Source organism: Ranitomeya imitator, chromosome 2 (assembly GCF_032444005.1).
Source record: "Ranitomeya imitator isolate aRanImi1 chromosome 2, aRanImi1.pri, whole genome shotgun sequence".
Classification (NCBI taxonomy): domain Eukaryota; kingdom Metazoa; phylum Chordata; class Amphibia; order Anura; family Dendrobatidae; genus Ranitomeya; species Ranitomeya imitator.
The window spans coordinates 147,875,247-148,019,425 of NC_091283.1; the positions used below are offsets into that span (position 1 = coordinate 147,875,247).

At 47.8% G+C, this 144,179-nt stretch overlaps 2 protein-coding genes across 4 annotated transcripts; one reads left to right on the plus strand and one right to left on the minus strand.

Annotated features, from left to right (window-relative positions):
- The first annotated feature begins 32,744 nt into the window (after positions 1-32,744).
- STOM (stomatin) lies at positions 32,745-84,371 on the plus strand. The gene is made up of 7 exons (XM_069747419.1): positions 32,745-32,892; positions 74,484-74,587; positions 74,698-74,770; positions 75,219-75,301; positions 80,256-80,459; positions 80,534-80,668; positions 83,847-84,371. Exons 1-7 carry the CDS (start codon positions 32,838-32,840, stop codon positions 84,039-84,041), a joined length of 849 nt encoding a protein of 282 aa, XP_069603520.1. The 5' UTR covers positions 32,745-32,837; the 3' UTR covers positions 84,042-84,371.
- A 1,563-nt stretch (positions 84,372-85,934) lies between these two features.
- GSN (gelsolin) lies at positions 85,935-119,124 on the minus strand. Of its 3 annotated transcripts, XM_069747420.1 has the most exons (18): positions 119,000-119,124; positions 109,826-110,030; positions 108,783-108,937; positions 108,454-108,615; positions 108,201-108,350; positions 106,631-106,720; positions 106,431-106,563; positions 105,837-105,925; positions 105,285-105,500; positions 105,064-105,197; positions 104,528-104,618; positions 89,211-89,225; positions 88,576-88,746; positions 88,232-88,406; positions 87,628-87,749; positions 87,436-87,513; positions 87,264-87,324; positions 85,935-86,268 (listed from the first exon to the last, which is right to left on the minus strand). In XM_069747420.1, the coding sequence occupies exons 2-18, from the start codon at positions 110,019-110,021 to the stop codon at positions 86,099-86,101; spliced, it is 2,208 nt and encodes a 735-aa protein (XP_069603521.1). In that variant the 5' UTR covers positions 110,022-110,030; positions 119,000-119,124; the 3' UTR covers positions 85,935-86,098. The 3 variants fall into 3 exon arrangements, with proteins under 3 accessions (XP_069603521.1, XP_069603522.1, XP_069603523.1); XM_069747421.1 differs by lacking the exon at positions 89,211-89,225; XM_069747422.1 differs by lacking the exons at positions 89,211-89,225; positions 119,000-119,124 and adding an exon at positions 110,727-110,792.
- Between the last annotated feature and the right edge of the window lie 25,055 nt (positions 119,125-144,179).

Genomic DNA, 144,179 nt, shown 5'->3' on the forward strand with positions numbered 1-144,179 from the left:
TCCCTCTTTCCAAACTTTCTCCTCTCCAATCCATCTTGAATGCGGCAGCCAGGGTCATATTTCTGTCCAGCTGCTTCACCGATGCCTCCATCTTGTGCCAGTCATTACACTGGCTACCCATTCGCTACAGGGTCCAGTATAAACTTATCTCTCTCACCCACAAAGCTCTCCACAGTTCTGCACCGCCTTATATCTCCTCTCTCATCTCCGTCTATCGCCCTACACGTGCCCTCCGTTCTACAAATGACCTAAGACTAATATCCCCCGTAATCCGAACCTCGCACCTCCGTCTCCAAGACTTCTCTCGTGCTGCGCCAGCTCTCTGGAATGCACTTCCCCAGACGATCAGACTGATACCTAGCCCCGACCTATTCAAGCGCGCTTTAAAAACCATCTCTTCAAACAAGCCTACCACATCAACTACTCAGTAAACTAACTTTGTCCTGTTCCCTCCTTCCAAATATTATCTGCATGTGAATCTGCACCCTACTATTCATCTGTCTCCACACCCTCCATGCACACGATAACTGCACTTGATACTTGACTATTGCACTTAAACACATGGGCTGATGACCGGATCATGCAGCTTTATATGAAAATCCCTATCTATATATATAATTGTCTAAGGGTTTTTCCGTCTGTCTGTCTGTCTTTCTGTCTGTCTGTCTGTCTGTCTTTCTGTCTGTCTGTCTGTCCTGGAAATCCCGGCTCTCTGATTGGTCGAGGCCGCCAGGCCTCGACCAATCAGCAACGGGCACAGCGACGATGATGTCATAATGGTTGCCATGGCGACGATGATGTCATCAAGGTTGCCTCGACCAATCAGCGACGGGCACAGTCTGCCGCGAATTCTGGAATCATCATTGTCCATATACTATGGAGACATGCATATTCTAGAATACCCGATGCGTTAGAATCGGCCACAATCTAGTTTATTATAATTGCCAGACCTGAAATAACAAGCACTTTTCACCTATTATGTCCCCCCATTTCCTTGTAGATTGTAAGCTTGCGAGCAGGGACGCCACCCCTAATGTCACTGTTTAAATTGTCTTAACTTGTACTGAATTTATTGTCTGTACATGTGCTGCGGAATATGTTGGCGCTATATAAATAAATTATTATTATTATTATTATTATTATTATTATTAGAATAAGCAGCTGCACTCATAGGTAAATGCAAAATATGCAAAGTTTCATTTACAAAGTTTCATTTACAGTGATTACCATACTAGAAATATAACAAAAATTGCTGGTTCTGAAGATAGCAGAAAGCAAGCAACGTTTAGACCCAATCCTGAGTATTTTTCAAGCATTGCTATTGTGGTAGGCTACCAGGGGTAAGTTCTAGGGAATTCCTTTAATGCTTTAAGAGTGTGTGGCACAATGCCGAGGGCTGGGTAGAGGTTCCCTGTAGCTTTTTCTACTGCATAGTGTACAGGTAATTCAGTGATCACCAGTGACATTAGACACAGGATCTCTGTATATAGTGTCAGTGTACAGGTAATACAGTGATCTCCAGTGACATTATATACAGGAGCTCTATATATAGTGTCAGTGAATAGGGAATACAGTGATCACCAGTGACATTATACACAGGAGCTCTGTATATAGTGTCAGTGTACAGGTAATACAGTGATCACCAGTGACATTATACACAGGAGCTATGTATATATTGTAAAGTATACAGATAATAGAGTGATCACCAGTGACATTATACACAAGAGCTCTGTATATAGTGTCAGTATACAGGTAATACAGTGATGACCAGTGACATTATACGCAGAAGCTCTGTATATAGTGTCAGTATACAGGTGATACAGTGATTACCAGTGACATTATACACAGGAGCTCTGTATATAGTGTATACCATACAGGTAATAGAGTGGCCACCATGACATTATACACAAGAGCTCTGTATATAGTGTCAGTGTAAGGTAAAACAGGGATCACCAGTGACATTATACACAGGAGCTCTGTATATAGTGTAAAGTGTGCGTGTACATGTGATAGTGACTTACCAGTGACATTTCTATTCGAAGACCATCATCTAAGCTTTTCTTCATCTGGCACAGACCATCATCACTTCTTCCTGCTGTGACTCATCTATGCAGAAAATAAAAGTAATTTATAGATGATCTCTTCTAGAGCAGATTACTCACGATTCCCCTGACTTCTACACTATCCCAGATGAAGAAAAAAGGCGTCATAGTGCAACCCTGTACAGAAAAAGGAACTCCCTTTGAGTGTGAGAAACATTACCGCTTAGACCTCAGTCCAGAGCCTCTCACCTAGCCAAATCAGTTCTCATGCTTCGCACTGACGAGGGCCAACAGCCCGAAACACCGTGTCTGCGAATTGAGATACTGATTTGGCTTTTATCCTAAGTAATATTGCAAGACTCGTCATAGGGTTGATTGTGACTTGTAGGTTCGCTACTTTCAACAGATGGCGCTATAGAGTTCAAGTCCTCTTTTTCTCTGAAGAGGCAATTTGCATATTAAATTTCCCAGAGGAGCATAGCATGGCGAATAAGCCTCCGCACCTTGACAAGCCAGAGCTGGTATGTCACTCTACACAAGGAGAAAACTAACCCCCTGGACCATTTTTCTCTAGTAACACGGTAGTTTATTCTGTTATCATCTATATCCACTTTTCTGATGGGCTAGCACACAGAAAACTGCCCTACTACCTGCAGCTTCATTAAACCAGCAGTTTGTGAGAGCCAGTGTGTTATTTTCTTTGCTATTCTTTTAATTCTGGTTCAGAAAGATTGCAAACTCGCCCAAACAAAATGGTTGCTCCAGGAAGCAATTCAATGGGACAGTGGTAAGGACGATGTTGACAGAGGTGGACATACTGCTGGTGCAATCGGTGAAGCCAGGGGCCTGGAGGTGGGGGGTGTAACACCCCTGGTAACCGGTTATTACAGTGATATTGCCTTCCCTTCGGGGAGGGTGATATCATGCTTGGAGGCAAGGAGGATTCTCTTTACCAGGTAAGCACCTGCATGCAACACATTCCGAAGCAAGAAGGGCTCTGAACCCGGATTCAGGGGAGCGTCCTCCAGCTATACGTGTTCTGGTCTGGAGGAGGAGCTAGTTGGTTGTTCAGAGAGACTAAAGAGAGAAGGAAGTCTGAGAGAGCAGACAGCGGAGCTGGCATCCAGGATTGAGCTGTAGCTCCAGGGAAAGAAGTAAACCTGAAGGGTTGGAATGCAGTGGAGCTTGAGAGGAAAGGAGCACAGTGGAAGAGAAGGGGCTCAGAGGGGAACAGCGACAGGACACCCTCAGAGCCAAAACGCCGAAACCGGGCACTGGGAGCCCAAGGTTGTGCTGTTCTCCAGGACGCACGGCAGAACCGGAGGGCATAGGACTGTATGTTAATTGCCCACACCAAGTCTGAGGTGAAGCAATAACCTGAGAGCCCGGGTCATGATAGAAACCCTATAAAATGGCTCACACTGCCCACCGTGCAGACATCTGTCTCAGGACAGGAGAGAGAGGACTCTGTCAGCAAGCTACAAGCAGCAGGGACCTCGCCATCTAGTGCAAGTAGGAAAGGATTATGGACCTCACCTGGGAGGGAAACCCTCTATTGCCTCCAAGCCGGCCGGACCAGAGCTATCCCTGCACTTGGTACCCTGGACTGAGGCTGACTTCTACCATCAGTAAACCAGGTAAAGACTGCAAACCTGTGCCCTGGTTCTTTACTATACCAACCACCACACCATCTGTGTCATACACCTTGGGAGCCCTGGGGACCTACTTCACCTGTGGGAAGTTACACTATCAAGCTGCCACACCATCACCCCAGACGACCACTTTAAGCAGCGTCAGTCCCTACTGACAGAATACCACAGGTGGTGTCAAGAACAAAAGACTTTATTTACAATTCCCCTTAAAATACCTTCCCCTTTAATTGGGCGCCCAGGGCTACGGACCAGGCCGCAGCCTCCGTGACATTCCACTTAAGTACCGGACCCGGTGCCGAGTACCCCACGGCCCTGGCGGGTGACTCAACTTGGTGTCACAAACAGGATGGACCGACCCATCGAAATGGGTCCTGTGCACCATGGACTGTAATGGACTGTGTGATATTGCTTAATGACCGCCATTATTGCACCACGAGGCAGATAAAGGAGCAAGACGATGTGTTGCCATGGGTGGAGTTCAAGAACAGGCGTGAAAGCTGGATCCACCCACTACGGAGACTTTAATGCCAGAAAAACATGTCCGTCACCAGGACGGATCCACCCCTGGAGGTGACCGGCGGGAAAGTGGAGCAGAGACCACCCACGAAATGGAGGAAAACGTGGGAAAGCTTGGCCGCAGCATGACAGCACGCTACTCGGTAAAAGAGATGGCGGACAGCAGTGGAGGGCTGCCAGGACCTGCCGACACCAGAGAGGGTATCTCCGGTCAGCAGCCGCAAGAAACCCCAGACCTGATGACCACCATGGATCTGGAGCTCCACGGTGCAGAGATGGAGGAGCTGGCCCGACGACTCCTGCGGACCCAGATGACAGTGGTGGCTGACTGGAAGGAGTCCCTGATCCGCAAAATGCAGACCGAAACCTACCACCAGCGCTCACAGCCCCAGCGGAGCCAGAGGGAGCGACGCTGCTGCAGGAGATGACGCCGACGGGAGACCCGGAGCCTGTGCCGTTGACCCCAGCGGAGCCATAAAGTAAGGTACTGCCGAAAAAGATGGCGGCGCTGACAACAGGCCTGGAGTCCTCACCTCTGACCCCAACGGAGCCGGAAAGTGAGACGCTGCAACCCGAGATGACAACGCCACAGCACCAGGCCCTGCAACCAGCGATCCTGACCCCAGCGTAGGCGGAGAAGGACACCGGCGCCGGTGAGACAGGTATGCAAACTGCCCCGGTAGCTGCAGAGACCCTGGTGGGACCCCTAGCACCCCTGCCAACCTTAACGCCTGGCCAGATAGTCACCGTTACAGTAACATGGGACCGCATGATAGACTTAAGACATGATTTAACTGACCCAATGACACCAGAATCATCGCCCCTGAAGGCGTACAAACCAAAAGAAGCCATACGCTGGAAGCACCCAAAAACTGACCTTATGGGATTCCCAGTAGAGGCCCATACAGCAGCTAACCGTATGGAAATACTAGCAAAAACCAGGTCCTGCAAAGCTAAACCTGCAGACAGAGGACCATTAAAATCAGGATATTATGCCCTACATGTACAAAGTTGTTCAGAACAGGAAATCCATATCCGTGTAGCCACTGAAAGTGGAACGCATAACCAGGCTACACAACCTCCTATTGATGGATTGTTTTCAGCATAGTCACCAGTTGTAACATATACCAAAGAACTTCCCCAGTCAGGAATCTGTGCACACAAGGACCTGCCCTGGAAGAATAATTAAAGAGGCATTCATCTGTGTGAAAGTAATGTAAATAACATTTATTTGATGTTTTCTTGCCAGTTTAAAAAGTACAATAGGGTAATGGACAATAATTACCTGAGAACTTCCTTGTAAATAGTTGGCACCCTCAGGTGCACCCTGATTCTACCCACTTTGCCAGCGTGGGTAGGGCCTTGTTTACCTTGTTTTGCTTTAACAGGCCAGAAGCAGAACTGTACTTTTACCTGTGTGCAGTTATAGTAAATAATTGTTTGTGTTGTAACGTTCAAGAAACCGCACGTCCCATAAAGGGAAGCCGAGTTATGCAAGCTTAACCTGTTGTCATGCATGTCCAAAAATGTCTTTAACCCCTTAGCGACCGCCGATACGCCTTTTAACGGCGGCCGCTAAGGGTACTTAAACCACAGCGCCGTTAATTAACGGCGCTGTGGAAAAAGTAAATAGCGCCCCCCAGAGTCGGATTTTCTCCGGGGTCTCGGCTGCCGGGGGTAGCCGAGACCCCAGAGAACATGATTCGGGGGGTTTTTAACCCACCCCGCATTTGCGATCGCCGGTAATTAACCGTTTACCGGCGATCGCAAAAAAAAACAAAAACGCGATCTCTTTTTAATTTCTCTGTCCTCCGATGTGATCGCACATCGGAGGACAGAGAAAAGGGGTCCCAGATAGCCCCCCGATACTCACCTATCTCCCCCGATGCTCCTCGTGGCTCCCGGTGGGCGCCGCCATCTGCAAAATGGCGGGCGCATGCGCAGTGCGCCCGCCGGCCGGCCCCGCGAGAATCTTTGGGGTCTCGGCTGCCGGGGGTAGCCGAGACCCCAAAGAGCATGATCGGGGTCGGTTTTACCGACCCCTGTTTTGCGATCGCCGGTAATTAACTGTTTACCGGCGACCGCAAAAAAAAAAAAAAGTCAAAGTGTAATTCTCTGTCCTCTGATGTGATCGCACATCAGAGGACAGAGAAATAGGGGGATTCGGGGACCCTGCCATACTCACCTGTGTCCCTGGGTCCTCCTGCTGCTCCTCCTGGCCGCTGGCAAAAGAAAATGGCGGGCGCATGCGCAGTGCGCCCGCCATCTGTCTCCATCTGCCGGCCGGCAGGAGAAGAGCAGTTGGGGCTAAAATTAGGGTTAGGGGTAGGGTTAGGGTTAGGGTTAGGGCTAGGGTTAGGGCTAGGGTTAGGGTTAGGGTTAGGGCTAGGGTTAGGGGTAGGGTTAGGGGTAGGGTTAGGGGTAGGGGTAGGGTTAGGGGTAGGGTTAGGGTTAGGGGTAGGGTTAGGGGTAGGGTTAGGGGTAGGGGTAGGGTTAGGGCTAGGGTTAGGGCTAGGGTTAGGGGTAGGATTAGGGTTAGGGCTGGGGCTAAATTTAGAGTTAGGGTTGGCGCTAAATTTAGGGTTAGGCTTCTTTCACACTTACGTCAGTACGGGGCCGTCGCAATGCATCGGCCCGACATACCGACGCACGTTGTGAAAATTGTGCACAACGTGGGCAGCGGATGTAGTTTTTCAACGCATCCGCTGCCCAATCTATGTCCTGGGAGGAGGGGGCGGAGTTACGGCCACGCATGCGCGGTCAGAAATGGTGGATGCGACGTACAAAAAAATGTTACATTGAACGTTTTTTTGGGCTGACGGTCCGCCAAAACACTGATCCAGTGCACGACGGACGCGACGTGTGGCCATCCGTCACGATCCGTCGGCAATACAAGTCTATGGGCAAAAAACGCATCCTGCGGGCACATTTGCAGGATCCGTTTCTTGTCCAAAACGACGGATTGCGACGGATGCCAAACAACGCAAGTGTGAAAGTAGCCTTAGGGCTAGGGTTAGGGTTGGGGCTAAAGTTAGGGCTAGGGTTGGGGCTAAAGTTAGGGTTAGAGTTGGGATTAGGGTTAGGGTTTGGATTAGGGTTGGTATTAGGGTTAGGGTTGGCATTAGGGTTACGCTTGGGATTAGGGTTAGGTTTGGGATTAGGGTTAAGGTTAGGGTTGTGATTAGGGGTGTATTGGGATTAGGGTTAGGTTTGAGGTTAGGGTTGAGATTAGGATTAGGGGTGTGTTGGATTTAGGGTTTTGATTAGGGTTATGGTTAGGGTTGACATTAGGGTTGTTTTGGGGTAAGGGTTGTGATTATGGTTAGGGTTAGTGATTAGGATTATGGATCAGGTTGGGATTAGGGTTAGGGGTGTGTTGGGGTTAGGGTTGGAGCTAGAATTGGGGGGTTTCCACTGTTTAGGTACATCAGGGGGTCTCCAAACACGATAGCCAATTTTGCGCTCAAAAAGTCAAATGGTGCTCCCTTCCTTCTGAGCTCTGCCGTGCGCCCAAACAGTGGGTTACCCCCACATATGGGGCATCAGCATACTCGGGATAAATTGGACAACAACTTCTGGGGTCCAATTTCTCTTGTTACCCATGTGAAAATAAAAACTTGGGGGCTACAAAATCCTTTCTGTGGAAAAATATATATATTTTTTTATGACTCCTTGGGGGGTCTAGTTTCCAAAACGGGGTCACTTGTGGGGGGTTACTACTGTTTAGGTACATCAGGGGCTCTGCAAACGCAACATAACGCCCACAGACCATTCTATCTAAGTCTGCATTCCAAAACGGCGCTCCTTCCCTTCCGAGCTCTGCCGTGCGCCCAAACAGTGGTTTACCCCCACATATTGGGTATCGACGTACTCAGGAGAAATTGCACAACAACTTTAGTGGTCTAATTTCTCCTGTTACCCTTGTGAAAATAAAAATTTGTGGGCAAAAAGATCATTTTTGTAGAAAAAATGCGATTTTTTTTTTTCACGGCTCTATATTATAAACTTCTGTGAAGCACATGGGGGTTCAAAGTGCTCACCACACATCTAGATAAGTTCCTTAAGGGGTCTAGTTTCTAAAATGGTGTCACTTGTGGGGGGTTTCCACTGTTAAGGCACATCAGGGGCTCTCCAAACGCGACATGGCGTCCAATCTCAATTCCAGCCAATTCTACATTGAAAAAGTAAAACGGCACTCCTTCTCTTCCAAGCTCTGCGGTGCGCCCTAACAGTGGTTTACCCCCACATATTGGGTATCAGCGTACTCAGGAGAAATTGCACAACAACTTTTGTGGTCTAATTTCTCCTGTTATCCTTGTGAAAATAAAAATTTGGGGGCAAAAATATCATTTTTGTAGAAAAAATGCGATTTTTTTTTCACGGCTCTACATTATAAACTTCTGTGAAGCACATGGGGGTTCAAAGTGCTCACCACACATCTAGATAAGTTCCTTAAGGGGTCTAGTTTCCAAAATGGGGTCACTTGTGGGGGGTTTCTACTGTTTAAGCACATCAGGGGCTCTCCAAACACGACATGGCGTCCAATCTCAATTCCAGCCAATTCTACATTGAAAAAGTAAAACGGCGCTCCTTCACTTCCAAACTCTGCGGTGCGCCCAAACAGTGGTTTACCCTCACATATGGGGTATCGACGTATTCAGGAGAAATCGCACAACAACTTTTGTGGTCTAATTTCTCCTGTTAACCTTGTGAAAATAAGAATTTGTGGGAGAAAAGATCATTTTTGTGTAAACAAAAGCGATTTTTTTATTTTCACGGCTCTACATTATAAACTTCTGTGAAGCACTTGGGGTCTAGTTTCCAAAATGGTGTCACTTGTGGGGAGTTTCCACTGTTTAGGCACATCAGGGGCTCTCTAAACGTGACATGGCGTCCGATCTCAATTCCAGCCAATTCTGCATTGAAAAAGTCAAACGGCGCTCCTTCACTTCTAAGTTCTGCGGTGCGCCCAAAAAGTGGTTTACTCCCACATATGGGGTATTGGCGTATTCAGGAGAAATTGCATAACAAAATTTATGGTTACATTTCTGTTTTTACACTTGTGAAAATAAAAAAAAATGGTTCTGAATTAAGATGTTTGCAAAAAAAAGTTAAATGTTCATTTTTTCCTTCCACATTGTTTCAGTTCCTGTGAAGCACGTAAAGGGTTAATAAACTTCTTGAATGTGGTTTTGAGAACCTTGAGGGGTGTAGTTTTTAGAATGGTGTCACACTTCATTATTTTCTATCATATAGACCCCTCAAAATGACTTCAAATGTGATGTGGTCCCTAAAAAAAATGGTGTTGTAAAAATGAGAAATTGCTGGTCAACTTTTAACCCTTATAACTCCCTAACAAAAAAAAATTTTGTTTCCAAAATTGTGCTGATGTAAAGTAGGAAATGTTATTTATTAACTATTTTTCATGACATATCTCTCTGATTTAAGGGCATAAAAATACAAAGTTTGAAAATTGCAAAATTTTAAACATTTTCGCCATATTTCCGTTTTTTTCATAAATAATCGCAAGTAATATCGAAGAAATGTTACCACTAACATGAAGTACAATATGTCACGAAAAAACAGTCTCAAAATCAGCGGGATTCGTTGAAGCGTTCCAGAGTTATAACCTCATAAAATGACAGTGGTCAGAATTGCAAAAATTGGCTCGGTCATTAAGTACCAAATTGGCTCTGTCACTAAGGGGTTAATCTGTATGCTTATGGTTTTCTTTCCCCAGTCTGGGAAGGGGGGGAGTGTAACACCCCTGGTAACCGATTGTTACAGTGATATTGCCTTGCCTTCGGGGTGGGTGATATCATGCTTGGAGGCAAGGAGGACTCTCTTTACCAGGTAAGCACCTGCATGCAACACATTCCAAATCTAGGCCAGAAGGGGGAGCTCTGAACCCGGATTCAGGGGAGCGTCCCCCAGCAATATGTGTTCTGATCTGGAGGAGGAGCTAGTTAGTTGTTCAGAGAGAAGGAAATCTGAGAGAGCAGACAGCGGAGCTGGCATCCAGGATTGAGCTGCAGCTCCAGGGAAAGAAGTAAACCTGAAGGGTTGCAATGCAGTGGAGCTTGAGTGGAAAGGAGCACAGTGGAAGAGAAGGGGCTCAGAGGGGAACGGCGACTGGACACCCTCAGAGCCAGAGCACCGAAACCGGGCACCGGGAGCCCGAGGTCGTGTTGTTCTCCAGGACGCACAGCAGAATCGGAGGGCATAGGACTGTATGTTAATTGCCCACACCAAGTCTGAGGTGAAGCAGTAACCTGAGAGCCCGGGTCTTGATAGAGACCATATAAAATGGCTCACAATGCCCACCATGCAGACATCTGCCTCAGGACAGGAGAGAGGGGACTCTGCCAGCAAGCTACAAGCAGCAGGGACCTCACCATCTAGTTCAAGTAGGAAAGGCTTACGGACCTCACCTGGGAGGGAGACACTCTATTGCCTCCAAGCTAGCCAGACCACAGCTATCTCTGCACTTGGTACCCTGGACTGAGGCTGACTGCTACCTTTAGTAAACCAGGTAAAGACTGCAAACCTGTGTCCTGGTTCTTTACTTTAACAACCACCACACCATCTGTGTTATACACCTTGGGAGCCCTGGGGAACTACTTCACCTGTGGGAAGTTACACCATCTAGCTGCCATACCATCACCCCAGAGGACCACTTTAAGCAGCGTCGGTCCCTACTGACCGAATACCACAGGTGGCGTCACGAACAATAGACTTTATTTACAATTCCCCTTAAAAGACCTTCCCCTTTAATTGGGCGCCCAGGGCAATGGACTGGGTCGCAGCCACCGTGACATCCCACGGCCCTGGGCGACTCAGGGGCCTTTGCAGGGCGGCTAATACTGAGGGCAATCTGGCCTGAGGCTCCCTGTGGCTTATGGTCAGATTGCCCTCATAATGTGCGGCTGCGCTGGGCAGAGAGCAATCCCTGAAGCTACCCTGCCAACAGGAGAAAGTGGCAGCAGGGCTGCAGAAATCCATCCTCTGCTTCCTGCCTGGTGCATTCTATCTGACACAGGCACACACGGCTTGATGACATCAGCATGAAGCATTCCTGTGTCAGAGAGAAAGTTACTGGTGATGACAATGCTGTGGGGGAAAAGACAGAGAGGTGAGTGTTGTTTTTTTTTTTTTTTTACCAATACACTGGAGAGAGAACAATGAGAGGTGGTGGGGGAGAATAATAATAGGGGTGGTGGAGAGAACAATGATGGAGATGTGGGAGAGGACAATTATGGGAGTGGGTGAGAGGACAATGATGGAAGTGGGTGAGAGGACCATGATGGGAGTGGGGGAGAGGATGGTTGGGGAAGAGAACAATGATGGGGTAGGGGAGAGGACAATGATGGAAGTGGGGGAGAGGACAATTATGGATGTGGGGGAGAGGACAATGATGGGATGAGGAAGAGGACAACGATGGAGATGGAGGAGAGGACAATGATGGGAGTGGGGAGAGGACAATGATGGATGTGGGGGAGAGGACAATGATGGGAGTGGGGTAGAGGACAATGTTGGGAATAGAGGAGAAGACAATGATGGGGACGGGGAGATGACAATGATGGTGAGAGGGAGAGGACAATGATTGGGTGGGGGGGAGAATGATGGGGTAGGGGAGATGACAATGAGGGGGGTGGGGGAAAGGACAATGATGGGGGAAATGACAGTGATGGATGTGGGGTAGAGGTTTAATGAGGGGGTGGAAAAGATGACAATGTGGGGAATGGGGGAGACGACAATGAGGGATGTGAAGGAGAAGACAATGATGGGGTGGGGAACATGACAATGAGGGATGTGGGGAATGGACAATGGCAGGGGTGGGGGAATAGTCAATGATGGGGATAGGGGAATTTAGGATCAGAGTAAGGTGGACTTATAATGGACTTATGAACAAGGGACGGGGAGGAGGACATTAGATATGGATGTAAAATGATTTAGATGGTGAAGAGGGTACTAACTCTCTGATAGTATCCTTCCCATCTCACATTTCATTATGACACTATAAATGCCTTAAAATTTATTGGGGCGAGGAGGCGGTAAGATGCATAGGACACTTTTTAATTACGGTAATTGAAAGGTAGGAGGAGACTCTGTCAGGGACTTGTAATGAATTGGGAGGTGGAGGAGGATGTTCAGTACTTGATAATGTCTTCTCCCACCCCCAAATTCATTATGATGCTATCAAGAACTTATAATGAATGGGTGGAGACACAAGACAGGGAATAAACCTATGTGCACACTTTCAGAGCTTGCAGGAGAAAATTCTGCTTCAAAACCTACCGTGTTGGCAGGAAGAATGCTGTGTAAAAATTTTTTTGCCACGTATTGTGCATGCCTTTGTTGCGGATTTTCCCCCACTCAGTAGTATGGGTGAAATACGCTGCAAGAATTGACATTATGCAGATTTTATTCTGCTGCAAATCTGCGAGGAAAAAATAAGCAATGTGTGCATGAGACTTCATGGATCTCCTTCACTTCGCTTGTACAGAAAAACCTTGCACATTTTCCATGTGCATATAGCCTTACAGTTAATTGGGGAGTGTCACAGAGACTGAAAAATTTATATTATTGGGCGGCAGAGATTATAGGTAATGGAGGGAACAGTGCTGCTTATCACTTTATATTTTGATTGGTGTGTGGCTAATAGTATGTTAATGGCGGGGTACATATCTGTATTCAGGGGCGCAGTGCGGGGGAGACATATGTATGTATACAATATATCTGACCTTGTTATTTTCAGGGCTGTGACGATTATCGCGACAAGACGAGTTGTGGTTGGGAGATGTCGACATGAAGGTCTGACCAGATAGAGAAGAAACAGGAAAAAGTGGCTCTAATCAGACGAGACATCAGCAGTATGTGCCTGGACGTAGACCATATTCTGTATCTGCACTGTGTGACTTGGAGTGACAATGTTATCTGTAAAAGCCCCCAGGCTACATTCTCACATTTGTGTGAAATGTCCATACACTGCCAGATTTTTTTATTGCACGGCATACAGACTCGTAGAGTTTTAGAGGATGGTATGTAATAAAACGGGTCTACAGTACAGAGCAAAAGTTTGGACACACCTTCTCATTTAAAGATTTTTCTGTATTTTCATGATTATGAAAATTGTACATTCACACTGAAGGCATGAAAACTATGAATTAACACATGTGGAATTATATACTTAACAAAAAAGTGTGAAACTACTGAAAATATGTCTTATATTCTAGGTTCTTCAAAGTAGTCACCTTTTGCTTTGATGACTGCTTTGCACACTCTTGGCATTCTCTTGATGAGCTTCAAGAGGTAGTCACCGGGAATGGTTTTCACTTCACAGGTGTGCCCTGTCAGGTTTAATAAGTGGGATTTCTTGCCTTATAAATGGGGTTGGGACCATCAGTTGGGTTGTGCAGAAGTCTGGTGGATACACAGCTGATAGTCCTACTGAATAGACTGTTAGAATTTGTATTATGGCAAGAAAAAAAAACAGCTAAGTAAAGAAAAACGAGTGGCCATCATTACTTTAAGAAATGAAGGTCAGTCAGTCCGAAAAATTGGGCAAACTTTGACAGTGTCCCCAAGTGGCAAAAACCATCCATCGCTACAAAGAAACTGGCTCACATGAGGACCGCCTCAGGAAAGGAAGACCAAGAGTCACCTCTGCTTCTGAGGAAAAGTTTATCCGAGTCACCAGCCTCAGAAATCGCAGGTTAACAACAGCTCAGATTAGAGACCAGGTCAATGCCACACAGAGTTCTAGCAGCAGACACATCTCTACAACAACTATTATTATTATTATTATTATTATTATACATTTTTATAGCGCCATTTATTCCATGGCGCTTTACATGTGAGTACGGGGCAAATATAGACAAATACATTAAACATGAGCAGATAACAAGGCACACGAGTACATAAGGAGGGAGGACCCTGCCCGCGAGGGCTCACAGTCTGCAGGGGGTGGGTGAGGATACACTAGGAGAGGGAAGAGCTGGCTGTACGGCTGTTCAGTAGGTTGAGGATCACTGCAGGCTGTAGGCTTGTCAGAAGAGATGAGTCTTCAGGTTCTTTTTGAAGGTTTCTATGGTAGGCGCAAGTCTGATGTGTTGGGGTAGAGAGTTCCAGAGTATGGGGGAAGCACGGGAGAAGTCTTGGATGCGGTTATGGGAAGAAGAGATGAGAGGGGAGTAGAGAAGGAGGTCTTGGGAGGATCGGAGGTCGCGTGTAGGTAGGTACCGGGAGACCATGTCACAGATGTATGGAGGAGACAGGTTGTGGATGGCTTTGTATGTCAGTGTGAGGGTTTTGAACTGGAGTCTCTGGGCGATAGGAAGCCAGTGAAGGGCTTGACACAGGGGAGAGGCTGGGGAATAGCGGGGGGACAGGTGGATTAGTCGGGCAGCAGAGTGTAGGATGGATTGGAGTGGTGCCAGAGTGCTAGAGGGGAGTCCAGAGAGTAGGAGGTTGCAGTAGTCGAGGCGGGAGATGATAAGGGCATGCACTAACGTTTTTGCAGTGTTGCGGTCAAGGAAAGCACGGATCCGGGAAATATTTTTGAGTTTGAGACGACAGGAGGAGGCAAGGGCTTGGATATGTGGCTTGAAAGAGAGGGCAGAGTCGAGGATCACCCCGAGGCACCGGGCGTGTGGGACTGGGGATAGTGAGCAGCCATTGACATTGATGGATAGGTCTGGTGGAGGGGTAGAGTGAGATGGGGGAAAGATGATGAATTCTGTTTTGTCCATGTTCAGTTGTAGAAAGCGAGCAGAAAAGAAGGCTGAAATGGCAGACAGACAGTGCGGGATTTTGGTAAGCAAGGAGGAGAGGTCAGGTCCGGAGAGGTAGATCTGCGTGTCGTCAGCGTAGAGATGGTACTGCATACCGTGGGATTCTATGAGCTGTCCCAGGCCGAAAGTGTAGATGGAGAAGAGTAGGGGTCCTAGAACAGAGCCTTGAGGAACACCGACTGACAAGGGGCGAAGTGAGGAGGTGGTGTGGGGGAGGGAGACACTGAATGTTCGGTCTGTCAGATATGACGAGATCCAGGAAAGGGCCAAGTCTGTGATGCCAAGGGATGAGAGGATTTGTAGCAAAAGGGAGTGATCTACAGTGTCAAAGGCAGAAGACAAGTCCAGGAGAAGGAGGACAGAGTAGTGTCGCTTGCTCCTGGCAGTTAGTAGGTCATTGGTGACTTTAGTTAGGGCAGTTTCAGTTGAGTGATGGGAACGGAAGCCTGATTGTAACCGATCAAAGAGGGAGCAGGAGGAGAAGTGGGAGGACAGTTCAAGATGGACGTGTTGCTCCAGCAATTTGGAGGCATAAGGGAGAAGAGATATTGGGCGATAGCTAGACACAGAGGATGGGTCGAGGGAGGGCTTTTTGAGGATGGGTGTGATCTTGGCATGCTTGAAGGATGAGGGAAAGACACCTGTTGTGAGTGAGAGGTTGAAGAGGTGCTTTAGGGTTGGGATGAAGACCGTGGAAAGGTTAGGGATGAGGTGGGATGGGAGCGGGTCAAGCGTGCAGGTGGTGAGGTGTGATCTTGACAGGAGGGTGGAGAGCTGATCTTCTGTCATGGTGGAGAAGCTGGTTTTGGAGGAGCAGGGTTGAGCAGCTAAGAGGGGCAGTGGGCGCTGTGGGCCAAAGCTTTCTCTGATCGTATCGATCTTCTGTTTAAAGAAAGAGGCGAACTATTAAGAGGAGACTTTGTGCAGCAGGCCTTCATGGTAAAATAGCTGCTAGGAAACCACTGCTAAGGACACGCAACAAGCAGAAGAGACTTATTTGGGCTAAAGGACACAAGGAATGGACAATAGACCAGTGGAAATCTGTGCTTTGATCTGATGAGTCCAAATTTGAGATCTTTGGTTCCAACCAGAGTGTCTTTGTGCGACGCAGAAAAGGTGAACGGATGGACTCTACATGCCTGGTTCCCACCGTGAAGCATGGAGGAGGAGGTGTGATGGTGTGGGGGTGCTTTGCTGATGACACTGTTGGGGATTTATTCAAAATTGAAGGCATACTGAACCAGCATGGCTACCACAGCATCTTGCAGCGGCATGCTATTCCATCCGGTTTGCGTTTAGTTGGACCATCATTTATTTTTCAGCAGGACAATGACCCCAAACACACCTCCAGGCTGTGTAAGGGCTATTTGACCAAGAAGGAGAGTGATGGGGTGCTACGCCAGATGACCTGGCCTCCACAGTCACCAGACCTGAACCCAATCGAGATGGTTTGGGGTGAGCTGGACTGCAGAGTGAAGGTAAAAGGGCCAACAAGTGCTAAGTATCTCTGGGAACTCCTTCAAGATTGTTGGAAGACCATTCCCGGTGACTACCTCTTGAAGCTCATCAAGATAATGCCAAGAGTGTGCAAAGCAGTTATCAAAGCAAAAGGTGGCTACTTTGAAGAACCTAGAATATTTTTTTTGGGATAAGTTTATGAATTGGATTAAACCTTTTTTTATAATTTAATATATTATTCATGATATTAAGAACGTGTGATATAGGATCAAATATATTATGAGATTTATGTGAAGTATGGATTATAATCTATTGTTATATTTTTTATTTTTGTATCCTAGTCTGATGAAGGTCATAAAGACCGAAACGTTAATGAATTATTTTGGGATTATGAAAATAAATAAATAAGTTCTTCATTAAATAAATTGCGTCATGATTTTTGGATATAGGGGTTAGCATCCCTTTTCTGAGCACCTTATTTATTAAGGAGTGACGTGTCAGATTATGTAGACTATATTGTGCCTTTTCACACGAGCACCCTTCAGTCGATCCAATTTTATTATTATCATTTTTCTCAAATATTTTGGACCCAGTTATCTGGTCAAGTGGATGATGTCTACCACTGGTTTTTCATACAGCGAGACGGAAGTAGCCAATATTGTTTCACAAGTCACGGCATCTAGTGATTTTTTACCCGACATTTGGTGAGTTTAGAGTTACACAGCTTCACTATTGCTGAGTATATAAAAACTCAACGTAATCCAAGAGGTATTCGTGTGTCGTTACGACCGACCTTATTTCAGGACAATCCTGAGTTCTGTTCTAAATTTGAACAGATATTAAATAAATGTTCAGTGGACCTGATGACCTTAACCTTGGATCATCTCAACAAGGAAATTAAGAATAGTCAGGAGAAAGTCTCCAGTATTGAAACTCAACTGAAAGATTCACTACCAAAAGAAGAATTTGACATAGTGAAAACCCATACTAAAGAGAACGTGGACAATTTTAAGAAGGAAACTGAAAAACGTAAACGTCAGAAATGTATACGGGACACCCAGGACTATTTACAGAAAAGCGTGTACAAATGGCAAGGTTCCTCCTTTCGTCCGAATTACCGAAATTACAGATACACAGATGGTTCATCGGCCTCAAGTTCGGACAACGAACGTATGGACTACAATCGATCTTTTTTAGGTTCCGGTCGGAGGCACAATCCAAGAAAAGGACCCGGAGGGGGGCCAATGTTCCAGAGATAAATTGCTATTTCATGAACATCAGATCTCAGGTAATGAGTCCAACCTAGTTGTAAATATATAAAAAAAATCCCTGAGCCCATCCCAGTTACATTTACTACAGAAAGGTCTATCTTTTTGTCCAACGTATAAGTTTAATTAGTTTCAGTTGGATATTCATTTAGAGAAATTTTATAGAAACATACGTTTAAAGGCTTATTTCTGTGAACAGACACCCATTACACATTTGTTAGTTGATCAGACTACACCTATCAATTTAAAAGATTTAGGTTTAAGAGTACGAAGTAATTTTTCTCCCCCAAAGAATAGTCCACCCGTTGAGACTTTCATTACTTTGGTTGCGAGAGAGGTCTCAGATTTCTGTAAACATGTTATTAGAGGTGATCTCACTTTTAGATCTAATTTGGATTAAGCTGAACACATGGCTCTGAAAACACTTATGAGTAATAGAGATATAGTCATAAAGTAAGCAGACAAAGGGGGCGCCATAGTAATTATGGATCATTCCTTCTATTGTTCTGAAATCTTGTCTCAGTTGGCTAATAGGAAGGTGTACTTATCTCTTACCAATAATCCTACGTTTTCCATTAGAGACAAGATAGCTTTAACATTAGAGGGGACATTATCCTCAAAGATTATAGATAAAAAGACTAAAGAATTTTTGACAAATGAGCATCCAATAACTCCGTTTTTTTATGTATTGCCTAAAATACATAAGAAACAACTCAGGCGATCAAAGATCATATTTCACATCATAAATCGGACATTCGCTGTGGAAAATATAATCTCCCCATCCCGTACCATTTTCGTGAAGCAGGTCACTCTGTCACACAACTACGATTTCTAGGTCTCTTTAAATAGAAGAGGAGGTAACATAAATAAAAAAAACTTTTATATAGAGAAGCCTTTTGGATACACTATTTGCAGAGTTTAGAACCTAAAGGACTAAATAGGGATTATAACCTCACAGGTCTCTTTTAGTAACTTGATTTCTCTGTTAACATTATCAAGATAAGAGATATATAATGCATAAGATATGTTGGATGTCTTGAACTCCTTACCGTGAGACTTGTAGGTAAATACTATTTTTTTCATCTACGCTTTTTTCTTTCTCTCTGTAGAACTCCTGAAGGAGTCATATATATATTTTAGGTCGGTTTTCCCTGTTACTGCAGTAATTGGTAAGCGTCATTTTTTTGTTTCTTGCTTATGGGACCTTTTTGGTTATCCTTTTGGTTTAAATGTGGACGTACGCCTGAGAATATACCAATAATAACATATTTGCCATTAATAATGTATACCTTTATTGTAAAATATGCTGAACTCTATATCACTGAATATGAATGCATATTATAAAAAAAAATTAAGAAACCTTTCTTTTGGGATAGGTTTATGAATTGGATGAAACCTTTTTTTATAATTTAATATATTATTCATGATATTATGAATGTGTGATATAGGATCCAATATATTATGAGATTTATGTGAAGTATGGATTATAATCTACTGTTAATTTTTTTCTTTTTGTATCCTAGTCTGATGAAGGTCATAAAGACTGAAACGTTAATGAATTATTTTGGGATTATGAAAATAAATAAATAAGTTCTTCATGAAATAAATTGAGTGCCGGATTTATATTGCATGATTTTATGAAACAAAGAAGAACTGCTTACATTTTTGCGCCAGGAGTGGCATAAGGTCAACCAAAAGCAGTGTGAAAGACTGGTGGAAAGCATGCCAAGATGCATGAATGCTGTGATTAAAAATCATGGTTATTCCACGAAATATTGATTTCTGAACTCTTCCTGAGTTAACACATTAGCATTGTTGTTTCTAAATTATTATGAACTTGTTTTCTTTGCATTATTTGAGGTCTGAAGGCACTGGGTTTTTTTTATTTTAATTTTGACCATTTCTCCTTTCAGAAAAAAAATACAAAATGTATTGCTTGGAAATTCGGAGACATGTTGTCAGAAGTTTATAGAATAAAATAACAATTTACATTTTACTCAAATATACCTATGAAGAGAAAAATCAGACAAACTGATCATTTTGCAATGGTCTCTTAATTTGTGCCAGAGTTGTATATCTGCAGCTTTGTCATCATAAAAGGAGGGGGGCCCAGACACATTTCTTGCACAGGGCCCCCAACCTGTCAGTGTCCACCTCTTGATGAGGAGGTAGTTGATCAGCATTTTTTCATGCTACAGACATCAGAGAACTTCTGTCCGTAATGTGGTAGCTTATCATAATTCTGATGAGAAATCTAGGATTTGTTTGGAAACAAACGGATTAGTATGACAATTGTTCTTATAGTACTCAGAGGGAGAGATAATGGTCCTTGATGCCCAGTTGATTGAAGGGTTATGAACTGAAAACCATGGAATTCCTAGAATTACGGGAAACTTTGGAGAAGAAATAATAATAAACTAACCACATCATGATGATTTGGTTCAATACAGATTTCAAGTTCATTTGTCTCATGTGTAACCTGTCCAGAAGATAAAGGTGATCCATCCACAGTTTCCATATCGATTGGCATGGATTTAGTCCTACTTGCAATGTTATTATCAAGTGTAAATTGTAAGTCTATGAAATTCCCTCCTGCTCGAGAATATATCATGGCAGAGCATTGTATTTTTTGGCTCTCAATTCTGAATTCTGTATGGGAAACACAAAATGAGAATATGGTTAAAGTATTTTGTCGTTATCCTCCATCACGGATGAGATGGTCTGCATCACAGGACCTGGCTGATTAGAAAGGTCAAAATCACTTGCAGCCAGGGCCGGACTGGCCTTCGGGCACTTCTGGCAAATGCCAGAAGGGCCGGTGCCAGTCTTGGGCCGCTCTATCCACCTCCCCCCGCCGCCGACGACTCACCCCGCTGTTGGGTCTGTGTGCAGTGACCGGCGCTCCCTATAGTCCTCCTCACAGCTGCTGTGGCGGCCGTACTCCAGTAATTACAGTAGGCGCTCCTACACAGGTCACTACGGTACATCCGAGGGATGGTGCGCAGCTATGTTTTGTATTACGGCTACAGGCCTGCTAAGGTCACATGACTCGAGATGGCGGCTGAGATCCACTCCCGGTCTCCCCACGGCCCTGTTCTCCTCACCAAAATACCCGGGCACCGGGAACACGTGACCTCTGCTTGCCTCATCCCGCAAGAGGACGGTGTCATCACCGCTAGCGAAGATCGGTAATTATACTTCTAGCTGAGGGGTCGGAATGATAATAATGTAGGGTGACAGCTGTTGTCCTGCATCACCTGGTGATGTCACAGGTGGAGTGTGCGGGGCTCGGCAGCTTTGCCGTCGCATTCAACTATACCGGCGTCATCGCCAGTACAGTTGAATGCAATGATGGAGCGGGCTGTGCTGGCTATACCACTGTGCGGGCTGTGCTAGATATACCACTGTGCGGGCTGTGCTAGATATACCATTGTGCGGGCTGTGCTAGATATACCACTGTGTGGGCTGTGCTGGATGTACCACTGTGCGGGCTGTGCTGGATATACCACTGTGCGGGCTGTGCTGGATATACCACTGTGCGGGCTGTGCTAGATATTCCACTGTGCGGGCTGTGCTGGATATACCACTGTGCGGGCTGTGCTAGATATACCACTGTGCGGGCTGTGCTGGCTATACCACTGTGCGGGCTGTGCTGTATATACCACTGTGCAGGCTGTGCTGGATGTACCACTGTGCGGGCTGTGCTGTATATACCACTGTGCGGGTTGTGCTGGATATACCACTGTGCGGGCTGTGCTGGATATACCACTGTGCGGGCTGTGCTGGATATACCACTGTGTGGGCTGTGCTGGATATACCACTGTGTGGGCTGTGCTGGATATACCACTGTGTGGGCTGTGCTGGATATACCACTGTGCGGGCTGTGCTGGATATACTACTATGCGGGCTGTGCTGTATATACTACTGTGTGAGCTGTGCTGTATATACTACTGTGTGGGCTGTGCTGTATATACTACTGTGTGGGCTGTGCTGTATATACTACTGTGTGGGCTGTGCTGTATATACTACTGTGTGGGCTGTGCTGTATACTGCTGTGTGGGCTGTGTTATCTACTATGCGGGCTGTGCTATATACTATTCGGGCTTTGCTATATACTATGGGGAGTATATTATCTTCTATGGGGAGGCCATGTTATGTACTATGTGGCTGTGGTATATACTGTTGTGGGGGTATATTATATTCTATGGGGGAGGTTGGGTTATATAATATATTATGGGGAGGTGGGCTGTATTATATTCTATGGGGTTACATTATACTCTGTGGGGTGGCTGCATTATACTCTGTGGGGTGGCTGCATTATACTGTGGGGTGGCTGCATTATACTCTGTGGTTGCCGCATTATATTCTGTAGGGTGGTGGCTACATTATACTATATGTGGGCTGCATTATACTGTATTGAGGACTATGGAGAATACGTTATACTATATGAAGAACTATGGGGTGCATTATACTATGGGAAGTGAATTGTACTACATGGATGACTATGGCGGTGCATTATACTATATGGAGCACTATGAGGAGTGTATTATGCTATATGGAGGACTATGAGGAGTGTATTATACTATGTGGAGGACTGAGCAGTGTATTTTAATATATGGAGGACTATAGGGAGTGTATTATACTATATGGAGGACTGTGGGGTGTATTTTACTAAACAAGTAAAATGCTGCATATTCAGATTGTTTTTGCCGGAACAAAAATCATTGTTCTCAGCAGCACATTGCCGCTGTAAACTGTAGATGTGCTGCTGATAACATGATACTGTATGGGGATCGGTTAGTGATCTGTTAGTGATCATTCTGTCCCTTCATTCTTTCTCAGACGGTGGAAAGAGGCCGGGAAACAAGCGTTGAACAACTTCAGTATTGTCGATCAAACTCATTTAGCGGCCTGAACTCAGCGCTTGTAAATACAACCGAAATGCTTTTGTGTGATGGTGCAATATGTTAGCATTTTGGGCCCCATTTTAAACTTTGCCTAGGGCCCCACTTTGCCTAAAACCGGCCCTGCTTACAAGTGTACAAAGATATTATACAGTCACCATGTGACAAGTGGGCCTGTGTAACTTCAAATGCCAGGGCTGAATTTTAGTCCCAGTCCGGTGCTGCTTGCAGCTTTAGCACTAGTGAAGGCTATAGTCCTTTTATTATGACGGTTAATAGCAACTTGTCCAGAGCCCCCACAATAGAGGCATACATTTTCTGTACATTGCCTTTGCTTTTTTCAGTGCAGAGAGAGCTTTTCAGATTACATTAATTTGCACAGGTTTAGGGTCACTTTCATTTTTTTGGGTGGTTCAATGTTGAATGATTAAAGGGGTAGGCAGGGTTACTTCCAATTACTCTCTGTCTTTCCTTTCTTCATTCAGTAAGTCTCTGATCAATTTGGATGCACAATTGCATAAAGTCCTCCAAAGTTTCAAGAGTCTCATCCCTGCCAAGCTCATCCTTTACTAACTCTGATAATCCTCATTGAAATTGACTCCTCCGGGCAGCTAAATTCCATGTGATGTCTGCCACCCAGCAACGAAATTCTCATGTACGGTATATTCATCAACAGAGCACTGTCCTTGGTGTAAATTATGCAATGTGGTTTTATCTGTGGCACAGCCATTAGGGTCATCAAAAACTTGATCCATAGCAATGATGAAATAATTTACGTTAAGTCATTGAGGAGGTCACGGTTCTTTTCCATATAAGGCGAGGTCTATCTATCAGTAGATTAATGATGAAAAGTACCTTTTTAATTTCACTGGTAAACGGAGTGGGTTGCATTCATCATTGGTTGAGGAATCTTCTGTAATGGTGATAATCAGGACTGGGAAAAAGTGAAGTGGCAGATGAAGCCAATGGCGCCCCGTTCCCACCCCAAAGCAAAGAAATGAGTGAAAGACTAAGGTAACAGGACCTCTAATGCACCTCACCCCTCCAATAGCTTAAGCAGCAAACTCTGATGACCACTTTCACTGGACTTGTTACCTTTCTTCATAAAAAAAGTCATCAAACGTAAAAAAAAAAAGTGGTATACTTAGAAACATAGAATGTTAGGGTTTGAAGGGACCTCCAGGTACTTTAGGAATGGTAGTTAAGAATGGAGTGCAATTTCAAAGTTGGATACAGAATTAATCATTTTTTGCAAACCATTTATACAATGCAGGGGAACAAATAGCGATATTGATCCCTGACATCCTATATTTTAAATGTAGAACTCAAGGATAGTTATGGAAACTAATAAAGCATAACTATAACTGGGGCTGTTTGGTTTCAATTAAAGTGATCAGCATTTGGAGGATTCCCTGATGGAAAATAAACAGACCCCCCATTATAGATAAATAGATATGCATAATGATTTTTTATACAAATACAGTTTGCACAAAACTGATGGTGGTTCTGGTGATGTACTCATGTACAGATAGTGGTTCTGGTGAAGTATTCCAGTTCTGGTGACATACTCATGTAGTGATGTTTTCCAGGAGCTGTATTCATGTTGTGATGATCAGTCTGGTGATATATTCATCACCAGAGCCATCATCAGTACATGAATACAAAGCCAAAATCATCATCAGTACATAATTAGAGCACCAGAGCCATCAATAGTACATGAATATGGCACCAGAAACATCATTAGCAAATAAATATGTCACCAGAACCACCATCACTACATGACTACTTCACCAGAACCACCATCAGTAAATGAATAGGACACCAGAACCTTCATCAGTACATGAATACGTCACCAGAACCACAAGTACATAAATATATGACCAGAACCAAAAGAACCAAGCTTAGTACAAAAATTGTAATATCAAGTCAGCCCCATAAACAATTGTGTGGTGAAATCTGAATATATATATCTATATTTGTGTATGGACATATGTCTAGGGTTATATGTGTGACCAGTGATAATGTAACATCTGTCCTGAAGGCAAGTCGCACCTAGGTGTTAATAGGTACTTCCTTGGGAATAGTAGAAATTCTGGCTCCAGATCTCACCAGAAGGTCTAGCTAGGGCCGAAAAGAAAAGCAACATTTGGCACCTTCTAGGTCTTGGAGGGGAGATGCTAAATTGCGGCCTGAGGGAAGCTATCCCTGGGAACCATCTCACACGTGTCTCCAGAGGAAAATAATATATATTCATTAGTAGAGCGGCCATGCCCAATCAAACAGACCGCAATTATAATATTAACCTGGGATGCCGGTCTAGAGACCTGACCTCAGACCAAAGTTATAAATTTAGGATGCAGACAGAGAATTGTGTTCACATGATGGGGGCAGCCTGAGAAGCTGATGTGATCCAATCTACCTTCTTCCTTCCCTCAGGGAGCAGAAAGCAACTACCAGTTAGATAATTTCTGTAAGTTTTCTCCTGTTTATTTTGGCATTGTTTGCATAAGTTGTATGTCTTTTTATTATCATATTTTTATATAGATAGATAGATAGATAGATAGATAGATAGATAGATAGATAGATAGATAGATAGATCTATCTATAGATAAAAAGCCGGCAATTTAGAAGCCAAGAATAGTAAAATTGCAGCGGGACCCGACAGCGTAGAATAGGGGGACTACATACAGTATATACACATAGAATAGATAGATATCTAGATGTCAGTGGCACATATATCTATAACGCTGGGAGCGTCACTCTGTCCGAAGCCTTTATAGACTGCGCAAGCGCCGGCGCAGTCTGGACCCCACAGAGTGACGCTCCCAGGAGATCGCGGTATGCGTAAATACTGAACGCACACCGCGATCTCCAAAGGAGAGGCAGGGACGCGCCAGGGACGCAGCGCCTGTTCCCCGTTCCAGCGCTGCGTGCGGCTCCGTCTCCATGTCCCGGTCCTCTGCCTGTGACGTTCACAGTTCAGAGGGCGCGATGACGCGCTTAATGCGCGCCGCCCTCTGACTGAACAGTCACAGCCAGAGGAGCCGGAAGAAGCGGCGGGCAGCGCTGGAACGGGACAAACAGGTGAGTATAGCAAGTGCTGGGGGGCCTGAGCTGGCGGTGATACTGGCACCTGACCCCCACAGCGCGCCGGTGTCCCCGCCTGCTCAGGCCCCCCAGCACTCGGCGCCCAGCGCCGATAGGTGAGTATGTTTTTTTTTTTATATATATCGCAGCAGCATACGGGGCATATAATACTATGGAGTATCTTATGGGGCCATCAACCATAATGGAGTAGTGTACGGGGGCATATATTATGGAGCATCTTATGGGGGCAATCAACCATAATGGAGCAGTGTACAGGGGCATATATTATGGAGCATCTTATGGGAGCCATAAACCATAATGGAGCAGTGTACGGGGCATATACAATGGAGCATCTTATGGGGGCCATAAACCATAATGGAGCAGTGTACGGGGGCATATATTATGGAGCGTCTTATGGGGGCCATAAACCATAATGGAGCAGTGTACGGGGCATATACCATGGAGCATCTTATGGGGGCCATAAACCTTTATGGAGCAGTGTAGGGGCGTTTATAATATGTAGCATCTTATGGGGGCCATAAACCTTTATGGAGCAGCGTATGGGGCATATGGATAGGAGCAGCAAATTACAGAACGGTGGCGCAGGATGGGAGCAGCATATGACAGAACGGGGGTGCAGGATGGCAGCAGCACATGTCAGAACGGGGGCGCAGGATGGGAGCAGCACATGACAGAATAGGGGCGCAGGATGGGTGCAGCACATGACAGAATTGGGGCGCAGGATGGGTGCAGCACATGACAGGATGGGGGTGCAGGATGGAAGCAGCACATGACAGGATGGGGACGCAGGATGGAGCAGCACATACCAGGATGGAGACCATATACCAATATAAATGCTCGCCACCCGGGCGTAGAACGGGTTCAATAGCTAGTGCATATATATATTGCATAGATAGAAGAATTAGTTAGAATAGATTGATTACATACAGTGTGATGCAGCGATGTCTTTGCTGTGCAGTGAATAGGCAGTGACCCATATAAAGTTCAAATAAAGTCTTGTTTATTTCACAGCATACTCACAAACCGAAAACATAAGCAAACAAGTCCTTCGGTATGCAGCCGGGAAAAATAACAACAGTCCACAATCCGCTGCCGTGAGCGTGTTACACCCCCCCATGTACGCTGGGGTGTCAGGCTTTTCAGGCTCTGCCAGGCCCGTGTTGCTCCACAGGGAAAGAGCTCCTCATAAGCCTCCTGCTAGGTCTGACTCCCAGACCAACACTGACACACCCAAACTCTCTTGCAGGTTTTTTTTTTCTATCCTCCAGATTCTATGGCCATGGGCCACTATAAGATCTGGGCTGGAGGAAACGGACCGGCCCCACTACCTTCCTGCAGTCCGTTTCAAAAATAAAAGCCCATACCGGGTTTTCCTGAATAATTTCTGGGTCAAATAACTTGATCCAGTTCACACTCACTTTTATTCTTCTCTGTGTCTCACAGGCAAACCTGCTGTGAGCACAGGGCACTCCAGCGGATCTAATATGATTCTAAGCACATCCTGGGGGATACATAGCGACCCTCGCATATGACACCGGTCACTGCCTTGCAACAGTAAATACACATAGAATAGGTAGATATACATATGTCAGTGACACACAGTATGCAATTAGTACAGTGTGGGCAGCTTACTGTATATGTATTTATTAAAAGATTATTTTTCTGACAAAAACGACATGGGCTCCTGCGTAATTTACTTAACCAGCTGAGGGAAAGCCAACGACTGGGGGCCGATGTTTATAGCCTGGCAAGGGAGCAATACCCATGGAGCATCCCAGGTTATTAACCCCTCTCTGACATTAGACATACTATCCCATTGAGGTGGGGTGGGCCTGTATGCCCACCGACGGGATAGTACGTCATAGTGATCGGCCGCGCTCACAGGGGGAGCGCAGCCGATCGCGGCCAGGTGTCAGCTGACTATCGCAGCTGACATCCGGCACTATGTGCCAGGAGTGGTCATGGACCGCCCCCGGCACATTAACCCCCAGCACACTGCAATCAAACATGATCGCAGCGTTTCGGGGGCATAGGGAAGCATCGCGCAAGGAGTGGGCCCCCTGCGGGCTTCCCTGAGACCCTTGGTACAAGGCGATGTGCTCACCTTGTACCGAGCGTATCCTCCCTGCAGGCCCCGGATCCAAAATGGCCGTGGGGCTGCATCCGGGTCCTGCAGGCAGGTGTCTTACAAGTGCCTGCTCAGAGAAGGCGCCGGGAAGCCTCTCTGCTGTGCCTGTGTTATCGCTGATCTGACACAGTGCACAGCAAAGTGTCAGATCAGCGATCTGTCACTTTACTGTGATGTCCCCCCCTGGGGCAAAGTAAAAAAGTTAAAAAAAAAAAATTTACATGTGTAAAAAAAAAATTAAAAAAATTCCTAAATAAATGAAAAAAAAAAAATATATATATATATATAGTTCCAATAAATACATTCCTTTATCTAAATAAAAAAAAAAACAATAAAAGTACACATATTTAGTATCGCCGTCCCCGTAACGACCCAGCCTATAAAACTGTCCCACTAGTTAACCCCTTCAGTGAACACCGTAAAAAAAATTTTTTAAAAAATGAGGCAAAAAACAACCCTTTATTATCATACCGCCGAACAAAAAGTGGAATAGCACGCGATCAAAAAAACAGATATAAATAAACATAGTACCGCTGAAAACGTCATCTTGTCCTGCAAAAAAACGAGCTGCCATACAGCATCATCAGTGAAAAAATAAAAAAGTTATAATCCTCAGAATAAAGTAATGCAAAAATAATTATTTTTTCTATAAAATAGTTTCTATCGTAGAAAAGCGCCAAAACATAAAAAAATCTAAATTAGGTATCGCTGTAATCGTACCGACCCGAAGAATAAAACTGCTTTATCCATTTTCCCAAACACGGAACGGTATAAACGCCCCCCAAAAAAGAAATTCAAGAATAGCTGTTTTTTGGTCATACTGCCTCATAAAAATCGGAATAAAAAGCGATCAAAAAATGTCACATGCCCGAAAATGATACCAATAAAAACGTCAACTCGTCCCGCAAAAAATAAGACCTCACTTCATTCTGTGGACCAAAATATGGAAAAGTTATTGCTCTCAAAGTTTGGTAATGCAAAAAACTATTTTTTGCATTAAAAAGCGTCTTTTAGTGTGTGACAGCTGCCAATCATAAAAATCTGCTAAAAAACCCGCGATAAAAGTAAATCAAACCCCCCTTCATCGCCTCCTTAGTTAGGGAAAAATAAAAAAAATAAAAAAATGTATTTATTTCCATTTCCCATTAGGGCTAGGGTTAGGGTTGGGGCTAGGGTTGGGTGCTTCCCTTCTGAGCTCTGCCATGCACCCAAATAGTGGTTTACCCCCACATATCAGCGTACTCAGGACAAATTGCACAACAACGTTTGGGGTACAATTTATTCTGGTAACCTTGGGAAAATAAAAAATTGGGGCAAAAAGTTCATTTTTGTGAAAAAATATTTTTTATTTTTACGGCTCTACATTATAAACTTCTGTGAAGCACTTGGTGGGTCAAAGTGCTCACCACACATCAAGATAAATTCCTTAGGGGGTCTACTTTCCAAAATGGTGTCACTTGTGGGGGTTTCAATGTTTAGGCACATCAGGGGCTCTCCAAACGCAACATGGCGTCCCATCTCAATTCCAGCCAATTTTGCATTGAAAAGTCAAACGGCGCTCCTTCCCTTCTGAGCTCTCCCATGCGCCCAAACAGTGGTTTACCCCCATATATGGGGTATCGGTGTACTCAGGACAAACTGTACAACAACTTTTGGGGTCCATTTTCTCCTGTTACCCTTGGTAAAATAAAACAAATTGGAGCTGAAGTAAATTTTTAGTGAAAAACATTCCAAAAATTCCTGTGAAACACCTGAAAGGTTAATAAACTTCTTGAATGTGGTTTTGAGCACCTTGAGGGGTGCAGTTTTAAGAATGGTGTCACACTTGGGTATTTTCTATCATATAGACCCCTCAAAATGACTTCAAATGTGACGTGGTCCCTAAAAAAAATGGTGTTGTAAAACTGAGAAATTGTTGGTCAACTTTTGTTCCAAACAATTTTATTGGATTTTTCAACTGAAATAGGGTAGTTATGAGGGGTGGGTAGGGAAGGGGGGGATTGCTGGTCAACTTTTAACCCTTATAACTCCCCAAAAATTTTGTTTCCAAAATTGTGCTGATGTAAAGTAGACATGTGAGAAATGTTACTTATTAAGTATTTTGTGTGACATATCTCTGTGATTTAAGGGCATAAAAATTCAAAGTTGAAAAATTGTGAAATTTTCGCCAAATTTCCATTTTTTTTACAAATAAAGCAGGTAATATCAAAGAAATTTTACCATTGTCATGAAGTACAATATATCACGAGAAAACAATGTCAGAATCACCGGGATCCGTTGAAGCGTTCCAGAGTTATAACCTCATAAAAGGACAGTGGTCAGAATTGTAAAAATTGGCCCGGTCATTAACATGCAAACCACCCTTGGGGGTAAAAGGGTTAATATCAGCTCACAACTGTATATTTAGCCTTTACTGGCTATTAAAATGGGGGACCCTAAAAAAATGACCTAAGGTCCCCCTATAAGTAATAACCAAAAAAGGTTAGGCAGACAACTGCGGGCTGATATTAATATCTTTGGAATGGGCCATAGATATTGGCCCCCCCAGGCTAAAAACATCAGCTCTCAACCTCCCCAGAAAAGTTGCATTGATAAGATGTGCCAATTCTGGCACTTAGCCTTGCCTTTCATACTTTCCCTGTAGCGGTGGCAAGTGGGGTGATAATTGGGGGGTTGATGTCACCTTTGTATTGTGAGGTGACATGAAGCCCCGAGGTTAGTAATGGAGAGGCGTCTATAAGATGCCCCCATTACTAACCCCATAATCATATTGAATAAAAACACACATCAAGAATAGGGTCCTTTAATTGAAAGAATGACACAGACTCCTTTAATAAATCTTAATTAAACCATACTTTTGACATCGCCCATTCTACCGATGCCATTGTCTCCTGTAAGAAAATTAAAATAACAAACAACAATATTCCTCACCTTTCCGCAGAGAAAATAATCCATTTGTCCCACGATGGGTCTAGCTCTGCTACATCTAGATGGAAGGCTGCATAGTTGAATGATGCGACCATACTGTCTGTCATCCAGCAGAGACACTGAGCAGCGTCTGCTACCACTGCCCAGTGTCTTCTGGTGAAATCCTATAACCTGTTTGATGTCACCGCAAGCGTGAGAAAGATCTCATGATCGCAGTCCCGTCAGAGAGGTCCTGGGAGTTCACAGCCAATGAACTCACTTCACCTATCTGACATCAGCGCAAGCGCCGTTAGAAATTTTCCTCTCGCGCTTGCGCTGATGAAGGTCCGAATCAGAGATCCATCCAAAGTCCGAATCAGAGACTCATCCAAGGTCCGAATCAGAGACCCATCCAAGGTCCGAACCAGAGACCCATCCAAGGTCCAATTCAGAGACCCATCCAAGGTCCGAACCAGAGACCCATCAAAGGTCTCAACCAGAGACCCATCCAAGGTCCGAATCAGAGACCCATCCAAGGTCCGAATCAGAGACCCATCGAAGGTCCGAATCAGAGACCCATCCAAGGTCTGAACCAGAGACCCATCCAAGGTCCGAATCAGAGACCCATCGAAGGTCCGAATCAGAGACCCATCCAAGGTCTGAACCAGAGACCCATCCAAGGTCCAAATCAGAGACCCATCCAAGGTCCGAATCAGAGACCCATCCATGGTCTGAACCAGAGACCCATCCAAGGTCCGAATCAGAGACCCATCCAAGGTCCGAACCAGAGACCCATCCAAGGTCTGAACCAGAGACCCATCCAAGGTCCGAACCAGAGACCCATCCAAGGTCCGAACCAGAGACCCATCCAAGGTCCGAACCAGAGACCCATCCAAGGTCTGAACCAGAGACCCATCCAAGGTCCGAACCAGAGACCCATCCAAGGTCCGAATCAGAAACTGGGCCACAGACTGATCGAAGCTCTGAACCAGAAGTGCATAGATTAAAATAACTTCTATCATTATTGCTGTTCTTCACCATCAACTGCAGGGAGACAAGAGCCAGAAGAAGTTCTCTATAGATAATACAGCTGATCACAGGGCTTGGGCCACTGCTGCTCTTCTACTACTTTTTTGCCGTCAATTCTGTGACATTACTATTTGTTCTTATACATTGTTGCTATTTGCATTGGTTGTATTTGGAGGAGCAGGGACTGTGTCCTTAGTGGGGCTGCGTCCTGAGTGGGGCTGCGTCCTTAGTGGGGCTGTGTCCTTAGTGGGGCTGTGTCCTGAGTGGGGCTGTGTCTTTAGTGGGGCTGTGTCCTTAGTGGGGCTGTGTCCTTAGTGGGGCTGTGTCTTTAGTGGGGCTGTGTCCTTAGTGGGGCTGTGTCTTTAGTGGGGCTGTGTCCTTAGTGGGGCTGTGTCCTGAGTGGGGCTGTGTCTTTAGTGGGGCTGTGTCCTTAGTGGGGCTGTGTCTTTAGTGGGGCTGTGTCCTTAGTGGGGCTGTGTCTTTAGTGGGGCTGTGTCTTTAGTGGGGCTGTGTCTTTAGTGGGGCTGTGTCCTGAGTGGGGCTGTGTCTTTAGTGGGGCTGTGTCCTGAGTGGGGCTGTGTCTTTAGTGGGGCTGTGTCCTTAGTGGGGCTGTGTCTTTAGTGGGGCTGTGTCCTTAGTGGGGCTGTGTCCTTAGTGGGGCTGTGTCTTTAGTGGGGCTGTGTCTTTAGTGGGGCTGTGTCCTTAGTGGGGCTGCGTCCTTAGTGGGGCTGCGTCTTTAGTGGGGCTGCGTCTTTAGTGGGGCTGTGTCCTTAGTGGGGCTGTGTCTTTAGTGGGGCTGTGTCTTTAGTGGGGCTGTGTCTTTAGTGGGGCTGTGTCTTTAGTGGGGCTGCGTCTTTAGTGGGGCTGTGTCCTTAGTGGGGCTGTGTCCGGAGTGGGGCTGTGTCCGGAGTGGGGCTGGGCTTCTCGGGGAGGGGGCAGCCTGGATGGTGGGGGTGGATCCTGGGTGTTTCTGTGCAGGATTTGCAGGCGGCTCTGGCAGAGGCTCCTCACTTCTCCTCCAGTCTTCGCACCATGGCTGACAGTGAGCAGAAGCCGCGCAGGATCCAGGGCAGCAGTGAAAACCTCAGTAAGATCCTCCGATCGCACCGACACTTCCCGGACTGTGATCCTCAGGGCGCATCGCTGTGTTACCACAATTACTTGTCTGGGGAAGGATGAGGGCAGCATATTGTGCTGGGGGCAGACACTTATGGGGGCACATATTGTGTTGGGGCAGACACTTATGGGGGCACATATTGTGTTGGGGGCAGACACTTATGGGGGCACATATTGTGTTGGGGGCAGACACTTATGGGGGCACATATTGTGTTGGGGCAGACACTTATGGGGGCACATATTGTGTTGGGGGCAGACACTTATGGGGGCACATATTGTGTTGGGGCAGACACTTATGGGGGCACATATTGTGCTGGGGGCAGACACTTATGGGGGCACATATTGTGTTGGGGGCAGACACTTATGGGGGCACATATTGTGTTGGGGCAGACACTTATGGGGGCACATATTGTGTTGGGGGCAGACACTTATGGGGGCACATATTGTGTTGGGGGCAGACACTTATGGGGGCACATATTGTGTTGGGGGCAGACACCTATGTGGGCACATATTGTGTTGGGGGCAGACACTTATGGGGGCACATATTGTGCTGGGGGCAGACACTTATGGGGGCACATATTGTGTTGGGGGCAGACACTTATGGGGGCACATATTGTGCTGGGGGCAGACACTTATGGGGGCACATATTGTGTTGGGGGCAGACACTTATGGGGGCACATATTGTGCTGGGGGCAGACACTTATGGGGGCACATATTGTGTTGGGGGCAGACACTTATGGGGGCACATATTGTGCTGGGGGCAGACACTTATGGGGGCACATATTGTGTTGGGGCAGACACTTATGGGGGCACATATTGTGTTGGGGGCAGACACTTATGGGGGCACATATTGTGTTGGGGGCAGACACCTATGTGGGCACATATTGTATCTCTCCTCTTCGGCTCCCTGTCTGCAGTGATAGGATTACGGCACCTACAGACGATTGCTCATACCGGACCTCATGTCATCTGTAATTACTGTAATTGGTGACGTACTTAGGGGGCTAATAATTATTAGTTTGGAATTAATGACAACATTGGATTTGGAGATATCAGTTTTGTTACAGTCATAGTTTTGCCATATTTTGTTAGATGATGGTGGTTGTAGTTCTCTTGATAGGTGAGGAATACACATTCCCAATACACTGTCATTTTGTCTTCTGTTGTGGGTGCGGTAACAGTATGTTGGGCTTGGCTTGTATTCTTGTTTATCACAGGAGCCCACCATATGTCAGTTTTGCTCATGAAGGGCAGGTCAGAACTAGAGACATTACCCAGCCTGAAGACGTGCCCACCAAAAAACTAAATTTGTGTCAGTCTCAAAACTTTTGACCACCACTGTAAATCCCCTTCCCCAGGTTGGGCATACAGTACACAACAGATAGTTGTAATGGCAGCGCTCAGTTCTCTCCGCTATATGCATGAACACTCAGCACAGCCGATAGGTATAGAAGAGAAAGCCGCTGCCAGACAAAGACACGTCAATCACCCGTAGAATCCAATGTCTTCCCTCCTCCTCCAGACCCCTCCTTTGTCCCCTTCTCCTTTAGACCCCTCCTCTGTCCCCCTAATTCCTGTAGGTCCCTCCTATGTCCCCTTCTCTTCTAGACCCCACTCTGTCCCCTTCTCCTTTAGACCCCTCCTCTGTCCCACTTCTCCTCTAGACCCCTCCTCTGTCCCCCTTCTGCTGTAGACCCTCCTCTTTCCCCTTCTCCTCTAAACCCATCCTCTGTCCCCCTTCTCCACACCTCCTCTGCCCCCCTTCTCTAAATCTCTCCTATGCCCTCTTCTCCTCAAGACCCCTCTTCACGTACAGACTCCTCCTCTGTCCCTCTTCTCCTTCAGACTCCTCCTCTGTCCCCCTCCGCTTCTTCCCGACTCCTTTCCTGTCCCCATCCTCTCACTCCAGACTCTTCCTCTGTCCCCCTACTCTGCCTCCAGACTCCTCTGTCTCCCTCCTCCTCCTCCAGAATCCTCCTTTTTCCCTCCTCCATTTTTCAGACTTCTGTTCTGTCCCATTCTCCTCCAGACTGCTTCTCTTTCCCCCTCCAGACTGCTCCTCTTTCCCCCTCCAGACTGCTCCTATTTCACCTTTTCCCCCCTGCAGACTCCTCCTCTGTCACCCTTCTTTCTTCAAACTTCTCTTCTGTCCCCCTCCTCCTCCAGACTCCTCTGTCCCCCTCCAGACTCCTCCTCTGTCCCCCTCCTCCATCTGGACTTTTGGTCACCTTCCCTCTCTCTCTGGAACCTTTGGTCACCTTCCTCCTCCCTCTGGTTTCTTTGATCACCTTCCTTCTCCCTCTCAACTCATTGGTAACCTTCCTCCTCCCTCTGGACTGTCTCGTCATCTTCCTTCTCCCTCTGATTTCTTTGTTCACCTTCCTCCGCCCTCTGATTTCTTTGTTCACCTTCCTCCGCCCTCTGATTCCTTTGTTCACCTTCGTCCTCCCTCTTGACTCTTTGGTCACTTTCCTCCTCCCTCTGGACTATCTGGTCATCTTCCTCCTCCCTCTAGACTCCTCTGACTGCAGCTTATTCACGTGGAAACAATATAATTGGACATGTAACACACCTGGTGCTGCAGAATAGGGTGGGTTCAGACAACTTTCAGCTAATGTGTATTGGGGTCTTTTAGCTGAAGACAGTATTTATAATAACTCCAACCAGTGTGAAAGACAAGGCGGCTGTCAGCATGTTGGGTGTTACAAGTATCCTCACTGTAAGGGATGGAGTAAATGACATGTCCGGCAGTCAGGGGTGTTGGATCCATGTGATATAGAACATGCGAAGATCCCCCCCCTCCACACACACCCGCCGCCTGTGGAAAACACAGCACCGTATTATTATCTTGTTTGCCTGAGATGTGGAGGTTGTACCGATCAGCACTGTACTATTACTCTTATTCTCTATGGACACCGCCCAGTACTATCACTCCTATTCTCTCTCCATCGACACCGCCCAGTACTATCACTCCTATTCTCTCTCCATCGACACCGCACAGTACCACTACTCCTATACTCTCTCCATGGACACCACACAGTACCACTACTCCTATACTCTCTCCATGGACACCACACAGTACCACTACTCCTATTGTCTCTAGATACCGCACAGTACCACTACTCCTATACTCTCTCCATGGACACCACACAGTACCACTACTCCTATACTCTCTCCATGGACACCACACAGTACCACTACTCCTATTGTCTCTAGATACCGCACAGTACCACTACTCCTATTCTCTCTCCATGGACACCACACAGTACCACTACTCCTATTGTCTCTCGGTACCGCACAGTACCACTACCCCTATTCTCTTTCCATGAACACCGCACAGTACCACTACTATTATTCTTTTTCAATGGACACCACACAGTACAACTACTCCTATTGTCTCTAGATACCACACAGTACCACTACTCCTATTCTCTCTCCATGGACACCACACAGTACCACTGCTCCTATTGTCTCTGGGTACCGCACAGTACCACTACCCCTATTCTCTTTCCATGAACATCGCACAGTACCACTACTCCTATTCTCTTTCCATGGACTCCGCACAGTACCACTGCTCCTATTGTCTCTGGATACCGCACAGTACCACTGCTCCTATTCTCTTTCCATGAACACCGCACAGTACCACTACTCCTATTCTCTCTCCATGGACACCACACAGTACCACTGCTCCTATTGTCTCTAGATACCGCACAGTACCACTACTCCTATTCTCTCTCCATGGACACCACACAGTACCACTACTCCTATTGTCTCTGGGTACCGCACAGTACCACTACCCCTATTCTCTTTCCATGAACACTGCACAGTACCACTACTCCTATTCTCTTTCCATGGACACCACACAGTACCACTGCTCCTATTGTCTCTAGATACCGCACAGTACCACTACTCCTATTCTCTCTCCATGGACACCACACAGTACCACTACTCCTATTGTCTCTGGGTACCGCACAGTACCACTACCCCTATTCTCTTTCCATGAACACTGCACAGTACCACTACTCCTATTCTCTTTCCATGGACTCCGCACAGTACCACTGCTCCTATTGTCTCTGGATACCGCACAGTACTACTACTATTGTCTCTGCGTGGATACTGTTACTGTTGTGACACAGTTTGGGGATTGTGTCCTCACAGAACTGCAGTGTTGTCACAGTGGTTTCCCAGAAGCAGAGTCATGTGACCGTATCAAGGTCCTATCCTGGCTCTTTTCACAATGGCTGGCAGACGCTGCATTAATGGTAGTAGAGGCTGCCATGACAGCAGTGTTGGAGGGGGGCTTCTGTCTGTCAGCGACTGTAATACTGCCCCCTCCTGGCCATGCCAGGACTATAGTGCAGACTGACAGGAGGGGCAGTAGAGGGTTGGGATGAGACTTGTGCCTTCCTGAACTGAGGTTCTGCAACCATGAATATTGTCAGGGCCTTATTACGCATGTCAAGATAAGGGCCCCTCGAAGGTCTTATTATCCCCCGAAATGGCCAGATGTAAATTATTGAGGGATAAACCTGAACCCCACCCTCTCTCCGTAACCCAGAACCTTAGACTGCAATGGGGTCAGTAGCCGTGAAGTTGGGGGGTTAGGGTCAGTTGGGTCAGTAGTTGTAGGAGGTTGGTGGCTCTGTTGAGCGCCGCCTGGCGTGTGCTGGTGACTGAAACTTGTGGCTTTATTGTTTGCTTGTATTTCCGCACTCGCGATTCCCCGGGTCCCAGATGTTTATTCCAGTCAATAATTAAGTCTCAGGAGGGGTAAAGTTGACACTGCTCATCGTCACCTCCTGAACCACACACCTCTGCTTTCTAATGGTACCCCGTGATTGAGGCACGAGCCACATGTGCCATAGTATGGTAATATATGACACATGGGGGTGGAGGTGGATACGGTGACATTGTATGGTAATAGATGATACATTGGGGTGGAGGTGGATACGGTGACATTGTATGGTAATAGATGATACATTGGGGTGGAGGTGGATACGGTGACATTGTATGGTAATAGATGACACATGGGGGTGGAGGTGGATACGGTGACATTGTACGGTAATAGATGATACATGGGGGTGGAGGTGGATACGGTGACATTGTATGGTAATAGATGACACATGGGGGTGGAGGTGGATACGGTGACATTGTATGGTAATAGATGATACATGGAGGTGGAGGTGGATACGGTGACATTGTATGGTAATAGATGATACATGGGGGTGGAGGTGGATACAGTGGCATTGTATGGTAATAGATGAAACATGGGGGTGGAGGTGGATACGGTGACATTGTACGGTAATAGATGATACATGGGGGTGGAGGTGGATACAGTGACATTGTATGGTAATAGATGACACATGGGGGTGGAGGTGGATACGGTGACATTGTACGGTAATATATGATACATTGGGTTGGAGGTGGATATGGTGACATTGTATGGTAATAGATGATACATGGGGGTGGAGGTGGATATGGTGATATTGTATGGTAATAAATGATACACAGCGGTGGAGGTGGATACAGTGACATTGTATGGTAATAGATGATACACAGCGGTGGAGGTGGATACAGTGACATTGTATGGTAATAGATGATACACAGCGGTGGAGGTGGATACGGTGACATTGTATGGTAATAGATGATAAATGGGGGTGGAGGTGGATACGGTGACATTGTATGGTAATATGGCGGTGGTGGTTATGCCGGGCAGGTGTGGTAGGAATAATGCAAAGGACACAACAAGGTGCAGTTTCCAGACTTTTACTCACAGCTCTTTATGGCACTCAGCCGGGTGTGCAGTGTCCTCCGGGTCTGTGGTCCAGCAAACTCCCAGGTAAATTGGGATGCACTTTTCCAGGACTCCTTTCATATGCCTTTCTCTGGCCGTCTCACTACGCTGGCATCCACTTCTCCTACCCAGCGCCTTACCCACAGTGTCCCAAGCCAGCAGCCATGAACCTGGTTGGGCGATGTCCTCTAAGTCCCCTGGATTCTATAGTGCTGCCTTTATGGCGAAATATGGGTGGATGTGGCTGTGACCCTTGCAAAAGCCACAGCCTCCAGTTTCTTATCTGAACTTGAAGTTTTCCACTAAATTGGGGCCAGTCTCCTGACTGCAACCTCGTCCCTCAACCTGGCGATGGTCAGCGTGGATGCGGGTCCCACGGGTGGCTTCTGCACTTCCGTGCCCCTAGGACCCCTTTTAGCTTCGGGAGCTTCTCTCTCTTCAGCCTTTTTTCTCTCTAACTCCCTCCTAATTAGCTCCTCTCTTCCTGCCTATCCCACCCACTCCCACCACCCAGTCCTATCCAACCTGGGATGAGGCCTTCCTCCCTAAGGGTACTCCCAGATGCCCTGACTGAACTAGAGTGTGTTGGATGTGAGTGTTAGAGTCTTGGGTAGTTCCCCCTCCTTACCTGAGAGTGGGATACCACACCTCTGGATGAGGTGCAGTACCTCTGTGGCGATTGGACCCCAGGGGTGCCACATATGATACACGGGGGTGGAGGTGGACATTGTATCGTAATATATGATACACGAGGTGGATTTGGTGACATTGTATGGTAATATATGATATACGGGGGTAGAGGTGGATACGGTGACATTGTATGGTAATATATGATACACGGGGGTGGAGGTGGATATGGTGACATTGTACGGTAACATACAGAGCCTTGAAAAATTCTTCCTAACCCGAGAACTTGTCCATATTTTTCCTGTTACACCCACAAACCTAAATGTATTTTATTGGGATTTTATGTGATACCAAACACAAAATAGCAAGTATTTGTGAATGGAGGTGTAAAGGAAATGATACATGGTTGTCTAATTATTTTAAAAATATGAGTCTGAAAATTGTGATGTGCATTTGTATTCAGGCCCCAAGTCAGTATTTTGTAGGACCATCTTTTGCTGCAATTACTGCTGCTAGTCTTTTGTTGTCTGTCTCTACCGTCTCTGCACATCTGGAGGTGACATTTGCCTGTTCTTCTTTGCACACTCGCTCTCTCTCAGTAAGATTAGATGGAGGGGTCTGTGAACAGCAATTTCCATGTCTTGTCACAGATTCTCAATGGGATTTCTGTCTTGACTGTGACTGGGCCATTCACACCCATGAATATGCTTTTATCCAAACCATCCATTGTAGTTCTGGTAGGATGTGTAGGATTGTTGTCCTGCTGGAAGGTGAATCTATTCCACAGTCTCAAGTCTTATGCAGCCTCTAACAGGTATTTCTCAAAGGATTGCCCTGTACTTGACTCTATCCATCTCTCCATAAATCCTGACCTGCTTTTCTGTCCCTGCTGAAGAAAATCCTCCCCACAGCATGATGCTGCCACCACCATGTGTGACGGTGGGGATGGTGTTTTCAGGGTGTCGTGCTGTGTTAGTTTTCCTTTCCACCGCACATAGCGTTTTGCATTTAACCCAAAAAGTTCTCCTTTGGTCTCATCTGACCACAGCACCTGTTTCTACATGCTCACTGTGTCCCCTATATGTCTTTTTGAAAACTGCAAACAGGACTTCGTATGGCTTGCTTTCAAAAATGTATTTTCTCGTGCCACTCTTCCATAAGGATCAGATTTGTGGAGTATACAACTAATAGTTGGCCTGTGGACATATCCTCCCACCTGAGCTGTAGATCTCAGCAGCTGCTCCATACTCATTCCATTTCTGGATGATGGAGCTTGGACTATTGTTTAGAACCTAACACTCCTTTACTCTTCTCCACAACCTTTTTCCTGACCTCTCTGGTGTGTTCATTGCTTTTCATGATGCTGTTTGATCCTTAAAGGGACACTGTCACCTGAATTTGGAGGGAACAATCTTCAGCCATGGAGGCGGGGTTTTGGGGTTTTTGATTCACCCTTTCCTTACCCGCTGGCTGCATGCTGGCTGTAATATTGGATTGAAGTTCATTCTCTGTCCTCCATAGTACACGCCTGTACTAGTAATCTTACCTTGCGCAGGCGTGTACTATGGAGGACAGAGAATGAACTTCAATCCAATATTGCAGCCAGCATGCAGCCAGCGGGTAAGGAAAGGGTGAATCAAAAACCCCAAAACCCCGCCTCCATGGCTGAAGATTGTTCCCTCCAAATCCAGGTGACAGTGTCCCTTTAAGGTACCTTCACACTCAGCGACGCTGCAGCGATACCGACAACGATGTCGATCGCTGCAGCGTCGCTGTTTGGTCGCTGGAGAGCTGTCACACAGACCGCCCTCCAGCGACCAACGATGCCGGTAACCAGGGTAAACATCGGGTTACTAAGCGCAGGGCCGCGCTTAGTAACCCGATGTTTACCCTGGTTACCATCCTAAAAGTAAAAAAACAAACACTACATACTTACCTTCCGCTGTCTGTCCTCGGCGCTGTGCTTCTCTGCACTGACTGTGAGCACAGCGGCCGGAAAGCACAGCGGTGACGTCACTGCTCTGCTTTCCGGCTGGCCGGCGCTCACAGCCAGTGCAGAGAAGCACAGCGCCGAGGACAGACAGCGGAAGGTAAGTATGTAGTGTTTTTTTTTTTTTTACTGTTACGATGGTAACCAGGGTAAACATCGGGTTACTAAGCGCGGCCCTGCGCTTAGTAACCCGATGTTTACCCTGGTTACCAGTGAAGACATCGCTGAATCGGCGTCACACACGCCGATTCAGCGATGTCTGCAGGGAGTCCAGCGACGAAACAAAGTTCTGGACTTTCTGCAGCGACCAACGACATCACAGCAGGATCCTGATCGCTGCTGAGTGTCAAACTGAACGATATCGCTAGCCAGGACGCTGCAGCGTCACGGATCGCTAGCGATATCGTTCAGTGTGACAGTGCCTTTAATGTTGTAAAAAAAAACCTCTGAGGTCTTCACAGAACAGCTGTAGTTATACTGAGAAGAAATAACACCCAGGTGGACTCATTGTACTGATTATGTGACTTCTGGCTGCAAATGGTCACTCAGGATTTTATTTATGGGTATCAGACTACATGGGGGAATATAAATGCACGTCACAATTTTCAATTTTCACATTTTTATTTTTACAATAATTAGAAAACCATGTATCATTTATTTACACTTCACATATACTTACATTTAAGTTTGTGAGTGTAATGTAAAAAAATGTGGAAAACTTCACGGCGTATGAATAGTTTTTCTGCATGATACCTGAAGCTGGATATGGTACCAATGTACTGTAATATATGATGCGCACAGGTGGAGGTGGATGCGGTGCCATTGTATGGTAATATGATGCGCACAGGTGGAGGTGGATGTGGTACCATTGTACGGTAATATATGATGCGCACAGGTGGAGGTGGATGCGGTGCCATTGTACGGTAATATGATGCGCACAGGTGGAGGTGGATATGCTACCATTGTACGGTAATATATGATGCGCACAGGTGGAGGTGGATGCGGTGCAATTGTACGGTAATATAATGCGCACAGGTGGAGGTGGATGCGGTACCAATGTACGGTAATATATGATGCGCACAGGTGGAGGTGGATGCGGTGCCATTGTATTGTAATATGATGCGCACAGGTGGAGGTGGATGTGGTACCATTGTACGGTAATATATGATGCGCACAGGTGGAGGTGGATGCGGTGCCATTGTACGGTAATATGATGCGCACAGGTGGAGGTGGATATGGTACCATTGTACGGTAATATATGATGCGCACAGGTGGAGGTGGATGCGGTGCCATTGTACGGTAATATAATGCGCACAGGTGGAGGTGGATGTGGTTCCATTGTACGGTAATATATGATGCGCACAGGTGGAGGTGGATGGGGTGCCATTGTATGGTAATATATGATGCGCACAGGTGGAGGTGGATGCGGTGCCATTGTATGGTAATATGATGCGCACAGGTGGAGGTGGATGTGGTACCATTGTACGGTAATATATGATGCGCACAGGTGGAGGTGGATGCGGTGCCATTGTACGGTAATATGATGCGCACAGGTGGAGGTGGATATGGTACCATTGTACGGTAATATATGATGCGCACAGGTGGAGGTGGATGCGGTGCCATTGTACGGTAATATAATGCGCATAGGTTGAGGTGGATGTGGTTCCATTGTACAGTAATATATGATGCGCACAGGTGGAGGTGGATGTGGTTCCATTGTACGGTAATATATGATGCGCACAGGTGGAGGTGGATGTGGTTCCATTGTATGGTAATATATGATGCGCACAGGTGGAGGTGGATGTGGTTCCATTGTACATTAATATATGATGTGCACAGGTGGAGGTGGATGCGGTGCCATTGTACGGTAATATGATGCGCACAGGTGGAGGTGGATATGGTACCATTGTACGGTAATATATGATGCGCACAGGTGGAGGTGGATGCGGTGCCATTGTACGGTAATATAATGCGCACAGGTGGAGGTGGATGTGGTTCCATTGTACGGTAATATATGATGCGCACAGGTGGAGGTGGATGGGGTGCCATTGTATGGTAATATATGATGCGCACAGGTGGAGGTGGATGCGGTGCCATTGTATGGTAATATGATGCGCACAGGTGGAGGTGGATGTGGTACCATTGTACGGTAATATATGATGCGCACAGGTGGAGGTGGATGCGGTGCCATTGTACGGTAATATGATGCGCACAGGTGGAGGTGGATATGGTACCATTGTACGGTAATATATGATGCGTACAGGTGGAGGTGGATGCGGTGCCATTGTACGGTAATATAATGCGCACAGGTTGAGGTGGATGTGGTTCCATTGTACGGTAATATATGATGCGCACAGGTTGAGGTGGATGTGGTGCCATTGTACGGTAATATGATGCGCACAGGTGGAGGTGGATGCGGTGCCATTGTATGGTAATATGATGCGCACAGGTGGAGGTGGATGCGGTGCCATTGTACAGTAATATATGATGCGCACAGGTGGAGGTGGATGTGGTTCCATTGTACGGTAATATATGATGTGCACAGGTGGAGGTGGATGGGGTGCCATTGTATGGTAATATGATGCGCACAGGTGGAGGTGGATGCGATGCCATTGTACAGTAATATATGATGCGCACAGGTGGAGGTGGATGCGGTGCCATTGTACGGTAATATATGATGCGCACAGGTGGAGCTGGATGTGGTTCCATTGTACGGTAATATGATGCGCACAGGTGGAGGTGGATGGGGTGCCATTGTATGGTAATATGATGCGCACAGGTGGATGTGGTGCCATTGTACGGTAATATATGATGCGCACAGGTGGAGGTGGATGTGGTTCCATTGTACGGTAATATATGATGTGCACAGGTGGAGGTGGATGGGGTGCCATTGTATGGTAATATGATGTGCACAGGTGGAGGTGGATGCGGTGCCATTGTACGGTAATATATGATGCGCACAGGTGGAGGTGGATGTGGTTCCATTGTACGGTAATATTTGATGCTCACAGGTGGAGGTGGATGGGGTGCCATTGTACGGTAATATGATGCGCACAGGTGGAGGTGGATGTGGTTCCATTGTACGGTAATATATGATGCGCACAGGTGGAGGTGGATGTGGTTCCATTGTACGGTAATATATGATGCGCACAGGTGGAGGTGGATGCAGTGCCACTGTACAGTAATATATGATGCGCACAGGTGGAGGTGGATGTGGTTCCATTGTACGGTAATATATGATGTGCACAGGTGGATGTGGATGTGGTTCCATTGTATGGTAATATGATGTGCACAGGTGGAGGTGGATGGGATGCCATTGTACGGTAATATATGATGTGCACAGATGGATGTGGATGTGGTGCCATTGTATGGTAATATGATGTGCACAGGTGGAGGTGGATGCGGTGCCATTGTACAGTAATATATGATGCGCACAGGTGGAGGTGGATGTGGTTCCATTGTATGGTAATATGATGCGCACAGGTGGAGGTGGATGTGGTGCCATTGTATGGTAATATGATGTGCACAGGTGGATGCGGTGCCATTGTACAGTAATATATGATGCGCACAGGTGGAGGTGTATGCGGTGCCATTGTACGGTAATATGATGCGCACAGGTGGAGGTGGATGCGGTTCCATTGTACGGTAATATGATGCGCACAGGTGGAGGTGGATGTGGTGCCATTGTACGGTAATATGATGCGCACAGGTGGAGGTGGATGTGGTTCCATTGTACGGTAATATATGATGCGCACAGGTGGAGGTGGATGTGGTTCCATTGTATGGTAATATATGATGCGCACAGGTGGAGGTGGATGTGGTTCCATTGTACAGTAATATATGATGCGCACAGGTGGAGGTGGATGTGGTGCCATTGTACGGTAATATATGATGCGCACAGGTGGAGGTGGATGCGGTGCCATTGTACGGTAATATATGATGCGCACAGGTGGAGGTGGATGCGGTGCCATTGTACAGTAATATATGATGCGCACAGGTGGAGGTGGATGTGGTTCCATTGTACGGTAATATGATGCGCACAGGTGGAGGTGGATGTGGTGCCATTGTACGGTAATATATGATGCGCACAGGTGGAGGTGGATGTGGCTCCGTTGTACGGTAATATATGATGCGCACAGGTGGAGGTGGATGCGGTGCCATTGTACAGTAATATATGATGCGCACAGGTGGAGGTGGGTGTGGTGCCATTGTATGGTAATATATGATGCGCACAGGTGGAGGTGGATGTGGTTCCATTGTACGGTAAAATGATGCGCACAGGTGGAGGTGGATGTGGTGCCATTGTACGGTAATATGATGCGCACAAGTGGAGGTGGATGTGGTGCCATTGTACAGTAATATATGATGCGCACAGGTGGAGGTGGATGTGGTGCCATTGTACAGTAATATATGATGCGCACAGGTGGAGGTGGATGTGGTGCCATTGTATGGTAATATGTGATGCGCACAGGTGGAGGTGGATGTGGTGCCATTGTACAGTAATATATGATGCGCACAGGTGGAGGTGGATGTGGTGCCATTGTACAGTAATATATGATGCGCACAGGTGGAGGTGGATGTGGTGCCATTGTATGGTAATATATGATGCGCACAGGTGGAGGTGGATGTGGTGCCATTGTACAGTAATATGTGATGCGCACAGGTGGAGGTGGATGTGGTGCCATTGTACAGTAATATATGATGCGCACAGGTGGAGGTGGATGCGGTGCCATTGTACGGTAATATATGATGCGCACAGGTGGAGGTGGATGTGGTTCCATTGTACAGTAATATATGATGCGCACAGGTGGAGGTGGATGTGGTGCCATTGTACAGTAATATATGATGCGCACAGGTGGAGGTGGATGCGGTGCCATTGTACGGTAATATATGATGCGCACAGGTGGAGGTGGATGTGGTTCCATTGTACGGTAATATATGATGTGCACAGGTGGAGGTGGATGTGGTGCCATTGTACAGTAATATGTGATGCGCACAGGTGGAGGTGGATGTGGTGCCATTGTACAGTAATATGTGATGCGCACAGGTGGAGGTGGATGTGGTGCCATTGTACAGTAATATATGATGCGCACAGGTGGAGGTGGATGTGGTGCCATTGTACAGTAATATGTGATGCGCACAGGTGGAGGTGGATGTGGTGCCATTGTATGGTAATATGTGATGCGCACAGGTGGAGGTGGATGTGGTTCCATTGTATGGTAATATATGATGCGCACAGGTGGAGGTGGATGTGGTGCCATTGTACAGTAATATGTGATGCGCACAGGTGGAGGTGGATGTGGTGCCATTGTATGGTAATATGTGATGCGCACAGGTGGAGGTGGATGTGGTGCCATTGTACAGTAATATATGATGCGCACAGGTGGAGGTGGATGTGGTGCCATTGTATGGTAATATGTGATGCGCACAGGTGGAGGTGGATGTGGTGCCATTGTATGGTAATATATGATGCGCACAGGTGGAGGTGGATGTGGTGCCATTGTATGGTAATATGTGATGCGCACAGGTGGAGGTGGATGTGGTGCCATTGTACAGTAATATGTGATGCGCACAGGTGGAGGTGGATGTGGTGCCATTGTATGGTAATATGTGATGCGCACAGGTGGAGGTGGATGGGGTGCAGCAGTTTCACGCACGGTTCCGGGGTCAGGTTGGTGACTTTTGGTAATATGTATGTGACTGTGATGACACCAGGACATTCCTGACATTTTCCCTTCTGTGGGGTCAGAGTTTCACCAGAGATTGCAGCTATTGTCACGAGGCAGTGATGTAACTGCATCCTATAGCATTTCTCAATAACAGCACAAGACCAGATAGACGTTAACCCCACTGAAATCACAAGGTTGCAGGGGTGATCTTCTACTGTACATGGGGTCATTAGTCACTCCTGCGGCCTGGTTACCTCCTCCATATCTCACCGTTACCAGTGGAAGAATAAACACGCAGTTATTATCTGAGCCGCGCCCCGAGGGTTGTGTAATATCTAAACACGAGATCAATGACGTGTGGGTAATTATACCTTCCTGCAGTGATGGATTGTAAATCTTTGGGGGGGTGTTATTACATTATTACACATTACTGCAGCGATACATTATATATCATTGGGGGGTGTTATTACATTATTACACCTTCCTGCAGCGATACATTATATATCATTGGGGGGGGGTCAATACACCTTCCTGCAGTGATGCATAGTATGTCATTGGGGGGCGGTATTATTACATTATTACAATTTCCTGCAGTGATACATTGTATATCATTAGGGGGGGGGGGGGTGATTACATTATTACACATTACTGCAGCGATACATTATATATCATTGGGGGGGGGGGGGGTGTTACTACATTATTACACCTTCCTCCAATGATACATTGTATATCTTTGGGGGGTGTTATTACATTATTACACATTCCTGCAGTGATACATTGTATATCTTTTTTTTTTTTTTGGGGGGGGGGGGGTTATTACACCTTTTTGCAGTGATACATTGTATGTCATTGGGGGGGGTGTTATTACATTATTATAACTTCCTGCAGTGATACATTGTATATCATTGGGGGGGGGGTTATTACATTATTACACCTTCCCGCAGTGATAAATTGTTTATCATTTGGGGGGGGGGGGGGTCAATACACCTTCCTGCACTGTACAGGAAGTCACATGTTTGTCCTCCCCCCTGCAGTGGTGTAAACTGCATCATTATGTGAAGTCACATGTCTTCCCCCCCCCCCAGCAATGGTGTACAATGAATCAACACGGGAAGTCACATGTCTGTCCCCCCCCAGCAATGGTATTCAATGTATCAGTATGGGAAGTCACATGTCTGTCGCCCCCGGCAATGGTGTACAATGTATCAGTACGCGAAGTCACACGTCTGTGAAACGCCCGCCAGGGCCATGGGGTACTCGGTATCGGGTCCGGTACTTAAAAGGATGTGTCACGGTGACCCGGTCTGTGGCCCTGGGCGCCCATGTTAAAGGGACGGTCTTTAAAGGGGTTAGTTGAATAATAAAAGTTTGTGACGCTACCTGTGGTATTCGTCATGGGTGACCGACACTGGTTAAAGGGGTCCACTGGGGTGACGTGAAGGCAGCAGGGATGGTATGGCTTCCCACAGGTGAATCTGGGTCCCCAGGGCTCCCGGTGTAATAGATGAAGATGGTGATAGGTGGTGTAGTAAGAAACAGAGTACACAGGGTTGCAGTCTCTTTACCTCTTTACTTGGTTCAAGGCAGCCACTGTCCAGGGTACCAAATCACGGATGCTGGTGTGGTCCGGCCAGCTTGGAAGCGAATTGAGAATCCCTCTAACCAGGTGGGGTTGGAAGCCTTCCTTCTAGCGCTGTGGTGTTGTAGTCCCTTGCTGCCTTAGGCCTCACACAAGGTCCTCATGTTTTCTCTCTGTCCCCCTTTAGGTAGGACACTACCTGTACGACAGGTAGCTCAAGCCTTTTTACAGGATCTCTATCATGACCCGGACTCTATTTGCTACTGTGTCCTCGGGTGTTAATGTTGGACAGGTAACTTGTAATCAGCTGTCTGCTGGTTTCTGCCATGGGGCATGAAGTTACCCCCACAACCTCGGTCTTGTGGCTACAGGTATCTGCGGTCCGCATGGAGGAAGCCCAGTCGCAGCTTCTCTCTCCAGCTCTTTACTCTCCTTTGCTTCTTCTCCCTCTGTCTCCTACAGACTGCTCTGCTTTCTTTTCCCTTCCTAGGAGCCGCAGAATCACTTGTCTCCATGGCCCCAGCTTTCCTTCCTCTCTCCTTGCTCTCCTCTCTCCAATGTCTAGCTACTGACTCCTCCTCCCGACCAGAGAGAGCAGCTCCCCTGAAGTCGGGTGTAGAGCTCCCCTTTCTGGCCTGGAGTCAGAACAGTGTTGAATATGCTGAATACCTGTCAAAGGGATCCTTTCTCGCTTCCAAGCGTGACATCACTCTCCCTGTGAGGAAAGCAATGCCACTGTAACTACCGGTTACCTGGGGTGTTACACTCCCCCCCCCCATTAAATCCAGTACTCCCAGACTGGGGAAACAAAAACAACAATAAATTGGTTAGATAATGCAAACATTTTGGGAAATGCATTTCAACAGATACATAAACTTTTCTTCCCTTTATGGGAGGCTGTTGTTCTTGAACATTGCAAAACATATTTAGAAAGGTACAGTCATTTTAGTACCAGGGTGTCCTTGTGCACCAACAACAGTAATGATGCGGGGGACCAGCTCTAAACACCCAACGTAGGCCTTAGGCAGGCTGCAAGGTGTAACATCCAGACCTGGTCTTCGGCCACGCCAAACAGTTTTTCTTCGGTCTTAGAGACAAACAAGGCCCTACCCACGTTGGCAATGTGGGTAGAAGCAATAGGATGCACCTTAAGAGGTGCCAACTATTTACAGTAATGTTTTTGGGCAATTCACCGTCCATTACCCTATTATCCATTTAAGATTTTCAATAAGCATAACCAAACATTTTTAAACAGGTAATAACAATTATTGACATCTTATATTTTAGTCTCTGTAACGGGCTGGTATCTGACCTCTGGTACTACGGGTAGATCTATGCAGTACAGGGATTGATAATGACCTGCCAAGATTCACTATTCTTGCTACCACTGGTGTAGTGCACTCTCTCATGGCTACACTTCTAGTGATTCTACGTAGCACAGGTATACTTGATTTCCTAGGAATACTTCTTCTCACTGTGGACATGGCAGATTCACCGATAGCAGGGGGTGGATTCTCTTGTTCCACTGCTGGTGTGGTATCTGCTGCTTGTGCTCGTTGGTTTTCAGGTTGGTCCTGAGTCACATTTCCTTCTGGCATGACTATAATTGGGGAAAGGTCAAGACAGACACTACGATGGCTTGGTTCACTTGTGTCCATGACTGAGGAAAGTCTCCAAGAATGGTATGGATTTTCTTTTCTTCTTCCTTCGGTTGAGAGATATCTTGATCCGTTTCATCATTTTTCGACTGATTAGGGCATACCTTCAGATGATCTCTTGACACCGCTGTTGAGGTTTCTCCTCCATCTCGACTTTATGAGGCACACTTGGTCTTATCAAAGTTTGACGGTAAGACGGTGTATGGTTCCTTCTCCCACTGATCATCAAGTTTGTGGACTCTTCTTTTTCGCTTTAGAACTTGTTAGCCAGGTGACAAGGGAATTGCAGGGGCACGTTGATTATAGTTTCTCTCTTGCTTCTGTCTTGCTTGAGACAAACTTCTTTCTACACACTCTTGCACTTTGCGGTATTGCTGTTGCCGCTCTGTATCCCAATCTGCATCTGGTGATGTGACTTCAGGTGTTAAGAATCCCATGTCCAAGTCAATAGGTAGTTTGCCAGGTCTTGCTCTCATTAGGTAGGCTGGAGTGCAGTTGGTAGAATTTACCGGGATATGGTTATACAGATCTACCAAGGCCGGCAACTTCTCTGGCCACAGGTTTCTCCCAAAGGCAGTGTCTTCAGTTAGTCAATTACCACCTGGTTCATCTTCTCACACATGCCATTTGTCTGTGGAAGGTACGGTGTTGTCCTGATTTTCTTGCATCCGTACAGATTACAGAACTCCTGGAACACTTCTCCTTCAAAGGCTGGGCCTTGGTCGGTGAGTATGTTTTCAGGGTAACCATGTGGTCGACAAAAGTGTTGTTGGAATGCATTGGCTGCCGTCCTTGCAGTTTGGTCCTTGACAGGCATGACTACCAGGAATCTGGAAAAATGGTCTACTATGGTCAGGGCATAGTCATAGCCTGACCAGCTTGGGGTTAGCTTCACGTGGTCTAAGGCTACCAGCTAAAGTGTCTGTTTTGTGACTATGGGCTTGTCGGGATCACACTCAGTCGGAGCAGCCTTTGGAAGTGGGAAATCACCAGAAATAATACACAAGACACGTCTTGTATAGTGTATCACTGGGAAGTCTCTGAAGCACGCCTGCCTTCAGGGTGCTATCCCTTCTTTATATAGTGGTTTCAGTAGGTTTAGTGGTTATACAAGTTTTGCATGTTTAAACAAAGAGACAAAACAGGAAAGAAAGAAAAGAAAAGAAAACAGTTTCGTGGGCGGCAGTTTCACAACAAACAGTACAAAGGCAATTCCACAGACAAGAAAAACAGGATTTCATACTATAGCTAAAATGTCCTTGAATGGACAGGTCAATATTTATCACAAATTCTTTTTTTTTATTTTTGTTCATTGAGGTAATCATTTTTGTTCTGCTCTTCACAATCCCCCCTTTGACATATTCCATTCAAAACCTTGTCGATCATTTTAGTCATTCCTTTTGTGATATTACAAAAAAAACCTTTATATTCTCGCATCCATTACACAAAATTTATTTGTGCATACCGAGATACCCTTGAGTACAACCTTGAATAATACATATATAATTACAATAACCATAACTGTATGTATTAGGCTTTGCATAATCCCGGTAACCCACCCACCGATCCCTCTGAACCAATTGGCCGGGTTAAGAAAAGAAAAGGTATCAGACCACCAGCTATCCTTATTTTGGTCATTGTCTTTGTCATACTGATCCCTGAGTCGTTGTACGTCTTTTAATTTAAATCTCATACTCATAGTACTATTCGGGTCTATATAATGACAGCAGGTGGGTCCGATGATTTGACACATACCCCCTTGTGAGGCAGTTAGGTAATCCAATACCAGGGTATGTTGGTTAGTGACTATTATAAGCTGATTCTGTACAGCTATACTAGTATTTAATATGTCCAATATATCCCAAATCTGATCATCTAGATAATCCGTGGCTCTAACTAATTTATCCCACATTTGTGTTAACATAGGATAAATAAAAATGGTACTAGCAATTTTGTTGGGAATTCCCATTTGTACTATATGCGGCCTCCCCGAGGGACGTGGTGAGTTATCTGCAGCTCTTTTATACAGTGTGTGCTTGGGCACGGCTTGCATATTCACTTGTTTATTTGAAATTATGAAAGTAGCCGGGGTTAGGCGTCCTAATGTACAAGTACCCTTTATACCTACGGGAAGCCATTTATATGCTCCTTCTCCGCATATCCAAAATGTACCCTCAGGCAGATCCCACAAAGCTGAGTGCTGCAATACCAATCTGTGAGCCAAATCCACAAAACTAGATACATTCTGAAGCATACACCAAGAGGGTTTTTGTCCCAAGGGGCTACAGTACCCGGCTGCGGGATTCCCACATACATGCATTCCGTTGACATACTCATTGGATTCATTACAAACCAGGTTCCCCGGCTTACTTGTACAACTGTTTGCATCACCTTGGGGGAACAACTCAGAATGTTCCCATTTTCTATTATGTATGTATCTTTCCAATACTGTAGGTTTGAAAGCATCAGAGGAAGGGGTGGTTGTACTGAAACTGAGCTGTAGATTTTCAGTGGGGACCTGTCCTAAATCAGTTAATCCAGTCTTATTCCTAGGTACTCATTTTCCTCCCTTGAATGCTAAATATTGTAAGTTGTCTATTTTTCCTGTAAGATTGCCCTGCCACCAAGGAAATTCTACCCATCCCACAATTGGTATGGCGATTGTAGTATTCCATAGTCTAGTATTGCCAGGTTGGTTGTTGGCCAGGTTGTCTGAACAATTAGGCCAAGCGAATATTTCTTCAGCTGACACGGGAACTGCTAGAAAAGGTATACTTGTGGCTGATACTGGTGAATGGGTACAGATCCAACAATCTGCCAGGGGTTGCGTATTATTTAACAAGTCATGCACTAATTTTCTATGATGTTGTACGAATCTATTGTTCAAAGGGGCTAGAGAATTCAGTCTTTCCCATGCCTCCGTTGAGGTTAACATTATTAACATCAATATCATGAGTCTTATACTGCTTTTTTGCAATGGCTTGCATGTATCCATGATGCCTTGCCTTCAAGCTTGACTGCTGTTGGAGTTGTTAACAGGACTTGGAAAGGTCCGTCAAATCTCGGTTCCAGAGTCTTTCTGGTGTGTCTTTTCACGTAGACTTGATCACCAGGTTCCAACTTGTGGCCTCCTTCGAGATTTTCTGGATCTGGAAGGGAAGCAAAAACTTGCGAATGCACTTTAGTTAAACGTTTTTGTAAATCTTGTACATAAGCAGTTAAAGTCTCAGTATTCAACATCAGTTGTTGTGGAAAATAACAACCCAAATTTGCTGCTCTACCAAAAAGAATCTCATGTGGTGACAGCTTAGCCTTCCCCCTTGGGGTGTTTCGGATGGAATACAGGGCAAGTGGTAGACACTCGGTCCAAGGCTTTCCTGTTTCTGCCATGGCCTTCTGGATTTTTAATTTTATTGTCCCATTTAATCTTTCCACTTTACCTGAACTCTGTGGATGATATGGAGTGTGAAACTGGTTTTCTACTCCCAACATTTTCATAACATTCTGGAATATTTCCCCAGTAAAATGGGTACCCCTATCTGACTCGATCACCTCAGGCATGCCGTAACGGGGTATCAGTTCATGTGCTATTTTAATGGCAGTAGTTTTTGCTGAGGCTTTACGAACTGGATAAGCCTCTGGCCACCCTGAGAACATGTCCACACACACAAGCACATATTCATATCCATTGTACCTAGGAAGTTGGATGTAGTCGATCTGGAGTCTTTGAAAGGGATACAGTGGTCTTACATGATGCTTGGTTGGGGTTTTAATGGCCTGACCTGGATTGTGTGCCAGGCATATAGCACATGCAGCACACATGTTCCGAGCAAAATTACCAAAGCCTGGAGCCAACCACCTTTCTTTTACCTTGAGCGTCATACCATTTGCCGACAAATGCGTGGGTAGGTGGAGGTCACTTGCCACTGCGGGGTACCAGGCTCTGGGTAAACACAACAAAGTTCCTTTTTTCCATAATCCTTGCTGATCTTCTGCCCCTTTTTTCTGCCACTGCCCTCGTTCTTCGTCGTCTACCTGTTTCTGAGCTTCCTTCAATCTTTCCTCATCATCTTCAGAGCTATCTAGTGTGTGGGCATGATGTAAGGGTTTACGTGCTGCCTGTTTTGCTGCCTTATCGGCTTTATCGTTACCCCTGGCTTCCTCGGTGTCGAGTCTCACATGTGCAGCTACCTTTATCACCGCTATTTCTTTAGTTTCTTGTGCTGCCTCCAGAATCTGTCTAATCAGGGAGGCATGTTTAACAGGTTGGCCTGAAGCAGTCATATAACCTCTGGCTCTCCATATTACGCCAAAATCGAAAATAATGCCATGTGCATATCTAGAATCAGTGTATACGTTTGCTGTCTGATCTTTGGCTATTTTTAGAGCTTCAACTAATGCCGTAAGTTCTGCCTCTTGTGCAGACTGATTAGCAGGGAGAGGTTCTGCTTTCAGCACTTCATGCTGAGTTACTACCGCATAACCTGTATGAAATTGTCCATTCATATCTGCATATCTACTGCCATCTATGAAAAGTTCAAATGTAGCATTACAGAGTGGCTTGTCACGTACATTACATAAGCCCTGAGTCTCTTGTTCCATTAATTGTACACAATCATGCATTGACTTTGATGGGTCAAAGGAGTTGGAGAGTGCAGTTTCCTCAGGTATGGTACCCCCCTCAGACTCTAAAGGGAGCAAAGACGCGAGATTAAGAGTCTGAATCCTGGCAAAGGAAATGTTGGGCGGCAGTAGTAGGGAACATTGGAGACGGAGGTGTCTGGCCATTGAAATATGTTTAGGTTGGACCTGGTTAAGAATGCCATGTACATCATGAGTGGTCTGAACTAGAAGTGGGTGATCAAGAACAATCTCAGAAGCTTTATCTAATAACAGTGAAATTGCGGCTACTACTCTTACACAAGAAGGTGCGGCTCTAGCTACAGGGTCCAGATGAGCTGATATGTATGCCACAGGTCTCTGTTTGTTTCCATGTTTTTGTGTGAGCACCCCTGTAGCATGTGAGGATATCTCAGCTGCCATCAATTGAAAAGGTTTAGTGTAGTCTGGGAGTCCCAAAGCCGGAGCTGATACCAGTGCTGTTTTCAAAGAGGAAAATGACTGTTTAGCCTCTTCACTGAGTGAATATGGTGTGTCGGCAATACAGTCATCTAAAGGCTGCATGAGTTGACTTGCATGTATGATCCACTGTCTACAGTGTGAAACAATACCTAGGAAAGCACGCAGCTGTTTGTGATTCCTGGGTTCAAGCATGTTACGTATGGCTTCCGTACGTTGAGGTGTGAGGTGTCTGATGCCCTGTGATATGCAGTGACCTAAAAACACGACTGTTTGTTGACAAGCCTGGAGTTTCTGTCTATTTACTTTACAGCCTTCTTGCGCTAGGAAAATTAAGAAATTAACAGTTGAGGTAACTGCCGTCTGCTCATCAGGGCAACAAATAAGTAAGTCATCTACATACTGTAGAATGACTACTCCTGGTTCTGGGATGAAATTTTTTAGCACGGTCTGCATTGCTTCAGAGTACAAAGTTGGTGAGTGTACCATACCTTGTGGCAATCTTGTCCATGCTAATTGTTTACCCTTGAATGTAAAGGCAAACAAATGCCAACAGTTCTTATGTAGTGGCACAGAAAAAAATGCGTTTGATAAGTCAATTACCGTAAAATATGCAGCAGTGCTGGGAATTTGAGACAGTAAGGTATGAGGATTCGGTACCACAGGGGTGACCGGTGCCAAAACCTTATTGATTTCCCGTAAGTCGTGCACCATGCGATATTTCACCATAGTTTCTTTGGAGGACACTTTCTTTTTAACAGGATATAAGGGTGTATTGGCGGGTGACCTGATTTCTACCAAAACACCTTGTAACACATAATCCTGAATTTGTTGAGAAATCGCCTGTTCTTGCTGGGCGCTGATGGGGTATTGCCTAAGCTGAGGTAATATGGTTCCCGGGGCAGTTTCTAACAGTATAGGAGCTACTGATAAAAATCCTACATCAGTGTCTCCTTTTGCCCATAGGCTGTCAGGAACCCGAGACAAGTCAATTTTTGCTTGTTGAGTGTAAATTTCGGGAAAATCCTCCATTGCCTGTATTCTAACATATGGTTCCAGAGTTTCTGCATCTTCAGGGATGGTCAGCATAACTGTGCCATCTTCTCTAAAATGGATGTTTGCATGCATTTTACTTAAGACATCAGTACCCAACAAGCAGGTAGGTGCACCTTTAGCAAATAAAAATTTGGATACAAAAGTTTTAGGGCCAAAGCTCACATTTAAAGGTTTTGTAAAGGGCAACGCCTGAATTTTACCATCATACCCTTCTGCATATGTAACCTTTGAGGATATATTGTCAGGATATGGTAAAAAGTCCTGATTTAAAATGGAGGATGTTGCTCCCGTATCTATCAGAAAAGGTACATTTTTACCCTCAACTTCAACTTGTATTATTGGTCTTCTAGAAGGAAGAGAGACCTGCATAACTTTCAGTCATTCTGAGCTGTCTGTTTGATCAGGCACTGGGTTATTTATCCTATTTTTGGGTACAAAGGTTCCTGAATCTATATCTGCTTTTCTCTTCCTACATTCCCTTTGGAAATGTCCTGGCTTCTTACAGTAATGACAAGTAAACTTTTGATTAGCAGAGCCAGTATTAGCCTGTGCAATTCTTACTGGCTTAGAATTTTCTCTTAAGTCCATTTCTATCCCTACAGCTTTCTGTCTAGCCAGGTGTGGGTCTTCCAAGGTTCTCCAATCAGGGGTTGCGGCCTTAAGCTTTTCCTTCACTTTTGGAGACAATCCATCTATAAAGGTTTTTGTAACTAACCTCATCATTCCTGGAGCGGTTAGATCCATGCCTTCATCTCTGAAATTATTTTCTACACTTAGATAATATTCGTCTACTGATTGTCCAGATTTCTGAGCCACCACTCCCGTTGTTCCTCTCTGCCTCTGTCTCTCCCTCATGAAAACCATTAAGTGATCTACAAATTGTGTACCTGATTCTATCGTTTGTAAGGCACCATCTCCTGCTTGGGGCCTATGTACCTGTAGATTTGCTAATAGCTCCTGGAAGAGTCCAGGAGTCATTTTCATTCTACATAATTCTTCTCCATCTGCCCAAACTCCAGCTTGAGTCTGCATAATTTGCTGTATATATTGTGCAAATCTAACTGGACACTGGGTGGGATCTGGTGCGTTATGCAAGAGAGACATGCCTTCAGCGGGGCACCAAGGGAAATATTGTCGAGTTTGGTGATATCTAGTTCCCATTACTCCGTCAGCACCAGGTTCCCTAAAGGGTCTTGGTACTACCCTAACAGGGGCAAGTACAGCGCCATGTCTAGGTGTACCACAGGCTAGGCAATCATTTCTCCAGTCTGGATTTTGTTGTCCACAGTGCGGACATACCCATCCTCCTGGTCCGGCTAAACTTTGAGGTGGTGTTTGGAGAAAAGATGGGGCATGTGGGTTAAGGTATGGGGGTGGGGTATTTTTAGATTCCACATTTTGTTTTTCTCCACAGCCTGTGGGTCTAATACACCACTTTTTACTCTGTTGATTATATGTCCATCCCTCATTTTCTGCTACCCTAGAGACATCAATCAATGCTTGGATCTGATCTATCCATTTCTTGTCTCTGATTATGCCTTTTTTCCTTTCCTGAATTCCTTCCCATAGTTTTCTACTAAAAGCTTCTGCCCTAGTAACTCCAAACTTACTAAAAATCTTTTTCAGCCCCTTAGTGGCATCTTCACCACTTCTCTCCTTTATGATAGTATAGATATCTAATTCTTCTGGTTCCGACTTTGTTTGCTTATTCCCCATTTTCTTATCCTGAGCTTTCTTGCCCTAGGTGGCGTTTGGGTATGAGAATACCTCGTTACCTTCTTCCTAAGGATCTAGGATGTCTTTTTCTTGCCCTAGGTGGCGTTTGGGTATGAGAATACCTCGTTACCTTCTTCCTAAGGAGCTAGGATGTTTAAACTGTGTTGATGTAAGAAAATCCTGATTCCTACACCTATAGCAAATAACACAAATGCAACCAGACAGAAAAAGAAAAAGAACATACAACGTATCTTGTCCCAGGCTAATTTATCTGTCCTGGGCTTATACTATCACATACAACGTATTCTTGTCCCAGGCTAATTTATCTGTCCTGGGCTCATACTATCATACACTTATCCGTCACCAGGTTTTTGTCAAAGACAGGATCAGAGATTGAACATAGGCGCGGAGGTCTCCCCGAAAGGACGCAACCACGTTGCCCAGTGGGACAGTCACTTCTTCTGTTTCAACCCCCTGGGCAGCTTATAGGGCTATTCCCAACTTCCACACACCTTCTATTCACATTCACTCTCATTCAATGCCGTACTCCGTGAGGTTATCAATTCCTAAATAGTTCAAGAACCCGAGCTATAGGTATCCTCCTCTACTAGAACTACCCGCTAAAGAACACGACACAGAAAATCTTACGGACAGTGCAGGGCAGATATAAGAGATCTAACAGTGTCTCTTACCTGGCCAGGTTTTTGTTCATCTGCCGTCCATTATCCCAGATTCTCTTTTCGTTCGTATTCTGCTGGTGTTCTTGAAGGAATACACAGACCTCGGGTCCCTGTTCGGGCGCCAGGAAATGTCGGGATCACACTCAGTCGGAGCAGCCTTTGGAAGTGGGAAATCACCAGAAATAATACACAAGACACGTCTTGTATAGTGTATCACTGGGAAGTCTCTGAAGCACGCCTGCCTTCAATGTGCTATCCCTTCTTTATATAGTGGTTTCAGTAGGTTTAGTGGTTATACAAGTTTTGCATGTTTAAACAAAGAGACAAAACAGGAAAGAAAGAAAAGAAAAGAAAACAGTTTCGTGGGCGGCAGTTTCACAACAAACAGTACAAAGGCAATTCCACAGACAAGAAAAACAGGATTTCATACTATAGCTAAAATGTCCTTGAATGGACAGGTCAATATTTATCACAAATTCTTTTTTTTTATTTTTGTTCATTGAGGTAATCATTTTTGTTCTGCTCTTCACAGGCTGTAGGGGAGCCCTCTGGCTGTTGCGATCCTTTCTGCGCCGGTTGCATGGGCCACACTCTCTGCACCACCTTTCAATGGCTCTTCTCATGCCAATCCAGTAGAATCTCTCATGAAGTAGGACTTAAAACTTCTTCCATCCGAAGTGTCCTGCTCCATCGTGGTACGCTTCTAAGACCATTGGCCAATCCGGCTTCGGGACTACCACTTGCCAGATCAGTTCATGGGTGCGTGAGTTGATTTTCCTCCAACACAGCTTTCCCTTGTAAATGAAGAATCTGCCCTTCTCCTTCCACAACTGTTGCGTTTCCTGTGGAGCATCTGGGCCAGTGTGTGAATCAGCCTGTGTCAGCAGCTCTTTTACCAGGCGGACTGCTGGGTCGCTATCTTGTGTCTCTGCCCATCCATGGTTGGGCAAAGGATTAAGCTTGGCCTCTTGCATAACATGGCGCTTGTCCCTTACACAATGTGAATGTTGGGCCGCAACTGGGCAGTGGAAGGCTGGTAACTCGATTTCTTCGAGTGCTTCTGGATCTCCTCCCTCTTCTGGTGAATTGGGCATCCGGGACAGTGCACCAGCATTTGCGTTCTTATGTCCCGCTCGGTACTTGATGGTAAACTCGAAGTTGAACAACCTGGCCATCCATCGCTGCTCCAATGCACCTAATTTTGCCGTCTCCAGGTGAGTCAGCGGATTGCTGTCCGTGTAAACATTGAACTTTGCTGAAGCCAGGTAGTGCTTGAATCGCTCAGTTACCGCCCAGACTATGGCGAGGAACTCCAGCTTGAAGGAACTGTAGTTGTTGGGGTTCCTTTCAGTGGGACGAAGCTTCCGGCTGGCATAGGCAATTACTTTTTCTTTGCCTTTCTGCATCTGGGACAGCACTGCTCCTAATCCCGCGTTGCTGGGGTCTGTGTAGAGTACAAACGGTTGGTCATAGGGTAGGCCAGTACCTCATCTCCGGTGAGAGCCAACTTCAACCGAGTAAAGGATCCCTCCAGCCTGTCGTTCCACTCGAATAGAATATTCTTACTCTTGGCCTTCTTAGATAGGCCCACTAACAGGTCTTTGCAGGGGTGTGGCTATCTTAGTTAAGTCCTTGATAAATCTTTGGTAGTAACCTACCAACCTAAGGAACTGCCGGACTTAGTGGATGTTGCTGGGTTTCGGCCAGTCCATGATCACGGTGACTTTGTTAGGATCTGGTGCCACACCTTCGGCACTTACCACATGGCCTGGTACTGCACTTTGGGCTTTAACAGGTGGCACTTGGATGGCTTTACTTTCAGGCCATAGTTAGACAGCTTCAAACACCTCGGCCAGGTGCTTCAAGTGGTCTTTATAGGTCTTGGAGAAGACAATTACATCATCCAGGTACAACAGAACGGTTTCAAAGTTCTTGTACCCAAGACAGCACTCCATCTTCCTCTGGAACGTCCTGGTGCGTTGCACAGTCCGAACGGTGTGTAGTTGAATTCTGAGAGGCCCATTGGTGTCGTGAAGGCGGTCTTTTCTTTATCCGTCTCTGCTACGGGAACCTGCCAATACCCACTAGTGAGATTTAAGGTGGAGAAATCGCAGATTTCAAAGCAGCTAATGACTCTTCAATTCTGGGTAATGGGTAGGCATACTTATGTGTAATGCTGTTACTCTGCCTGTAGTCCACACACATCCTCATTGTACCAACCTTCTTTCTAATGAGGACTAATGGAGCTGCCCAGGGGCTACAACGGTCTCTGATTACCCTAGCCTCTTTCATCTCGTAACATACGCTTGGTACATTGGTAGTGAGCTGGAGGTACAGGCTGGTACCTCTCTTTAATGTGTGGATGATCTCCAGTTGGGATATGATGTTGAACCCCTTTTACCTGGCCAAAGTCTAGTGGGTGTTTGCTGAATACCCGTTCATACTCTTGGACCACCCGGTAGACCCCATGCTTTTGGTGTAAAGGAGTGGAATCAATGCCTACGTGTAACTTTTGACACCAATCCTCCAACTGTCCTGCAGAGCCATTGTCCTCCACCTGGTCAGACTGGACCAAGGGTTCTGTTGCCTGTATTGCATTGTTACTAACAGTGAATAGTTTAGCAAGTGTGGCATATCTGGGTAAATGGACTTCTTTCTCCCCACAATTAAGGACACGTACAGGTACCCTCCCCTTGCGGACATCAACCACCCCTCTGGCTGTCAGGATGGTGGGCCTACTCTTAGAATACACAGGTTCCACCAGGGCCTGGTAGTCTTTACCTCTGAGGTCTATTGCTGCCCGATACCAGATTAACATTTCACTCCTGGGGGTATTGCAATAGGGATCGGATCACTCACTGTGACGCTGCCAACTTCTCCATCAGACAGTTCTACCTGTTGTCTCTGCATCAGGGCTCTGATTTCTTTCTGTAGTACACGCTGCTCACTGGAACCAGCAGTTTCGGCCACCTGTTGTAACAAGACAATAACCTCGCCAAGACAGTTTTCTTTGACATTAGAACCTATGGTCATCATTGGGTTACTGTTACCGCTGCTGCTCACCCTCGCTGCTCCGCTCCTGGCTCCCAGCGCGCTGTTCTTGTTTTTCCTGCTGCGGCTGCTTCCCCTGCTCGCCCTGGCCGCTCTTCTGGGTTCCGGTGCGCTGTCCCCTTCTCTTCCTCAGCAGCACCAGCTCCTTCCGCCGCTGCTCGTCCCCGCTGTCCTGCTTCCGGGTGTCGGTGCGTTTGTCCTCGGCAAGCTCCTCCTCCACTTCCTGCTTCTCATTCTGCTGGAGGAGTCCGGCTTCTGCGCAGGCACGCTGGGTTCATTAGAAAGCACATGCGTCCTAGTCCGGGACCTTCTGCTTCCAGATGCTTTGACCCGGAGAGCCTCAGTAGCCAATCCGGGTAAGGCCTACGGTATTTCAGGCCACTTCCCCTGCTGGGAGGTGCCTGATTGTCATTAGCTATTGCTTTTGTCTCCGGCCACTTTTTGCTCCGTGTTTGGCACCCTTGTGCTCTACACTTTGTCTTGCGCTTTTATGTGCCTCTGCTTAGCTTACTCTCTGTATATCTGTTCCACCGTTCCTTCCTTTCATCTTGCTCTTTCTCTCTCCCTACAACTTCTCCTCCGTCTCGGCATATTTCCCATAAGGGATGGGGGCAGTGTTCTGGATCACTGCGTTGAGTAACACGTGATGGTGTCTCCGCGGTGTTGGATGTTTTGATCTTCCCGAGGTCATTCATCCTTATGTTTATAGTCCTTTTACTAGGCACTGCTCCTAATAGCCAGTTTCCTACTCCACACTGATGAGGGGCAAATACCCCGAAACAGCTGTCTGTGGATGGATACCATGTTTTGGCATAGGTGGTTTTCCTTTTTGGATGCTGCCCTTCCCGTGGTTGTTCCTTCCCGGTGAAAGACCTGGCTATTTATTGCTTGCGTTGAGAAACATGTGATGGTGTCTCCGCGGCTTTTCTACATGTACAGAATGTAAGGCATAGTCATCACCTGAGAGCCGGTGTCCAGTAAAGCGTTCATCGGGATGCCGTAGATCACAATGGGGAGGACCGGTCGTCCTCAGATGTATTTGGCTCGCCAGCTCTGTGGGCCTGGTTGTTGCACTCCTGGCAGTTGGCCCTCTGCCCCAGGGGTTGCTCTTTTAAATGGCAGAACCTTGCGATGTGCCCAACCTGATTGCAGCAGCGACAAATGGGTCGTCGGTCCTGATGGTAGCGGTTGTTGTCTCTTCCTCTGGTCGGTGGGATCCTCTTCTGCCATCGCCAGGGGACGTCATCTGGACTGGAAGCCAGCTGGATCTTTCCTTTTGGGGACTCTTGTAGGGACTGCACAGTTTTGGCTAGTGCAGCTACATTTTTGGTCAGTTCCTGAACCTGGAAGCGCAGTCCTGCGGAGGGGTCATCATCTAAAGTCTGTGCATCAGCCTCAACAGGGACCTGGTGGAAGAACGCTGCTTCCTGATGGTAGTTGATTGCTGGGTGCCTAGGGGACGCTATGCGGCTGGGATTAGGCTCATGCAGCACCCAGATAGCCCTGTCCTTGAATTGTGCAAAGTCCAGGTCAGGGTTTTGCAGGACCAAGATGCGCAGCTGCGTCCGGTGGGTGCCTGACAAAAGTACTTCAATAAATTTCTCTTTTAACAGTTTGTCTCCATCCTGCATGCTGTTCGGGTCAACTTGTTTAACAGCTCGCAGCGCCTCCTGGAGATTGAGGGCATAATCCCTTATATTGTCCTGTGCCCGTTATTTGCACCCGAAAAACCTCATCTTTTTTTCTGCAGCAGTGCGGGTGTCAAAAGTGTTTTTCAGTTTGGCTAATATTTGCTCAATAGTTGCTCTTTCAGTCTCCGGCAAGAATTTTACTTCTCTTTGTGTTGCACCAATTAATTGGCCAGTTAGGACGCTGACTTTTTGTTGTCCCGACAGAAGGTATGCCTGAAATAAGCTGCAGAGTCTTTCTTTAAAGTCATTGAGGGCGTGGGACTCCCCTGAATATTGTGGCAACCAGGCCGCTCCCGGTATGCAGGGCATGGATAATGGCATTATGGGAGCTGTAGCTGCGGCTGGTTCCGGCCGGATTATGGGCGCTGCGGCCACCGCAGGGTCTGGTGGCATCATGGGGGCTGCGGCTGCATCTCCCCCCAGGCTGGACACATCCCTCCCCCTATGCTAACCTCAACCAGGCCTGTCGTCTAGTTACCGACGTCTGCAGCTGTGTCGCCGACGCTCTGTTCGGTGCTCCTTCCGGGGCTTCCGGCTCCTTCTCTTGCGTACGGCTGAGCATGGAGCGCAGCGTCCTTCGCGCTCTTTCTTCAGGCTCCGCCCATGATGGCACACCCCTCTTTCCGGCACTCCTCACAGCGCTCTTTATGACGGACGTTTTTGGCGGCAATTTTGAAAATTTATCGCATGCACCGTGTGACGCAGTTATGGCGATGTTTTAAAAGTTCATTAAAATCTCTGGCACACAATATAATAAAGTCTCTCTTTTATGTACAGTCTCTAAGGCGCACAAGACACAGTTTGCTGGTCGGTCTGATCCTGTTCATGACGCCAAAATGGAATGCCCGCCAGGGCCGTGGGGTACTCGGTACCGGTACTTAAAGGGATGTGTCACGGCGGTGGTGACCCGGTCCGTGGCCCTGGGCACCCATGTTAAAGGGACGGTCTTTAAAGGGGTTAGTTGAATAATAAAAGTTTGTGATGCCACCTGTGGTATTCGGTCAGGGGTGACCCAACGCTGCTTAAAGGGGTCCACTGGGGTGATGTTATGGCAGCTGGGATAGTATGGCTTCCCACAAGTGAAGCTGAGTCCCCAGGCCTTCCGGTGTAATAGATGAAGATGGTTATAGGTGGTGTAGTAAGAAAAGGAGTACAGTCATGGACAAAAATTTTGAGAATGAGACAAATATTAATTTTTCCAAAGTCTACTGCTTCATTTTTTCTAATGGCAATTTGCATATACTCCTGAATGTCAGAGTGATCAGCTTAACAGCAATTACTGTACTTGCAAAGTCAATATTTGCCCAGAAAATGAACTTTAACCCCCAAAACACATTTCAACATCATTGCACTCCTGCCTTAAAAGGAGCAGCTAACATCGTTTTAGTGGTTGATCCATTAACACAGGTGTGGGTGTTGATGAGGACAGGGCTGGCGATCAATCAGTCATGATTAAGTAAGAATGACATCACTGGACACTTTAAAAGGAGGCTGGTGCTTGGTATCATTGTTTCTCTTCAGTTAACCATGGTTATCTCTAAAGAAACACGTGCAGCCATCATTGCACTGCACAAAAAGGGCCTAACAGGGAAGAGTATCGCGGCTACAAAGATTGCACCTCAGTCAACAATCTATCGCATCATCAAGAACTTCAAGGAGAGAGCTTCCATTGTTGTCAAAAAGGCTCCAGGGCGCCCAAGAAAGACCAGCAAGCGCCAGGACCGTATCTTAAAACTGTTTCAGCTGCGGGATTGGACTACCAGCAGTGCCGAGCTTGCTCAGGAATGGCAGCAGGCTGGTGTGAGTGCTTCTGCACGCACCGTGAGGCGAGGCCTCTTTGAGTAAGGCCTGGTTTCAAGGAGGGCAGCAAAGAAGCCACTTCTCTCCAGAAAAAAACATCAGGGACCGACTGATATTCTGCAAAAGGTACAAGGAGTGGACTGCTGAGGACTGGGGCAAAGTCATTTTCTCTGATGAATCCCCTTTTCGATTGTTTGGGACATCTGGAAAACAGCTTATTCGGAGAAGAGGTAAGCGCTCCCACCAGTCTTGTCTCATGCCAACTGTAAAGCATCCTGAAACCATTCATGTGTGGGGTTGCTTCTCAGCCAAGGGAATCGGCTTACTCACAGTCTTGCCTAAAAACACAGCCATGAATAAAGAATGGTACCAGAATGTCCTCCAGGAGCAACTTCTCCCAACCGTCCAAGAGCAGTTTGGCGCCCAACAATGCCTTTTCCAGCATGATGGAGCACCTTGCCATAAAGCAAAGGTGATAACTAAATGGCTCATGGAACAAAACATAGAGATTTTGGGTCTATGGCCTGGAAACTCCCCAGATCTTAATCCTATTGAGAACTTGTGGTCAATCATCAAGAGATGGGTGGACAAACAAAAACCAACAAATTCTGGCAAAATGCAAGCATTGATTATGCAAGAATGGACTGCTATCAGTCAGGATTTGGTCCAGAAGTTGATTGAGAGCATGCCAGGGAGAATTGCAGAGGTCTTGAAGAAGAAGGGTCAACACTGCAAATATTGACTTGCTGCATTAACTCATTCTAACTGTCAATATAACCTATTGGTACTCATAATATGATTGCAATTATATTTCTGTATGTGATATAAACATCAGACAAACACTAAGAAAAACCAGAGGGCAGCAGATCATGTGAAAATATAATTTTGGTGTCATTCTCAAAAATTTTGGCCATGACTGTACACAGGGTTGCAGTCTCTTTACCTCTTTACTTGGTTCAAGGCAGCCACAGTCCACACCTGGTGTGGTCCGGCCGGCTTGGAAGCGAATTGGGAATCCCTCTAACCAGGTCTGGTTGGAAGCCTTCCTTCTAGCGCTGTGGTGTTGTAGTCCCTTGCTGCCTTAGGCCTCACACAAGGTCCTCATGTTTTCTCTCTGTCCCCCTTTAGGTAGGACACTACCCGTACGACAGGTAGCTCAAGCCTTTTTACAGGATCTCTATCATGACCCGGACTCTATTTGCTACTGTGTCCTCGGGTGTTAATGGTGGACAGGTAACTTGCAATCAGCTGTCCGCCGGTTTCTGCCATGGGGCATGAAGTTACCCCCACAACCTCGGTCTTGTGGCTACAGGTATCTGCGCTCAGCATAGAGGAAGCCCAGTCGCAGCTTCTCTCTCCAGCTCTTTACTCTCCTTTGCTTCTTCTCCCTCTCAGTCTCCTACAGCCTGCTCTGCTTTCTTTTCCATTCCCAGGAGCTGCAGAATCACTCGTCTGCACCGCCCCAACTTTTTTCCTCTCTCCTCCCTCTCCTCTCACCAATTGTCTAACTCCTACTGCCTAGCAACTGCCTAGCAACTGACTCCTCCTTCCGATCAGAGAGAGCAGCTCCCCTGAACTCAGGTGTAGAGCTCCCCCTTCTGGCCTGGAGTCAGAACAGTGTTTTATATGCTGAATACCTGTCAAAGGGATCCTTCCTCGCTTCCAAGCGTGACATCACTCTCCCCGTGAGGAAAGCAATGCCATTGTAACAACCGTTTACCTGGGGTGTTACATCTACCCCCCCTAGCAATGGTGTACAATGTATCAGTACGGGAAGTCACATGTCTGTCCCCTCCCCCAGCGATGGTGTACAATGGATCAGTACGGGAAGTCACATGCCTGCCCCCCCAGAGATGGTGTACAATGTATCAGTATGGGAAGTCACATGTCTGCCCCCCCAGCAATGGTGTACAATGTATCAGTACGGAAAGTCACATGTCTGCCCCCCCAGCAGTGGTATATAGTGATGAGTGTGTATACTCGTTGCTCGGGTGATCTCCCGAGTATTTTGCCGTGCTTGGAGATTTAGTTTTCTTCACTGCAGCTGCATGATTTATGGCTGCTAAACAGGCTGAATACATGTGGGCATTCCCTAACAAACAGGCATTCCTCACATGTATTCAGCCTGTCTAGCATCCGTAAATCATGCAGCTGCAGCGAAGAAAACTAAATCTCCGAGCAGTCACAAATACTCGGAGACCACCAGAGTGTGGTCGGGAAAACCCGAGCAACGAGTATACTCGCTCATCACTAGTGGTATACAATGCATCAGCAAGGGAAGTCACATGTCTGTCCTTCCTTCCAATGTACTGATACATTGTATACCATTGGCGGGGGGGCAGACATGTGATTTCCCATACTGTTACATTGTACACCATCGCTGGGGGGGCAGACATGTGACTTCCCGTACTGATACATTGTACACCATCGCTTGGGGGGCAGATGTGTGATTTCTCGTACTGATACATTGTACACCATCGCTGGGGGAAGGTGCAGACATGTGACTTCCCGTACTGATACATTGTACACCATCCCCGGGGGGGCAGACATGTGACTTCCCGTACTGATACATTGTACACCATCCCTGGGGGGGGCAGACATGTGACTTCCCATACTGATACATTGTACACCATCCCTGGGGGGGGCAGACATGTGACTTCCCGTGCTGTTACATTGTACACCATTGCTGGGGGGGCAGACATGTGTCTTCCAATACTGATACATTGTACACCATCACTGGGGGGGGGGGACAGACATGTGACTTCCCGTACTGATACATTGTACACCATCACTGGGGGGGGGGGGGCAGACATGTGACTTCCCGTACTGATACATTGTACACCATCGCTGGGGGGGCAGACACGTGACTTTCCGTACTGATACATTGTACACATTCCCTGGGGGGGCAGACATGTGACTTCCCATACTGTTACATTGTACACCATCGCTGGGGGGGGGGTCAGACATGTGACTTCCCGTACTGATACATTGTACACCATCGCTGGGGGGGCAGACATGTGACTTCCCGTACTGATACATTGTACACCATCCCTGGGGGGGCAGACATGTGACTTCCCATACTGTTACATTGTACACCATCGCTGGGGGGGGCAGACATGTGACTTTCCGTACTGATACATTGTACACCATCCCTGGGGGGGGCAGACATGTGACTTCCCATACTGTTACATTGTACACCATCACTGGGGGGGGCAGACATGTGACTTCCCATACTGATACATTGTACACCATTGCTGGGGGGGCAGACATGTGACTTCCAATACTGATACATTGTACACCATCCCTGGGGGGGGAAGACATGTGACTTCCCGTACTGATACATTGTACACCATCACTGGGGGGGGGGACAGACATGTGACTTCCCGTACTGATACATTGTACACCATCCCTGGGGGGGCAGACATGTGACTTCCCATACTGTTACATTGTACACCATCACTGGGGGGGCAGACATGTGACTTCCCATACTGATACATTGTACACCATCACTGGGGGGGCAGACATGTGACTTCCCATACTTATACATTGTACACCATTGCTGGGGGGGCAGACATGTGACTTCCCGTACTGATACATTGCACACCATCACTGGGGGGGGGGCAGACATGTGACTTCCCGTACTGATACATTGTACACATTCCCTGGGGGGGCAGACATGTGACTTCCCATACTGATACATTGCACACCATCGCTGGGGGGGCAGACATGTGACTTTCCGTACTGATACATTGTACACCATCACTGGGGGGGGGCAGACATGTGACTTCCCGTACTGATACATTGTACACCATCACTGGGGGGGGGCCGACATGTGACTTCCCGTACTGATACATTGTACACCATCCCTGGGGGGGGAAGACATGTGACTTCCCATACTGATACATTGTACACCATCGCTGGGGGGGCAGACATGTGACTTCCCATACTGATACATTGTACACCATCGCTGGGGGGGCAGACATGTGACTTTCCGTACTAATACATTGTACACCATTCGTGGGGGGGCAGACATGTGACTTCCCGTACTGATTGATACATTGTACACCATTCGTGGGGGGGAAGACATGTGACTTCCCATACTGATACATTGTACACCATCGCTGGGGGGGCAGACATGTGACTTCCCGTACTGATACATTGTACACCATCCCTGGGGGGGGGCAGACATATGACTTCCCATACTGATACATTGTACACCATCCCTGGGGGGGGAAGACATGTGACTTCCCATACTGATACATTGTACACCATCGCTGGGGGGGCAAACATGTGACTTCCCATACTGATACATTGTACACCATTGCTGGGGGGGCAGACATGTGACTTCCCGTACTGATACATTGTACACCATCCCTGGGGGGGAGCAGACATATGACTTCCCATACTGATACATTGTACACCATCCCTGGGGGGGCAGACATGTGACTTCCCATACTGTTACATTGTACACCATCCCTGGGGGGGGCAGACATGTGACTTCCCATACTGTTACATTGTACACCATCACTGGGGGGGGCAGACATGTGACTTCCCATACTGATACATTGTACACCATCACTGGGGGGGGGGCAGACATGTGACTTCCCGTACTGATACATTGTACACCATCGCTGGGGGGGCAGACATGTGACTTTCCGTACTGATACATTGTACACCATCACTGGGGGGGGCAGACATGTGACTTCCCGTACTGATACATTGTACACCATCACTGGGGGGGGGCCGACATGTGACTTCCCGTACTGATACATTGTACACCATCGCTGGGGGGGCAGACATGTGACTTCCAATACTGATACATTGTACACCATCACTGGGGGGGGGCCGACATGTGACTTCCCGTACTGATACATTGTACACCATCGCTGGGGGGGCAGACATGTGACTTCCCATACTGATACATTGTACACCATCCCTGGGGGGGGAAGACATGTGACTTCCCATACTGATACATTGTACACCATCGCTGGGGGGGCAGACATGTGACTTCCCATACTGATACATTGTACACCATTGCTGGGGGGGCAGACATGTGACTTTCCGTACTAATACATTGTACACCATTCGTGGGGGGGCAGACATGTGACTTCCCGTACTGATTGATACATTGTACACCATTGCTGGGGGGGCAGACATGTGACTTCCCATACTGATACATTGTACACCATCCCTGGGGGGGCAGACATGTGACTTCCCATACTGTTACATTGTACACCATCGCTGGGGGGGGCAGACATGTGACTTTCCGTACTGATACATTGTACACCATCCCTGGGGGGGGGGCAGACATGTGACTTCCCATACTGTTACATTGTACACCATCACTGGGGGGGGCAGACATGTGACTTCCCATACTGATACATTGTACACCATCCCTGGGGGGGCAGACATGTGACTTCCCATACTGTTACATTGTACACCATCACTGGGGGGGCAGACATGTGACTTCCCATACTGTTACATTGTACACCATCACTGGGGGGGCAGACATGTGACTTCCCGTACTGATACATTGTACACCATCCCTGGGGGGGCAGACATGTGACTTCCCGTACTGATACATTGTACACCATCCCTGGGGGGGCAGACATGTGACTTCCCATACTGTTACATTGTACACCATCCCTGGGGGGGCAGACATGTGACTTCCCATACTGTTACATTGTACACCATCACTGGGGGGGCAGACATGTGACTTCCCATACTGTTACATTGTACACCATCACTGGGGGGGCAGACATGTGACTTCCCGTACTGATACATTGTACACCATCACTGGGGGGGCAGACATGTGACTTCCCGTACTGATACATTGTACACCGGAGGCGTCAAACTGCATTCCTCGAGGGCTGCAAACAAGTCATGTTTTCAGGATTTCCTTGTACTGCACAGGTGATAATTTAATCACCTACACAAATAATGATTCCAGCACCTTGTGCAATGCTAAGGAAATCTTGAAAACACGCATGGTTTGCGGCCCTCGAGGAATGCAGTTTGACACTCCTGCTGTACACCATCCCTTGGGGCAGACATGTGACCTCCCATACTAATACATTGTACACCATCCCTGGGGGGGGGGGCAGACATGTGACTTCCCATACTGATACATTGTACACCATCACTGGGGGGGCAGACATGTGACTTCCCATACTCATACATTGTACACCATCCCTGGGGGGGGGGGGCAGACATGTGACCTCCCATACTAATACATTGTACACCATCCCTGGGGGGGGGGCAGACATGTGACCTCCCATACTAATACATTGTACACTATCCCTGGGGGGGGGGCAGACATGTGACCTCCCATACTAATACATTGTACACCATCCCTGGGGGGGGGGGGCAGACATGTGACTTCCCATACTGATACATTGTACACCATCACTGGGGGGGGGCAGACATGTGACTTCCCATACTCATACATTGTACACCATCCCTGGGAGGGGGGGGGGCAGACATGTGACCTCCCATACTAATACATTGTACACCATCCCTGGGGGGGGGCAGACATGTGACCTCCCATACTAATACATTGTACACTATCCCTGGGGGGGGGGCAGACATGTGACCTCCCATACTAATACATTGTACACCATCCCTGGGGGGCAGGTGACTTCCCACACTGATACATTGTACACCATTGCTGGGGGGGGCAGACATGTGACTTCCCATACTGATACATTGTACACCATCCCTGGGGGGCAGGTGACTTCCCATACTGATACATTGTACACCATCGCTGGGGGGGCAGACATGTGACTTCCCATACTGATACATTGTACACCATCGCTGGGGGGGCAGACATGTGACTTTCCGTACTAATACATTGTACACCATTCGTGGGGGGGCAGACATGTGACTTCCCGTACTGATTGATACATTGTACACCATTGCTGGGGGGGCAGACATGTGACTTCCCATACTGATACATTGTACACCATCCCTGGGGGGGGGCAGACATGTGACTTCCCATACTGATACATTGTACACCATCCCTGGGGGGGCAGACATGTGACTTCCCATACTGTTACATTGTACACCATCGCTGGGGGGGGCAGACATGTGATTTCCGTACTGATACATTGTACACCATCCCTGGGGGGGGGGGCAGACATGTGACTTCCCATACTGTTACATTGTACACCATCACTGGGGGGGGCAGACATGTGACTTCCCATACTGTTACATTGTACACCATCCCTGGAGGGGCAGACATGTGACTTCCCGTACTGATACATTGTACACCATCCCTGGGGGGGCAGACATGTGACTTCCCATACTGTTACATTGTACACCATCACTGGGGGGGCAGACATGTGACTTCCCATACTGTTACATTGTACACCATCACTGGGGGGGCAGACATGTGACTTCCCGTACTGATACATTGTACACCATCCCTGGGGGGGCAGACATGTGACTTCCCGTACTGATACATTGTACACCATCCCTGGGGGGGCAGACATGTGACTTCCCATACTGTTACATTGTACACCATCCCTGGGGGGGCAGACATGTGACTTCCCATACTGTTACATTGTACACCATCACTGGGGGGGCAGACATGTGACTTCCCGTACTGATACATTGTACACCGGAGGCGTCAAACTGCATTCCTCGAGGGCTGCAAACAAGTCATGTTTTCAGGATTTCCTTGTACTGCACAGGTGATAATTTAATCACCTACACAAATAATGATTCCAGCACCTTGTGCAATGCTAAGGAAATCTTGAAAACACGCATGGTTTGCGGCCCTCGAGGAATGCAGTTTGACACTCCTGCTGTACACCATCCCTTGGGGCAGACATGTGACCTCCCATACTAATACATTGTACACCATCCCTGGGGGGGGGGGGCAGACATGTGACTTCCCATACTGATACATTGTACACCATCACTGGGGGGGGCAGACATGTGACTTCCCATACTCATACATTGTACACCATCCCTGGGGGGGGGGCAGACATGTGACCTCCCATACTAATACATTGTACACCATCCCTGGGGGGGGGGCAGACATGTGACCTCCCATACTAATACATTGTACACTATCCCTGGGGGGGGGCAGACATGTGACCTCCCATACTAATACATTGTACACCATCCCGGGGGGGGGGGGGGGCAGACATGTGACTTCCCATACTGATACATTGTACACCATCACTGGGGGGGGGGCAGACATGTGACTTCCCATACTCATACATTGTACACCATCCCTGGGAGGGGGGGGGGGCAGACATGTGACCTCCCATACTAATACATTGTACACCATCCCTGGGGGGGGGCAGACATGTGACCTCCCATACTAGTACATTGTACACTATCCCTGGGGGGGGGGCAGACATGTGACCTCCCATACTAATACATTGTACACCATCCCTGGGGGGCAGGTGACTTCCCACACTGATACATTGTACACCATTGCTGGGGGGGGCAGACATGTGACTTCCCATACTGATACATTGTACACCATCCCTGGGGGGGGGGGGGCAGACATGTGACTTCCCATACTGATACATTGTACACCATCACTGGGGGGGGGGGCAGACATGTGACTTCCCATACTCATACATTGTACACCATCCCTGGGAGGGGGGGGGGTGGCAGACATGTGACCTCCCATACTAATACATTGTACACTATCCCTGGGGGGGGGGGGCAGACATGTGACCTCCCATACTAATACATTGTACACCATCCCTGGGGGGCAGGTGACTTCCCACACTGATACATTGTACACCATTGCTGGGGGGGGCAGACATGTGACTTCCCATACTGATACATTGTACACCATCCCTGGGGGGCAGGTGACTTCCCATACTGATACATTGTACACCATCGCTGGGGGGGCAGACATGTGACTTCCCATACTGATACATTGTACACCATCGCTGGGGGGGGCAGACGTGACTCCCTGGTTCCTCTGTGCAGCCACTCGTCTGTCTCCAAAGATCACTGTTGCAGTAAAGGGTCATGTGGGAGGAGTCTCCTTTGCACTAGGGGTGCCTATGGATGTGGAGGCGTGGCCTGATTGCTTGCTACAATGTTTCCAGTAATTGTTTTTATTACAAAGGTTAGAAATGATTTGCTGCTGAGCACAGATCATGTGACGTGGCGGTGACATGACAGATTCTCTACGCTCTTGCAGGAGATCCGGACCCCGGGCTCGGCTGCTGCGGGTGGGTCCTGGTGATTGTATCCTTCTTCTTCACCATTCTCACATTTCCTGTATCAGTATGGATGTGTATAAAGGTAAGTAGGAGACGCAGCAATGCCCGGACATGTCTAGGAGGGATGTGGTGGCACCTGGCCATGCCCATCACTACATCGCTCCTCTGATGTCTTGGCTCTTCTCATTTCAGATTGTGAAGGAATACGAGCGGGCGATCATCTTCAGGCTGGGGCGTATCCTGCGCGGAGGAGCAAAGGGACCAGGTCAGGCTCTGCACAGTGCCCTGTACACAGGACTGCTGCAGCCCCATGTAAACAAAACAGGAAATTCCTGATCGACATCATGCCCCCCATTATCAATATCTCTGCTAGCAGTCAGAGAATAGAAACCCTTGTTCACATCTGCAGGCTGTAATTGTATACAGACACACACTTCTGACAGCTGCAGCTATGTTACAATGGATCAGTTCAGGATGGGTCTTCGCCTCCTGATGTTAGAAACTTTTCACAGTATGCAGATGATGGGAGTCGCAAAGATGAAGTTAATCCACAGCAGATCAGTTAGAATTGGTCACATGATCCCATTCATAACCGACAGCGCAGGGCCTACACTGTCCAGGGCCCCTCACTGCACTGAGCGTGCATTACAAAATCCGCTGCCGTGAGGTTACCTATAATCACTGCCCTCACTGACCATGTGACTCCTCTGCAGGTCTCTTCTTTGTCTTGCCCTGTACCGACAGCTTCATCAAGGTGGATATGAGGACCATCTCATTCGATATCCCACCCCAAGAGGTAAGAAAGGCTGCAGGGCTGGTGACTGTGGACCAGAGGAGGCTGGGCTGCAGGGCCAGTGACTGCGGAGTCAGAGGAAGCTGGGCTGCAGGGCCGGTGACTGCTGGGCCAGTAACCACAGGGCTGCGGCGCCAGAGGAGGCTGGGCTGCAAGGCCGGTGACTGCGGGGCCATAGAAGGCTGGGCTGCAGGGCCAGTAACCACAGGGCTGCGGGCCCAGAGAAGGCTGGACTGCAGGGCCGGTGACTACGGGGCCAGAGGAGGCTGGGTTGCAGGGCCAGTAACCACAGGGCTGCAGGGTCAGAGGAGGCTGGACTGCAAGGCCAATGACTGCAGAACAAGAGGAGGCTGGCTGCAGGGCAAATAACCACAGGGCTGCAGGGCTAGAGGAGGCTGGGCTGCAGGGCCGGTGACTGCTGGGCCAGTAACCACAGGGCTGCGGCGCCAGAGAAGGCTGGGCTACAAGGCCGATGACTGCGGGGCCATAGCAGGCTGGGCTGCAGGGCCAGTAACCACAGGGCTGCGGGGCCATAGAAGGCTGGGCTGCAGGGTCAGTAACCACAGGGCTGCGGGCCCAGAGAAGGCTGGACTGCAGGGTCGGTGACTACGGGGCCAGAGGAGGCCGGGCTGCAGGGCAAATAACCACAGGGCTGCAGGGCTAGAGGAGGCTGGGCTGCAGGGCCGGTGACTGCTGGGCCAGTAACCACAGGGCTGCGGGGCCATAGAAGGCTGGGCTGCAGGGTCAGTAACCACAGGGCTGCGGGCCCAGAGAAGGCTGGACTGCAGGGTCGGTGACTACGGGGCCAGAGGAGGCCGGGCTGCAGGGCCAGTAACCGCAGGGCTGCAGGGTCAGAGGAGGCTGGGCTGCAAGGCCGATGACTGCAGAACAAGAGGAGGCTGGCTGCAGGGCAAATAACCTCAGGGCTGGAGGAGGCTGGGATACAATCCCTGTGACTGTGGAGCTACAGGGCCAGAGGAGGCTGGTCTACAGGGCCAGTGACTACAGGGCTGGAGCAGGCATGATTGTGGGACTGCAGGGCTGTTGGGGCGGTGATTGCAGATTACAGAGCTGCAAGACTAGAGGAGGCTGGGCTGTAGGTTCTGTGACAATATAGAGCAACAGAGAAAGCAAATGCCTAATTGGCGCTTCCAAAAGGAATCAATACATCAAAAATAGAACAACAAGGAAGGCATGTGCCGTAAAACTGTATAAATTTTATTAGTAATACAATTAAAATGTAATATTACATATGTTAAAATCCACTAGAGGGGGACAACAGTGCAAAGAGAGCAACCATACAAGAGACTATAGTACCACAATACAATTCTGTATTGCCCCAACCATAAGGTCAATAACAAGATGTTGAAGATTAAGCAAAAGGCATGTTGCATCAGGGTAATGAGCAAAAAACCAGCTTCAAAAAAAGTCACATTATGCCTAAGTAATAAATAATTAATGCATGTCCGGTTTAGAAGAAAGTGCCAATGTGCATATGTCCAAATGGAGGATTTAGAGGCTCAGTGTGCATATCCTTAATAGTAGAGAAAGTAAATCCGGAACAAGTGGCAGCAATATGGATTAAATAAATAAAAAAATCATTGGTGGTCTGTGGGTACTCTACCTGGAGATGGTGCTGACACCCCGACGCGCGTTTCGCGTTAGCTTTATCGTGGGGAGTGTGACATATTATTTATTACTTAGGCATAATGTGACTATTTTTGAAGCTGGTTTTTTGCTCATTACCCCGATGCAACATGCCTTTTGTTTAATCTTCAACATCTTGTTATTGACCTTTTGGTTGGGGCAATATGAAATTGTATTGTGGTACTATAGTCTCTTGCATGGTTGCTCTCTTTGCAATTGCTGTCCACCTCTAGTGGATTTTAACATATGTTATATTACATTTTAATTGTATTACAAATAACATTTATACAGTTTTACGGCACATAGCTTCCTTGTTCTTCTATTTTTGATGTCTGTGACTATGTATCTGCAAGGCCAGAAGAGGCTGGGCTGCAGGGCTGGAACAGGCTGGGCTACAAAGCCAGTGACAGCAGGGCCAGAGGAGGCTGGGCTGCGTGGCCATTGACTGCAGGGCCAGAGGTGGCTGCGCTGCGGGGCCAGTGACTGCAGGGCCAGAGGAGGCTGCGCTGCGGGGCTAGTGACAGCAGGGCCAGAGGAGGCTGGGCTGCGTGGCCAGTGACTGCAGGGCCAGAGCTGGCTGCGCTGCGGGGCCAGTGACAGCAGGGCCAAAGGAAGCTGGGCTGCGTGGCCAGTGACTGCAGGGCCAGAGGAAGCTGCGCTGCGGGGATAGTGACAGCAGGGCCAGGGGAGGCTGCGCTGCGTGGCCAGTGACTGCAGGGCCAGAGGAGGCTGCGCTACGGGGCCAGTGACAGCAGGGCCAGAGGAGGCTGCGCTGTGTGGCCAGTGACTGCTGGGCCAGAGGAGGCTGGGCTGCGGGACCAGTGACTGAAGGGCCAGAGGAGGCTGGGCTGCGGGACCAGTGACTGAAGGGCCAGAAGAGGCTGGGCTGCAGTGTCGGTGACTGCGGGGCCAGAGGAGGCTGGGCTGTGGGACCAGTAACTGCAGGGCAAGAGGAGGCTTGGCTGCATGGCCTGTGACTACAAGGCTTCAAGGCCAGCAGAGACTGAGCAATGGTGTCTACTCTGCAGGGCCTGAAGATGCTGAGCTGCGGAGCTGGAGACTGTAGAGCTATAGGGCCGATGACTGTGGGGCTACAGTTGTGGAACAGGCTAGGCTGTGGGGTCGGTGAATACAGAGCTGGATGAGGCTGGGCTGCAGAGTTGATTGCAGCATGCCCAGAGGAGGCTGGACTGAGCTGCAGGGCCAGTGACTGCATGACCAGAGGAGGCTGGGTTGCAAAACCGGTAGCTGCAGCACTAGAGAATGAGCCGCAGAGCTGGTGACTGCAGCACTAGAGCAGAATGAGCCGCAGAGCTGGTGACTGCAGCACTAGAGCAGAATGAGCCGCAGAGCTGGTGACTGCAGCACTAGAGCAGAATGAGCCGCAGAGCTGGTGACTGCAGCACTAGAGGAGAATGAGCTGCAGAGCTGGTGACTGCAGCACTAGAGCAGAATGAGCCGCAGAGCTGGTGACTGCAGCACTAGAGCAGAATGAGCCGCAGAGCTGGTGACTGCAGCACTAGAGCAGAATGAGCCGCAGAGCTGGTGACTGCAGCACTAGAGCAGAATGAGCCGCAGAGCTGGTGACTGCAGCACTAGAGGAGAATGAGCTGCAGAGCTGGTGACTGCGGGGCTATAGTGCTGGAACCGCCTGGGCTGTGGGTCCAATGACTTGCAGGGCTAGAGGAGGCTGGGCTTCAGGAACTCTGACTATGGGGCTCAATGGTCAGAGGAGGCTGGGCTGCAGGGCCAGTGACTGTACAGCTGCAGGGTCAAGACAAGGTATTTTTGTGCTCTAAGCAGATTAGGCAGATCTGATGCTAGAGTACCTGTGAACCTGCTAGTGATCACTTGACAAAGGAGCGAAACGCTCTGCTGGTTGGTCAGGTGTTTAGAGCGTTTATGGTCCCTTAGATCCAGGCTGTTATAAGATCAGCTGATTGTTTCTACAATACTATGGCCAATCCGTTGGTTGGGTGCAGATTTAACATCACTTTATCAGAAGCGCATTGGTTACACCGGTGATGTGCTGCCGAGTAACAGGACTCATAAAGCTGCAGAAAGGCATCACAGCCAAGAAACAAGTGTGATGATTTGTCAGATGTTTAGCCGGGGGATAGTTTGACGGCTATAATTGCTTCATGTAAAGGGGCCAATATGTTGGTATACTGTATAAACCCCGTCGGGGCAATGTTAGGACTTGACTTTTATGTGCTGAACTCACATCTGTTTTCACCATCGTATCATAGATCATTTTCATCTATTTCTACAGAATTTTGGGCTGCGCAGCGATCAGCTAAACCCACTATTCCAGCGTTGTAACTTATTGTTGCTATGTGAAGTTAAAATACACATATTTGGTGAAACGTCCAATCTCGTTTTTTTTTGTTTAGATGTTAGAAGGGACTAAAAGGTAATCGAGAACCCGGAACTTTCCGGACGTGATAACAACTGCTTGTCTGTAATTTTTCTATTTTTGGTGGGGGGAAAATAAGTTGTGAGGGGGCACAATATTACTTTATTAGTTCCCTTTTAAAATGTAAAAAAAAAATAAAGTAAAAAAAAAATATTTAGAGATCAGAGGAATGGAGCAGATACCACCCAACATTTACTGCAGTCGGAAGGCGACGACACCATGATTCACTGCAAATGTCAGCAGCTGCTCCCCCTAGTGGTTAAAAGTATACTATAAAAAAAATTATTTCAAAGTAATATTTTCTACCATTAAAAATAAATTGTAAAACAATAAACAAAAATGTTAATGATACATTCCCTTTCACGGGCTGACAAATGCCCTGTTCAGTCCCTGACAACCAATGTAATGCTGTCCCCACCCTGGGCCAAGGTAATTGAAGAAGAAGTTCATAGTTGTAGTAACTCCCGGGCGGGCAGGGAATAGGAGCGTGATGCTGCACTGCATGATGGACCAGCACTGGTGGCATCAGCGCCCACCAAGGGGCGGTAACTGCCTGTAATGTTCTGCTGAATGTCTGGGTCCAAGCAGCTCGGTGCTGAACAGTCACTGTGCCCCTGGGTGTCAGTGACTGCCTGCCCAACACTGGGGTCGGGCACAATGATGCACTATTATGAGTGAGCCCCTTCCCCAGGGTGAGATGTGATGGTGCCCTCCATGCAGGTATAGAGAAGTTGGCATGGTCAGGGCACCTGGCAGAGGAAAGCATGACAGTGCCCGTTCCCTGCCTGTGAGTACATGTCCTGCCTGCCAGTACATGTCCTGCCTGCCAGTAGGGCAGGATTGAGAGAAATACACTGGTGTCAGGACCTTTTCATTTCTCCCGTGTTTTCTCAGATCCTCACTAAAGACTCGGTGACTGTCAGCGTGGACGGTGTGGTGTACTATCGGGTCCAGAATGCCACCCTAGCCGTAGCCAATATCACCAACGCTGATTCTGCCACTCGCCTCCTGGCGCAGACCACCCTGAGGAACGTGCTGGGAACCAAGAACCTGTCCCAGATCCTGTCCGACCGGGAGGAGATTGCACATAGCATGCAGGTAAGGGGCGCTGCCGCTACAAGCTCGGCCTGTGACCACAACCCTGCCTGACAGCCGGTTTCCTCTCCTTCCAGTCCACGCTGGACGTTGCCACAGATGACTGGGGTATCAAGGTGGAGCGGGTGGAGATCAAAGACGTCAAGTTACCTGTCCAGCTGCAGAGGGCGATGGCGGCAGAAGCGGAGGCTGCCCGAGAGGCCAGGGCCAAGGTATGTACTCTATAGCAGCAGCACAGAGTGTTTCAGGTGATAATGTCTGATGTCCCTCCACATATTTCAGCACACAAGTAGTTCCAGACTCATCAGGTGGATGGGGTACAACCACCAGCCATGAGGGCAGTTATAGTCAGACCCCAGAGACCACAACTCTCAATCAATCCCTCATAATCAGATATTGCCCACAATCACACCCCTACGTCTTATAGGGGAAGGCCAGTGATGGAGCCGACCCACATTATCTGCCCCAAGAGTATCCCACTTCTCTGCCCATCCCCCACCCAGAACATCACATGACACTACAGTATCCAGGCTGCAGCTCATGGCACCTGTCTATTTCCAGCCTCGGGCATTGTCCCAGCACATACCAGTCCTTACTGGGAAGCTACAGGATTAGCAGAGGCAACAGCTTCCAGACGTTGAGCAGATCTGGCAAGGCACACAAGCCGGAAATGTCCAATGCCTGTTTCTGCAGATTAACCCTTCCCCCACCTCTGGGACAGTCATGGAGCTACACCCTGGAAGCACCCAGTGCCTCTGCAAGAGATGACCCTCTGTACCACGCTGCGCTCAGATCAATCACTGATCCTAATTGACTGCCAAAATAGCACAGGGATTTTATATTCACTACTTAACACGGACAAAAGTGAGAAAACTAGATCAGGATTCAAAATCTTCATCCATTCACATTCTGCCTGCAGCCACCACTAGGGGGAGCTCCCTGTAGAAAGATACATAATACAATGCCTGCAGCCACCACTAGGTGAAGCTTTATACCGACACATGATGAGATCCTATCTGCAGCCACCACTAGGTGGCGCTCTCTGTAGACAGAGATACATAATATAATGCCTGAAGCTACCACTAGGTGGAACTCCCTGTAGACAAAGACACAATGTCACACAGTGTAGGAAAGACTAAGTGCGACACGAAGAGATAAGGAGAAGGGAAGCTAAAACTAGGGAAGGAGAGTGGAGACCCCTAGGCAGATCTAACATCACCCTGTCATACCCTAAGCATCCCTATATTAGATTCCACACCTATCGTCGAGCAGGATACCTAACCCCTGCCTGACCCTGGCAATAAGCCCTGCATAGGGAAGGACAGAACGAGCACTAGTCGATCCCCACAACCTCTAAAGACAGATGGGATACACAAACAAGGGGAACTCAGAAACACAGACGTCCTCCAAACACCAAAGAGGAAGATAGTCGACAGCTATAGCTCCAAGCCTCAACAGTGAAATGGAAATAGCTCCGGGCAACTCCCAGGTCCAGGTGTGTCAACTAGAGGCTGGGGAAAGCTGCCACTGGGTCCTAGAGATAGAAGGACCAGGAAGAAGTCAGCAAAGCAAACTGCTGAGACCTTCTTCAGTCAGATGCAGAGCAACGATTTGCAGCATCGGACACATCCGTGACACACAATGAGATCCTCCCTGCAGCCACCACTAGGTGCCGCTCTTTCAAGACAGGTACATAATATGACTGCAGAAACCAATGTGTGGAGCTTCCTATAAACAGAGATACATGAGATAATGCCTGCAGCCACTACTAGGTGGAGCTCTCTGTAGACAGGGATACATAATATGCCTGCAGCCATCATTAGGGGGAGAGCTCTATAGACAGGGTAGACATCGAGATACATAACGTCCTGTCTGCAGCCACTGCTGAAAAAAAAAATAAAGGGCACACTAAAATCTCACATCATAGATATCACTGAATGAACTATCCCAGTTACAAATCTTTATTCATTACATAATGGAAAGCATTGAGAAAAATAAAATATAAAAATGCTCAATGTAGATCAAAATTAATATTCCATGGAGGTCTGGATTTGGAATGATACTCAAAATCAAAGTGGAAAATCAAATTACTGGCTGATCCAACTTCAGTGGAAATGCCTCAACACAAGGAAATGATGCTCAGTAGTGTGTGGCCTCCACATGCCTATATGATTTACTTACAACACCTGGGCATGGTCCTGATGAGGCGGTGGATGTTCTCCTGAGGGATCTGCTCCCAGACATATATTAAAGCATCAGTAAACTCCTGGACAGTCTGTGGTGCAACGTGGAATTGGTAGATGAAACAAGACATGATGTCCCAGATGTGCTCAATTGGATTCAGGTCTGGGTAACAGGCGGGCCAGTCCATAGCATCAATGCCTTCATCATGCAAAAACTGCTGAGCTACATTGCCATGCATCAGACAGCACCCAAGACCTAGTGCACCTGCATTTGGTCTCACAATGGGTCTGAGAATCTCATTCCTGAACCTAATGGCAGCCAGGGTACCTCTGGCAAGCACATGGAGGGCTGTGCAGCCTTCCAAAGAAATGCCACCCCACACCATTACTGACCCACTGCCAAACGGTCATGCTGGAGGATGTTGCAGGCAGAACGTTTTCCACAGCGTCTTCAGACTGTCACATGTGTTCAGTGTGAACATATCATTAGTGAAGAGCATAGGGCACCAATGTCAAATCTGTCAATTACCCTGCACGGTGTTGGGCTGTAAGCGCAACACCCACTTGTGGACGTCAGGCCCTCATACCACCCTTATGGAGTCTGTTTCTGACAGTTTGAGCAGACAAATGAATGTTAGTGGCCTGTTGGGGGTCAGTTTGCATGGCTCTGACACGGCTCCTCCTTGCACAAAGGAGTTAGCAGTCCTGCTGCTGGGTTGTTGCCCTCCTACGGCCCCCTCCACATCTCCTGGTGTACTGCCCTGTCTCCTGGTATCTGCTCCATGCTCTGGAAATTGTGCTTACAGACATACCTTTCTTGCCACAGCTCGCATTGATGTGCCATCCTGGATGAGCTACACTACATGTGGGTTGTAGACACGTACCTCTAGGGATGAGAGCAATGACAGCATGAAAAAGTAACCAAAAGAACAGCTAAAAAGGATGAGAACAGAGAAAGGGTCTGGTCATCACGTGCAGAACCACTCTTTTATAGGGGGTGTCTTGCTAATGGTCTATCATTTCTACCTGTTGTCTGATCCATTTTCACAACAGCAGGAGAAATTGATTCACATTCGGTGTTGCTTCTTCATAACTGGACAGGATTTCACAGAAGTGTTCCCTTTACTTTTGAGCAGTGTATGAGTAATCAGCCCTTGACACTTAGATATGGCCGTGCATTAACCCAATAACATACACCTCTTCACAGGTAATTGCCGCAGAAGGTGAAATGAATGCATCTCGTGCACTGAAAGAAGCCTCCATGGTGATTACAGAATCCCCTGCCGCACTGCAGTTACGTTACCTTCAGACGCTGACCACCATCGCTGCGGAGAAGAACTCCACCATTGTCTTCCCTCTCCCCATTGACATGTTGCATGGAATGCTCGCCGGACGCAAGTAACATCAGTACGTCCAGTGGGAGGAGAGACCGAGAGACACCGCAGCAGCAAAAATTAATTCTATACAATGTAGCCATTTACTCAGATGACTCTGCGGTGCTGGTTGTCCCATGATGCTCAGGTGCAGGGTGCACTTACTTACAGGGAACCCCCGCACAGCACCTGCAGCCTTCCTGTAGACACCACACAATGCCGTGTCTTTCCTTCTCTTTGCTGCTTAGTTTTAATTTATGCGTTTTCTACTTTTCACTATAATTCTGTGAATTGCGCTGAACTTATTAATCATGTTTTATATATTGTGTCTAATAAATGAAGATTTCTACATGTGGAAAGATGTCCGATAAGAAATAATAGACTAGCTCAGCATCAATTTTATCTTATACTCTAGTCACAGCTGGAGCTGCAACCCCAACACTGCTGATTTTACAGTAAAGTGAACCGGTCAGCAAAATCCTGCCAAGTTAAACTATAGACACTGGCATGTTGCTGCTGTTACACCAGGTATCATTTTAATCAGTGTAAGAAATCTGTCTTGTGGTTCTTGTATAGTGTTAGAAGTTTGCAGCTAGCGATTGCCTACAGTCCCACCCCGAAGCATGGGCATGAGTCATATCTTCCTGCTCTAGGCCAGAGAAACCAAGGAGAGACATGCCCACAGGCCGCCCCGCAGCAGTGTCTCCATGATGAGGAACATGTTTGTGCTTCGGGGTGACCTGTGGGCAGGTCTCTCCTTGGTTTCTCTGGCCTAGAGCAGGAAGATAAGAGTGCCTACAGTGTCGGCCTAGAGCACGGGCATCTCATTAGCTGAAAACTTCTAAAGGTACCGTCACACTTAGCGACACTGCAGCGATACCGACAACGATCCGGATCACTGCAGCGTCGCTGTTTGGTCGCTGGAGAGCTGTCACACAGACAGCTCTCCAGCGACCAACGATCCCGAGGTCCCCGGTAACCAGGGTAAACATCGGGTTACTAAGCGCAGGGCCGCGCTTAGTTACCCGATGTTTACCCTGGTTACCATCCTAAAAAGTAAAAAAACAAACGCTACATACTTACCTACCGCTGTCTGTCCTCGGCGCTCTGCTTCTCTGGTCTGGCTGTGAGCGCCGGGCAGCCGGAAAGCAGAGCGGTGACGTCACCGCTCTGCTTTCCGGCCGCTGTGCTCACAGCCAGACCAGAGAAGCAGAGCGCCGAGGACAGACAGCGGTAGGTAAGTATGTAGCGGTTGTTTTTTTTACTTTAACGATGGTAACCAGGGTAAACATCGGGTTACGAAGCGCGGCCCCGCGCTTAGTTACCCAATGTTTACCCTGGTTACCAGCGAAGACATCGCTGAATCGGTGTCACACACACCGATTCAGCGATGTCTACGGGGAGTCCAGCGACCAAATAAAGTTCTGGACTTTCTTCCCCGACCAGCGACAGCACAGCAGGGGCCTGATCAGTGCTGCCTGTCACACTGGACAATATCGCTAGCGAGGACGCTGCAACGTCACGGATCGCTAGCGATATCGTCTAGTGTGACGGTACCTTAACACTGATTATTACACAACAAGCATTTCTTCACCCCAGGCATCATTTTAATCAGTGTAACAGCAGCAACATGACAATGCCTGCAGTTTACTGAGCACAATCCTGTTGACAGATGTCTGCGGTTAGAGCTCACTGAGGAAAATCTTACATTACTGACATCTTTCAGAGCTGCAGTCACTATTCTGCTGTAACATAGGGTCTTAACCTACAGTCACCTACAGAGCTGCGGTTATTATGCTGCTGTTACATAGTGTCTTATTATGAGTGCAGATCTCGCTATGAGCGGAACAGGGGCAGCAGTTTCAGTAGGAGACGTGTTACATTGGGACATTTGTGCCGCCCACAGAACATTTTGGCGCTGGTCCAGTTGAAGCTTTTATTGCTTTTAAATATTGAAAAACTATTGTAGGTTCCATATGTTTGGTGACTGCACAGCGAGAGAGGGGTGGAGAGGGGTCAGTCTCTAGTAAGGGAGTTGGGGATTTCAGGCAGTGAAGGCACAAAGGTCGCAGAGAACTAATCCAGGTCACATGTTCAGCTCCGCCAGCGCCTTCTCCAGAGGGTCCACCGCCCAGAAGTCATTGTCCCAGCCCAGGAACCAGCCAGTGAAGGTGGGGGGCTCAAATCCCTGCTTGATCACAGCCACAGGGGTCCTCCTGTCTCTGCCAGATGGATCTGTCTCTATGTATTTAGAAGCTGAAAAACAGAAGTGGCCGAAGGTGAGATGATGACCCACATTATGTAAGCAACCTTGGTCTGCAGACCCCATACAGCAGTGTTTCTCAACTCCAGTCCTCAAGACCCCACAACAGGTCATGTTTTCAGGATTTCCTTAGTATTGCACAGGTGATAATTTCATCACCTGCTCAAGAATTAATTCCATCGCCTATGCAATACTAAGGAAATCCTGAAAACATGACCTGTTGTGGGGTCTTGAGGACTAGAGCTGAGAAACACTGCCATACAGAGAACACCCTGGAGCAACGCTCAGAGGACCCTGTACAGAGAACGCCTTGGAGCAACGAGTTACAGACCACCATACAGAGAACACCCTGGAGCAACGCTCAGAGAACCCTGTACAGAGAATGCCTTGGAGCAACGCTCAGAGAACCCTGTACAGAGAATGCCTTGGAGCAACGCTCAGAGGACCCTGTACAGAGAACGCCTTGGAGTAACGCTCAGAGGACCCTGTACAGAGAATGCCTTGGAGCAACGCTCAGAGGACCCTGTATAGAGAATGCCTTGGAGCAACGCTCAGAGGACCCAATACAGAGAACGCCTTGGAGCAACGCTCAGAGGACCCTGTACAGAGAACGCCTTGGAGTAACGCTCAGAGGACCCAATACAGAGAACGCCTTGGAGTAACGCTCAGAGGACCCAATACAGAGAATGCCTTGGAGCAACGCTCAGAGGACCCAATACAGCAGGGGTGTCAAACTGCATTCCTCGAGGGCTGCAAACAGGTCATGTTTTCAGGATTTCCTTGTACTGCACAGGTGATAAATTAATCACCTACACAAATAATGAGTTGGTGATTAAATTATCACCTGTGCAGTACAAGGAAATCCTGAAAACATGATCTGTTTGCAGCCCTCGAATGCAGTTTGACACCCCTGCAATACAGAGAACGCCTTGGAGCAACACGCTGTAGACCCCATACAGAGAATATCCTGAATATCCCCACTTGCTACCTGAGGCCTGCGCTTCCTTCTTCTCTTCCTCTTGGGCTTCATTTCCAATCCAGACAAACACCTGAAAACACAGAAGAGAAGCTGATTGTACAGAACTGCTGCTCTCTGGTTTTTGCTCCTTCTGGGGTTAGGAGCCAGGAGCATTAACCCCACAGTGGCTGTCAGGTTATACCTGGTCCCAGGTGTCCAGCAGCATCACGTCATCGGTGGCCAGATCGTCCTGTGTGATCTCACCCGGAACCTCCTCAATCTACAGGATGTAGCAAAAAATTAGACTGGGGGAATGTCAACAGCAAGATCAATTGGTGTAGGGAGGGGGCACAGGTGTCACGGTTGGTGGAAGGAGACAGAGGCAGCCACTTACAATAAATCTGCCAGTCTTGTTGGAGCAGGCAAAGAGGCGGGGAGGGTGTGCGTTCAGCTTGTCCTTCAGCCTGGCGGAGGTGCGGTATGCAGCCTTCCCACCCAGTGCTGCCCAGAAGTCATCTGCAACAAGAGCAAAAGGAGTCACATGACCACTGCACCAATGAATTGCAGGAAAAGGTAAAACGTAACTTTAATTCGAAGTGAAACACTGAGACGATGGGTGGAATTCCAGCGCTGAAGGCGATCCAACCACCAGGAGCTCCGCCCAATAGACAAAATCACCACTGATCCGACCGCCACACCAGGAGCGCAATTCATTGAGATCTGCAAATGTGCCACATCCTGAGCCCAAAGAGGATTTACAGTGAAGTCCAGGCGCAGCATCAATCTCCTCCGCTTGGGAAGAGGTGAGGACGCAGCTGGAGGGGTGGGCAGCAGGCAGCACATCCGCCATAGCGACGCACTCAGCTGGAAAAACAGACGCTGTGGCCACGGGAACGGAACTGATCATAATGATTCGGAAGAGACACTCACCCCACAATCCCCTCTTCCCGGCCAGGCGAGTGTTATTGCTTACCCCATAGTCCCGTTTGGTTTCTTACCAGTTTCTCTTCCTTCTGCAATCTCTGAGCCGGGGATCCCGAGGACAGTTAATAATTCTTGGGCCCCCTGCTTCTCTGCATTGCTGGAGCCTTGTCCCACCCACAGGAATGCAGCGGTCGGTGTCTTCAGGACAAACGCATCATTGGAGTTCAGATTGTCAGCAGAGGCTTCCACCTATCAAAGACACAAGCGGGTCACCAGTCACAGGAAGCCGGGCGCCAGTCACAGGAAGCGGGTCGCCAGTCACAGGAAGCCGGGCGCCAGTCACAGGAAGGAGACGCAGGGCCCCGATCACAGGAGGAGAACCAGGGCCACACAGGCTGCTACAATAGATATGCCTTACCTCCACGGCCCTAGAGAAGCCTGCAGATGATGCCCGCACTTGGAAGAGACGTACATCCGCGTCTGGGCTCTGTCCGCCTTCTCTGGAGGTTCCGCCATTATAGACGATCAGTGGTTTCCCACCAAACAAGCTGAGGAGATGGGCCGGCTCCTTGCCCTGCACCACGCGCACCTGTCACACAAGACTATTCAAATTACACTCCAGCCGCATCACTGGGGAAACCCACCAACCGGCCCTCGCATCTCCAGGTGACGTCACTAGATGGACACACAGTGGGGTGGGGGAAGCGTTTGACACGTGCAGCTTATGACCACACTCCATGCACGGGGGGGGGGGGGACATATAAATTATACACCAGTGCCATACACGTTACCCAAAATGCTCTGCACAAAACCATCAGGAATCACTGATACAGTGTAATGTACGCACTGAACAAAACAATAATGGGTGCCACCTCAAATCACAAAGGTCATTAGAGTTCAGGTTATATGGTCGCGGTCAGGAGAGGGATAAGTAATACACTAAGCTGCAGACCCTGTAATCAGCAGCCAATCATTGTAGTACATGGGGGCACATATCAGCCCAACCAGCACAGAAAAGGTGTCCCCAGCATAACATGCAGCACACCCATGTACCTGACTCCTGGGCCCCTGCACAGAGAGAAGAGTGAAGGCTTCAATATATAAGAGGCACCAAGGTCAACTCTCACTGCACAGAGCAGCAACAGTCGCAGCAGAGACCTGCACATACAATCTGTATGCCAAGAGTTCCTCTCCTCTAAGGCTGCTTTCACACAAGTTTTTTGCCGTCGGTCACAATCCGTCGACTGTTGAAAAAAAATGGATCCGTCGCAGATTGTGAAAAACTGATGCGATGGATCCGACTAGCTGATCCAGCCAATTGGATAAAAAAAAAATTGGAGCATGCTCAGTTACAAAAATCATCATTTGACGGATCCAGCGCCATAGGGTTCCATTGTAGCAAACAATGGACGGCGACGGATCAGTCGCTGTCCGTTTTTTCGATGGACACAAAAAACTTTACTATGTCTGTTTTTTCCGGCCGCCAGAAAACTAATTTTCGACGGATCGGGAAAAAAAGAGATGAAACGTAAGACCATCCGTCACAATCAGTTGCTAATACAAGTCTATGAGAAATAACTGATCCGGTGGCAACTTTTGAAGGATCCGTTTTTTGTTTTTTTTCAGAATTCGCCGGATTGTGACTGATGGCAAAAAACTGATGTGTGAAAGCAGCCTAATGGTGACTGTATACACACAGCTGTATGCAAGAAGCCCTCTCCAGTGGTGACTGCATATTACACTCACCTGTAAGTGAATGGCTCCTTCTAGTGGTGAATGAATGAATATACACATCCGTATGCGAGGATCTCCCTCTAGTGCTGACTGTGTACATACACATCTGTATGTGGGGACCCCCTATAGTGGTGACTGTATGCCCAACATCTCTATGTGAGGTACCCCCTCTAGTGACTGCGTATGTATAGGTTATTATTATAGGACCATTTATTCCATGGTGCTTTAGATGTCAAGAGGGGTGTACATAATGAAAACAAGTACAGTAATCTTGAACAATACAAGTCACAACTGGTACAGGAGGAGAGAGGTCCCTGCCCGCAAGGGCTCACAGTCTACAAGGGATGAGTGAGGATACAGTAGGCGAGGGTAGAGCTGGTCATGTAGCAGTTTGGTGGATCGGTGGTTACTGCAGGTTGTAGGCTTGTCGGAAGAGGTGGGTCTTCAGGTTCGTTTTTGAAGGTTTCAATGGTAGGCGAGAGTCTGATGTGTTGTGGTAGAGAGTTCCAGAGTAGGGGTGATGCGCGCGAGAAATTTTGTATGCGATTGTGGGAAGAGGATATAAGATGGGAGTAGAGAAGATCTTGTGAGGATCAGAGGTTGCGTGCAGGAAAGTACCGGGAGACGAGGTCACAGATGTATGGAGGAGACAGGCTGTGGATGGCTTTGTACGTCATGGTTAGGGTTTTGAACTGGAGTCTTTGGGTAATGGGGAGCCAGTGCAGGGATTGACAGAGGATAGAAGTCGGGGAATAGCAGGGGGACAGGTGGATTAGTCGGCAGCAGAGTTTAGAATAGATTGGAGGGGTGCGAGAGTGTTCGAGAGGAGGCCACAGAGCAGGAAGTTATAGTAGTCAAGGGGGGAGGTGATGAGGGCATGCACTAGGGTTTTTTGCAGATTCTTGGTTTAGGAATGTATGGATCCGGGAAATATTTTTGAGTTGAAGTCGTCAGGAAGTGGAAAGGCTTGGATATGTGGTTTGAAGGAGAGATCAGTGTCAAGGATTACCCTGAGACAGCGAGCTTGTGGGACTGGGGAGAGTGGGCAGCCGCTTACTTTAATGGATAGGTCTGTTGGGGAAGTCGAGTGAGATGGTGGAAAGACGATGAATTCTGTTTTGTCCATATTAAGTTTAAGAAATCGAGTGGAGAAGGATGAAATGGCAGACAGACTTTGTGGGATTCTGGTTATTAGGGAGGTGATATCTGGGCCAGAGATGTAGATCTGTGTGTCATCAGCATAGAGGTGATACTGAAAGCCGTGAGATTCTATGAGCTGTCCCAGGCCAAAAGGTATAGATGGAGAAGAGTAGGAGCCCTAGGACTGAACCTTGCAGGACTCCGACAGATAGGGGGCGAGGTGAGAAGGTGGTGTGTGCGTGGGAGACGCTAAATGTCCGGTCTGTCAGATATGACGAGATCCAAGATAGGGCCAAGTCTGTGATGCCAAGGGATGAGAGGGTCCACAGCCACAGGGAATGGTCCACTGTGTCAAAGGCAGAGAACAGGTCCAGGAGGAGGAGGAGGATAGAGAAGTGTTGCTCTTAGCAGTTAATAGGTCATTGGTGACTTTTGTTAGGGCAGTTTCAGTGGAGTGGTGTGACCGAAAGCCAGATTGTAAGCAGTCGAAGAGGGAGCAGGAATAGAGATGGGAGGACAGTTCCACATGGACGTCAGGCTGGTGTGCCAGGGCTGTCTATTTTGTGAACTTTGGTATGTGTGAGAGGGGCAACAGATTCCAGAGCTGCAGCTATTGTGGTGTTCTATAAAGCGGCAGCGGCGTCCGCATTGTGTAAGGAACTTATGTCTGTAAGAGTGAGAAGAGATTCAGAGAGTGAGAGTAGATCAAGGTGTTTGACATTTCTGCGAGGGTGTGCACGTTTATGAACAAGGAGTGGAGAGGGAAGAGAATGTGAGTAGGTTGTGGTTGGAAAGAGGTAGAGGTGATTTAGAGGTTGGATAGGGAGCAGAGGCAGGTGAAGATTAGGTCCAATGTGTGGCCATCTATGTGGGTGGCTGCAGAAGACCATTGAGCGAGGCCGAAGGAGGAAGTCAGAGATAGAAGTTTAGTGGCAGCCGAGAGGGAGGTGTCAATGGGGATGTTGAAGTCACCTATGAGGATAGTGGGGATGTCAGTGGAAAGGAAATGAAGTAGCCAGGTGGTGAAGTGGTCGAAGAAGGTGGTGGCTGGCCCTGGGGGGTGGTAAATGACAGCCAGTTGGAGGGGGAATAGATGCGCACTTCAAAGGAAGGGAGGGTAACAGAGGGCGGCACTGGGATTGGGGTGAAGGAACAGTTATCTGACAGGAGAAAACCAATTCCTCCAGCATGCTTGCTGCTGGGGTGGGGTGTGTGGGAAAAGTGGAATCCACCATACAAGAGTGCAGCAGAGAGGCTGTGTCAGAGGGGGTGAGCCAAGTTTCAGTGATGGCGAGGAAGGAAAGTTTGTGAGTAATAAAAGATCATGGATGTAGGAAATTTTGTTGCAGACAGAGCGAGTGTTCCACAGAGCTCCTGTTAGAGGGACTGGGGAAGCGGGGGCTGGGCGAATGGGTATAAGGTTAGAGAGGTTACGGAAGTTTGTGGATGGGAGGAAGAACTGACTGTGGGGATGTGGTGAGGAGGACCAGGATTTGGAGAAATATCACCAGGAGTGAAGAGGAGCAGAGAAAGTGTTAGCAGGTGGGAGCAGGAGAGGGCATGAGGGTGCTGTCTGTATTTGGAGACAGAGGATTGTATGTTAAGGAACAGTTCTGAGGAGGAGGCGAGATGATGGGGAGGATTGAAGAGATGAACATTTCCTTACGAGGTGTAGAAATTAGGGGGGGTTAGTAAAAAGTGAAGGATTTTAGGGGTGAGTGCAAACTAACAGAAACACCAAGGTTACTTACCGGTAGCCGTTTTTTCCGGAGCCCATGACAGCACACCTGAGAGAGGGGATCCGCCCAGTCAGGACAGGAAACCTACTGAAATAAAAGGGCGGTACCTCTCCCTCGCTTCAGTTGGTTTTCAGAGCATGAGAAGCCCCCTTGGTTACTTCGCATGGCAATCTACCACCACATTATAATAACAAAAAAAAACACCCAGCTAAAAGTGCGCACCAAAGGGTGAAAAAGAAGGGAGGGAATATACAGGTGCTGTCATGGGCTCTGGAAAAAACGGCTACCGGTAAGTAACCTTGGTGTTTTCCCGTCTCCCATGACAGCACACCTGAGAGATTTTTGGAGAAAGAAACACCTTAGGGAGGGACCACCGCTTGTAGCACCCTTCTACCAAAGGTAAGGTCAGTCGGAGGATAGATCTAGTCGGTAGTGTTTAAAGAAGGTAGACGGTATATTTGTCCGATATAACATTCCCTGCACTGAGCTCCGCCCAGCAGGTCTTTATGGACGCTGAATTTACTCTGGAGGAAGTGGAGCAAGCTATAACAGATATGGCCTCTGGGAAGGCCCCTGGACCAGATGGATTTCCTATAAAGCTGTATAGAAGATATCGGGAGATACTGGCTCCGCTTTTATTGAAAGTATTTAAAGAGATATGGAGGGCAGGGTGTCTACCTGATACTTTTTATGAAGCACATATTATTGTACTTAAGAAGGAGGGGAAAGATCCTTTGGAATGTGGATCCTATCGTCCCATATCCCTGGTAAACGTGGATTATAAGATTTTTGCTAAAATACTGGCTACCAGGTTGAACTCCATCATATTAGATATTGTACATCCAGATCAAACTGGCTTTATGCCCGGTAAGAGCACCTCTATAAATATAAGGCGGGTCCAGTCGGTGATTCAGTATAGCTCTTTGTTGCCAGATAATAGCTGGGCATTGGCGTCGCTAGACGCAACCAAGGCGTTCGACTCTCTTGAATGGCCCTTTTTGTCCGCCTGTCTGCAGAAATATGGCTTTGGGGAGAAATTTTTGAAATGGGTTGGTGTGTTATATCTGAAACCCAAGGCCCGTATAGTCGTTAACGGCTCCATCTCTGAACCATTTTCACTATATAGGGGAACCCGTCAAGGGTGCCCCCTCTCCCCAGCCCCATTTGCTTTAGCAATAGAGGCATTGGCTGTACGTTTGCGTTCAACCCCCGGTATTGATGGTATTAAAATAGCGGACCGCACTGATGTCATTGGTTTATATGCTGACGACATGATAATATTCATGGATAAGGCAGAAGAAACATTACCAAGGGTAATTGCTACCATAGATAAATTTAGTGGGTTCTCAGGTCTATATATTAATTGGGATAAATCTGCCCTACTACCTCTATCTCAGCTCCCAGCACCCAATCTTAGTACTCTCTCTTTATTGCCGATAGTGTCTAAATTTAAGTACTTGGGTATTTACATGTCCCAACGCAGCGGGTTGGATTTACAGCTTAACGTTCTCCCCCTGTTGGAATATACTAAATCGAAATTTGCATCTTGGAGTAAGCTTCCACTGTCTGTAGCAGGCCGCATTAATCTCATTAAAATGATTTTGCTTCCTAAATTCAATTATTGTCTTCAACATAGTGCAGTAACTATACCAAAATTTTTCTTCACCAATCTAAATTCTCATGTTACCTCATTCGTATGGGGAAAAGCAGGCCCAAGCTTAAACTGGCCACTTTGCAAAGATCTAACCAGGAGGGAGGCGCGGCATTGCCAGATTTTTTGTTATACTATCTAGCGGGACAGGCTAAAGCACTATGTAAATGGATGCCTCATAACTATCTCCCTAATTCTGAAAGTCACTTAGTTAGCTCTGTCGGTGCTGGGTGCCCGCTGGGTCTTCTAGAATCGGAAAAAATAAGTGCTCCCTGTCTGTTACCCATGATTCGTTTGGCGCGGTCCACTTGGAAGACAATTAAAAAAATTACTGGATTTGGGGACATTGTAGCAGAGATGCCTCTATGGGATAATGGTTATTTCCCGACACTGGTGAATCACCCATCTACAAAATTTTGGATTTCTCGTGGGGTTCTTTTGATCGGAGACTTATATGATCAGGGGGTTTTTGTGTCCTTTGAACAACTACAAAATAAGTATGATCTTCCAAGGTCTCAATTTTTTCGATATTTGCAGCTCAGATCTGCCGTTCAGTCATTTGTCAGGAATGAGGGGATGAACCGCAATATCTCATCTTTACCTTTGATAGGTATTCTTAAGTCACAGGGACCTCAAGGTCTTATTTCGTCCCTATACACATCTGCTATCAGCGGGGACGAACTCTGTCGTGGATTCGGTAAGGGGCAAATGGGAGGGGCTCATTCCTGGCATGCAAAACGAGGAATGGGAGGATATTTTGGAATCCCCTCTCAGAGTATCCCTATCAGTCAATAATAAGATGACCCAATTATACATAATCCACCAGTCATACTTGACTCCGTTGAGACTTTGTCGGATGGGTCGATACCCGACGTCGGAATGTTTGCGTTGCCACTCTCCTGACGCGGATTTTATACATATGGTATGGCAGTGCCCCATAGTTTCTCATTACTGGAGGGAGGTGACGTCACTATTAACTTCAGTATTGTCAATTCCAATTCCTCTTGAACCCTTAGTTTGCTTGTTTGCAGTGTGGGACGAGGAGGCCTGGGCACACTATACTGGGATTTTTCTACGTGAAACACTCTTTCTGGCAAGGAAGTTACTAGCTCTGCGGTGGATGGGAAACTCGTCCCCCTCCGTCAGGTCCTGGATTGAGCTGGTAAATGCAGTTATCCCCTATGAGCGTACTCTTTATCAAAATAGAGGTTGTCCGTGTAAATTTAGTAAAATCTGGGATAGATGGAATGCCTCTCATCTTACTTTGTGACCTGACTGATTGAGAGAAATGTGGTATACATGGTCCTTTGATCTGCAAATATTGCGCAATGGGAAAGGAAAAAGTTTAAATAATAATGTATTCAACTTTGGTTAAGTGGCGGCTTAGTAGTTTTGGAGGCCTAGTTTGGTTATAGTTTAGGAACCCTATGTTCTGACTGTCTCATAACTTAGCACATACAGGTCCTTCTCAAAAAATTAGCATATAGTGTTAAATTTCATTATTTACCGTAATGTAATGATTACAATTAAACTTTCATATATTATAGATTCATTATCCACCAACTGAAATTTGTCAGGTCTTTTATTGTTTTAATACTGATGATTTTGGCATACAACTCCTGATAACCCAAAAAACCTGTCTCAATAAATTAGCATATCAAGAAAAGGTTCTCTAAACGACCTATTACCCTAATCTTCTGAATCAACTAATTAACTCTAAACACATGCAAAAGATACCTGAGGCTTTTATAAACTCCCTGCCTGGTTCATTACTCAAAACCCCCATCATGGGTAAGACTAGCGACCTGAGAGATGTCAAGAAGGCCATCATTGACACCCTCAAGCAAGAGGGTAAGACCCAGAAAGAAATTTCTCAACAAATAGGCTGTTCCCAGAGTGCTGTATCAAGGCACCTCAATGGTAAGTCTGTTGGAAGGAAACAATGTGGCAGAAAACGCTGTACAACGAGAAGAGGAGACCGGACCCTGAGGAAGATTGTGGAGAAGGACAGATTCCAGACCTTGGGGAACCTGAGGAAGCAGTGGACTGAGTCTGGTGTGGAAACATCCAGAGCCACCGTGCACAGGCGTGTGCAGGAAATGGGCTACAGGTGCCGCATTCCCCAGGTAAAGCCACTTTTGAACCATAAACAGCGGCAGAGGCGCCTGACCTGGGCTACAGAGAAGCAGCACTGGACTGTTGCTAAGTGGTCCCAAGTACTTTTTTCTGATGAAAGCAAATTTTGCATGTCATTCGGAAATCAAGGTGCCAGAGTCTGGAGGAAGACTGGGGAGAAGGAAATGCCAAAATGCCTGAAGTCCAGTGTCAAGTACCCACAGTCAGTGATGGTGTGGGGTGCCATGTCAGCTGCTGGTGTTGGTCCACTGTGTTTCATCAAGGGCAGGGTCAATGCAGCTAGCTATCAGGAGATTTTGGAGCACTTCATTCTTCCATCGGCTGAAATGCTTTATGGAGATGAAGATTTCATTTTTCAGCACGACCTGGCACCTGCTCACAGTGCCAAAACCACTGGTAAATGGTTTACTGACCATGGTATTACTGTGCTCAATTGGCCTGCCAACTCTCCTGACCTGAACCCCATAGAGAATCTGTGGGATATTGTGAAGAGAAAGTTGAGAGACGCAAGACCCAACACTCTGGATGAGCTTAAGGCCGCTATTGAAGCATCCTGGGCCTCCATAACATCTCAGCAGTGTCACAGGCTGATTGCCTCCATGCCACGCCGCATTGAAGCAGTCATTTCTGCCAAAGGATTCCCGACCAAGTATTGAGTGCATAACTGAACATTATTATTTGTTGGTTTTTTGTTTGTTATTAAAAAACACTTTTATTTGATTGGATGGGTGAAATATGCTAATTTATTGAGACAGGTTTTTTGGGTTATCAGGAGTTGTATGCCAAAATCATCAGTATTAAAACAATAAAAGACCTGACAAATTTCAGTTGGTGGATAATGAATCTATAATATATGAAAGTTTAATTGTAATCATTACATTATGGTAAATAATGAAATTTAACACTATATGCTAATTTTTTGAGAAGGACCTGTATGTTCTCTCTATGTAAAATGATTGGCATGTGTATATTTTGTCTTTTTCAATCCCTGTAAATGTAACTATACAAATTAACGACAAGGACAAATATGTATGCTGTAATTTTATTCTGTGTTTAATAAACAAACGAATTTAAAAAAAAAAAAAAAAAAAAAGAAGGTAGACGGTGAGGACCGGGTAGCGGCCTTACATATCTGATCAATGAATACCTCTGCTTTTTCATCCCAGGAAGTAGCCACGGCTCTGGTGGAGTGAGCCTTGATGCCTTCAGGGATCAGAACGCCACATGCAGCATTGGATAAGCTAATGGCCTCCCTAATCCATCTGGCAATAGTACTTTTGGACACCCCATGACCCTTCCTGCTACGCTGGAAAGCTACAAATGGAGACTGATCTTTCCTCCACCGACTAGTTAAGGATATGTACTGTAACATAGACCTCCTTACGTCAAGAGTATGAAACTTTTCCTCTCCTGGATTTCTAGGATTAACACAAAATGAGGGTAATATAATCTCCTGACTCCTATGAAATTTAAGAACTACCTTAGGTAGATAAGCCGGATCTGGTCTTAGCACCACCCTGTCGTCATATCTGTGTGTATGGAGGACAAATGGACAGGGCTTGCAAGTCACTCACTCTACATGCAGATGTTAAAACTACCAGTAGTACTGTTTTGAGAGTGAGAAATTTTACCGATAACTCTTGCAAAGGCTCAAAAGGACTTCTAGTTAGAGCATCTAAAACCAGATTCAAATCCCAGGGGGGAATTTTCTGAATTACTACAGGTCTAGACCTACTACATGATTTAATGAAACTGGATACCCACTTATTAGAGGCTAAATAACAATTATATAAAGCTCCTAATGCTGACACTTGAACTTTAAGCGTATTGGTTGCCAACCCTAGTTGTAAGCCTGCTTGTAGAAACTCTAAAATAGCACCCACAGGAGCCTCATCCGACAAAGGTTGTCCTAAGAACTCTAGGAACCTCTTCCATGTCCTACCATAAATTCTTGATGTAATCGGCTTCCTACTTCTCAACAGGGTGGAGACTAGCCCTGGCGAGAATCCCTGCCGGCTTAGTAATGCCCTCTCAAATTCCAGGCTGCCAGATGGAAGCCCTTCACTTGAGAGTGGCATACTGGTCCCTAGGAAAGCAAGTCCGGAACCTCTGGTAGAATCCATGGATCGGTTACCGACATTTGTCTTAGGAGGGAAAACCACGGTCTTTTCGGCCAAAATAGAGCATTCAGAATCACTCTCGCCTACTCCATTTTGATCTTCCTTACTACTACCAGAATTAATGCTATCGGTGGTAACACATAAGCGAGGCTGAATTTCCATGGTATTTGAAGGGCATCCACTGCAAACGGGTTCCCCCTCGGGTCTAACGAGCAGAACCTCTCCACCTCCCTGTTGTGAAGAGTGGCAAAATAAGTCTATTACCGGTTTGCCCCAGGCCTGTACTATTTGTTGGAATATCCGGTGATTTGGCAACCATTCTCCCTGTATTAGCCTTTTGCGACGTAGGTAATCTGCTTTCGTGTTTTCGACCCCCTTTATGTGCAGAGCTGTGAGGGACAGTAGGTGGGATTCTGCTAACTGAAGAAGAACAGATGTTGCTCCCATAAGAGAAAGGGACCTTGTTCCCCCCTGGTGGTTGATATAAGCCACCACTGCGTAATTGTCAGACATAATTCTGGTATGACGCCCCTGAAGGATAGGAAGGAAATGTCTTACTGCCCTTTCTACCGCCCATAACTTTTACATTGGATGTCTGATGCGTTTCTGTATGGGACCAGGATCCCTGTATCGAAAGGGTCCCTAGATGTGCCCCCCATCCCGTACCACTCGCATCCGTTGTGATCACGTCTTCTATCGGAGTTAGCCACTGCACCCCTGAGGTCAAGTGATCCCTTACCGACCACCAGATTAGGGAATCTCTGACGCCTACTGAAAGGTGTACTTTTCCCTCCAAACGCCCTTTTAACAATCTTTGTGTTGACAGGACCTCCGACTAACTGCCTCAGGTGAAACTGTGCCCATTTTACAGCGGGAATACAGGATGTTAGTGACCCTAGCAGGGACATCGCCTTCCTCAGTGTCATTACAGGCTGCTGTATCGCCAATTCCACAAGACCTTGTATTTTGGATACTTTGCTCTCCGGCAGGAGACAGAGTTGGCACGTGGAGTCTAGAACCAACCCCAGGAAGGATTGAACTCTCTCTGGTGTTAATCTCGACTTGGCGACATTTATTTTCCAACCTAATACTGCTAGGGTCGTAGTCACTTCCTCCATTTGTGCAAGACAGTGATCCACTGATCTCCCTATTACAAGGAAGTCGTCTAGGTACGGGACAATTACTATATCTCGGGAACGGAGGAAGGACATGACCTCTGACATTAATTTTGTGAATATTCTTGGTGCTATCGATAGACCAAACGGAAGGGCAGCATAGTGGTAGTGTTTGAGTTGCCCTTGGACAAACACTGCCACCCTCAGAAATTTTTGATAGTCCCGATGGATTGGGACATGGTAGTAAGCGTCCTTTAAGTTATAGCTGCCATGAAGCAGTCTGGGAACAGCATCTTTATTGCTGAGTTTACCGACTCCATCTTGAAGGAGTAATTTATTACTGACCGATTGAGTTTCCTTAGGTTGATAATAGTCCTTAGCGAGCCATCTGGTTTTCGTATCAAAAAGAGGGGAATAAAAACCTTTTCCCTTGGAACTACTACTAGGACCCGTTTTAGAACTAGCCCCAATACCTCTGTTTCCAGAGCTAGCTGTTCCTCCGGGAATTTCCTGTGTGGTGTTAATACAAAAGTCTGTCGAGGTGGATGAATAAAGTCTATTTTCAGGCCGTCGCTGACGACACTCAATGCCCAATGACTGGGGGAAATGCTTATCCAGCGTGGAGAAAGAAAGAGCCTTCCCCCTACTTCTGGCTTGGCGTCATTGGGAGGGCTTTTTTGCTGATGTGGAGGGTCCCTTAAACATGTACCCAGATCCTTTTCTATCCCTATAGTCCCAGTTCCTTCTATCTCCCGGGGGGCGACCTCTATTAAATTTCCCTCTCCAAAAGTAAGGCCTTCTGATATCCACCGGAAAGCGAGGAAAACCTTTTTTCTTGTCGCCTGCTTTTTCTAAAATATCCTCCAGCTTCTGACCAAAGAGGAATTTGCCGTCACACAGGATGGAACAAAGTCTATTTTTAGAGGGCAAGTCCCCTGGGCACCCCTTTAACCACAAGGCACGTCTTGCTGCGTTAAATAATCCCACTGCCCTAGCTGCTAGTCTTACAGAGTCTGCTGAGGAATCTGCTATGAAAGCTGCTGCTCCTTGTGCCATTGCCATATTGGCTAGGACCTCTTCTCTTGGCACCTTAGATTTCAACTGATCCTCTATTTGTTGCAGCCAGGCAATAAGGGAGCAGGCAACACACGTTCCGGCTATCGCCGGTTTTAGACCTCCTGCGGCCACCTCCCAGGTATGTTTTAAAAAAGCATCCGCTTTTTTATCTAAAGGGTCTCTTAGGACGCCAGAATCCTCTAAGGGTAGGGATGACTTTTAGATGACCTAGCCACCGCACCATCAATCTTAGGGACTTTATCCCACACTTCTGAATCCTTTTCATCAAAGGGATACAGTCTCTTAGAAGCTGAGGGAAGGCTACCCGACTTCTCAGGCTTCTTCCACTCTTTTTCTATAAGGGCTTTTACTTTAGCATTAACTGGGAAATTACGCTTCCTTTTCTCCTCCAAACCACCAAACATAACGTCCTCTACCGATCTAGACGCTTTCTCATCCTTAAGGCCCATTGTAGCCCTAACTGAGTTCACCAGTTTATCTGTGTTCTCAGTTAGAAAGCATGGTCGACCCCCAACATCGCTATCTGAAGAGGAGCCAGAGGACATGGAAGAGGATGAAAAGGGAGACCGGTTCCTCCTGATATTCCTCGCCAGTCTGAGAGGCACCAGAATCCAAAAAAGTCTCTAGGCTTTTGCTACATCTCATTTTAAGGACTGATTTTAAAGACCCTTTAACCTCTGCCCTAATCATGGCCCTGAGGCTAGAGGCAAAGCCAGGGGATTCAGCCTGAATAGTTTTTTGGATACAGTCCGCACAGAGGCTTTTATGCCATTGGACTGCTAGCGGGGCTTTACAGAGGGCACATTCTTTGTTCGTTGACTTGGCACTAGCCTTCCTCGGCGCCTGGCAAGTAAGCAGAGAAATGTAGCCCATTACCACCAATGTAATATTCACGAAGATCACTCACCACCCGCTGACACTCAAGGGTACCGGATTTTGAGGCTGATCTGGAGTACGGACAACGTCCTTCCTAGAAGCTGAGGAGTCCTGCGACTTTCGGTCCGGGCGACTGCCGCTTCTCCTTTTAGTATGCTGGTGACCAGACATAGCACCTGGTAAGATCTCTTTGCTGCTGCTGCTGTAATGGCTGTTGTGGTTGCTGCTCCATACAATCCTCCATAATGGAGCTCTGTAGATGTGAGCACTTCAACCGTGGACCCACCACCTTTTAAAGGCCAGCGTTGGTCTATGGGCGCCGCCATTTTGGATCCGGCGCGCAGCACTGACGTCACGCGGGCACGCCCATTCCCAGCGTGCCCTGCGCGCGATGCCTGCCGCACATCCGGAAGTTAGGCCAGAGCCGAAGGTAGCAGCAGAGGGGGAAGAGAGCGGCGTGGCAGCCGCAGAAGAGCCACAGGACTCCGGACTGCGCTGACCCGACACCCGCACGTGCGCGAAGGCCCCAGGACCTGCGAACAGCGCTTCCACAACCTGAAGGCCAGCATACAGGCTATCTGCCTGTTCTTCCAGTGCCAGGACAGGAGTGGGCGAGTCTTCAAAACCACCGTGATTTCAGCACTAGGGTTCCCATCAGGACAGGAAACCCAACTGAAGCGAGGGAGAGGTACCGCCCTTTTATTTCAGTAGGTTTCCTGTCCTGACTGGGTGGATCCCCTCTCTCAGGTGTGCTCTCATGGGAGACGGGAAAACATTGTTTACAGTGACTGAATCCAGTTACCTTCAGTTCCCTTCTGGTTCAATTCTGGATTAATTATGAGCTTCACAATTGTATGATACACACTTATATGATGCACGGGGCAGACTGACGTCTTGGTAGACTTATGCTATACAATATATGTGCAACAAAGTGCATTCAGGTGTGAAGCAGAGGGGACTGGTCTGTGCTCATCTTGGTCCGATAATTAAAAGTAAGCCAGATGTATATGATCAAGGCGGAGTAAAAAAGTCATAAATAACATTGGGGTATTGCAGGGGTCAGTTGAAAAGCATACCAAGTTTTAGCAACAGGCTGAGGTAGGAAAGATCAGTGTGGAGAAGCTGGATGACGTACCAAGTTTGTGTACGTGCGTGTGCACATGTGTATAATACAGAGCCATACAGATGTGGGCATATACAGCCATCACTAGAGGGACATCCTCACAGATATTGCGTATATAGTCACCACCAGAGGGAGATCGTCACAGAGATGTGTGTGTATATGGTCACCACTAGAGGGAAATCCTCACAAAGATGTGTGTGTATATGGTCACCACTAGAGGGAGATCCTCACAGAGATGTGTGTGTATATGGTCACCACTAGAGGGAGATCCTCACAGATATATGTGTGTGTATATACAGTCACCACTAGAGGGAGAGCCTCACAGAGATGTGTGTGTATATACAATCACCACTAGAGGGAGATCCTCACAGAGATGTGTGTATACGGTCACCACTAGAGGGAGATCCTCACAGATATATGTGTGTGTATATGGTCATCACTAGAGGGAGATCCTCACAAAGATGTGTTTGTATATGGTCACCACTAGAGGGAGATCCTCACAGAGATATGTGTGTGTATATACAGTCACCACTAGAGGGAGATCCTTACAGAGATGTGTGTGTATATGGTCATCACTAGAGGGAGATCCTCACAGATATATGTGTGTGTATATACAGTCACCACTAGAGGGAGAGCCTCACAGAGATGTGTGTGTATATACAATCACCACTAGAGGGAGATCCTCACAGAGATGTGTGTGTATACGGTCACCACTAGAGGGAGATCCTCACAGATATATGTGTGTGTATATGGTCACCACTAGAGGGAGTTCCTCACAAAGATGTGTTTGTATATGGTCACCACTAGAGGGAGATCCTCACAGAGATATGTGTGTGTATATACAGTCACCACTAGAGGGAGATCCTTACAGAGATGTGTGTGTATATGGTCATCACTAGAGGGAGATCCTCACAGAGATATGTGTATATGGTCACCACTAGAGTGGGTGTGGGTGTGTGTAAATATATATACACACACATACATACTGAACTGTTCCAATATTTGCAGTCACAGCTGTTTCTCCCCTGCCCATACTGATAGTTCAGCTTTAGGTCACTTGTCTTATCTATTGCCTTAATCCTGTGACCTGTTGTGTATAAATATGTGAACCTTCAGATTTTGTGTTATTCTACACCTGGTGAAGAGTAGTCTATATATAGTACACACACCTGTATGTGAGGAGCTATGAGAAAACAATCTCAGCATGTGGCAGGTTGGCAGCGAGACTCGGCTCACTCGCAGCCATACAAGTCTATGGGTGCATGTGAAACATTGGACTGCACACTGCTGTCATCCCAGTGCCGTCTGAGCTACCCAGAGACAGGCCATGGAGGCGATGGAGAAATTATTTTCTGTCTCCTCCGCACTTGCGCTGCCATTCTCTGATACGAGAGGATCGGAGCACAGGGCACTGACACTTGGATCACGCTCGCAGTGGAGCAGAAGCCGTGGGTCATTAGTATAGCCGGTGTGTAATATACATAAGCAGTATGTGAGGAGCCCCCAATTATGATGGATGCAGGATCATGTTCATGGAATTTGTACTCTATAATAGATGGCAGGGTGGGTTCCCTTCATCCATCTCCCTCCCCCCTGGAGCGGCTGCTCTGACACATTGTCCCGCACATATGCTGTGTGAGAACATGCCATGATGCTGACCTGCACTGGGCCGCCTCCTAGCTCCTCGTCCAGCTGGGCGCTCAGGAAGGCGGAGGCCGTGATCTCATCCTTTGAGGAGTCCAGTCCTTGCCTGTAAGGAGACCAGATGTCTGACCCAACGTGAAATTACCACACAATGGTTGAGCGCAAGGTCCACACATCCCCAATAATGGAGCCCCCAACATCAGAGGACCCCCATACTGCAGGACGGTATAGAAGACTAATGTTCACGGACTGGAGCTCCGACATACCCCATTTTCTCAGTTTCAGTTTATCCCCATGCATAAGAGGTCACGTTCACTGACAACTAGAACAGATCTAGAAACTCAGTCAGCAACAGAAGATCTAGAAAATGGTGAAGGAACAAATGGCCAGAAGATCCAGAAAGGAGGCAATGATGAGGCATCATTTACATAGGACTGCCCTATGGTCATTACCAGGTGCTGATGGATGGGGCATCATTTACATTGGACTGCTCTATGGTCATTACCAGGTGCTGATTAAGCATTTACATAGGACTGCACTGTGGTCATTACCAGGTGTAGATGATCTGTCCTTTCTTCCCACCGTGGCTGTAGTTGTACAGGATGATGTAACTGTCTCCGCCGTAGAACTGACCGTGCATAGACGCCGATACCGGAACCTTCTCTGAGGATTCAATGCGCCAAATCTGCAAGAGTGTGCAGGTGAGTATGGAGGAGGTACATGGTACTACCACCACCACCTACAGTGATGACCCCAGGAGATCAGGCCTCACCTGCTTTTCACCCCTCCCATCATCCACCATCCCGTGCTGCGCAGCCATGGCCGGGGACTCATGTAGGGAGCTGACATCAAATGGAACATTCTCGATCTTGGCGATGTGGTTGGGGATGTAAGCGATGCCCATCCCCTCCGTCTGATCCTTATCACGCCAGTTCTTGAAGAATTGCTTGAAGAGTGGCGTCTCCCCAGACTCAGGGAGGACTTGTACCTGCAGAGACAGAAGCAATGGACATGTGTAGAGCATCACTCAGAGACCTCCTCCTAGAGATTGGAGTGCTACTCCTTCAGTGCTCCTGATCACCACGTTCTATGTCACACATCAGCCTCAGAGCTGAAATCCCTCAGCCTGTGCAGCTTCTGTGGGCTCTGAAGATGGAAAGTGTCATCTACAGGATGATAAACTCACGCATTATCACCTCAGCCAAACCATTACCGGAGGTCCGTCCACTAGCCTGCTGTTTCCAGTACGTCTCTTGTAAGTCCCCTGCTCTGTCCTGGAATGTGGGGAGGATTACACTCGCTGCGGCTGATCCTTGCCCCTCACCTGTGTCTGCTTGGGATATCCCATTTTGGAGATGAACTCTGTGGCGGTTTTAAGAGCCATCTTCTTCTCCTCCATGTTGGCATCTTTACCTGTAAGGAAGGCAAGATGGGGGTTTATGCGTGTCACATTCAGGGGGTAGGCCAAAAGGAGAGCGGGGGAATGGGCCACCAAGGGCTCACGAGGGGTCAGGCGTCACCAGGGGCTGTACCGTTTAGCACAATTACAGTCACATGGATAAGAGGTACACTAGGGACTGCCCCATTGAGACCTTAATATTCCAGCTGGTGCCCCCTCTAGAAGAGCTGAAAGCCACCCCCCGCTGCAGCATGGTAACGGTGGTCGCAGGCGGAGTGAACAAGACACCACTCATCATCATTAAGCGGAGGCAGTGAACGGCTCGAGCTTCTTATGTATAACACACAAAATGGAAGGACTACCCTGCTGGCGCCGCTGAGGGGCCGTTACAATGCCACAGAAGGAGCCACACTAATGCTTCCCTCGCTGAGGACCGGGCAGTTTCCACTCCTGAGCAGAGCTTCGTGGATGTGACCCTGTCCCCTCTCCTATTTCTGCCACGTCACGCTCGATACGAACCTTTCCAGACAAAGATCTTGCCATCAGATCCGTGGTCCAGGATGAAGCAGTCATCAGAGTTGAGAGCAGATTGCGTGAAGGGGTTTTCATCAGCGACCAGAGAGACGGACATCGCCCCGCCACCATTAGATACCTGGAAGCCAGGAGAGATGTCAGTGGTGGTGGCTGCACGGAGAAGGTACGGGGCGCCCGGCACTCACCCTGTACAGCTTCGCCAGCTTCCTGTTTGTGGCATCAGCTTTCACATCATCATCTGTTCCCTCCGGCAAATCTGGTTTCTCCCCCAGAACCTGTGAAAGCGAAAGGGAAGCGGTAATGGATTCATAGCTGCACCCGCTAATCCGATGTCAGACCATCAGACATCCATAAACATCTGCAGTACCGGGCACTACAACTCCGAGCATAATGGGTATTAACTTGGTAGCCTGCAGTGTTCAGTGATTGGGCTGCAGCCCTCTGTAATAACTCCTGCCCCGACCACAGGACTCCGCACTCACAGCAATACAGAGCGCAGGAGGGCACTGTACATGGAGGAACTATAGAACGGGCAGCGGCTTGTGGGCAACATTAACCCACAGCACCAAGGACTGGAGATCTGAAACGTCTTACTGTGGCGAGGCATTGTAGGGGGCATACTCCCGGGGCCAGACAAAGCGCTACACGGAGGGGCATCCTCCCGGGGCCAGACAAAGCGCTACAGGGAGGGGGGTGTCCTCCCAGGGCCAGACAAAGTGCTACAGGGAGGGGAGAGTCCTACCAGGGCCAGGCAAAGCGCGCTACAGGTGTGGGGGGGGGGGGGGGTCGGTGTCCTCCCGGGGCCAGACAAAGCGCTACAGGTGGGGGGGCGTCCTCCCGGGGCCAGACAAAGCGCTACAGGTGGGGGGGCGTCCTCCCGGGGCCAGACAAAGCACTACAGGTGGGGGGGGGGCGTCCTCCCGGGGCTAGACAAAGCGTTACAGGTGGGGGGGGGCGTCCTCACGGGGCCAGGCAATGCACTACAGGTGGGGGGGTATCCTCCCAGGGCCAGACAAAGCGCTACAGGGAAGGGGGCGTCCTCCCAGGGCCAAACAAAGCGCTACAGGGAGGGGGGTCTTCCCAGGGCCAGACAAAGCGCTACAGGGAGGGGGCGTCCTCCCAGGGCCAGACAAAGCGCTACAGAGAGGGGGGCGTCCTCCCAGGGCCAGACAAAGCGCTTCAGGGAGGCGGCGGCGTCCTCCTGGGGCCAGACAAAGCGCTACAGGTGGGGGGTATCCTCCCGGGGCCAGACAAAGCAATACAGGGAGGGGTGTCCTCCCGGGACCAGACAAAGCATTACAGGTGGGGGAGGGGGGCATCCTCCTAGGGCCAGACATTTTAGGGGCACATCCACTACTCTATGGGGGCACTTTACCTCGACCCATACACAGAGCGGTGAAGCAATGGCCACCACCTTCAGGTTCTGTGTCTGGATCTCTCATCTCCCTGTAACCAGATCCGACTGCTCAGGGTCTTACAAATGTATTCCAGATGCAGGAATTTACCTCCAACCTCAGGATGCCAGTCATGTGTTCCCAACCCCCCACAAGATGGCGGCCACATGACAAGCGAAGGTTCTGCACAAGGTGTAAGCTGTTATCAGGAAACCTGTGCAACGCCCCCTGCGCAGCTGCCGTCATGTGACCATCTACTGTCCAATAGGAAAGCAGTAATCAGATGATGCCTAGCCCCACTCATGCAGGGAAAGCTGCACGCACTGCACAATGTCCCAGAATCCCCATAGAGATTCAGCACCTGGATCATCTTCTCACGCTCCATCCCCTCTTCCACCACGTACACTCTGGCGCGGCCGTGGCGCTCGTTGTCCCGGATGTCTTTGGCGACGGCGGTGGCCTTCAGCTTCTCAAACCTATTTGCCTTTGATCCGCACCATTGGTAAATCTCCTGCAAAAGAGCAGGCAAGTGAGATGGCCCCAACAGTGGGAAGTGGGGGTGACATTGCTCCCTGCTGTCTCCATGCCCGCTCCCCGTGGTCGGCCACACTTACATTTCCCAGGTCCAGGATGAAGCAATCTCCCTGGGTGAAGCTCCCCCAGGACACGGGCACCTCTGTGGCACGTGCCAGGCGCCGGCCCTTCACTTGCAGCAGCCGCTCCACGCTCACATCATTGGGGACCACGTGAGTGAATCCTGAAGCCACGCCGCCAGCCTGGGGACAAAGGACACAGATCAGCGCCAGTGAGCAGTGTGCGCCAGGACGCAGCAGTGCCCCCACACCGCAGGCACATGGTCCTCGTGGACAGCGATGTGGACGGCCTCCTGGTTATTTGCCTCCACGTGTAAAGCCTGACACTAATGACAGTGCCGATTCCTCACCTTGTATTTGATGCCAGATTTAAAGTATCCCATGAACGTGGGCGACTCATAGCCCTGCACCTCGCGGTTCTGGATGGGCTTCCCTCCGAGGTGATCGTCCATCTGGACCGTGAAGATGGCGGCTGATCCGCTCTCATCCTGCGTGCACTCATCGCCTAAGGGAAGAAGACGCAGCACATGACACCACCCACTGGAACTGCAGCATACCAGCTACTGCCCGCTGGTGTCAGCCACTCCCATCAAAGTGGTAGAAGACACTGGGGCCGTGTGTACAAAGCACCACACTACACCAAGGGGGCGGGGCATACAGAGCACCACACTACACCAAGGGGGCGGGACATACAGAGCACCACACTACACTAAGGGGGCGGGGCATACAGAGCACCACACTACAGCAAGGGGGTGGGGCATACAGAGCACACCACACCAAGGGGGCGGGGCATACAGAGCACACCACACGAAGGGGGCGGGGCATACAGAGCACCACACTACACCAAGGGGCGGGGCATACAGAGCACCACACTACACAAAGGGGCGGGGCATACAGAGCACCACACTACACAAAGGGGTGGGGCATACAGAGCACCACACTACACAAAGGGGAAGGGCATACAGAGCACCCCACTACACAAAGGGGGCGGGACATAGAGTACTACACTACACAAAGGGGGCGGGACATACAACGCACCACACTACTCAAAGGGGCGGGGCATACAGAGCACCACACTACACAAAGGGGCGTGGCATACAGAGCACCACACCAAGGGGGTGGGGCACTCTGCATCTCAGCGCTTTGGATCAGCCCAGTAGATGGATACTTAGCACCATTCTTTGGAGAGTTCTTGAGGTGGGTGAGAGGATTAGGATTATCTGGATTAGGATTATAAAATGATCACACAGCGCCAGGCACTTCTACAACCTCCATCATCCGCTGTGTGACCTGGCACTGCCAACAGCGTTCTCTGCACTGGTGGATTCGCACCCCACAGCCCCCACAATGTAGAGCTTGCAGGATGGCAGCAGACCCCGGTGCCAGCACTCACCCAGCCAGTAATGGAGGTCGTACTGCAGGTTCCCAGAGCGCTGCTTGATGGTGCTCAGCACGATGTAGGCGTCTCCGGTGAAGAAGGATCCATACTGGTTCTGCGGCACGGCCACCAGATCAAACTTCTCGATCCTCCAGACCTGCAGGCCCGGCGCTTTCCCCGCCCTCTCAAACTCTGGGTGATCAACCACCATCTCTGACAGCTGAAAAACAGGAGAGATTGTCACACCAAAGAGCCAGCATCCCACACTAAGCACAACACCATCATTCACAAGATCTCTGCTTGCTGACAGTAAATGGGGACATTCTTAGCCACAAAGAAATCCGGTCCTGACCCAACATCCACAGACCCTGACACACTGTAACAAAACCTCAGCTGTGTGAGCAGGACTTGGCCCACTTCTGAATGTGACCATCAGGATGATGAGAGAAGTAGTCCTCAGCGAACCTGCCTCCTCCAACTATCTAGTCATCTGACTGTTGGCTCAGAATTCCCATCCTTAGTGGGGCTGCGTGCAGTAAATGGCTGTACATCCTCATTACCCGGTGCTGATCACTGGCCTCTCCATACGCAGGTGGAGCAGACTTTACCTCCGTCTAATCCTCTTATAATGACATGTGATTATTCAGGCGCAGACACTGCAAATCCCACATCTAAGAGGCTGCACCAAGCTCACCGCGAGCACCAGAAGTAATCACTGGAATGGTGCCGGCGGTCTAAAGCAACTAGCGTCATCTACTCCAGTCACCTCCAGAGCTGCAGTCACTGCTCTGCTGTTACATCTTATGCTCCTGTCACCTCTAGAGCTGCAGTCACTGATCTGCTGTTACATCGTACACTCCTGTCACCTCTAGAGCTGCAGTCACTGCTCTGCTGTTATATCGTATACTCCTGTCACCTCTAGAGCTGCAGTCACTGCTCTGCTGTTATATCCTATACTCCTGTCACCTCTAGAGCGGCGGTCACTATTCTGTGTGTCAAGAATGTCAGCTGTAGTGTAGGGTGGGAGGTGAGGGGGCAGCTGCAGCCGTGCGGTATGGTGGGGGTGATGCGAATATTTCTATATTTGGGCACTTTCCAACTTTCCCCCCAGGGCGGACTATTACCATCACGTGCAGACGAGTTGGTGGAGCAGAGGGTCCCCCCCTTTCCTGCTCCAGGGAAAGTCAGCCAACATCCAATATGGTCGTTGAGAATGAGACCCCGCGAGTCCATCATTCCACTGGACCACAGCAATGGCATCCCTACAGAGCCCCCACCGGCAGTGACTCAGTCTCTCCACTAGCATTGCGCAAAAGCCACAAATATTTTCGGGCTCAGATACAAGGGAGTTAACCCTTTTATGGACAGCAGCGCTCAGCTACGCCAGTCATCACCACTAATACAGTTGAGAGTCCATTACAGTTTAAGGATTCCTCCGGGAGATTATGGGGGTGCAGGGACCCCAAGATGCTGCCGTAGTATTATGGGTGTGACACCCAGAGATGAGCAGTCAGAATAGTCACCGGCCCTGGGAGAGGCCTAGAGCTCTGCTCATCCTGAGCCTCCTAGTTCTGGAATGCAATGTCAGATCCACAGTGAGTACAGGCGAAGGATGCAGAACCAACACTGCAGCTATGATCATCCCACATAGTGCAGACCCTCTGTTGCACTTCCTGGCAGGAGTCACCATGTCCTAGAAGGCACAGGGGCTCCTGCTGTGAGTCAGCCCTGCTCATCCTCCCAGCTGGTCAAGATATCATACAGGCACCTGGCAGGGGGAGTCCTGGTGGCTGGACTGGGACTGCTTCAAAATGAGTCACAAGTCAGACTACACCCAGTGGAAGAAGTGTCTGTACCGCTATGACCCAAGGAGATTGTGACAGGAGCCCCTCCCCCATCACTGGGGTCCCACCAGAGCCAAACCCAGAGCTGGGACCCCCCCCTCAGAGGAACCATGCCAACAATATATAAACCTGGTTATGGGGGAGTGCAGATCACAGGGGTAAGACCATGCACAGCCTCCCAGATTGCACCCTCTGGTCCCATGGCTCTGGATCAGTGCATAAATGCACCTCTGTCTTCAAAAATGACTTCACACCCAACACAACATGAAAGCAGAGCAGCAATGACATCTGGAATGCTGTAGTGGAGGAGTAGGTCTGAGGGCACAGTATAAGTGAGCGTGCTGCGTATGCAGGCTCTGGAGGGCACAGTATAAGTGAGCGTGCAGCGTGTGCAGGCTCGAGAGGGCACAGTATAAGTGAGCGTGCAGCGTGTGTAGGCTCGGAAGGGCACAGTATAAGTGAGCGTGCAGCGTGTGTAGGCTCGGAAGGGCACAGTATAAGTGAGCGTGCAGCGTGTGCAGGCTCGGGAGGGCACGGTATAAGTGAGCGTGCTGCGTATGCAGGCTCTGGAGGGCACAGTATAAGTGAGCGTGCAGCGTGTGCAGGCTCGGGAGGGCACAGTATAAGTGAGTGTGTAGCGTGTGTAGGCTCGGAAGGGCACAGTATAAGTGAGCGTGCAGCGTGTGCAGGCTCGGGAGGGCACAGTATAAGTGAGCATGCTGCGTGTGCAGACTCGGGAGGGCACAGTATAAGTGAGCGTGCAGCGTGTGCAAGCTCGGGAGGGCACAGTATAAGTGAGCGTGCAGCCTCAGGAAGACAGTATAAGTGAGCGCGCAGCATGTGCAGGTTCAGGAGGGCACAGTATAAGTGATCGTGCAGCGTGTGCAGGCTCAGGAAGGCATAGTATAAGTGAGCGCGCAGTGTGTGCAGGCTCGGGAGGGCAAAGTATAAGCAAGCATATGCTATGCACGGGCTAAGGGGGCACAGTATAAGTGCAAGCTGAAGTCTAAGAGCGTCGTTTGTGCTCGAAACTCGTCCAGCGACTACATGGTAGCTCCCATCCAAATGATGTAACTTTTCACTTGTCAGCAGTTTTCCATATTTTAATATGTTTAAATAAATTTTTGATAGTTTTTATTCCTGGAGCTGGATTTTTCTTTCCATGTGCACAAGTTTCAACGTCAGACAGAGATGTTTTTTCCTTGCTCGGACACTATGTGGACTACAGACGAAGGTTTCTACTGGGTGAGCTGAAAAAGTTTTTCTGTTTTTCTAGTAGTTCAGGTTACTGCTTTAAGACCTGGAATCCAGTTTCTTTGGCTCAATCCATTGTGGGTCTCTTTCTCCATTCACTGACTGCAAGCATCTGACTGCAGGGTTAAAAACTGATGCTGGATGGAAATCCATCGCACCCAGCGTCTCCTTTCAAAAAAGGGAAGTGCGGAGGCCACACATTCCCCAGAATAGAATGAGGATGATAATGGTTTGGGGGTCCGGTTTATTAGCAACAGAAACAATTTATGAACAGAGGAAATGAAAACATCCGGAAACTAATGTGGGGAAAGGGGGTGTTCATAACTGGAGAGTAATAAACCACAGGATATTATATTATCCCTGGGGGTGGCCCCCACAACTACCAGGACAGAAATTTAAAGGGCCAGCGCTGGCTCCTGCAGACCAGCTTCAGCACTATCAATCAAGACACAGAATAACCTGTACCGATACAATGTTACCAGCCTCCAGCTATGAGCAGCACACACCGGATCATTTTCCGCTTCTTCATGTGAACAAGAGTGATCTTATTCACAGACAACAAGCAGAAGGTAAAGAACTAATGCACAAATCAAACTAGAGAGTTGCACAACTTTTAAAAACAATTGAGGAGGTTCAATTTACATGGGACTGCAGCTGTGGAAGTGATTAAACGGGAGACAACCAGGGGGCTTGAGAGGGTAGCAGGATGGGGACAACAGGGGGGCTGGCAGAGGGGGCAGGGTGGGGACAGGGCCGAAGACGAGGACAGCAGTACCAGGAGGCCCAAGGGGCGCAAGGCGAGAACAGCAATGCTGGGGACCCAGGTTATTTTGGGCATCAAGAAACGGAATTTGTTTCCCCCTCTATTTAAGGGGGCTGCTGTGGTGGTCCGTCGCCCCTCGTACGTATATACGTCCTGATACGTGGCGGCTCCTCGCCCAGAGGCTCATATTCTGATATTGGCTCAGCACAGGTGTGGATGTAGCAGAGCCGCACCCAGGCCCCACCTCAGCACGGCTACACCAAGCACGCCGCGCAGGAGGCTGGGGGCCATTTTCCGTCACCACGACAGTCACAGTCCAGAGGTAAAACCCCTGCTTCAAAAATAGAAATGATCTACGAGATCGGATCACCGCACAGGCAGGTGACCGCAATGCAGCACCAATGGTCATGTGACCAGTCCACGCGGTGAGCAGCCATATTCCCCTCCCGCTCTGCAGACGACGACGACGTCTCTACAATTACACCCAGTTATAATGGTCAGAGCCGTCGCCTGTTGTAACCACAGAAAACACAGTGCAGACAGCCGCCCGTCACCACCAGGGCTGGGGGGGACCAGATTACAGACTCTCCCATTAGCACTGCTTGCTGTCACTGAACCAAAACAATCTTGTTCGCATACAGAAACTGCAAACAAAACACCAGAGCTGAAGGTTTGTTACAATGTATCAGCGAAAGAGGATGGCACTTTGTAACAACCCTCCTGTGAGATCTGGAGCCTCAGATTCATGTTCACAGTCACAGCAAGGAAAGATCTTACAAAGGCGGGGATATAGGGGAGGGAGCCGAGCCCCCCAATGTCAGCAGGCCGGGGGATGGGGGGTACATAGAAATGTCATGCTAGTCAGGTAAAAAAGCCTGCACCCCTTCACTACAACCCCCAACATTCCTGCACAGAGGGTACAGAAAACATGGCAGGAGCTACAGAAAACAAGGGAAAGTACAGATTGTGAGCCCCAGCGCTCAGGGATGATGGGAGCGACAGAGGCCTCTACACCTTACACAGGACTGCCACTTCATTCCCTCATCCCTTGCACAGGACTGCCACCTCTTCTCATCACTTGCACAGGACCGCCACCTCCTCCCTTCATCCCTAGCACTGGACTGCCACCTCCTCTCCTCATCTCTTGCAAAGGACTGACATCTCCTCCCCTCATCTCTTGCACAGGACTGCCACCTCCTCCCCTCATCCCTTGCACAGGACTGCCACCTCCTCTGCTCATCTCTTGCACATGACCACTACCTCCTCCCATCATTTCTTCAACAGGACTGCCACCTCCTCCCCTCATTGCTTGCACTGGACCGCCACCTCCTCCCCTCATCTCTTGCACAGGACTGCCACCTCCTCCCCTCATCTCTTGCACAGGACTGCCACCTCCTCCCCTCATCTCTTGCACAGGACTGCCACCTCCTCCCCTAATCTCTTGCACAGGACTGCCACCTCCTCCCCTCATCCCTTGCACAGGGCCGCCACCTCCTCCCCTCATCTCTTGCACAGGACTGCCACCTCCTCCACTCATCCCTTGCACAGGACTGCCACCTCATCCCTTGCACAGGACTGTCACCTCCTCCCCTCATCTCTTGCACAGGACTGCCACCTCTTCTCATCACTTGCACAGGACTACCACCTCCTCCCCTCATCCCTTGCACAGGACCGCCACCTCTTCTCATCCCTTGCACAGGACCGCCATCTCTTCTCATCCCTTGCACAGGACTGCCACCTCCTCCCCTCATCTCTTGCACAGGACTGCCACCTCCTCCACTCATCCCTTGCACAGGACCGCCACCTCTTCTCATCACTTGCACAGGACTACCACCTCCTCCCCTCATCCCTTGCACAGGACTGCCACCTCCTCCCCTCGTCCTTTGCACAGGACTGCCACCTTCTCCCCTCATCCCTTGCACAGGACTGCCACCTCATCCCCTCATCCCTTGCACAGGACTGCCACCTCCTCCCCTCATCCCTTGCACAGGACTGCCACCTAATCCCCTCATCCCTTGCACAGGACTGCCACCTAATCCTCTCATCTATTGCACAGGAACGCCACCTCCTCTCCTCATCCCTAGCACTGGACTGCCACCTCCTCTCCTCATCTCTTGCAAAGGACTGACATCTCCTCCCCTCATCTCTTGCACAGGACTGCCACCTCCTCCCCTCATCCCTTGCACAGGACTGCCACCTCCTCTGCTCATCTCTTGCACATGACCACTACCTCCTCCCATCATTTCTTCAACAGGACTGCCACCTCCTCCCCTCATTGCTTGCACTGGACCGCCACCTCCTCCCCTCATCTCTTGCACAGGACTGCCACCTCCTCCCCTCATCCCTTGCACAGGACTGCCACCTCCTCTGCTCATCTCTTGCACATGACCACTACCTCCTCCCATCATTTCTTCAACAGGACTGCCACCTCCTCCCCTCATTGCTTGCACTGGACCGCCACCTCCTCCCCTCATCTCTTGCACAGGACTGCCACCTCCTCCCCTCATCTCTTGCACAGGACTGCCACATCCTCCCCTCATCTCTTGCACAGGACTGCCACCTCCTCCCCTAATCTCTTGCACAGGACTGCCACCTCCTCCCCTCATCCCTTGCACAGGGCCGCCACCTCCTCCCCTCATCACTTGCACAGGACTGCCACCTCCTCCACTCATCACTAGCACAGGACTACCACCTCCTCCCCTCATCCCTTGCACAGGACTGCCACCTCCTCCCCTCGTCCTTTGCACAGGACTGCCACCTTCTCCCCTCATCCCTTGCACAGGACTGCCACCTCATCCCCTCATCCCTTGCACAGGACTGCCACCTCCTCCCATCATCCCTTGCACAGGACTGCCACCTCATCCCCTCATCCCTTGCACAGGACTGCCACCTAATCCCCTAATCTCTTGCACAGGACTGCCACCTCCTCCTCATCCCTTGCACAGGACAGCCACCTCTTCTCATCCCTTGCACATGACTGTCACCTCCTTCCTTCATCTATTGCACAGGAACGCCACCTCCTCTCCTCATCTCTTGCACAGGACTGCCATCTCCTCCCCTCATCTCTTGCACAGGACTGCCACCAACTCCCCTCATCCCTTGCACAGGACTGTCACCTCCTACCCTCATCTCTTGCACAGGACCGCCACCTCATTCCCTCATCCCTTGCACAGGACTGTCACCTCATTCCCTCATCCCTTGCACAGGACTGCCACCTCCTCCCCTCATCTCTTGCACAGGACTGCCACCTCCTCCCCTCATCCCTTGCACAGGACCGCCACCTCCTCCACTCATCCCTTGCACAGGACTGCCACCTCATCCCTTGCACAGGACTGCCACCTCATCCCCTCATCTCTTGCACAGGACTGCCACCTCCTCCCCTCATCCCTTGCACAGGACCGCCACCTCCTCCACTCATCCCTTGCACAGGACTGCCACCTCATCCCTTGCACAGGACTGCCACCTCATCCCCTCATCTCTTGCACAGGACTGCCACCTCCTCCACTCATCCCTTGCACAGGACCGCCACCTCTTCTCATCACTTGCACAGGACTACCACCTCCTCCCCTCATCCCTTGCACAGGACTGCCACCTCCTCCCCTCATCCCTTGCACAGGACCGCCACCTCTTCTCATCACTTGCACAGGACCGCCACCTCTTCTCATCACTTGCACAGGACTACCACCTCCTCCCCTCATCCCTTGCACAGGACTGCCACCTCCTCCACTCATCCCTTGCACAGGACCGCCACCTCCTCCACTCATCCCTTGCACAGGACTGCCACCTCATCCCTTGCACAGGACTGCCACCTCATCCCCTCATCTCTTGCACAGGACTGCCACCTCATCCCCTCATCCCTTGCACAGGACCGCCACCTTTTCTCATCACTTGCACAGGACTACTACCTCCTCCCCTCATCCCTTGCACAGGACTGCCACCTCCTCCCCTCATCCCTTGCACAGGACTGCCACCTCATCCCCTGCACAGGACCGCCACCTCCTCCCCTCATCTCTTGCACAGGACAGCCACCTCTTCTCAACCCTTGCACAGGACTACCACCTCCTTCCCTCATCCCTTGCACAGGACTACCACCTCCCCTCATCCCTTGCACAGGACTGCCACCTCCTCCCCTCATCTCTTACACAGGACTGCCACCTCCTCCCCTCATCTCTTGCACAGGACTGCCACCTCCTCCCCTCATCTCTTGCACAGGACCGCCACCTCCTCCTCTCATCCCTTGCACAGGACAGCCACCTCTTCTCAACCCTTGCACAGGACTACCACCTCCTTCCCTCATCCCTTGCACAGGACTACCACCTCCCCTCATCCCTTGCACAGGACTGCCACCTCCTCCCCTCATCTCTTGCACAGGACTGCCACCTCCTCCCCTCATCTCTTGCACAGGACTGCCACCTCCTCCCCTCATCTCTTGCACAGGACTACCACCTCCTCCCCTCATCCCTTGAACAGGACTGCCACCTCCTCCCCTCATCTCTTGCACAGGACCGCCACCTCCTCCCCTCATCTCATTCTCTTGCACAGGACCGCCACCTCCTCCCCTCATCCCTTGCACAGGACCGCCACCTCCTCCCCTTATCCCTTGCACAAGACTACCACCTCCTCCCCTCATCCCTTGCACAGGACTACCACCTCCTTCCTTCATCCCTTGCACAGGACTGCCAGCTCCTCCCCTCATCTCTTGCACAGGACCACCACCTCTTCTCATCACTTGCACAGGACTACCACATCCTCCCCTCATCCCTTGCACAGGACTGCCGCCTCCTCCACTCATCCCTTGCACAGGACTGCCGCCTCCTCCACTCATCCCTTGCACAGGACCGCCACCTTTTCTCATCACTTGCACAGGACTACTACCTCCTCCCCTCATCCCTTGCACAGGACTGCCACCTCCTCCCCTCATCCCTTGCACAGGACCGCCACCTCCTTCCCTCATCCCTTGCACAGGACAGCCACCTCTTGTCATCCCTTGCACAGGACTGCCACCTCCTTCCCTCATCCCTTGCACAGGACCGCCACCTCCTTCCCTCATCTCTTGCACAGGACTGCACCTCTTCCCTTGCACAGGACCGCCACCTCCTTCCCTCATCTCTTGCACAGGACTGCACCTCTTCCCTTGCACAGCACTGCCGCCACCTCACACACATATCCCTGTGCTCCCGGACTGCACTCATTATCAGCAATGTGAGACTGACTATATATGGAGATTGCGCGCACATAGAACAGTTTAAAAAAAAAAACTCTGCACAGACCACCCCAAGCTGCACCAGACCCCGGCTGTTATCTCCGGCGGCGGCGGGGGGTACTCACCGTACAGCGGGGCAGCTCAGGAAACCTCGGCACCGACACCCGAACTGACAGCGAGCGAGCAGAAAAGTGCGGAAGATAAAACCTCAGCGGCCACCACCCTGTGATTCATCCCGGCTCTGCTGCCACCACCTGGAGGGAGGAGGAACTGCAGCCACAAGGAACAGGACCCAAAACTGAGGCGAGGACCACAACACAGGAGAGAAAGGGCCCAACACTGGGGAGAGGACGTCAACACTGAGGCCTCTTTCACACTTCTGTCTTTTAGCTCCCATCGAAATCCGTCGATTTTTGAAAAAACAGGATCCAGCAAATTTTTAAGCTGGATTCTGTTTTTTCCCATAGACTTGTATTAGCGACGGATTGTGATGGATGGCCATCCATTTCATCTGTCGTGCACTTGATCCATCGGAAAATTGCGGTCCATCAGGCGTAGAAAACCGTCCAGAGGAACGTTTTTTCTGCACGTCAGAAATCGCTCAGCGATGGGTCCTGTGCTGCCCGTCGTTGGCTATAATTGGAAGCCTATGGACGCAGGATCCGTTGCTGACCGTCAAAAACAGGAATCCAGCGACGTATCCCGTTTTTTCATTCTGAGCATGCCTCTCTCTCATTTTATACATTCAAATTCAGCAGCGCCTAATTCGACGCATCTGTCAGGAAACTGGATGCGTTACATCTATTTTTCACTATTTTTAAGACATCCATCGATACGTCGTATCGACGCATTCTGGCGGCCGCCTGCCGACGGAAGTGTGAAAGAAACCTAAGGCGAGAAACGACAAAACAGTGGAAGAGTACCCCAACACTAAGGAGAGAGAGGACCCATCACTAAGGAGAGAGAGGACCCAACACTGAGGAGATAGAAGACCTCAACACTGAGTAGAGAGGACCCCAATACTGAGGAGAGAGAAAATCCCAACATTGGGGAGAGAGAGGATCCCAATACTGAGGAGAAAGATGACCCAACATCGAGGAGAGACAGGAACCATCACTGATGAGAGAAAGGACTGCAACACTGAGAAGAGAGGAGATCCAATACTAAGAAAAGGACCCCGACACTGATGAGAGCACATTGGGGAGAGAGAGGATCCCAATACTAAAGAGAAAGAGGACCCAACATCGAGGAGAGACCGGAACCATCACTGATGAGAGAAGGACTGTAACACTGAGAAGAGAGGAAATCCAATACTAAGAAAAGGACCCCGACACTAATGAGAGAAAGGATCCTTACACTGAGGAGAGGACGCAACATTTGCTAGAGAAAGGACCCCAACACTGAGGGGAAAACCCAATAATGAAAAGAGACAGGAGTACAATACTGATGAGAGCGCGGACCCCAACACTGAGGAGAGACAGGACTCCAACACTGAGGAGAGACAAGACCCCAACACTGAGGAGAGGACCCAACACTGAGGAGTAAGCGGACCCAACACTGAGGTGAGACAGGACCCCAACACTGAGGAGAGACAAAACCCCAACACTGAGGAGAGACAGGACCCCAACACTGAGGAGAAGGAGGACCCAACACTGGGGAGAGACAAGACCCCAATGCTGAGGAGAGATAGGACCCCAACACTGAGGAGATAGAGGACCCAACACTGAGAAGAGAGAGGACCCACAACACTGAGGAGAGAAGACAACACTGGGGAGCGAGAGAACCCAACACTGAGGAGAGGACCCATTACTGAAGCGAGAGACCCAACACTGAGGAAGAGTAAACCCAACACTGAGGAGAGCAAAGATCCAACACTGAGGAGCAAGCAGGGATAGTAGTGCAGTGCCCCAGAGATCTGGTCGTTGCAGTATGACACTCTGCCACTAAGGGGAGTGATGGTACGTCTGATGGCACTGAAGGAATTCTACTGACCAGGTATCACCAGCACACATTACACTTCACACTCCGGCCACTAGGGGGAGAAAAAGGCTTTATTTATTGGGTTACTCCTCACACTGGTAAAACTAGGGGTTGGATAGGAAGTTAGTCAGAAGCTGACTGGGTTGGATTCAGGCAACATCCCGTGGCAGGGGGTGTTGCAGGGAGAAGACACAGGGGGGTCCCTGTCAGGCGTGGGAACCTGGCAGGTGCCTAGCGAACAGAGCAGAACGTAACGGAACCACGCCTGCACACCCCGCGGCGGTATCCTAAGAGAGAGACACGAAGGGAAGGATATTGTGGAACAGTGAGAAACGAGATCAAGCACAAAGGAGAACCAGTAGGATCGTGCCGTGAGACCGAGGCAACATCCTACTGAGGCACGTAGCCGGTGGCCGGAACACCGCGGGAGTAATTGACTCTAGGCCTTACTTCAAACTCCTCAGGACAGTTAATTATAGGTTGGCTGTTTACCTTAAATTTCCTACGAAGACATAGGGGGCAACGCGTGGAGAGGGGCGTCTCTAGGGTCCCGGAAGAGCTCCGAGCCTTCCCGTCATACGGGTGCGTCCTAGCCATAACATACTGGGGGACGAGAAACTAGTAACATCTGGAACAAGCAAGAGAGAATTAGAAAGAACGAACGAGAACAGCAGTTGTGAGGACTATTCTGAATGCTCAGCAGGGTAGCACTACAACACACAGGTGCTAGTGGTAGGCAACGATTTCCATCTGCGAAGGAAACTCTGGATGTGCCCATCGGACCGGCCGGTCTTAGAAAGCCCTGTTAAGCGTGCTCTGGATTGAGGATCCTGAAGTCTTCAGTAAAGAGGTAAAGAGAATGCAACCTTGTGTCCTCGTTATTGACTGCACCTCACACCATCTCCATCCACCTTACTGGGAAGCCCTGGGGACATACTTCACCTGTGGGAAGGTATACCATCCAGCTGCCATTCCATCACCCCAGCGGACCCCACAGCAGCGTCGGTCACCCTGACCGAACACCACAGGTGGCGTCACAAAACCTTGACAGACTGCTATCACCTTTTATTGGACGCCCCTTAGCAGGGTCACGGACCGGGTCTAGCCACCGTGACAGCCTCAGAACCGAACCAGAGAGGCCCGGTACCGAGAACTCGTGGCCCTGTGTCTGGGGGCGCTCCAGTAGGATCTGGTGGGGCAGAGGGACCAGCGATATCTGGAGCGGCAGTAGAGACAGCGGGACCTGGAGGGTCAGAGGAGACAGCGGTATCTGGAGTGTCAGTGAGGACAGAGAGATCTGGAGGGACAGAAATAACAGTAGGATCTGGAGCGGACCCCCTGTGGGGGGTCTTCATGTGCTGCTCTGATTAGGTATTCATAATTAAGACTGCTGACAGGTCACTGATCCCTCAGTGCCTTGCCCCCTTTTTAACAAAATTAATATTATATGTACATACTGAAAAAAAAACCTTCTGCAGTCTGGCGCCAGCTGTGGCACCAGCGCTGTAGCCATTTTCAAATTGATTTTTTTTTTAAATATCAGGATAACCTCAAGCACATTACTTATATACACAGTAAACAAGCGATTATGCTGCTGCACAGGTGCCAGGACTGGCACAGGCCTGTAGAAGGTTTTTTTTTTTCAGTATGCATATATAATATTCATTATGTAAACTAGGGGGCAGGTCACTGAGGGATCAGTGTAGGTAATAAACTTGGCACTCAGGTTGATGATATGAAGGAAACCTTTCAGTCATGTTACGACCTTCATCAGTGTACTACAATACAAGTATAAAGAAAATGAAAAAGATATATTTTCAAAACTAATAAACATGAAAATAAACTTTGTAATATACATTACCGAGGTGTTTCCAACCAGAGATTAAAGTTACACAAACCGTATATACAAAGTTACACAAATCTAGGGTAGCCGAGGAGTGTAACGCCGCTGGGTTTATACCTTGTTTCTTCGGCGTTACTTTTGAATGCACTGGCCATGGACTCCACTGAGCATGTGTGGACTGGAGAACTTTCCCGATCCCCGTTTAGTCAGCAGATTAGTCTGCTCGGATCCCACCTGGTAGTGGACTATATTGCTCAATCCAGCGCTTGGTGAGCAGTTGGATTGTTTGAGCTATGGACTCTGCTGCCATATTGTGAACTATAGGACTTACCGCTTAACCCAAAAGAATTTTCTCTGTAACTTTTTTTGGGTCTTCAGGAGAGGGGGCCTGAGGAGGAGATACTGTAACGCCGCTCTCTTTATACCTTGTTTCTTCGGAGTTACTTTTGCATGTCTCTGCTTTAACCCTTGCTCCTCTCACCCTAACTTGCAAGGATACTGTTGTCTGTTACCTTTATGGATACTGCTCAGTTCCCTGTGCCGCTGCATAGATGTACATGTGCTGTAATGTCTTTGCCCTGCTGCATAACCACCCGCATGTGCGGTCCCTGGCTGCCGCTGTGGAAGCTATCCACAGATAGCTAGGTCCTCTGCAGCTGGTGCATGACTTTCCACGTGTGTTCAGGCTAGCAGTCGCTGCCAGGTGCCCTAAGCCACAGTTCCTGTGCTCTCTGTGGCCAGAGCATTCTCTTACGGCTGTGTCCGCAGACGCGCCGAGCCGACGCCACCACGTCGCCTGACCATGACGACGTGGGCGAGCGTCCCAAGAAGGAACGCAATGTGGACCCACTGGACCACATAGAGTAACCTGGATCTACCCAAACTAGGGAAGGGCAGCGAGCAGGGTCTGTGGCAGCTGAGCATGTGAACAAGATGTCGATATGCAGAACTATATTACACCGCACAACTTCAGGTATGAAGAAACAAAGTTTACTTAAATAAATGAAAGCACAGTACTGTTGTGAATTCTGTTGTCGAACTCCCTCCTGTGGTCGTGAATGGTACTTCGGCGAGTTCTGTCTATGGGCTCCCTCTGGTGGCTATGAGTGAAGCTGCTGCTTCTGAGGTTCCTTACACAGGTGACGTGGTTTATCCTTTGGTTGGCTGCTCTATTTAAAGGGACACTGTCACCTGAATTTGGAGGGAACAATCTTCAGCCATGGAGGCGGGCTTTTGGGGTTTTTGATTCACCCTTTCCTTACCCGCTGGCTGCATGCTGGCTGCAATATTGGATTGAAGTTCATTCTCTGTCCTCCGTAGTACATGCCTGCACAAGGTGCAATCTTGCCTTGTGCAGGCGTGTACTATGGAGGACAGAGAATGAACTTCAATCCAATATTGCAGCCAGCATGCAGCCAGCAGGTAAGGAAAGGGTGAATCAAAAACCCCAAAACTCCGCCTCCATGGCTGAAGATTGTTCCCTCCAAATTCAGGTGACAGTGTCCCTTTAACTCCTCTCAGATCGTTACTCCATGCCAGCTGTCAATGTTTTTGCATTCGTTCAGTTCGCTCCTGGATCTCTCTGGTGACCTGCCTTCTCCTGCAGAAGCTAAGTTCCTTATAGTCTTATTTTGTTCTCTGTTTTCTTGTCCAGCTGGTTTTCATGATTTTGTCTTGCTAGCTGGAAGCTCTGGGATGCAGAGTGGCCCCTCCGCACCGTGAGTCGGGTGAGAGGTCTTTTTTGCACACTCTGCGTGGTCTTTTGTAGGTTTTTGTGCTGATCGCAAAGTTACCTTTCCTATCCTCTGTCTATTTAGTAAGTCTGGCCTCCCTTTGCTGAAACCTGTTTCATTTCTGCGTTTGTGACTTTCATCTTTACTCACAGTCAATATATGTGGGGGGCTTCCTTTACCTTTGGGGAATTTCTCTGAGGCAAGGTAGGCTTTATTTTCTATCTCTAGGGCTAGATAGTTCTTAGGCTGTGACGAGGCGCCTAGGTCTGGTCAGGAGCGCTCATCGGCTATTTCTATTGTGTGTGATAGGATTAGGGCTTGCGGTCAGCAGAGCTCCCACATCCCAGAGCTCGTCCTGTATGAGGTTTAATTATCAGGTCATTCTGGGTGCTCCTAACCACCAGGTCATAACACAGTACATAACAAAACATAATGATGTCAGGATCCCAATTCCACACATCTAGGAAGGGTACACGTCTCAGGATAACAGACGAAGGCAGGAGGACATCACGGGTTGATGCAGTCCTTATCTGGCATGGGCATACTAGGACGGCCTCTCTCAGACCTCAGGCATAGCACAGGCTCAGCAGGAGAACATCAGTCACCGACCTCGGTCAGATGTCAGATGATCCTGGACTGCATCAACCCGTGATGACTCCTGCCATTGACGTCTGTCCGTGGTCGGTGACTGATGTTTTCCTGCTGAGCCTTTGCCAGGTTGACCACGTGGGACCCACATCTCTTTTTTGCAAATGTTTGCATTTTAAAATGTTTCCAATAAATTGACTTTTTAGAAGATCCATGCTGGAGATTATTTTTCCTCTCTGAAAAGAGGGAATATTCAAAGTTAGTAATGAAAAAAGCATCACATATGTTAAACCAACCATAAACCTTAGAGGAGACATTCCTTTAGAGATGAAGCATATACATATGGTAGAGGTAAAAGAAGATTCTTACACCTGATGGTGGATTGTGCTTGGAGATTCTGTCCTTGATGGATTGTGTGGTCTCTCCAATGTAAAGCCGGCCACATGGACACTTAATCAGATAGACAAAAAAATGAATCACAGGTGGAAAAGTCTTTGATGGAATATCTTTTACCAGAATGTGGATGGTGAATAACATTACCATTGAGGACATTATTACACTGGTTGCACTGTAAACACAGAAAAGTGCCAGTCTTAGGGGTTTGAAGAAGTCGTTGTGTGGAAGTGTGACTTGTGCCGATGTCAGCCCTAACCAAAGAGTCCCTGACATTTGGGGCACATTTGAAGCAAGGAAAGAAGGGGTTTTGAAATTCTGGTTGAGCTGTCAGAAGCCATATACATGAATAGCTAATCAGAGCACCACATGTAGACCCTCCACAGGCCGCCCCGGGGCATGGGCATATCATTAACTCAAAACTGAAAATATAGGTTAAACAACAACCACAAGACGTATTTCATCAACCAAGTTCTAATATTGATCAGTATAATGGTGCTGACCTGACACTGTCTGTAGGTTACTGTGTACAATCCTGCTGACAGGTTTGCTTTGTTAAATATTGATTATTGATTTATTCTTATTACACTGAATTCTGTACTGAGCACATTGCCTCGTGGAAGGTTTAGCTAACATTACATGTGTTATTTCTGTACTTAGCTCAGGGTAAATGGTAACACCATATACAGAGAACATGTGCTATGTGGGACGTATATAACACATGATCTGCAGGAAGGGGGGCCCACTACACACACTTCACGCACACTTTACACTGACATGAGATGGACATCAAGTTGGACAGATGGTTTGTGAGTTAAGCACGTGTTTCTTTATTCAGCCATGCTTTTGCCAGTGATAGATGTAATCTACCATTCAGGATCCCAGGAGAGAAGGGGAACAAACTTTGATATGGACAAATGGACAATCTCTTTGTAACTATTTTATCTATTTTATGTTTTGCTGCAATTATGCTTTTTGGTGGACAATCCAATAAACCACTACATTTTTTATAAGAAACATTGTGAGATTTTCTTTAGAGTATTGCATCTAGCAAGAGTCCGGAATAAATAAATAAACAAAATAAGTATATTTAAAAATGGTAAGCCAGCCATTTCTGATTTTTTTGTGCTATTTTGCACAATGTGAAAAGGAAAATCTAAAGTTAAATTCTAACCTGGTGTCCTTTCATAGAGAGAAAGAGAAATTTAAAAATATTTTACAATTGGTCAACGTATTTCACAAGTTTGTGTCAGAGAAATAAAAAAAATGGCTGTGTAGAAATAGTGTCAAAGGAAAGTAGTGATGTTCCTGAGATTGACTGTAATGTGGAGATCAGCCACTCAAGGTGACCTTGTGTCTGATGATGCAAAAATTAAAAATAGAAGACCACTCAGAGGCCCAACTCCAAATTAAAGTTAGGAAAATGTGTTAGAATTATGCAAAATCATTCCTGCATATGATAACAAGATCTATGTGTGCAGAAATTCAGAGATATTTGAGAGTGCTGCTGATAAGTTTGATTTAACCCCTTAATGACCGCCAATACGCCTTTTAACTGACCTGACATATAAGAGAATGGCCTCCCCATACAGATGACAATCCAGCATCTGTTGGTTGTACACTATAGCTGACAACTTTCTGTATCAGCCATGATCAGTATTTGCACCTTCTAAATCTGTTTAACCCCTTAGATGCTGCTGTCAATAGTGACTACATCATTATAAATGGTTAACAGAGTGTGGGGGCTTCTTCTTTATCCCAATTGGTGCCCTCAGATCATGATTTTGTTGTCCTGATGTTTGTGATGGCAATTCATGACCAAATAGTGGCCTTAGAGTCTGACGGCTGTTGTAACCTGTTCAAAAGTTAGGGCCATTTAGGTGGTAAAAATACACATTTTCATTTCTGTCATGTCACTTTGCATTAATTCCTGTAAAGCACCTGATGGGTTAATAAACTACCTGACAGCAGTTTTCAATATGTTTAGGGGTGCTGTTTTTAAAATGGTATCACGTTTGGGGGTTTCCCAATATATGGGACCCCTAAAGTCACTTCAAACATGGATAAGTCCCTAAAAAAATAAATGTGGTAAATTTCTTTGAAAAAATGAAAAATTGCTGCTACATTTTTAAACCTCCTAAAATGCTAACAAAATAAAACAACATTTTACAAATGGTGCTGATGTAAAGCCGACATGTGGGAAATGTTATTTATTAATGGTTTGCTGTGGTATGACTATCTGGATTAAAGGGATAATCATTAAAATTTAGAAAATTGCTAATTTTTTAACATTTTTCTCAAATTTTTTATATTTTTTATAAATAAACACAAAAAATGTTGAACTAAATTTACCATTATCATAAAGTATAATGTGTCACGAAAAAACAATCTCAAAATCACTGGGATTTGTTGAAGCGTTGCAGAGTTATTACCACATAAAGTGACACTGGTCAGATTTCAAAAATTTGGCTCGGTCACTAAGGGGTTAACTAATGAAGAGAAGAATCAGTTGTTTAAATTGTGGTTTCCTGTAACTTTTTATAGACGCTTAACGTTAAAAATGCAGTGTGATAACGAGTCACATTAAGGATTAAATGATAAAAACAGATGACAAAATCTGATCTTCTGTGCACTGAATGAAAATTGTCCAGATATTGCTATTCTTCCAAAATTAAGGATTGGTCGGAAAGAATGTATATTTACATTCATGTCCTTATTTGAATTGTTGTACAGAACTCATATTAAAAATGTCAAAACCCAATCAATGATAAAAAACGTTTTGTAAACAAATTTGGATTCCAAAATTCTGTATCTCATGTTATTGCGTCACAAAAACATTCTTTATTTGAATGTGCGCAATCCCTTGATTTTGCTAGAAAACATAAGAATTGTGAAAGGAAAATAAATCGTAATAATTTTGTAAAATCAGAAAGGGTAAAATCTTACCATAAGCCAGAATGAAAAAATATCCTAAACTGAGTTATTCTTCTAATCAAATTTCTGAAGTACGAAGAAAATTACATATTTGTTATAAGCCTAATCAAATGATCCAAAAGTCAACAGAAAGAGCTTCATAAACAGATTTAAAAATTTAAGGTTCTGACCTCTCTGTAAAAAGACAAATGACAGAATTTGACAGAAACAGGTTGACTTCTGAAAGTAAAATCATGGGGGGTAAACTGAAGACTCAATTATCTGAGCTCTTCAAAGAATCCGTTAGTTAAAAATGTGATTGATAAATAGAGCTTTTCAGGACATTATCGACAGAGAAATAAGATTTGGTTGAGTAGTTGGGTAAAAATGTAATTACCGTATAAGTTGTGTAAAAGTGCTTTGCAATGTATTATTTAGTTAGTTGAAATTATTTTATAGAGCATAATTTTGTAGTTGCAGTTTTTGTAGATATACAGTATATACATATATATTCATACAGTATATGTAGTATACTTGTATAACTAGAGATTGTATAACTGTCTTTTTATATGTATAGTGATATAGTGATATAATATTTTAAATTATATTAAATCCAACACATATGTGTATTAAATATTTTAATTGATTTGTTTCTGTAAGAATTTGATATTTAACCTTATCATTTATTTTTCCTTACAGTTTTAATTTCAAAGCAGGATTTAATAAAAAACCTCTTATATGTATTTATGTCTTTATTTACACTGGAAGTTGTAATAACTACATGATATTTAACACTTAAAAGAAAAAATATATAACTAATTGAATCTAAATTTAGTTTTTTTTGTGTGCTGTTAATATTTTCTAACATTTTGCAGAGTTATTTCTTTGCACGGTAATATATCTTTACTGCATGACATGACATGACAGTCACAGCATTTGACATCTGAACTGTTGTGAATTCTGTGGCAGAGTTCACTCCTGTGGTCACAAGTGGTACTTCGGCTGATTCTCTCTGGGAGCTTCCGTTTGTGGAGGAAAGTGGTACTGCAGCTTCTGAGTTTCCTCCCTCAGGTGATCTGGTGAGGTCGTTAGCTGCTTCTCTACTTAACTCCACCTGATGCTTTGATCCATGCTTCCTGTCAATGTTCCAGTGTTGGACTTGTGTTTCTCTGGATCATTCCTGTGGCCTGCTGATCTGCATAGCTAAGTGCTTCTTTGCTATTTGTTGCTATTTTTTCTGTCCAGCTTGTCTATTTGTTTTGCTGGAAGCTCTGGGACGCAAAGGGTGTACCTCCGTGCCGTTAGTTCGGTACGGAGGGTCTTTTTGCCCCCTTTGCGTGGTTTTCTTTAGGGTTTTGTGTAGACCGCAAAGTTATCTTTCCTATCCTCGTTCTGTCTAGAATATCGGGCCTCACTTTGCTGAATCTATTTCATCCCTACGTTTGTCTTTTCATCTTACTCACAGTCATTATATGTGGGGGGCTGCCTTTTCCTTTGGGGTATTTCTCTGAGGCAAGGTAGGCTTATTTTTCTATCTTCAGGCTAGTTAGTTTCTCAGGCTGTGCCGAGTTGCATAGGGAGCCTTAGGCGCAATCCACAGCTGCCTCTAGTTGTGTTTAGAGAGGATCAGGAATTGCGGTCTACAGAGTTTCCACGTCTCAGAGCTCGTTCTATTATTTTGGGTTATTGTCAGATCACTGTATGTGCTCTGATCGCTATGTACATTGTGTTACTGAATTGCCTATCATAACACTGAACTTTGAGCTAATAATAAGGATACCATATTCCTTTTTCAGTTTGGGTAACTTAACCCCTTCCCGACCCATGACGCCACGTAGGCGTCATGAAAGTCGGTGCCAATCCGACCCATGACGCCTATGTGGCGTCATGGAAAGATCGCGTCCCTGCAGGCCGGGTGAAAGGGTTAACTCCCATTTCACCCGATCTGCAGGGACAGGGGGAGTGGTAGTTTAGCCCAGGGGGGGTGGCTTCACCCCCTCGTGGCTACGATCGCTCTGATTGGCTGTTGAAAGTGAAACTGCCAATCAGAGCGATTTGTAATATTTCACCTATTATAACGGGTGAAATATTACAATCCAGCCATGGCCGATGCTGAAATATCATCGGCCATGGCTGGAAATACTAATGTGCCCCCACCCCACCGATCGCCCCCCCAGCCCTCCGATCTGGCCGGTACACTGCTCCGGCTCCCCTCCGTCCAGTGCTCTGCTCCCCCCGTGCTCTTGTCCGCTCCCCCCGTGCTCCAATCACCCCCCCCCCCGTGCTCCAATCACCCCCCCTGCACTCCGATCCACCCCCCCCCGGTGCTCCGTTCCACCCCCCCGTGCTCCATTCCAGCCCCCCCGTGCTCCGTTCCACGCCCCGCGTGCTCCGTTCCACCCCTCCCGCGCTCCGATTCCCCCCCCCGTGCTCCGATCCCCCCCCCGTGGTCCCCCCCCACCCCATCATACTTACCGATCCAGCCGGGGTCCCGTCCGTCTTCTCCCTGGGTGCCGCCATCTTCCAAAATGGCGGGCGCATGCGCAGTGCGCCCGCCGAATCTGCCAGCCGGCAGATTCGTTCCAAAGTGCATTTTGATCACTGAGATAGATTATATCTCAGTGATCAAAATAAAAAAAATAATAAATGACCCCCCCCCCTTTGTCACCCCCATAGGTAGGGACAATAAAAAAATAAAGAAAATTTTTTTTTCCACTAATGTTAGAATAGGGTTAGGGGTAGGGTTAGGGTTAGGGGTAGGGTTAGGGGTAGGGTTAGGGGTAGGGGTAGGGTTAGGGTTAGGGGTAGGGTTAGGGGTAGGGGTAGGGTTAGGGGTAGGGGTAGGGTTAGGGTTAGGGGTAGGGTTAGGGCTAGGGGTAGGGTTAGGGCTAGGGTTAGGGTTTCGGTATGTGCACACATATTCTGGTCCTCTGCGGATTTTTCAGCTGCAGATTTGATAAATCCGCAGTGCTAAACCGCTGCGGATTTATGGCGGATTTACCGCGGTTTTTCTGCGCATTTCACTGCGGTTTTACAACTGCGATTTTCTATTTGAGCAGTTGTAAAACCGCTGCGGAATCCGCACAAAGAAGTGACATGCTGCGGAATGTAAACCGCTGCGTTTCCGTGCAGTTTTTCCGCAGCATGGGCACAGCGATTTTTGTTTCCCGTAGGTTTACATTGAACTGTAAACTCATGGGAAACTGCTGCGGATCTGCAGCGTTTTCCGCAGCGTGTGCACATACCTTTAGAATTAGGCTATGTGCACACTGTGCGGATTTGGCTGCGGATTGGCCGCTGCGGATTCGCAGCAGTGTTCCATCAGGTTTACAGTACCATGTAAACATATGAAAAACCAAATCCGCTGTGCCCATGGTGCGGAAAATATCGCGCGGAAACGCTGCGTTGTATTTTCCGCAGCATGTCAATTCTTTGTGCGGATTCCGCAGCGTTTTACACCTGTTCCTCAATAGGAATCCGCAGGTGAAATCCGCACAAAAAACACTGGAAATCCGCGGAAAATCCGCAGGTAAAACGCAGTGCCTTTTACCCGCCGATTTTTCAAAAATGGTGCGGAAATATCTCACACGAATCCGCAACGTGGGCACATAGCCTTAGGGTTAGGGTTGGAATTAGGGTTGTGGTTAGGGTTGTGATTAGGGTTATGGCTACAGTTGGGATTAGGGTTAGGGGTGTGGGGGGGTTAGTGTTGGAGTTAGAATTGAGGGGTTACCACTGTTTAGGCACATCAGGGGTCTCCAAACGCAACATGGCGCCACCATTGATTCCAGCCAATCTCGTATTCAAAAAGTCAAATGGTGCTCCCTCACTTCCGAGCCCTGACGTGTGCCCAAACAGTGGTTTACCCCCACATATGGGGTATCAGTGTACTCAGGACAAACTGCGCAACAATTACTGGGGTCCAATTTCTCCTGTTACCCTTGTGAATCAAAAAAAATGCTTGCTAAAACATAATTTTTGAGGAAAGAAAAATGATTTTTTATTTTCACGGCTCTGCATTGTAAACGTCTGTGAAGCACTTGGGGGTTCAAAGTGCTCACCACATATCTAGATAAGTTCCTTGGGGGGTCTAGTTTCTAAAATGGGGTCACTTGTGGGGGGTTTCTACTGTTTAGGCACACCAGGGGCTCTGCAAACGCAATGTGACACCCGCAGACCATTCCATCAAAGTCTGCATTTCAAAAGTCACTACTTCCCTTCTGAGCCCTGACGTGTGCCCAAACAGTGGTTTACCCCCACTCATGGGGTATCAGCGTACTCAGGAGAAACTGGACAACAACTTTTGGGGTCCAATTTCTCCTGTAATCCTTGGGAAAATAAAAAATTCTGGGCTAAATAATTATTTTTGAGGAAAGAAAACGTATTTATTATTTTCACGGCTCTGCATTATAAACTTCTATGAAGCACTTGGGGGTTCAAAGTGCTCACCACACATCTAGATAAGTTCCTTTCGGGGTCTAGTTTCCAAAATGGGGTCACTTGTGGGGGGTTTCTACTGTTTAGGCACATCAGGGGCTCTGCAAACGCAACGTGACGCCCGCAGAGCATTCCATCAAAGTCTGCATTTCAAAACGTCACTACTTCAATTCCAAGCCCCGGCATGTGCCCAAACAGTAGTTTACCCCCACATATGGGGTATCACCGTACTCAGGAGAAACTGGACAACAAATATTGGGGTCAAATTTCTCCTGTTACCCTTGGCAAAATAAAAAATTGCAGGCTAAAAGATCATTTTTGAGAAAATAATTTTTTTTTTTTTTTCATGGCTCTGCGTTATAAACTTCTGTGAAGCACTTGGGGGTTCAAAGTCCTCACCACACATCTAGATTAGTTCCTTTGGGGGTCTAGTTTCCAAAATGGTGTCATTTCTGGGGGATCTCCAATGTTTAGGCACACAGGGGCTCTCCAAACGTGACATGGTGTCCGCTAATGATTGGAGCTAATTTTCCATTTAAAAAGCCAAATGGCGTGCCATCCCTTCCGAGCCCAAACAGTGGTTTACCCCCACATATGGGGTATCAGCGTACTCAGGACAAACTGGACAACAATATTTGGGGTCCAATTTCTCCTATTATCCTTGGCAAAATAGGAAATTCCAGGCTAAAAAATCATTTTTGAGGAAAGAAAAATTATTTTTTATTTTCATGGCTCTGCGTTATAAACTTCTGTGAAGCACCTGGGGGTTTAAAGTGCTCAATATGCATCTAGATAAGTTCCTTGGGGGTCTAGTTTCCAAAATGGGGTCACTTGTGGGGGAGCGCCAATGTTTAGGCACACAGGAGCTATCCAAACGCGACATGGTGTCCGCTAACGATGGAAATAATTTTTCATTCAAAAAGTCAAATGGCGCTCCTTCCCTTCCGAGCCTTACCATGTGCCCAAACAGTGGTTTACCCCCACATGTGAGGTATTGGTGTACTCAGGAGAAATTGCCCAACACATTTTAGGATCCATTTTATCCTGTTGCCCATGTGAAAATGAAAAAATTGAGGCTAAAAGAATTTTTTTGTGAAAAAAAAGTACTTTTTCATTTTTACGGATCAATTTGTGAAGCACCTGGGGGTTCAAAGTGCTCACTATGCATCTAGATAAGTTCCTTGGGGCGTCTAGTTTCCAAAATGGGGTCACTTGTGGGGGAGCTCCAATTTTTAGGCACACGGGGGCTCTCCAAACGTGACATGGTGTCCGCTAAAGCAGGGGTCCCCAACTCCAGTCCTCAAGGCCCACCAACAGGTCATGTTTTCAGGATTTCCTTTGCATTGCACAGGTGATGCAATTATTACCTGGGCAAGACTAAGGAAATCCTGAAAACATGACATGTTGGTGGGCCTTGAGGACTGGAGTTGGGGACCCCTGCGCTAAAGAGTGGAGCCAATTTTTGATTCAAAAAGTCAAATGGCGCTCCTTCCCTTCCAAGCCCTGCCGTGCGCCCAAACAGTGGTTTACCCCCACATATGAGGTATCAGCGTACTCAGGACAAATTGGACAACAACTTTCGTGGTTCAGTTTCTCCTTTTACCATTGGAAAATAAAAAAATTGTTGCTAAAAGATAATTTTTCTGACTAAAAAGTTAAACGTTCATTTTTTCCTTCCATGTTGCTTCTGCTGCTGTGAAGCACCTGAAGGGTTAATAAACTTCTTGAATGTGGTTTTGAGTACCTTGAGGGGTGCAGTTTTTAGAATGGTGTCACTTTTAGGTATTTTCAGCCATATAGACCCCTCAAACTGACTTCAAATGTGAGGTGGTCCCTAAAAAAAATGGTTTTGTAAATTTCGTTGTAAAAATGACAAATCGCTGGTCAAATTTTAACCCTTATAACTTCCTAACAAAAAAAAATGTTGTTTCCAAAATTGTGCTGATGTAAAGTAAACATGTGGGAAATGTTATTTATTAACTATTTTGTGTCACATATCTCTCTGGTTTAACAGAATACAAATTCAAAATGTGAAAATTGCGAAATTTTCAAAATTTTCGCCAAATTTCCGTTTTTATCACAAATAAATGCAGAATTTATTGACCTAAGTTTACCACTAACATGAAGCCCAATATGTCACGAAAAAACAATCTCAGAACCGCTAGGATCCGTTGAAGCGTTCCTGAGTTATTACCTCATAAAGGGACACTGGTAAGAATTGCAAAAAACGGCAAGGTCTTTAAGGTCAAAATAGGCTGGGTCATGAAGGGGTTAAAGTGCTTCTAACTCCAGTTAAAAGAATTTCTGAGAGGCCTCAACTTTGTAAGTCAAAGAAATTTGTAGGTGTCACGCCGTTCTCTCTGTATCTGGTTTTCGGCGTGACAATGCATATGTTGGCTTTAACCCTTTACTCTTCTCCCCCTAATATGAGCTGGGATACTGTTGGCTATTATTTGGATGGAGCCTTATCAGTTTCCTGCTCTGCTGCGTAGCCGTACATGGGTGGTTAGGTCTTATCTACTGCATGACCTTCCTCATGTGCGGTCCCTGGTTGCCTCTGTGGAAGCTGTCCGCGGGTTGTGAGGTCATTTGCAGTTGATGCATGACTTTCCACGTGGGTCAGTGCTGGCAGTCACAGCCAGGTTCCCTGAGCCTCAGATCCTGCACTGATTGTGCTGTAATTGTTTCTAAGGGCTAAAGGCGTGCGCGGCCACACCTCCTCTGCTTTTATCAGGGTGAGGGTGTGTACTTGAAATGCTGTCCCCAGCCAATTGCTGAGGGGTAGCTCCTATATAAAGTTCACCTGCCCAATGGGCGGGGCCTGAGCTACTCACAAAGCTCCTGAACTTAGCTATGTGTGTTTGTGTTCCTGCACCTCTCCTGTCTATGTTTTTGGTATAAAGTCCTTGCCTTGATTCCTGTTTTGTCCTGTTCTAGCGCCTGTCCTGGAGGCAGTATATCCAGGCCCGAATCCTTGATCTGTACCTGTCCTGTACCTGAACCGGTCTGAACTGTGTCTACTGTGATTATGTTCCTGGAATCCCTCTGCATCTGGAGCCTCACACCCAGTGACTTTGAGTCTCTTGTAACCAGCGTTTCTGCTGAGCATCTACTACTCTGTGCTCTGACTACCATGCGTTGTTAACCCTGTCTGGCCCACGTCCAGTACGTCGGTGCTTGCACCATCATGCTTGAGTTCCTTCCTAGGTCCGATGCCCGGAGCCTGACGACCGCAGTCTGGAACCTGATGACCGCTGCCTGGAGCTTGGAGCCTGATGACTGTGGTGGTGCCTGTAGGTCGTGTCGGATGTCCGGAACCGAACGACTCCTGTCTGATGTCTGACGGTGACCCTGGGTCCAGATGTCCTGATGTCCTGCCTGCGTCCTGATGACCTCGTGTACCCTGATGTCCTGATGACCTCGTGTACCCTGATGTCCTGATGACCTCATGTACCCTGATGTCCTGATGACCTTGTATACCCTGATGTCCTGACGTCCTCGTATGTCCTGATGTCTTGCCTTTGTCCTGATGACCGCTGCCTGGAGCTTGGAGCATGATGACTGTGGTGGTGCCTGTAGGTCATGTCGGATGTCCGGAACTGAACGACTCCTGTCTGATGTCTCCCGGTGAACCTGGGCCCAGATGTCCTGCCTGCGTCCTGATGACCTCGTGTACCCTGATGTCCTGATGACCTCGTGTACCCTGATGTCCTGATGACCTCATGTACCCTGATGTCCTGATGACCTTGTATACCCTGAAGTCCTGACGTTCTCATGTGTCCTGATTTCTTGCCTTTCTCCTGATGACCTCGTGTACCCTGATGTCCTGATGACCTAATGTACCCTGATGTTCCGATGACCTCATGTACCCTGATGTCCTCGCATGTCCTGATGTCATGCCTGTGTCCTGATGTCAAGCCTATGTGTGCCTCAGTGATCCGTTGGTGCCTTGGGGTCCACTGGGTGGTGCCCTTCTGGGAGGTGTAGAATCGGGAGTCTGGCATAGTCATGTTTGATTTATGTACTGTGTGACTTTACTTTAGTAAACTTTACTTTCTCTATACCTGTAGTTGTGCGGTGTAATCAAGTCCTACGTGTCTCTTTCCTTGTCCACATGCTCAGCTGCCACAGAACCCCGGTCTCTGCCCTCCCCTAGTTCGGGTAGGCCCGGGTCCCCCTCTGCGGTATAAAGAGTCTGTATTGCGTCCCCGGGGGACGCGTGCCCCATGTCTTCTGAGGTCGGTCGCCTTGGGAGTGTCTATGGGCTGGGCCGCATCAGCGGCTGCAGCTGATCGTGACAGTAGGCCTAAGTTTCAGGGCTCGGATACAATTGCATCCCCTGCACCAAGTATAGCTACAACTCATGCCCAATTATCTTATGTGTCCTTGTATCTATAGACTGGTCTACAAAGTTGATGTTATGTATATTTGGGGAATCTTAACCCCTTCCCGACCTTTGACGCCACGTAGGCGTCATGAAAGTCGGTGCCATTCCGACCCATGACGCCTATGCGGCGTCATGGAAAGATCGCGTCCCTGCAGATCGGGTGAAAGGGTTAACTCCCATTTCACCCGATCTGCAGGGACAGGGGGAGTGGTAGTTTAGCCCAGGGGGGGTGGCTTCACCCCCTCGTGGCTACGATCGCTCTGATTGGCTGTTGAAAGTGAAACTGCCAATCAGAGTGATTTGTAATATTTCACCCATTATAACGGGTGAAATATTACAATCCAGCCATGGCCGATGCTGAAATATCATCGGCCATGGCTGGAAATACTAGTGTGCCCCCACCCCACCCCTCCGATCGCCCCCCCACCCCCCCGATCTGGCCGGTACACTGCTCCGGCTCCCCTTCGTCCAGTGCTCCGCTCCCCCCCGTGCTCGTGTCCGCTCCCCCCGTGCTCCAATCACCCCCCCGTGCTCCAATCACCCCCCCTGCACTCCGATCAACCCCCCCACGTGCTCCGTTCCACCCCCCCCGTGCTCCGTTCCACCCCCCCGTGCTCCATTCCAGCCCCCCCGTGCTCCGTTCCACGCCCCCCGCGCTCCGTTCCACCCCTCCCGCGCTCCGATTCCCCCCCCCCCCGTGCTCCGATCCCCCCCCCCGTGCTCCGATCTCCCCCCCCGTGGTCCCCCCCCACCCTATCATACTTACCGATCCAGCCGTGGTCCCGTCCGTCTTCTCCCGGGCGCCGCCATCTTCCAAAATGGCGGGCGCATGCGCAGTGCGTCCGCCGAATCTGCCGGCCGGCAGATTCGTTCCAAAGTGCATTTTGATCACTGAGATATAATCTATCTCAGTGATCAAAATAAAAAAAATAATAAATGACCCCCCCCCCCCCCTTTGTCACCCCCATAGGTAGGGACAATAAAAAAATAAAGAAATTTTTTTTTTTCCACTAATGTTAGAATAGGGTTAGGGTTAGGGGTAGGGTTAGGGTTAGGGGTAGGGTTAGGGTTAAGGTTAGGGCTAGGGGTAGGGGTAGGGGTAGGGTTAGGGTTAGGGGTAGGGTTAGGGGTAGGGTTAGGGGTAGGGTTAGGGCTAGGGTTAGGGCTAGGGTTAGGGTTAGGAATGTGCACACGTATTCTGGTCCTCTGCGGATTTTTCCGCTGCGGATTTGATAAATCCGCAGTGCTAAACCGCTGCGGATTTATGGCGGATTTACCGCGTTTTTTTCTGCGCATTTCACTGCGGTTTTACAACTGCGATTTTCTATTGGAGCAGTTGTAAAACCGCTGCGGAATCCGCACAAAGAAGTGACATGCTGCGGAATGTAAACCGCTGCGTTTCCGTGCAGTTTTTCCGCAGCATGTGTACAGCGATTTTTGTTTCCCATAGGTTTACATTGAACTGTACACTCATGGGAAACTGCTGCGGATCCGCAGCGTGTGCACATACCTTTAGAATTAGGCTATGTGCACACGGTGCGGATTTGGCTGCGGATTCGCAGCAGTGTTCCATCAGGTTTACAGTACCATGTAAACATATGAAAAACCAAATCCGCTGTGCCCATGGTGCGGAAAATACCGCGCGGGAACGCTGCGTTGTATTTTCCGCAGCATGTCAATTCTTTGTGCGGATTCCGCAGCGTTTTACACCTGTTCCTCAATAGGAATCCGCAGGTGAAATCCGCACAAAAAACACTGGAAATCCGCGGAAAATCCGCAGGTAAAACACAGTGCCTTTTACCCGCAGATTTTTCAAAAATGGTGCGGAAATATCTCACACGAATCCGCAACGTGGGCACATAGCCTTAGGGTTAGGGTTGGAATTAGGGTTGTGGTTAGGGTTAGGGGTGTGTTGGGGTTAGTGTTGTGGTTAGGGGTGTGTTGGGGTTAGGGTTGTGATTAGGATTATGGCTACAGTTGGGATTAGGGTTAGGGGTGTGTTGGGGTTAGTGTTGGAGTTAGAATTGAGGGGTTACCACTGTTTAGGCACATCAGGGGTCTCCAAACGCAACATGGCGCCACCATTGATTCCAGCCAATCTCGTATTCAAAAAGTCAAATGGTGCTCCCTCACTTCCGAACCCTGACGTGTGCCCAAACAGTGGTTTACCCCCACATATGGGGTACCAGCATACTCAGGACAAACTGTGCAACAATTACTGGGGTCCAATTTCTCCTGTTACCCTTGTGAATCTAAAAAAATGCTTGCTAAAACATAATTTTTGAGGAAAGAAAAATGATTTTTTATTTTCACGGCTCTGCGTTGTAAACGTCTGTGAAGCACTTGGGGGTTCAAAGTGCTCACCACATATCTAGATAAGTTCCTTGGGGGGTCTAGTTTCTAAAATGGGGTCACTTGTGGGGGGTCTCTACTGTTTAGGCACACCAGGGGCTCTGCAAACGCAACGTGACACCCGCAGACCATTCCATCAAAGTCTGCATTTCAAAAGTCACTACTTCCCTTCTGAGCCCCGACGTGTGCCCAAACAGTGGTTTACCCCCACATATGGGGTATCAGCGTACTCAGGAGAAACTGGACAACAACTTTTGGGGTCCAATTTCTCCTGTAACCCTTGGGAAAATAAAAAATTCTGGGCTAAATAATTATTTTTGAGGAAAGAAAACGTATTTATTATTTTCACGGCTCTGCATTATAAACTTCTATGAAGCACTTGGGGGTTCAAAGTGCTCACCACACATCTAGATAAGTTCCTTTCAGGGTCTAGTTTCCAAAATGGGGTCACTTGTGGGGGGTTTCTACTGTTTAGGCACATCAGGGGCTCTGCAAACGCAACGTGACGCCCGCAGAGCATTCCATCAAAGTCTGCATTTCAAAACGTCACTACTTCAATTCCAAGCCCCGGCATGTGCCCAAACAGTAGTTTACCCCCACATATGGGGTATCACCGTACTCAGGAGAAACTGGACAACAAATATTGGGGTCAAATTTCTCCTGTTACCCTTGGGAAAATTAAAAAATTCTGGGCTAAATAATTATTTTTGAGGAAAGAAAACGTATTTATTATTTTCACGGCTCTGCATTATAAACTTCTATGAAGCACTTGGGGGTTCAAAGTGCTCACCACACATCTAGATAAGTTCCTTTGGGGGTCTAGTTTCCAAAATGGGGTCACTTGTGGGGGGTTTCTACTGTTAAGCCACATCAGGGGCTCTGCAAACGCAACGTGACGCCCACAGAGCATTCCATCAAAGTCTGCATTTCAAAACGTCACTACTTCACTTCCGAGCCCCGGCATGTGCCCAAACAGTGATTTACCCCCACATATGGGGTATCAGCGTACTCAGGAGAAACTGGACAACAACTTTTGGGGTCAAATTTCTCCTGTTACCCTTGGGAAAATAAAAAATTGCAGGCTAAAAGATCATTTTTGAGAAAATAATTTTTTTTTTATTTTCATGGCTCTGCGTTATAAACTTCTGTGAAGCACTTGGGGGTTCAAAGTCCTCACCACACATCTAGATTAGTTCCTTTGGGGGTCTAGTTTCCAAAATGGTGTCATTTCTGGGGGATCTCCAATGTTTAAGCACACAGGGGCTCTCCAAACGTGACATGGTGTCCACTAATGATTGGAGCTAATTTTCCATTTAAAAAGCCAAATGGCGTGCCATCCCTTCCGAGCCCTGCCGTGCGCCCAAACAGTGGTTTACCCCCACATATGAGGTATCGGCGTACTCGGGAGAAATTGCCCAACAAATTTTATGATCCATTTTATCCTACTGCCCATGTGAAAATGAAAAAATTGAGGCGAAAATAATTTTTTTGTGAAAAAAAAGTACTTTTTCATTTTTACAGATCAATTTGTGAAGCACCTGAGGGTTTAAAGTGCTCACTAGGCATCTAAATAAGTTCCTTGGGGGGTCTAGTTTCCAAAATGGGGTCACTTGTGGGGGAGCGCCAATGTTTAGGCACACAGGAGCTATCCAAACGCGACATGGTGTCCGCTAACGATGGAAATAATTTTTCATTCAAAAAGTCAAATGGCGCTCCTTCCCTTCCGAGCCTTACCATGTGCCCAAACAGTGATTTACCCCCACATGTGAGGTATTGGTGTACTCAGGAGAAATTGCCCAACACATTTTAGGATCCATTTTATCCTGTTGCCCATGTGAAAATGAAAAAATTGAGGCTAAAAGAATTTTTTTGTGAAAAAAAAGTACTTTTTCATTTTTACGGATCAATTTGTGAAGCACCTGGGGGTTCAAAGTGCTCACTATGCATCTAGATAAGTTCCTTGGGGCGTCTAGTTTCCAAAATGGGGTCACTTGTGGGGGAGCTCCAATTTTTAGGCACACGGGGGCTCTCCAAACGTGACATGGTGTCCGCTAAAGAGTGGAGCCAATTTTTGATTCAAAAAGTCAAATGGCGCTCCTTCCCTTCCAAGCCCTGTCGTGCGCCCAAACAGTGGTTTACCCCCACATATGAGGTATCAGCGTACTCAGGACAAATTGGACAACAACTTTCGTGGTTCAGTTTCTCCTTTTACCATTGGGAAAATAAAAAAATTGTTGCTAAAAGATAATTTTTGTGACTAAAAAGTTAAATGTTCATTTTTTCCTTCCATGTTGCTTCTGCTGCTGTGAAGCACCTGAAGGGTTAATAAACTTCTTGAATGTGGTTTTGAGTACCTTGAGGGGTGCAGTTTTTAGAATGGTGTCACTTTTGGGTATTTTCAGCCATATAGACCCCTCAAACTGACTTCAAATGTGAGGTGGTCCCTAAAAAAAATGGTTTTGTAAATTTCGTTGTAAAAATGACAAATCGCTGGTCAAATTTTAACCCTTATAACTTCCTAACAAAAAAAAATTTTGTTTCCAAAATTGTGCTGATGTAAAGTAAACATGTGGGAAATGTTATTTATTAACTATTTTGTGTCACATATCTCTCTGGTTTAACAGAATAAAAATTCAAAATGTGAAAATTGCGAAATTTTCAAAATTTTCGCCAAACTTCCGTGTTTATCACAAATAAATGCAGAATTTATTGACCTAAATTTACCACTAACATGAAGCCCAATATGTCACGAAAAAACAATCTCAGAACCGCTAGGATCCGTTGAAGCGTTCCTGAGTTATTACCTCATAAAGGGACACTGGTCAGAATTGCAAAAAACGGCAAGGTCTTTAAGGTCAAAATAGGCTGGGTCTTGAAGGGGTTAAAAACAAATAAGATATTAAACTTAATAGTAGTTCACAATGCGAATTGATACAATAATTTGGGTTAATAAGAGTGTATTCATTCCTTCGTATGTGGAATATGTGGTTTGAACTTGTATTTGTCACAGTCTGAGTGATTGGTGACAGATGAGCAGATACTGAGAGAGAATATAACGTAAGAGTAACGTGGTATGTGTGATGTATGAAAGAGGCCTCATGACTCATGGTATGCTAGGAAAAAAAAGAAACCTGGTTTTATGGGAAATAATGCAAATCATTTTAATTATTATAAGATTAAGATATATAATGAAGTATTATCTATACAACAAATATTTCTTTTATTATTATTATTATTATTATTATTATTTCTTGATTTAGTTAACTGTGGATAAGTGTAATCATACATCAAAATGGTTTATCAAGAAAATTTACATTTAGAATCATTTTTTTTCAAATGATAATTTATGGTATTCAATGTTATTTTTAATGGTTACGTAGATGGGTACACATCTTCAGACAAATATATGGTATAAAACTGATCTGAAATTTATACAGATTATTTATAAAATAATTATTTTTAATTTTAGGTTTGATAAATGAAGTATTTCATTAAATAATATATTATTATTATTTATTATAGCGTCATTTATTCCATGGCGCTTTACATGTGAATATTTTGTTATTAATGGGGAAATGTGTTTTTTTTCATCCTGATTACATCATCACATTTCATCAATACCTCTATTCCAAACATTATAATAAAGAAGAAATATAAATAACGTGCAATGGTATAATTATAGAGTATAATAAGATAAACTATTATGAAAAGCAATTTTTTTACACTAATGAAGGGTATTACATGCAAAGTTCCATAATTTGAATATTTTGGTAATAAAAGGTTATTACAAATATGAAATCATTCAGATAATAGAAATATTAACCCCTTAATCCCATTGGACGTACTATCCCGTCAAGGTGACCTGGGACTTAATTCCCAGTGACGGGATAGTACGTCCAGCGTGATCAGCTGCGCTAACGGGGGGAGCGCGGCCGAGTGTCAGCTGACTATCGCAGCTGACATCCGGTACTATGTGCCAGGAGCGGTCATGGGCACATTAACCCCCGGCACACTGCGATCAAACATCCAATCCTCGTTAGTATAGTGGTCAGTATCCCCGCCTGTCACGCGGGAGACCGGGGTTCAATTCCCCGAAGGGGAGGTGTAATGGGCAGCACGGTGGCTCAGTGGATAGCACTGCAGCCTTGCAGCGCTGGGGTCCTGGGTTCGAATCCCACCCAGGACAACATCTGCAAAGAGTTTGTATGTTCTCTCCGTGTTTGCGTGGGTTTCCTCTACTATATACAATTATTAGGTTCTGTAGAAGGACGTAGATCTGGGTATTTATTATGATGGAATATAGGCTGAACTGGATGGACAAATGTCTTTTTTCGGCCTTACTAACTATGTTACTATGTTAAACATGATCGCAGTGTTCCGGCGGTATAGGGAAGCATCGCGCAGGGAGGGGGCTCCTCCCTGAGACCCTCGGAGCGGGGTCTCTTACCTCCTCCTCCCTGCAGGCCTGGATCCAAAATGGCCACGGGGCTGCATCCGGGTCCTGCAGAGAGGTGGTTTACCAGCGCCTGCTCAGAGCAGGCGCCGGGAAGCCTCCCTGCTGTGCATGTGGATCGCCCCCCCCCCTTTGGGCAGTGGGGTACTCGGAGCCGGGCCCTCCGGTTCTTGTCGGGGATGTCTTCCCCAGGGCTTCCCAGAGTCTAGATGGTGAATGGTGAATG

Bases quoted from the DNA above. Each gene is read 5' to 3' on its own strand.
- STOM (XM_069747419.1), top strand. From the start codon at position 32,838: ATGGCTGACAGTGAGCAGAAGCCGCGCAGGATCCAGGGCAGCAGTGAA. The intron at 74,771-75,218 runs GTCAGGCTCTGC...ACTCCTCTGCAG, and splicing joins CGGAGGAGCAAAGGGACCAG to GTCTCTTCTTTGTCTTGCCC. The intron at 80,669-83,846 runs GTATGTACTCTA...ACCTCTTCACAG, and splicing joins CCCGAGAGGCCAGGGCCAAG to GTAATTGCCGCAGAAGGTGA.
- GSN (XM_069747420.1), bottom strand. From the start codon at position 110,021: ATGGTGGTTGATCACCCAGAGTTTGAGAGGGCGGGGAAAGCGCCGGGC. The intron at 108,616-108,782 runs GTGAGGAATCGG...CTTTGTCCCCAG, and splicing joins AATCTGGCATCAAATACAAG to GCTGGCGGCGTGGCTTCAGG. The intron at 104,619-105,063 runs GTAATGACCACA...GTCTCCTTACAG, and splicing joins GGACAGATCATCTACACCTG to GCAAGGACTGGACTCCTCAA.